Raw genomic sequence first — 126,829 nt, forward strand, 5'->3', positions numbered from 1 at the left:
CTGACAAACAAGTTGATGGTACAGGGATTTCAATAATTTCTAGTAAAGTCAGCATTTCACAAATTATATGGTCGTTATAACGATCTAGTTCGTCAATACAACATATCATTGGGTCAAATGTCCGTTCTTGGCACACTCATTTTGACTACGGATAACTACTTTTACATGATCATGATATAGGGCTCACGGCAGGTGTGACCGGTCGACAGGGGATGCTTACTCCTCCTAGGCACATAATTCCACCTCTGGTGTGTCCAGGGGTCCGTGTTTCCCAAACTATCTATTTTGTATTGCTTATAGGAGTTATGAGATTGATCACTGTTCGTTATCGTCACTGCCCTATATCTTGATCTGGTAAACGGGGTTATCTGTAGTCAAAATCAGTGTACCAAGAACGATCTAAAATCCGTAATTAACACGTCAGACAACATTTGACCCAATAATAGGTTGTATTGGCAAACTATTTCGTTATAACGACCATAGGATGTGCAAAATGCTTACTTCAATCGAAACTATTGAAACCCCTGTACCATAGACTTGTTTGTCAGTAACTTGCTTCGATTGAAAAACTGACCATACACAGAACACGTTCTTGCGTATTGAATCAGGTGAAATATATAAACACCATATGCACGTGATAATGGAATATTAATATTGCTACATAAATATGACAAGTTGATGAGGGAGAAGCTGCAATCATCCCGTTTGTGAAAAAGTTGAGTTGTTAGATTGCCGTTATCATCTACTTTCAATAAAATATCTAAGTATGAAGGTGTAGTTGACGACTCTGTGGTGTCATTTATTTTGAGCTCACAGAGATATATCGAATCAACATATGAATGAAAGGTATTATTGTTAATAGATAAAGCGTCATCGATATACCCAAAGGTCAATTGAAGGCCGCAGCGAGATAATTTTCTTCTCACGTAGAAGTTTCTGAATAAATTCTGCTGCTTCATATGCCAGAAGTGGTGTTAATCAAATGTGGATTCTAAAAAATTCTAAACAACTATTAGTAAACTTGAAATCACAGAATTTTTCCAAAATCAATAGCATTAAAACCTATGACTTTTCAACACTATACACGACCATTCCTAACGATAAATTAAAGACTAGATTTTTTGACATCATAGACAGTTGCTTCTTCAACAAAAACGGAAAACGGAAATATTCATATCTAGTGATCAGTCATTCAAAAACTTACTTTGTTAAACACCACTCTGATTCCACGCACAAATACTCTGAAGTTGAAATAAAAAATATGCTAGAGTTCCTCATTGACAATATCTTCGTGGTCTTTGGTGATCAGGTCTTCCAACAGTCTGTTGGAATTCCCATGGGCACGAATTGTGCTCCTTTGTTAGCTGACCTGTTTTTATATTCATATGAAGCAGAATTTATTCAAAAACTTCTACGTGAGAAGAAAAAATCTCTCGCTGTGACCTTCAATTCGACTTTTAGATATATCGATGATGTTTTGTCTATTAACAATGATAGCTTTCATTCATATGTCGATTTGATATATCCCTGTGAGCTGGAAATAAAGGACACCACAGAGTCGTCCTCTTCTGCTTCATACTTAGATATTTTATTGAAAGTAGACATTAACGGCAAACTGACAACTCAACTGTATGACAAACGGGATGATTTCAGCTTCTCCATCGTCAACTTTCCACATTTATGTAGCAATATTCCATTATCACCTGCATATGGTGTTTATATATCTCAACTGATTCGATATGCAAGAGCTTGTTCTGGGTATAGTCAGTTTTTAAATCGAGGTAAGCTACTGACAAGTTGATGGTACAGGGATTTCAACAGTCTCGATTGAAGTCAGCATTTCGCAAATTCTATGGTCGTTATAACGATCTAGTTCGTCAATACAACCTTGCATTGGGTCAAATGCTGTCTGACGTGTTTCATACCGATTGTTAAGCCGTTCTTGACACACTGATTTGACTGCGGATAACTCCGTTTACCTGATCAGAATATGGGGCTCACGGCGGGTGTGACCGGTCAACAGGGGATGCTTACTCCTCCTAGGCACCTAATCCCACCTCTTGTGTGTCCAGGGGTCCGTGTATGCCCAACTATCTATTTTGTATTGCTTGTAGGAGTTATGAGATTGATCACTGTTCGTTATCTTCACCTTGCATGAATATAAAAACAGTTTAGCCAACAAAGGAGCACAATTTGTGCCCATGAGAATTCCAACATACTGTCTGAAGACCTGATCTCGAAAACAACGGAGATATTGTCAAGGGGAACTCTAGATTTTTTTAAATATTTTATCTTCAGAGTACTTGTGTGTGGAACTAGAGTGGTGTTCAGCAAAGTAATTTTTAGATGATTGATCACTAGATATGAATATTTCCGTTTTCCATTTTTGTTGAAGAAGCAACTGTCTATGATGTTAGAAATGCAGTCTTTAATTCATCGTGAGGAATGGTCGTGTGAACTGTTGACAAATCATACGTTTTCATGTTGTTGATTTCAGTTTTGCGATTTCAAGTTTATTGAAGTTCTTTAGAATATTTTAGAATCCTCATTTGATTTACACCACTTGTGGCACTCTTTAGTACTGACAAAATCAAGTTAAAACTGAGGAAATCACGGAAAAAAGATCAACGACCACCTCCAATCAACATCCAAAAACTCAAAGATACAAAAACCCTGAGATCTTTTCAATTAAAAATCCAAAACAAGTTTTCATCCTGATGAAATCGATATGGAAACTTTTAACAAAGTATTAAAAGAAAATAGTCAACAAATACTTGGTCCAAAGAGGAAGAACAAATAAGAATGGATTTCAAATAAAACATGGAAAATAGTAGAAGAACGAAAAGAGAAGAAAAGTATAATCTTATCCACAAAATCCAAGAGGCAAAAGGACCAACTCCAGGCAGAATACCGGGCTATTGACAGAGAAGTAAAGAGGAGTGCAAGAGCTGACAGAAAGGCATATACTGAAAAGCTAGCTTATGAGGCAGAGCAAGCAGCTTCTAAACAAGACAAACAGACCCTCTATCGAATTACAAAAACATTAGCAGGCAAATTTCAGTCATCAGAGCTACCGATTAAAGACAAACAGGGAAATGTACTATCAAAAGAAGAAGACATACTGAAACGCTGAAAGGAACATTTTGAAGAAGTATTTAATATGAAAGACCCAGAGAACGAGACAATAATATTACCAGCCAAAGACACTTTAGATATTGATACTGATCCACTAAGTATAGAGGAGGTAAAAAAAGGCAATCACCAAACTTAAAAATGGAAAAGCTGCAGGCATTGATCAGATACATGCAGAGCTCCTCAAGGCCGAAGAATACTGGACACCTACAATTTTGACAAATATCCTACAGAAGATCTGGAAATCAAAAGAAACACCATCCTTCTGGACAACTGGCCTTATAGTTAAATTACCAAAGAAAGGAGACCTCTCAAATTGTAACAACTATAGAGGAATAAGGTTGCTTTCCGTTACCATGAAGATTCTAAGCAGAGTGATACTGGACAGAATTGCAGAAGTAACAGATCCCTTACTGCGTCAAGAACAAGCAGGCTTTAGGAAAAGGAAGTTATGCGCTGATCAGATATTCGCTCTCAGACAAATTCTAGAACAAAGCAATGAATGGAACTCCCCATTATACATCAATTTCATTGACTTCACCAACGCTTTTGATAGTGTTAATCGCCTTGCCCTAGAAAGAATCCTTCGTCATTATGGAATCCCAGATAAAATCATTTCCATCATTAAGATGCAATACACTGAACTTAATGCCAAAGTTATCTGTGGATCAAGCCTATCAGAGGAGTTTAAATTGACGACAGGAGTGAAACAGGGATGTCTGTTCTCTCTTCTTCTCTTTACCTTCTGCATCGACTGGATTATGCAAAAAGCAACTAGAAGCAAACGAACAGGGATTACTTGGGATATGATAGAAGTACTTGAAGACCTTGATTTTGCGGACGATATCGCACTGTTATCTCACCGTCACCGAGACATGCAAGAAAAAACCACCCAGCTCGCAAAAACAGCTGAAACAATTGGCCTTCATATAAACACCTCAAAAACTAAGAGCATGAAGGTCAATACCATATCAGAAGAACCTATCTCCTTAAATGGCACAAACATAGAAGATGTCACCAACTTCCCATACCTAGGAAGTAAGATCACCACTGATGGGGATTCAGAGGCAGATATACAAACTCGCATTTCTAAAGCCACAGGAGCGTATGCTGCTCTGCGGAACATCTGGAGGTCAACAAAGTTTAGCACCAACACCAAAATTAAGATCTTCAAGAGCAACGTGCTTGGGGTCCTACTATACGGTGTTGAATCTTGGAAAGTAACCAAGTCTATTTCCAACAAGCTGGATGTATTTCAGACCCGATGTCTCCGCAGAATATTGCACATCTTCTGGCCTAACACCATCTCAAATGACGAACTGTACAAAAGGACAAACACCACTCCTCTATCCCAGAGGATCAGAAAAAGAAAATGGCTGTGGATAGGACATGTATGCAGAATGTACCCAAATTCCATCCCAAGGGTTGCTTTGAAATGATCACCAACTGGCAAGAGAAAGAGAGGAAGAGCAAGAGAGACCTGGATAAGATCGGTGGAGAAAGAAATGAAAGATAACAACTGGAGTTGGGGACAGGTCCAGAAATGGGCGAAAGACAGACCAACATGGAAGTCTCTGGTGACGGCCTTATGTGCTGACCAGCACGAAGAGAACTAAACACATAAACACACTTGTGGCATATATAGTATGACATATTGTATGAATATATTTCTGCCATCTATAAAGTTTGTGGTTAAATGTTAATATACGATATTTTGTTAACATATTCCTTAAGGATAAGTTTTACTGATCACGTAATTCAAATAAGTTATATTAGAAAGTAAAAGACGCAATAGTGGCTATCGTCGATTTACTAGCTATAATATCATATCCTGCTAAACTAAGCGATGCACAACATTTTATTTTGCACTCCTTGTGAGTGGTATGAAATTGGCCACTGTTCGTTATTTTAGCCTTTTATTGATATATATAATTGAACAATGTTATATATTTACTTACGCTCACAAATTCCAGTGATATTTGCAAAATCTTCACAACACCCGGTCAGTCCTGTTTGGCTATTGAAGATTAATGTAAAAAAGAAATGAATGGCAATATATGTTTGATACGGTAGTTGGAATCTTTAACTGAATATTGTAATTAGATATTCCACTGACTTGTTGAGGCAGATGTTGACACCATTTTCCGCCGAGAGTCGATTCCACGTTTGAGTTATGCATTCCCAAGGATACGCTGAAAAACAAACCACCATAATGTTTTCAGAGCAGATGAATGTCAGATGTACATGTAAGAACTACTTTCTTATGCTAACGTAAAATACACCGTAACTGTTTTTTCGCGAAACTCTTGACAACTGACAGCTAATGATGTTTCAATAGGAGGTGGATATTATCGAAGGGAAGTATCCGGGTCAAATCCTTTAGTGTAATTGTAAAAATGAAGTAAGTCGCTGGTATTAAAATCAAGAAAGTTGTTTACTAGAAGGGAGATACCTTGAAAGACCGATTTATTTTCATTTCTTGGATTTACCTGCATGCAACAATCCAAAGTACCATTGTCGAACAGCTTTTCTATAAAGCTGTATTTTATCCAATGTGTGTTATACAATACGCATATGAGAACAAGATACCTATGTCAAAATATACCGACAAAATCATGCACTGTATCAAAAGAGATTTTTACGCTTTTACTCATTGCATGTATTTAGTAAATAAAGTACTAAAATGATGTAGAATTAAAATAAATAAATAAACGTGGGCATCATATTGTGTCATACTTAATTTTACACCTCCTCTATGGAAGATATCTTTAGATAATTGAAGCATACTAAAAAACACACATACATTATCCCATAGGAAACATGTCTATATTTCTACTGGATCGGCCCTATAACGATCTCTAACAAAGCGAAGAAAATCATAAATGAATATAATATTTCTCAATCGGCGATCTCCGTTTGTTGATATTTTTGAAAAATGTCTGTTGTTTAGTATGAATCATTTCATGTACCTACGTCTTAGAGATAAATAGAGATTTTCTTGAATATTTAATTTACGTCACTTTGATTTTTTCATTGACATTGAGAACGCCACCAGCTGTAGGTGAAGTACCTGTCGTGACACTTGATCTCCATTCACAAGGAATACCCTCGACACTTGCAGATTTAGCGAAGAAGCAATCGCTATTTATTTTTACATGTTAAGTTTGGCGCAGTTTTGGGAAAAGCGGAGCTCGAACGTATTTGCTAGTCGTAAAGCGCACTATGGTATTGTGCGACAGTATAGAATATGCAGGACACTGATATTCACATTGAATGCATACATGTGAGAATCTTCACGCCATAATAGTGCTAGTGTTTGCTTTACTAGCTGTGCCACCATAGCTTACACAATAACGTTGCGTAATGTAGTAGGTCATAACCTCATAATTGCGAATATTTGTCAGTTTTTTCCCCTATTTCAAACATAGGTGGCGCAAGACTCATTTATGTCCTTGTTGACTTCCGGTGTGCATAAGATTTATGAGAGAGTGTAAGGGTTTTGTTGTGCAAACATGGAGCGGGGGTAGAAATCCCGAGAAATGAAGCTTTTAAAAAATAAATTGGTTCATTGTCATCAAATCTGACAGCGACAACGATCGTTTTAAGTTCCACTCAGCGTCGCACGCTAGAAACACCAGTCTTCAGTTCAGTCCGACTTTACAGATCTATAGATCTATCAGATGACGACTTTGTTGCAGAAAGTATTTACGGTGGGTTAAACATTTGCTCTGTAGATCGTAATATTCTGTATTAATGTTATATGCTGAAATTTTATCTATCCTTAGTGATACAGTTATCAATGATCTTATAATTCTATGACTCTCAACCCCCTCCCTTCATAGACTAGATCTATAATCTGAGTCATCAATATATAAACGAAGTATTGTATAAAACGATATTTAAGATGCCATTTAACAATTTATTTTAGAGTTAACCAAGGTCGTCAAAATATGAATGAACGCGATTGCTAACAGCATCCCCCCTCCCTCGTCACTCGGTACGACGACCCGACCGTAATGAAGGGGTGGCTATAAACAGACTGTAACTGTAAGGCAGTGAATATTCCTAGGTCTTGTTTTCGCTTTTAATGACTGGATTGTAAATTAATTTCAACACTTTACTTTCATTGTTAATTTTGTTATAATTCAAAAAGTGTTGTAAAATATTGTTTGAATTTCAGGGGAAACGAGTCTGGATTCTTCAATACGTATGAAATTAATCAAAATATGCGATGAAATTGTCAAACTTTCATAACTTATCAAAGTTTGCATCATCATGGTTATTTTGTTATGTCATGTTGATCAACTGACCCACGGAAGTACAGTCCAATACTTCAGAGAAATGAATACCAGTCCTAGCCTATTTTAACTGTTGACGCAAACGAGAAAAAAATGCATATCAAGAGATTAGGATATTTCTGAATTTTTTAGAAATAAATTTTGAATCATATCTATTTTTATCAAAATTAAATGCAAATTTATAAAACTATAAATTTATCCAAGTGAAGTAAATATAAATTTCACTGTCATATATACAATGTTGTGTTTATAATAAAAGCCATACATGGACATATTGTTCATTGTGGTTTTTATACTTGTAACTTCTATTCCAATCTGAAGTATGAACATTCAAATTGACCTTCAAATTAAAAAGTGTGCTACATTTGTTAAGTGATGTATTTTTTCATTCATATCATGAAGGAAAAATCGCATAATGAATGAAAGGAATGGCCTTGCAGTTGTATTATATAAAAAGAAGGCAGAACAGATTACTATAGCTTATACATGTCGGGAGCAAGTGTTTAGTTGGAAAACATCTTGACGCTGAAGGAATATAAATGCTGAATTAAAAACTACAAGATTCAAAACTCAGTTTTAACAGAGATGAAATAATGTCTTAAACGAATACGTATTAGGTCTTTGAGTTCCTGTGACAGCTAAAACCTTGTTTTGTTTTGTTTTTTGTTGTTGTTGTTTTTTTTTTATAAAATGTGCAATGATAAGGATTACGTACCTTTACTTGGGGTTTCTATGTACAGTTTCAATGACCTAGTATCATATGTAACATCAATAGAAATGCAAAAAATCTGACAATTTGAAATGCAGTAGGAATCCTTTTAATCAAATCGAAATCCGGTTTATCGAGTGTCTGAAATCATTGAAAAGTGTTTCTCGTGATTTTCCACCCTATAGTCATGGGTTCGTAGATGACACTCAACGTTACAGTCGTTTGAGTGTAACAAATACTGCCAAGCGGACCTATCAAGTCAACATTATGAAGGAATGCATAGCAAGTGTCCTAACCTGGATGACTGTGAACAAACTTAAACTAAACGATGGTAAAACTGAGATCATAGTGGTTGCTAGTGCCCACAACCAGTGTCTTGTGAAGGATATCCGTCTGAAAATTGGTGAGACAATATTGACACCTAAGTCTACTGTTAAAAACCTTGGTGCTTATCACCACCTTATCAATGGAAATACAAGTCAACTCCGTGGTAAGGAAGATGAACTTCAACATCAGGAGAATCTCCAAGGTGAAACACCATCTCACCCAGGAAGCGTGTGCGAAGGTCAGTAATGCAACAGTCATATCCCACCTTGACTATCAGAATGCCCTCCTGCTTGGCATGATCGATCGCCCCATGCACCGACTACAAGTGGTTCAGAACAACGCTGCACGTTGTCTCACAAGAACATGCTACAGACAACATATTTCGCCGGTACTTCATCAACTACATTGGCTGCCGGTAAATCAACGTGTTGTGTTTCAAGTGCTGACAACCATACATAAATCACTACACTCTTTCTCAGCACCATCATACATGAGATACCTATATATATCCTGTTTACCAGCCATATAGGACCTTGAGATCATCATCCGACCAATGGAAAGTGGTAGTGAAGAAGTCATCAAACAAATACAGTACAAGAGCCATAAAAACACTAGGTGCACAATTGTGGAATAAACTGCCACTGGAACTTCGAGAGCTTGAAGCACATGGAGCATTCCGCAAGAACCTAAAAACACTCTTATGCCCTGTGAATGTAAAATTCAGTGCAATATCAAGGACTCCATGTGCATGCTCTTGAAAATTGTATTTTGATCCAGTATACGAATACCTGTATGCCAATTATATTTTTTCAACTCAAAGTCAACCATTTCATCATTTTACTACCATGTTTTATTTTAATTATTTCTATTGTTTTATCATTTTCTTTATAGCTCTTGCAGATCTTTTATTAGTATATTATAAATGATTATTAGCACAAACATTGTGCAGCGCATAGAAAACATAGGTAATATTGCGGTTTATAAATGAATAAAATAATAATGATAATAATATTCTTGGTTTTGACCTCATAACCAGAGAAAATATTGAAAATAACACTACAGACAATTCCAGACACTGTCATATTATAGTACTAGAAGATCCAGCAATTCTGCTATTCTATACACATAGGTAGCCATTAAGTGAGACCTTGCTTAGCAATAGCAACAAACAGCTACATTGTAGGTGTATTCGGACCGTACTTTATGAATTGTCAAAACAACGAAATCATTTGAAGCTGTGATTCTTCGGTTTGCATGGGGTTTTAGTGATTTTGTAAGGTATGTTTGAGCACAAATATAGTGGGAAAATATGTTAGGAATTTTTTTATATCACATTTTAAGCACGCAATTTTTTGCGCCTCAAACCGAAGTGTTTAATAAAGGGGTGGATCTGTAGCTCTCTCGTATGTCCAAATATTTCCCAAGACAATGCAAATCTACGTCATCCATTACAGTGTAGTATATTATCATAAAACCTAGGTTTTAAGTACTTTGGGTATATATTTTTTCCTTGATATTCATTTTTCTCGCATTTATCAAAAAATGGCCTTTGCCTTCCAGGACGATTTGTATCTATATAGTTCTAGCAAAACCTTAATTCTTGAAAATTATTGAATGCGTCGTTTATGTATATATGATAAACTGAATACATATGAAAAAGTACCGTGATCTATGTGTGGATCTCAGACGAATTTTAATTTCTGAAGAGGTTTAATGGGTTCATGAAGTAATGATAATTAGTTTTACTGGCTTTCAGAGGAAGAAATTAGTAATATTTCGATGTATGTAGTTCCCTACATTCAGTCCAATGTATCAAGATTTCGACGAGTATGGGGGAAAGTACATTGGTAAACAAATATTTCATGTCATCCTTCTGCCTATATCGATTTAGTGGTAACATTTTATTTGATGGACAGTTTGTTTCCTTATGGACGGCACATTTCAATTTTGAAAACAATTTGATAAGCTATTTGGGAAATATCATGTTTTGAGAAGTGAACATACATATCTTACATCCTCTTCTCTTCGCAAACCTTTATTTTTTAAAGAAGAAAAACATGTAGATGCCGGAAATGAAAACGGTTTACGACAGGCATATGAACTCAAATATGCCTTGCTTTACGTAACAAATAAGTTATTTCAAGAACGAAAATGTCTGTTTATTAATTTTCCATGACCCAACTTCGAATTTCTGGCGTTATAGAAATTAACACACAATTCAAACAGGGACAGGGAACATTTGTAAATGAATTAACAGCCAGTAAATGTCGAATTCCTTGATTTATTAATGATAAAGATATGGAAATGACTTGTTTGTTACATGTATGTAAATCTAAGCATATCTGAGTTGAAGCGTTTGCCCGTACATTGTTGTACTATAAGAGATAAGACAGTTTCACAGTCTTAATTTCGCGGTGGATTATAGATATAACGTGTGTCTCGCATGCGGAAAGTCGGGGTTCGAATCCCGGCCGCGACAGACATAAGTCGTTAAAACAGGTGGTGACAGTTCCATTGCCAAACGCTCGGCATCAGATGTGAATGTCACGGGTCCTCGGATATAACCTTAAAAACACATGTCCCGTGTCACAGTAGGTGTGACACGCTAAAGAACCCTCACTGACCAATGGCTGTAGACGCCGAGCATAGGCCTAAATTTGAAGCCCTTCACCGGTTTTTGTGACGTCTTTATATGAGTGCAAAAATGTCCAATATGGACTTAAAACAAGATACAATCAATCATAAGTTCGCCTTAACAACGAGGGCGAAAGGGACGAAAATATGCGAGGCGAACATATTTATGTGTATTCAGTGCTTGGTAAATGAGGCTTAAACTGTTTTTTTTATTTAGCAGTACTTCCCATATTTGTGTAGCAATATTCCATTATCACCTGCATATGGTGTTTATATATCTCAACTGATTCGATATGCAAGAGCTTGTTCTGCGTATAGTCAGTTTTTAAATCGAGGTAAGCTACTGACAAACAAGTTGATGGTACAGGTATTTCAACAGTCTCGATTGAAGGCAGGATTTCGCAAATTCTATGGTCGTTATAACGATCTACTTCGTCAATACAACCTCGCATTGGGTCAAATGCTGTCTGACGTGTTTCATACCGATTGTTAAGCCGTTCTTGGCACACCGATTTTGACTGCGAATATCCCCGTTTACCTAATCAGGATATAGGGCTCACGGCGGGTGTGACCGGTCAACAGGGGATGCCTACTCCTCCTAGGCACCTGATCTCACCTCTGGTGTGTCCAGGGGTCCGTGTTTGCCCAACTATCTATTTTGTATTGCTTATAGGAGTTATGAGATTGATCACTGTTTGTTATCTTCACCTTGCATAAATCAATCAAAGAAAGTCTTATCAATTCCTAGTTCATAGTTGTTTGGTATTTCATTACACTTAAGGTTTCTCAACAATAGCCCAAATGCCATTGAAAATACAAAACAAACCTCTTTATATATATCGAAAATCACATACCGTAGAATTAGTAGGTATCACATGGGCTCATTTTTCATGGATTTCTAGGTTACCCCTATTTTACAAATTCCAAACCACAACGGAATGCATAATTGATATAATGTTTAAATGTAGAGAACCATATCAATTACGTTGCAAAGAAAATGTAAAATCTCAACAACCCACGAAATTTGGCACCCATGAATTTAAATTAGCCCATGGTATCGCCAGTACGAAATACTGCCGTAACGTTACTTGTGTTTTAAGTGAAGCGCACATGTTATAAAACCTGTTAAAACCGGTATCCATTAGACTGAGACCGCTGTAACTGAAATATACCTCTACCTGTAACATTTGTAATGATATCGGGGATCCCTACACATCCACTTTTTGGGTTACACGTTTGATTCTGACTGCAGTTACACTTCTCACGACACCCGTGTCCGTAGAACCCAAACTCACAGCTATATTCACAATCCTTTCCCCAGGAACCAATACAAGCTGAGAGGAAAACATATACAGAATAAATCAGACTTAAGTAGTCGTTCTTATTGATAGACATTGCTGAATACGTTTTTCATTAAGAACACGTGCTGTTTTGCCAAATTTCAAAATGAAATGTGATGATATTTATACGCTGAATGTGAAAAACCATGTATTACCTCTGCACGTGCCAGAAACATTTTTATAATCGGAACAACACTCGGACTGTCCCGTATGACTGAAAAGTAAACTATGCTTTATCACCAGATACTGCGAAATAACAGGGATGATGAATTATGAAATCTTGAAATAATCTCTTTTATGCACAAATGCAACTCTGATTTGAAGCAATCCATGAAAATTTAAACTATTATCAAACATTAAACAAATATTGATATATATCTAATTATTACAGTACTCACATATCAACACAAATATCGATGTTACCGAATGATAACAAAGGAACAAAACTGATGGCAAAAGTTACTGACAAGGGTCCTCTGCATGTCATCTTATCTTTGATGGTGGACCATATAGAATATTGATCTGTATTACATTTAGTATCAAGGAATTATGCTGAAATGATAATTTCCTACTATAAATGTAAATATGATGGTTTCGAGTACATTTAGTATCAATGAATTATGCCTAAATGATAATTTCCTACTATAAATGTGAATATAATGGTTTCGAGTTTTGTACATTTCCTTGATCATTTCCAAAACCCATGTATATTCATTGAGTATTTTAAGAGCATGAGTCGATTAAAATATTACAATCTATTTACACCAAGTGGATTTGATGTAGTTCGGGATATATATCCTTAGGTCAAATACATGAAAGGTGAAGATAACGAACAGTGATCAATCTCATAACTCTTATAAGCAATAAAAAATAGATAGTTGGGCAAACACGGACCCTTGGACACATCATAGGTGGGATCAAGTGCCTAGGAGGTCATCTATTCTTCAAGAATGTCAACATGAGAAGAAAAGAGTACATTGCAGTAAAAAAAAAGACTAAAAATGCACAATATAGTGAGCTTTAGTGCTGTTTCTGACAGATGTCAACTGAATTCGTTCATTGTAACATTGATTATATATTTCGCTCGTGAAAGTTTTGGTTTGGAAAAACGTTCCTGCAACCACTCCAATATATCGACGATGTTTAATCTATCAACAATAATCTTTTTCATTAATGTATATGAACTTTAAATAAATGACACCAGAGGTCTACAAATCTGCTTCGTACTTAGATATCTTAATGAAAATAGATATGAACACCAAACTAACAAAGCAACTCAACTGTAAGGCAAACATGATTATTGAAGCTTCTCCACTCTCAATGCTACTTTCCACAATTATGAAAGGTGAAGATAAGGAACAGTGGAGTTTCTCCTTTACAGCTGTTCATTTTGTTTGTGAGCAGCAAAGATAGGGGCTTAGTAGAGCACTTACTGGATCCAGCGATGCCTCTTTGTAAGGGGTTTTATATAGTTTAGGAATCCAGTATAGGCATGGTAGGTCATATCCATTCGACCCACTGACTGGAATATCAAATGTGCCTAAAATTGAAGCATGGTTTTGAAGAATTTCATCTTTTGAAAGGGCAGTTGGAGTATAAATACGATTACCAAAAGTGGAGTTAATGCCATGTTCGTTTAAAATACACTTGAAAAAATGAGCTTTACAAACAAACACAATGCTGTTACAAGCTTTGTCAGCCGGAACCAAAACATATTCCTCATGTAACACATCTAATTCTTTTATCACTTCTATGTATAATGCGATATTTTAATATTCTTATTATACTTTTAATCCATTCTGACAATGTATCAAGTTCTTCTTTTAGCCCATCACATTGCATAATCTTCGACAGAATTCATAATAGAGATGAAGTTCTGTCACCAGTTGAAAAACCGAGGTTTTCTGTATTTAGGACCTTTTAGAATAAGTGATTTAAGGTTCTCGTTTTCAACTGGATATGTCATTACTGGCGATGTTGATATAGAACCTTAATGAGGTCAGCATTTATCTCACGCCCATTTATCATTAACAAATTGCGTAAAATAAACATTCAAAGATATTGGATATCATGCAATGCAATACGCATAAATACCATAGTCATTGCAAAAGCATGACTTTGATTTCTACAAAAGGGAAATGCACACACTTCAAAACCACCTTTCCGGTCAGATATAATAGTCTAAGTGCCTATACACTAATTCTGAACAATCCAATAACAAACAGTTTAAACGTTTTCAGTGGGGTTTTTTCGCGACAGATAGTAACAAACGACCAAAATTGTCAAACAGAGGTAGTCAAATATCACCCATCACTCCCAGAGAGTACAAAAAGCGCCCTAGGAGAATGTTCCAACATCCATTTTACAATCGTGATGAAAACTACTTTGAATCTGGAATAATCGCCCACGTTACTGCAGCATGTTGAGGGATTTTATAAAATCAAGAAAGCCATAGCCCAGGGACACACTCCTAAAGGGATGTAATGTTTAATTCAGATGCCGGATTAAAGTGCAGATAATGCGTATAGGGTTTGGTTGTCATACTCAAATTCAAATTCCACACATGATATCCGAGTCATATTCCTTCCTATTATTGAATTATAATGTTTTTTACCCAGTTGTAAATAGTTTTGATAATTTTGGGTGAGCTTTCTTTGCATGTTTACACCCACACACAGAAGCACATAGCGTTTGATGTGTTTCATGACAAGTATTAGGCCGTTCTTTACATTCTCACTTCGAGTACTGATTAATCCGTTTACCTTAGCATGGTATAGGTAGATGAGACTGATCAAAAGGGTATACCTACACGTCCTAAAAACCTGATCCCACCTCTGGTGTGTCCAGAGATTCGTGTCTACCATACTCTTTTTTGCATTATTTCTAGGAATTATGAGATTGATCACTGCTCCGTATATTCACTTTTTCATTCATGTATTCATTGAGAATGGAGGTTAGGCCGATTTGTAAAGATAGAAACACTTGTTTCTCTTCTTTGTCAATTGCATGATTAAAAAGGGGTAGTGGTCGCCTCTACGTCAAAGTTGACATTTTGTAGACCATACATTAATAAACGAAGTCATCTGTAATGTCAGGCTTTCTATATTGTATAACGTAAATCCTTTTCCAACCCACTTGTTGTGTATCTATCATTATCATATTTTTTGTAATTATGCTAAGAAACATTCTTCTGAAAATCGTCGCACATAGTTATGAGTATAAGTACCTTACCTAAGGCTATCCAGAATGTTGTATTATAGATATATAAAAGCAATTATAGTAAGGGGTTATTCACGTATCTGTCGAAGTTGTCTATGCTGAAATTAGCATTCTATTGTTTTATATCACAATAGTACAATCAAATTAGATATTCACGTCTCCATGCAAGGTGAAGATAACGAACAGTGATCAATCTCATAACTCCTATAAGGAATACAAAATAGATAGCTGGGCAAACACGGACCCCTGGACACACCAGAGGTGAGATCAGGAACCTAGGAAGAGTAAGCATCCCCTGTTGACCGGTCACACCCGCCGTGAGCCCTATATCCTGATCAGGTAAACGGGATTATCCGCAGTCAAAATGAGTGTGCCAAGAACGGCTTAACAATCGGTATGAAACACGTCAGACAGCATTTGACCCAATGCGAGGTTATGCTGACGAAGTAGATCGTTATAACGACCATAGAATTTGCGAAATGCTGACTTCAATCGAGACTGTTGAGAAATCCCATATGAGTGACAAAATATCAAGGGTGCACCTTTACAATCAATCAATCAATTATAATTTGCAGTAAATAAAAATTCTATAAGTTTATAACAGAATATATTTGCAACAGGATAATTCTATTAAAGACAATACATTTGTGAACGTTCGTCAGTCCCGAAAATTACAATATGAAATAATTGATGGTAGAGAACTCCAAACTGAATTTAGTAAGAAGCATTCCTTTACATTGTATTTGTGTTGGTTTTTATTTTGTAATCAAATAATATCAGTCAAACACACGGTCCATTATCACAAAGTATTAGAATACAGAGTCATGTTCTGAACATTTCTGTTTCTGTAAAACCCATACACTTGATCAAAATCTTCGTCAACATCAGGTGCAGTCTCATCTTGGAAAAGGATATTGGCATCGAATTGAATTGGACATCCCATCGTGTTACTGTACGCACAAAGGTCTACAGAAGCCTCGTCAGGGTTTCGGACTTTATTGTGATTTTTCACTGAACTGTGTGGTCGATGTTTTTCCATTCTCTGGGGTAGTACTGTGGCAGATTCTTCCCCCAAATATTGTAACTTGTTATTGATATTGAGTGGCACAATGCTACCGTCCTCGAGGTACGTTCCAAAATCAGTATTGTGAAATCGATGAGATGTGGTCAGATTTATTTTGCTATAATTGCTACTGAATTCGGGTATTGACGATTCAGTATGAGGTCCGAGACAATGCAAATGATTGTAGTCATCTGAATACCTATTGAATCGGCCATTGTTGTCTTGTGAAAGCGAACATGAGCGAATGTTTTTTGCGTCCCTACTGATCATTTTTGTTCTTGGATGAAGGGTTTTAGACCGTCTAATATTTTTCACCTGCGGTGTTGTTTTATTTACTTCCTGTACCCCTTGTGATTCGCCTGGGTTAATGTCCGCATATTCTCTATCTACAAAATACAAAACACTTAAAACCTACCATCAAAGTATAGTCGAAAATTAAGACGTCTATAATTGTACAAGAATATTATGAATTTTTGAATTTACATAACGCTGCCACTATTTTCAAAATCTGACTACCAATTAAATTTTCTAAAATTCACAAATATTGCAATATTAAGGGGATAATAAACTACAGCCTTCACATTGTGCTTTTTTTTTATTAAAGTTACAATTCATATACGTAGATACGTATTTCGTTAAAATTTTAAACAGAAATATCTACAAAGTGAAACACTCTATAAGTTAGATATAACTATTATATTGAGGTATTCATTTCTGTTGAACGTGTTTATTGAGAAAGATTTACCTCCGATGGTTACTTTCATTCTCCCATTTGATCTCCGTTTCCTGTAACTTTTACATTTTGAAGAGAATGTTACGTATAGGCAAGAAGTACAATGTTGAATAAAATATAATTTTAGTAGGCACAGAAAACAAATTTCATTTCTTCAAAAATAATACTTTGATAATTTTTAATAAGGACAGCATAGGCGAAGAACCATATATCAAAGTTCTAAATTGTTGGATTAACGTCAAAAATATTTATTTAAATGTCCGTCTAAAATACATTGTTTTCTCGTTCGCCGTGCGTTGTCATCCCAACTATAACTAGATTCACACTTTACCGACGGGAATAAGGACGATCCACGAGAGGCATGTGATATAAGCATTTCCATAATTTTATAAATGATAAACAAGATATTCTCCACTTTTAATGGCATTTATTTCGTAATAGTATTTATGAGATTGATCATTGTTATTTTCACGTGTTTCATACATTGTGGTTACATTTCTTTATTTTTTCTTAATATTTCGAAAGAGAAAATTAAGAAGTGAAAGGTGAGCTTTTTGTAAAATTTGTATAACTAGAATTAGTCAAAGTCATTTAAATTGTTGAATTTTCAACCATAGTCTGAATACCATTTGCATATATGGAACAATAGAATGTCCTTATGTTGTTTTTGCAGCTTTGTTCACAATTTGATTTTTTTTCTAATAGTGACAAAAATAATGAAGGACGTGCACTCACCAATTCCGCAGTGAATATGATAAAAGCCAGAACGCTGATATTCCAATGGATGATCCTAAAGCCACGAAACTTAAATGAATTTTCTTGCTTCCCCAACTTTGATTATGCGCGTCTTCTGTACACATACTATTACCTTATCAACAATTACAAAAAAGTGTAGAAAAATAAAGCCCAAGTACTTCGATGACTGTATATATCCTATCCGTTTAATAAAATAATCGATACATGCATTGAGAATTTAATATGCCCTACATTATCCTATTGTGTAAAGATAATAAGCATAGTCCACAAACGTTGTTAATACCTTCGAAAATCAATAGCAAATAATTATAAGATAATTTTGGAAATTCTGTTACAGATGACTCCTATTACACATGTTGTTTGTTTATACAAGTATTAATGAACATTAAATATCATAAATTTTCAAAACGGTCTGATATGGATATTACTATTTTTAACAATGCATCCAGAAATTACGTCACACCAATGCGTATCGCTACTGCAGTTACACTTTTTACGGCAGCCATGGCCGAAGTATCCAAAGGAACAGGGGTGGCTGCAGTTATCTCCAAACCATCCCAAGCAAGCTGAAAATAAATATAGATATTCTTATTCTGTTATGTATATTACTTACGTTAGAGGGAAACCACTTTAAATATCTTTTCTTGAAAGATTGATATTGCTGTCAGAGTAGAAAAATCTGACTACTTCCTCAAATAAGATGTGAAAATACTCATGAAGTTTTTAAAAAATTTTTTTCCTTCATAGATGGTATCCTATGCACAGAAAAACCAGATTTGCAATAGCAAATAAAACATAAAAGGCCTGTCGTAATGGCCAAACGAGGATAACATATCTTAGTAAGCTGAACTATGTTATGGGTTGATTTCATTGTATAGAACATATCTTGCACCTTACATTTTTCTAGGACCGAACTGTTGGTGTTAGATCATTTACTACTTTACACTTTATTACAGAATGACCCACTTACGTTCACATGATCCCGACACCTCTCTGTAGTCTGCACAACAGACGCTACTCTCTGTGACACTGAAGACAAAGGAGGTATGCTTTACATTTTTTTTTGAATTACTTCAACAAGCATCATTAATAACAATGATGTCAGATATGTTTCATACAGGCTTAATGTTCATGTTATGCTATTCTTGGCACATTGAATTTGAATACGAATTGTTCTGCTTACCTGATGAAGGCATAGGGCTCATGGCGGGTGTGACCGGACGATAGAGATGCTTACTCCTCCTAGGTACCTAATCCCACTTCTGGTATATTCAGGGGTCATGTATACCCAAATCTCTAATTTGTGTTCCTTATAGTAGTTATGAGATTGATCAATATATTCCTGAAGAGCTTGATCTCTGACTAAGTATCATATCTTAAGTTTTTATAAAGTGCTGAAGTATTAGGTATTGGATGTGCATTTATGGAAGATTATGACTCGAAATAACTTCTATGTATACTTATATACTAACAGATATCGACATTGACGGCCAATATGAATCCAAGATGGCTGTTGTCATTAGATATACATAAGAAAACTCGACTGAATATGTGTATATGAACTGAAGTTGATCATACTAAATGAAAGGTAAAGATAAGGAAAAGTGATCAATATATGATCTCTTATAAGGAATGCAATGTACAACGTTTAGCAAACACGGATCCCTTGGCATACCAGAGGTTGGATCGGGTACCTTTGTCTTGATCAAGTAAACATTGCAACCCATAGTCAAAATCAGTGTGTCAAGAACGTCTTAACAAATTGTATGAAACACGTCAGACAACATATGACCCAATGAGAAGTTGTATTGGCACGTGTTGTTTTCTTTATAAAATAGGCATAACGTAATTTTGTACGTGTACTCGGTTGTTGTTATAATCGTGTCCATCCATATGATAAATATAAACATCTACGCAAATTATTCAACATGTATATTGTAATCTTCTTTTAATCACTTGATCTGGTCATTTTCAAACTAGAATGGAGCTGTCGAAAATATAACCTTTCCATAGTATTCTTAAAAATAGAACTTTTCAAAAAATCTTACCTGCTATAGCATGATGAATTTTCACGTATATCTGAGTAACAGAGATGAACAAGATAAAACAGGTGTGTAAGACGACTTGGACCAAACATCATTATCTATTACACGTCTTATTCCTTACAAATGACGATAAAACAAATCGAATTATCAACTAATCACTGTTATTCATTTCTGAAGTATAGTATCATTGAATAGTCAAAGTTCAAGTCATACATATTAATCATGTGAAAAACTTTACCCTTTGCACTCTGTTAATGTCTAGCATGTGTATTGAAGTTTGGAGTATATTTAAAGCACTCGCACAATCCTTCTGCGTTCAAGGAAATAATTCTTTATAACGATTAATTGTTAATTTTACAGATTAAGTCTTTGCAATGTGGTTCACAAAGAAATAATATTACTTCAATTGTTATACATATGTGTACCTTTCTTTCATATATCACTAATGCGTGTACCTTGTTACTGGTAATGGATTAAAACCAACATTATATGCATTCTATTAAATTAGCATGCAGGTGCTTTTCGACTCAACAAAATATATAACTATAGTTTCTATCATACTTGTATTTTCATTGTTATTCGAAATTAATAAATTAGGTAAATATTCTCCAAATTCAACTAAGCTGGTTTGGGAAATCTAGAAGTAAGCTATTGTGATGAAAAGGTGACAATAAGGAATAGTGATCAATGTCATTATTCCTATCAATGAAACAAAATTAACAGAAGGGCAAATTGACTCCTAAACACACCAGAGGTTAGAGTAGGTGACTAGGAGGAGTATACATCCACTTTCGATTGTTGAACACTAGATCTTCATTGGATAAATGTAAACTACTTAATAGATTACATTACTTTTGATAATGACTTTACTTGTTCTCAGTGCTATAAATGTAGGTAGATTACCGACAAGTAGGTTGATGTTATAGGGGTTTTAACAGTTTCCTATGAATTCAACATTTCGCAAATTATTTGGTCGTCATAATGATCTGATTAAAAATACAACATTCAATAATTTGAATGCTATCTGACGTGTTTTACATCAATTATCAGATCCTTCTCTACATAGTGCTTTTGACTACAAATCCCTTCGTTTACCTAATCAGGATATAAAGTCCAAAAGGTGCGACAGGCCAAGATGGAATGTCTACTCTACCCCCACCCCCACCCCAGGCAACTTACGTCACGTTTATGTGTAGAAGGGTTCGTGTTTGTCCTACTCTTAATTTTGTATTCTTATAGGATTTATGAAATGGATGACCGTTCGTTATTTTCAACTTTCCATCTAGCTAATCTAATTTCTATCAAAGGGAAAGCTCACTGATGCTAACGGTGATCTCCCTTTGGTACTTATTTTTCTTATGTTAAATAAGATTTGTGTATCAATAAGAGGTCTCTATACTGCGACTATTCTTATCCAAAGTAAAACTTATACGGTACCAATTTTGATGTACCAGATGCGCATTTCGACAAATAATGTCTCTTCAGTGATGCTCAACCGAAATGTTTGAAATCCGAAATAACTATGAAGTTTTAGAGCTAAATATAGCCAAAACCAGCGTTCCAAAAAAGTGGAGCCAAATTCGTCCAAGGATAAGAGCTATGCATGAGGGAGATAATCCTTAATTTTGAAATGAATTTCTAAATTTTATAACAGCAATTAAATATACATCCGTATTTTCAAGTCTGGTCCTTTGTCTTGCAATGATTATGTGTAAATAGTATAAATTTCACTTTTTTTGTCTAAATGAAAAATTCGCGAGTATGCAATCAACCAACCAAAGTTCATCCAAACTATAAAACTTACTGACACAATCATATGCTCTGAAAATTAATTTGAATGACACACACATGTACATGTACACTTATCTTTGCATTCGTGTTTATATTATGTACCCAAGCAATATCTTTTACAGCTGTGCAGTACATGTCCAGAGACAAGTGTTTTACAAATAATTCAAATATCTTAATAAGCATAAAAATATTTTCTGTAATCCCAAACAAAACAGAAATAAATATAGAATGAAAGTGAAATTTATTCTACTATAATAGAATAGAGAGGACAATCTTTAACTAGTTTAACGTGGAACCGGACATCTTTTGAGAGAATCAGTTTTATGATGGAGTACTCCCTTGCAGTATATTTTAGAAATACACATTCAATTCCAGCAGTCTAACCATAATGGGGATAGGGAAGTCTCGATATACTCGAAAAACGTTAACACAATGCGGAAATGTTATTGAATTTTGAACACAATGGAAAAGTGTTCAGACATCGAGGAAGTAGTAACACAATAGGGAATTCTTGATATATTGGTGACGTGTTAACGTAATAAAGAAGTGTTCAGGCAGACGTGAAGCATTGATATAATGGAGATATGCTCTAAAATTGTTCACATATTGGTATGAACACAATATAGCACCTAACCACCTGATCTCAGCTCTGGTATATCCAGGGATCCATGTTTGTCTGATCCCACCTCTGGTGTATCCAGGGATCTGTGTTTGCCCACCTCTCTATTCCGTATTCCTTATAGCAGTTTCGAAAATGATCAGTTCTAACCTTCCATAGAAATGTTAGGATAATGGAGAAGTATTACACAGTGTAAGAGTTCACGTATTGGTGGAGTGTTTAAGACAAGGAAAGAACAGGTTTACCACAATGTGGAAGCGTTAGAATAATGCAGAAATGTTATGATATTATACTTTATATTTTATTCATTCAGACTATAAGTCTATGATTACGTTTGATCATCGCGGTGTAGGTTTATAGAACTTTTTGAGAAAATACACATTGATCAACAATAAACATTATGACGTTATAATTCAGATTTCAATCGATCCTTAATTGTACACGTGTAAAATCTAACCCACTTTGATTACATAGAATCACATGGTTATAACTTCCTGAAACATTTCTGCATTCTAGAAAAAACAACCATTTCCCTGTGACTTTTCCATGTTAGATTATGTTGGGAGTATAAAACATATTATGGAACTAGCACTGAATACTCGTATATGTTATGATAATTCAATACATTGGTTACTCATTTCGAATTATTTTTAACTAATAACAAAATATTAGATTTATTTATTGATCATTACAATATTTTAATGTTTCACTCAGAATTCTCTATTAAAGTTGCAGCAAGGTTGTTAGATTCCTTTCGAATATAAACATATGAAAGAAAAGAATGTCTACATTAATTCATGGACCTAACTGTATATACTTGGAAGTCATCACGAAAATATTTTATGGAAATCTATTTTGAGCAATATTGATTTCCCCATACGTTTCATAAGTATTTCCCTCTATATAATATGTAAATGTATTTTCTGGCTAGACTTCACGAACCTCCATGCTTTAGTGTTACAAGTTTGCAACATAAGTATAGTATAAATGTATGTAGTATCTCCAATGGTCTCAGTTGATAGATTGGTCGTTTTCTACATGAATTCGGTGACTTACAGTATCAGACTTAATAATTCAAATTATATAAGACCCATTTCCTAATTGCAAGAAAAGACGTTTAATAGATAGCCTTCATTAGGACGTTTAAATCCTAGTTATGACACAGAAGTTGAAGTATTCAGTTGTTTTCCCCCACTAAAGTTGGATTAATCGAGAAATGAAATGAAAGGGTGGTGTACTGGTGTAAGAAGATTATGACCTAAGTAACATCATCTTTCTGGTACCTTGCAGTTTTAGTTGACACACAAAACAATTTAGAAATCGTTAGTACATATGTATGTGGGTAGCTGATGAAAATCAATGTCAAGAAAATGTTGGGGAAAAGAATGCATACCCAATCATTAATATACTACAGTTACATCTAGCTGCTACAGTTCCTAGTTAACGTTTCCATGGAGACAAAACAGTCAGATTACCAACATTTTTATAACAGGACCTTTGGACTAGCTATCTCTGGTCAAAAATGACTCAAATGAGTATAAGTAGGTAAAATACTTGTAGTTTAAAATGTAAATGAAAAGAAATTTAAATCGCCAACATAATGTTTCCATGGAAGTAGGTTTCTATAGCAACTAAACTACAAATTGAAATTCTTGAATTCCTTCTTAATTAGTATATTTTAACCAGCCTATGAATACAAAGATGAAGTTATGATATTGTAGAATAAATCTACTAAAGTACATGTACATTAAATTGTTTTCAATGATTATGGTTGATGTTTCCATAGCAACACATTTTTCTTCATATTTTCCCCTTTGTAATAATTAAATTCAAATGATTAAACAAAGTCATATAATGCGTTTACAGGAAATATCTAGAGATAAATATGTAATTTTGTCTTGTGAAAAGTAAAAATTCTATTCAATACAAAGTGATTCAAACACATTAAAAAAAATTCATTTTCATCTTAAATGTAATGATTTTCTACCAATGCCTTTTGACTTGAAGATATTTTTTAAATGTTTGCTACATCAACTAATCCAACTTATGACTAATCCATGGAAATTTTGAAATTTGTACTTTACAACAATTATTAAGATTATGACAGAACACTTTCACTTAATAATAGGCACACACGTTTCTGCTTCCTGACACAAATCAGTTTTATAGTCAGCACTTTTCTTCAAAACTTAAGGAGTAAGTACCCCCTGTTGATCGGTCTTGGTGTTACAGTGCTTTCAACAATCGTATTTGAAACCAACATTTCGCAGAATTATATAGTTGTTCTAAGTATGTAATTACAATCTGCCATTAGGTATCTAACTTATTTCATACTAATTTTTCACCTTTCCTTACACATCGAATTTGATTACGGATTACTCCGTATATAAGGCAAATGGAACCTGTCCACAAGTGGTGTTTACTCCTCCAAGGCACCTCGAGATTCTTGAAGAGACGTAAAAGAAACATCCTGATTATGAGCATGGATTACCCCGTTTTATAGTGCTCACAGTGGGTGTGACCTATCCTTCTAAGCATCTGATCTCACCTCAAGTGTTTCCTATTGTCTTCGTTTGCCTTACTCTTACTATTTTATCATTTTTGTCGTTTATGAGACAAATCACTCTTCGTTATCTTCGATTTTTCACGGAAATAAATTACAATATTTTCTCTTTCGAATAAATCAAAATGCTAAAATTCTAATTTTATTGAGATACATATGAAAAAAAGTATTCTATAATTGTTCACAGAACCATAAAAAACATGCATTTCTTAACAAACGAATCTCTATTAGAATAGGAATCTTTTTCTAGAGGTCACTACATATATGACTGGTTCTCAAAGGTCACTTAGATATATTTGACTTTAAATACAATCCGAAATAGACAGTCACAATAATTATATGACAAAACATATACAAGTATATGAATATATTAAACATACTCACAAATAACAAGCACTTTCTGGATAGTTGATGTACATCTTTGATAACATTAAACTATTGATTAATTCCTAGCCATTTGTTTAAAACACTGTTGTCATTTGGCATTAAGGTTTTCACCATTTCAACAATACTGCGCATCAAATTGACATTCCATTCAATTAATTTCAAATGGGTAGTTATTTGGTTTCTATGGTTAGCTACATACACATATAACCCAGAGACATTCTGTTCTTGGTATTCTAATCAATGAAAACTATTTCATTCGTGTAAATCCGGAGTTAACATCACCAATCTATGTAAAGTGACACAATGTTTGACCTATTCATAACACTGAGGACCGTAGCGATGATTCTCTACCGTGCCTACGTCTATCGCGTAGTCATATCCGAAAGACATATGACTTCTCATAATGTCAGTCAGCTCGCAACATGACAGTCACAACATCTGTTAAACCGATCCCAGTAACTCAGTACTTAGATCATTAGCTTTGTGACCGGGAAGTCGATACTGTCAGGTCATTGTTTGAGCCTTCCTTAGGTCACGGCCCCATCAAACCTAAGCCATAAAATAGAAAGTGCCTGTTTCTTTTTGTTTGATATCCCGTCGAGAATATTTCTCTCAATTTGAAGCGTCACCAGCTGTAGGAGAAGTACCACAAATTTAGACTTATGCTTAGCGATCAGGGCCGTATCAATTAGGGTTCTTTAGTTTGCCAACGCCTGTCATAACACGGGACCTCCGCATTTAAGGTAATATCCGAAATACCCGTGATTTACAATTTAATCACTATATATATATATATATATATATATATATATATATGTGTGTGTGTGTGTGTGTGTGTGTGTGTGTGTGTGTGTGTGTGTGTGTGTGTGTTTTCTTTGACCGGTCATGGCACGAGCGGGAATTGGATATACGACCTCCAACCGGTTTTACCCAGAAATATGGTTCAAGTGTAATTCTTTAGGAAGTCTTGCTTTGGATTTAGACTTCCCAATACTTGTACCTTACAACGATTAATCCTAATTAGTATTTATGATTCTAAATTCCCTCAAGTTCTTTTTCTTTAATTTTCCTAAATTACCTTGTTTTTCAATTTTATTTGATTCCACATTATTTATGTCATTTACAAAATTAGTATGGGAACTGTATGCACCTTATTGTACGAATAGATTCTGAATTGTTTTTGAGTGGTCTGATATCCAAACTTTTATTGTTTTCGATTAATTTTTTTGGAATTGTCATCTTCGAATCAAGTATAAAGTTTTGACATAAAAAATGATGTGATGGATGCCATCTTTTATATTGGATATATATTGTGGTTGAGACTGAGGTGTCATCAAACTTAATATGCTCGAATGACCAACCACCCACTCCCCCACCCCCCGAAAAAAACCCAACGGAATTCCCCAACAAAACACCAAAATATCTGTGTTGAAATTGTTCAAATGATCTGGTATCAAGAATCAGTTTCTTATAAAAGTAATAGTCAAGCAATCCCATCCATCTAAGAAAGTAAAATGATAGCATATGTTCTCTAAAACCCATTCACTTGATCAACATATTCGACAATATCAGACGCATATTTGTCATGAATAGAAAACTTATCATCAGTATGCTCTTGGCGCTCTACCATTTTGCTGAACAAGGGTTCTTTAATAGTAGCCTCTTCGGGGTTTCTGATTTTCCTCTTATAAAACTGTACGACAGATGTTTATACAATGACCACAGTTTTAGCCCGGCAATAATATCATCTTCCTAATCATGTAAATTGTTGCTGATAACTATTGACATATTGCTACTTTCTCTCGGAAAGGTTTCAGACCATTGCTTTCATGTCTTTAAGATGGTTGCAGTTTTATCTTGCTATAATTGCTACTGAAAGCAAACACTGACGGTTGGGTGTGATGTCCGTGAAGGTCTAAATGGTCGTAGTCACCAGAACGCCTATTGAATCGTCCATATGTGTCTTGTGACAGAGATCGTGAACGAGTTATGGGTTTTAAATTCTTAGCTCCATGTTGACATGATTTGGACCGTACATGTCTTCCAGATTCCACTGCTGGTGAGTTTCGTTCCGGTTGCCGTTGTGATTCACCTAGAATATTGCCAGAATGTCCCGCCTCTGAAACACACAAAATCGCTTAAAATAATTCGCTGAAATATAATAGGCAATGAAGGTGTACATGCATACGAGAATATCATTTGTTTTTATATTTTAGATTCACTGTGACTATTTTGAAAACTCTAATGTAGGGATTATGTTTTCCAACAATGACAATCACTAGAGGATAAAGGAGATGACAAACCACGGCCTTTAGTGTTTGCTTACTTTGGTTAACCTTTTCTCTACCGTAATGGTTAATTTTACCGGTGGCGCGTAAAACCAGGACAACACAAAAGGAGTACCTCTACATATTTGAAACTACGGCCATAAGATATATGGTCTATATATCAAATTTTTGAACAATTTCTCTATTTTTTAAACTATGTAAAAATAAATGAAGTAAATAAAGCCATTAAATAAAAAATCAGTATATGCACCCAGGGGTGCATGAGCCGAGTTGCATGGGATACATTGTAAAGTCAGGAATGATGTGGCATATTTATAATTGTGAAGAACTAATTTCAGTTTTAAACTTTTCGAGTTACTGTCCAGAAAACATATTTGTCTGAAGTTTTCAATCTATATTCGGTCACTGTGACTTTGACCTTTGTTCTCCAAAATCAATAGGGGCCTTGCTTTGCTGGTATCCAACAATATATCCAAGTATCATTTGATTCGGATTTAAACTTTCTGAGTTATCATCCAGAAACCAAATATTTCTGAAATTTCATTCTATATTCGGTCACTGTGACCTTGACCTTTGATCTATTTTCTCCAAAATCAATAGGGGTCTTCCTTACCTGGAACGTAACAATATCTGTAAGTATCATTTGATTCGGATTTAAACTTTCTGTGTTATCATCCGGAAACCAAATATTTCTGAAATTTTCATTCTAAATTCGGTCACTGTGACCTTGACCTTTGACCTATTTTATCCAAAATCTATAGGGGTCTTTCTTACCTGGTACCCAACAATATATCAAAGTTTCATTTGATTCGGATTTAAACTGTCGAAGTTATCATCCGGAAACCAAATTTTTCTGAAATTTCCATTCTATTTTGGGTCACTGTGACCTTGACCTTTGACCTTTTTTCTCCAAAATCAATAGGGGTCTTCCTTACCTGGTACCCAACAATATATCAAAGTGTCATTTGATTAGATTGTAAACTTTTCGAGTTATCATCCGGAAACCAATTGTTGACGCCCACCCGCCCGCCAACCCTCCCACCCGCCCGCATCACCAAACCAATAGCGGAGTTCAACTTCGTTGCAACTCGGCTAAACAAGGCATATAAAGTGAAAGATGGTTTGGTCTAAATGTGACGCAACACTTAGTCGCAAGGCCATTTCCCCCTCGATACGATTTTTGTATTTTTCCCTATGAATTCAATATTTTTTTTTTAATTTTGAAAAGCATATATTTCCTGCTTTCAGTACGTATAAAAATTATGACTAATGCCTGACAAAATCAGAAGAAAATAGCAAGAACATCTACGTTTTCTTACGATTTTATTTCTCAATATTTAAAAAGATCGGCGTTTTACCTATTGTTATATATGGAAATCGGGAAAAGTAAATATTGCCTGTACAAAAAGAGGACATATCCTTTCTTATGGGCCCTTATTCGTGTTATAATTTTCAGTGGTTGTTACATTACGATGAAATAAAATTGGGACATACACTGTACTGCGCGGTTATCTTTAAAATTAGGGACAAAACTTCGTTGCTGAAAGCGATCGACGCACGTCGTACAATAAAGTAGTGAAAACTATTTGTATCGTCTTCTATTGGTAATTGAATACTTTTTAATACACTAAAACAATGTACACATATGTATGAAATTATCATTCAAGTATTATCTGCTTTTTAAAAAAAGTATAAAACCATCAATGGTATAATATACTATATATCATAACAGTTACACAGGCTGAATTGGGGGGGGGGGGGGATAGAATAGAATAGAATACTTCAATTATGAACGTTATGTAATATTTGTTCGGAATAGAAATTTTTTGTTCTACCAAACAAAGAAAACAATAAAGATAAGTCCGCATTCATATACTTGGTTTTTTTATCCGGATCGTGGCCGCGGGTTTTTTCTGAACGTGTACACGGGCAAACACACGTGTTTCCTTTTCAACAAAAGCAACACAGCGAACACCTGGCGGCCGTTTCACTAACCGATCGTAGATCGTAAACGTACGATTACGTTTAAGATCATTTGACTCGCACATATACGAGCGTTTCACGAAACCTATCGTAGTCGTAACACTTACGATTGCGATTTATGTCTGACTTATCAGAACTCTTTTCTCTATGGAGGTAGATTTAAAATCAATCCTACCATGGAAAGAAATATTCATTCATTATTTCCTCATGGTTTTAAACATATCCTTATCGTCTGCAGTAACCCATGCAAGTTGTCAACGCAGCTATGTTAAGGCTTCCCGGAGTTTGAAATGGGTTCAAAACATACACTGGATTGCGAGGTCGGTTTTTGGTTTTCACTTGTAATTTATATACTTAAGTACAGACAATTTATATAGAAGGTTCTATCGGCTATATATTAGCATATCTGTTATGATATCACATGACTTCGTTGATCACGTGACGGTCATTTATAATTGTTTGAAGTGTTTCACATAAATCGCTTCAGCGCAGCTCGTTTAACAATTATTTTAAACTTTTTGTTTGATAAATGAACTCACCGTATCCTTGTGTACCCGAATTGTGTTTGGGAAATAGTAGTATTACTTGCGTACAAAATACACGTATTTCATGAAGAGATCAACTTACGGACATACTTACCTACACATTTGAGGGTAATCTGTATTCAAACAAAGCCATCAAACATTTAACCAAGCAAGATTGGGGTAGAGAACAAACTCCTCTTACGATTTCCGTGATAGATCTCAAATGAATCCTCATAAATTAGCTGCGCTAGACTCTTTTATAAGCACATAATAACATTCTACCTCTTATCACTGGTATAAAACAGAGTACATTTCAAAAGTATATTTTTCCGAAAGCAGTGTAAACACGCTGAAAATTCAATCAAGGGTAATTAAACAAACCATTTTAAAATATTTGGACATATAAGATATCAAAATACAATTCAGACACGTGAATTTTGCTATAGTGTTCTGACATCTTATAGGCAGTTTGAAATAAGGTCGAAAGTTTTTGACACTCTCCCCGTCATAACAGCTCAAGTTTGCAGTGACTTTACGTCATTTTCCATTATGATGTCATATATTGGTAGTTCAGAGAAGTAAAGGCATAAAGTTCACTGTGATATTCTATAAGGGAATCCTTAACCTACCCGCGAACAAAAATAATGGAAATTTTGAGCCCGATCTCTAGTGTAACGTAAAGAAAATTCCTAGAATGTTTAAACAATTGATATAATTTTTATTGACTTTCATGTAACTAAAATTGGGGGGGGGGGGGGGGGGGGGTGATATAAGAAATAACATAAAAATTTACATTTTAGATTTTTAAATGTCATGTATCGATCTGCTCATGTGAGCCAAATTTCCATCAAGAAGTAAACTATGTTCAACGGATTAAAAAATAAATGAATAAGAAAATGAAATTATATTGATAAAAGGAAATAATAAAATGAAAATAAAATTGCACACAAGTATAGGTAATTTTATCCTGCATCAAACCATGGATATGTACTCCGGCGTTTAATCATTGTTGTAAAATACGCTGTAACGCTAATGACATATCTATTCACTTATTTGAATAAATTTCAAACAAATCATGGGCTCAATTTGTCCCTTAAATGACTTGAAATTTATTTTCCCCATGCGTTTGTTTTTATATATTTTTTTTTCCGTTTAGGCATGTAAGCATATATATGCTAACTTCGGTCTTTACGTGATGATGTATAATTCAGATCATTTATTAAAAATTATTATTGATATTGCACTTTATGATGATTGATTTTTATATTGTTTAACGCCCCTCTCGTAAATTTTCACTAATATGGAGACGTCACCATTGCCGGTGAAGGGCTACAAAATTTTGGCCTATACTCGGCACTTACGGCCATTGAGCAGGGAGGGATCTTTGTCGTGCCATACCTGCTGTGATACGTGACCTCAGTGTTTGCAGTCTCATCCGAAGGACCGCTCCATTTAGTCGCCTCCTACGACAAGCAAGAGGTAATGAGGACCTATTCTAACCTGGATCCCCACGGGAGCGCATTTAATAAAAAGGGGTCGGAACCCCAAGGGTCCGATAATGACCTTTCCATTGTCTGTGTATACATATAGGTCTAGTTTGTATGTTTAATTTCTAACGACCTTCATAAAACTACAGAAACGATCCACTTGCAAAACTGGGATTTTAACCCCTCTCCCATTACCAAATCATTTTATTATCATATTTTCCTTAAAATGTGCATGTATTATTCAGTTAGTCAGTTGCATCAAAGGTATTAATCTGACCAAAAAAAAAAAAAAAATAGCTAAGTACGTCGAATCGCAACGTCTCGGATCATTTAATCAACTGTTACTAAAGAAACTTAATTTCTGAACATGAGAATATTAATGTCTTGGATCATGTCTAATGTTATATATACATGTAATCTAACGATGATGCAGGCATATGTAGCAATGCCCACCCCCCATATTACTTTTCTAACAACTGTTCTCGTTATCATTACATGCAAAGTTTGATATATTGACTACCCCCATCCTCACTTTTTAAAATATGAATTCTTGCATTGTCTTTACATTTATTTCAGCAAACTGGTCACAGGGGCTAGGCCCGTTTTGGACCCGAACTCTGTGATACAATGAATTTACTATATTTGTGGTATCACAGAACCCGGGCCCAAAACGGACTTGACCCCTGTGAGACTGACATTTCTGTGGTTGTGCGTAACAAAGAAGGACAACTCTAATTGATTTAAGATTCGGGCTCGGACTGTACAATATTTTTGTGCAAAAGCAGACTGCAAGTCATTGTGATTGATTTCTTCCTACAAAGTATAGACAAATTTGGTCAGGTAAATACTACCACAAAATGATCTCAGGTGGGGCCAGCATGGCGGTCATATTGCTCATTTACGTGCATGTAGGGACACTTACGATAACCCTAGACCACTCGTAGGGTTACAATCAATACTGATCGTAAATCGCAACTCGTAACTTTTAGTGAAACGGTCCTACGTGCTACCGTCACATTTAAGTCTAGGTTTACGATCTACGATCGGTTAGTGAAACGGCCGCCTGTATTTTACATCTTAAAATGACCTGATATCAGATGAAGAAGTTGCATGTACCATGCATTTCCTGTTGCAGGATGACCAAAACAATCATGCATTCATTATAAACATGTAAGTTGATGTAGCCACATGGCCGACTAGAAAAAAAAAATACGATTGCGGTTTTGTCATGGAATGAAAAATACACGATTAATTAACCGCGATTTGATGCCATGATTTGTCGTTTCATAAAGGAAAATATTTATATTTTATGATATATAATACCCAATTGTTTATTAAGAGCTGAACCTATCTGATATCAATTAATCTGTACTGACCCAGCACCAATGAGTTTGATATCCCCCTATTTTTTCTCTCGTTACCTGATGCGCTAGTGTAAGAAGATGGTGGATCTAGTGTACAATGAGAAAGGAGTGGAGTGGTTTTTATCAGACTGGGCATTCATGGCCACTGGTGTGGAGGCTTTTTTCCAAGATTTTATAAAAACAATATCGTTTTATGAAAAGAAAACGCATTCTGTTAGGAAAACACATATTATATTATTGTATTATCGTAGTAATAGAATTTATTACCATAATTTGAGCTATGTTCTTCATATTGTAACAGAAATATAAACGAAATATGTGTTTGGGCCAAATAGTGAGGGAAGGCTTAACATCAAAGTTTGGTTATGAGTAGCTGCCGAATTTTAGTTCTCCGGAAAAAATTTCCGATAGTTACAGTTCTGCAGCTAGGTTATGACAGGCTAATGAAAAATCATATAAATTTCTCTTCTATCTAAATGAATGTTATATACACTTAGTTAGTAGCTTATGACCATAAATTACATGTGATCCATATGTGCTGATGTGCTATGAGCTGTGGGGCATGTGCCCCCTTCTTGTGCAGATTCTCTCTAATTTCCACACCCCATCAAACTACCATGCAAGTGGATTTAGGCACTGTGTACAGTGAAGAACCAATTCAATTCTACTTTAAATCCAGGGCTATTCACTTTCCCTCAGAATTTTTTTGCTGGACCCTGTAGGTTTTAATTGAATTTCTTCAGCATATCCACCATGTATTCGAGGTCTGTTCGATATGCAATGTGTATTGTACCACAGCGCGATAACGCTTTGCATGATTTTGTGGATGATGATACTCCTGAATAGCTCTATTCAAGACCTTTCCAATGGTGTAAACACGAGCCTTCAGCTTTACATAGTTTTAAACTTATAATTAATTCAAAAGAGCCAGTCATTGACCACTGTTGTAAAAATGGATGGGTAACGGGCTGGGAATATTGAAGAACTTAGAGCTCATATGAAAGTTCGCACAAAACTCGGTCATTCAGTAATGCAGATTTTTACTGCATTGGGGAAGTTTTTGGGTCTGATAAGGTATATCATGAGTCCGTTTGTAGGTGGAGAAAGACATTTCTGACTGGCACAGAGTCCGCCAAAGATGCAGCAAAATATGGCCGACCTATAACTGTAACAGACAAGGCAATGTCTCAAAAGTCAGGTAAATAATCAAAAGTGCTGGCAGATACAGGATTCGTTATATTGCCAAAGCTGTTGGCATATCGCTATCGCTGGAGCATTTCATTTGAAAGCGTATTTTGAAAGTACGAAATATTTCTGCCAGATGGATACCACATACATATATCTTGACAGATGACCAAAAACGGGTACAAGTACAAACCGCGAAGTAATTGCTCAAAATGTTTCCCAAATTCAATCAAACATTGTTACATGTGACGAAACACGAGTTCACTATTTCGAACCTGTAAGAAAAATTAGAAACAGAATATGGCTAACTTAACACGGTAGAAGGTCTGTAGTTGCCATAAGAACCATAAGCATACAGAAGGTTATTTATTGAATATTCTCCTCATGTGATCGTATAGCCGTACAAATTCCGGTACCGAAGGGTAAAAGTGTTACAGGTCGGTATTACCGAGATATTATACTAAAAATGTTCAAGAAATATTATCATAAACTACGCCCTGTGTCAGGATTTTGACATGTTTTCTACTTCATGATAATGCTTCATCAAATACATCTGAGCTTGCGAAGCAATTTTTGAAGTCGGAGAAGGTTACCCTCTTGCCGCACCCACTATACTCTCCAGATCTAACCCCGTGCGATTTTTTTCTCTTTCCAAAACTTAAAAAGTTCTTATCTGGTCATCGCTACAAGTCCCGACAAGCCTTTGGCTCAGCCATCAGTCAGTGCCTCAGAGGTCTATCTAAATCAGCGTACCATGACGCATTTCAGAAATGGATTCAGAGATTGAAATTATGTATTTCAAAGCGCGGATAATACTTTGAAGGGATGTAATGTTCATATCACTATTTGAGTCGAATGTTTGATTGGGATATCGTACAATACACATGGTATTTCGAACAGCCCTCGTATGCTAGGCATAATGCTGACACCTACATGGTGTATATTTTTTCATTACAATGTACGCACTCTTCTACACTCAGAACGTCTGATAAAATATTCCATATATTTCTAACACATGAATGTAATCCCTTACCAAAATTAATGTCATTTCAAATATAGGACAGCTCTATCTTTGACCAGTACTTTCGTGCGAAACAGTCCCTCGCTACCACAGAAGTTATATTTTGCTTTAAAACATAAACGAATAATTCTTAATTGTGATTTTTCATCTTTAAAAAGGGTATTGGAATCCCAAACTTTCGTGGAAAGTTGTCAGGTATCTTCCACTAGTGACAGTCTACTGGTAAATCCAGATATGCAATGGATGGATGCTGATGTGGAGGACACAGGGACACTTAATCCAAGAACTGTGGCATTTAATTTAACCAACACCTCGAACATTTAATGCAAACTGGCTTTCAGTTGGCATGACTCATTTGAAGATAGGGTTAAATCCGTATACATTTGGTTAACATTCAAATAAATCCAGATAATACATTCACGAATGGAATCATGGAGTTATGGTACACAGGTATGCGTGTACCATTTTACTGTTTATCGTTGCATTATTTATGTTACTAGATATCACATACATACAAAAAGAGACAAACACAAAAAATCATTAGTCTGTTTCTAATTATAAGGTATGACAAGTGTTCTAAATGCTGACAAATAAGGTGTATGACCATTACTGATTTTATTTGCAATTTCCTTTCAGATATGGGAACGATTATTCAGAGAACTGCAGGTTTTATGAAGCTGTTTTTGACAGAAGATTTGGTTTTTGTCAACCATTATGCTCAGATGGTCATATCTAACAGGAAGGACTGTCATGTGCTTCCTAAGGAAGTTCGTAGCCTCTCACTGAAGAGGAATTTTACATGTACATGTATTACTAGTTTTTAAGTACCGATATTGTGACATTGACTTCCAGTTTAAAATACATTATAACAAGATTACCTTTACCACTGAATTATTGAGTTTGGGTTTGAACATTTTAATGAAATGTTTTTCCTTTTCACATCTCTGAATGTCACTTCCACCTGTAAACTTGTAAAATGGAAATATATTGAATTGTTTTTGTCCACAAACATTTAAATGTTCACTTAGTTGAATTTGCCTGTATTCCGGATTGTGGATTTGCTGTTTGTGGACCCGCAATAACTCAATAATTCAGTTTAACGTTATCATATTTGTAAATGAAAATGTTTTCACGCATTACTTTATAATGATATCACTGTAAACACTATGTTTTAACGTTCAGTGTCTTATGAAGTCGAAATTTGTTTTGCTTTACTATGACGTCACAAAGAACAATACGTTTCAACAGTCAGTATGTAATGACGTCTAGATTTGTTTAATTTTAACGATCCGCTGTTTGTGACGTAACATCGCTATGTTACTAAATGTAAAGCTTCTGAAGATTTGAAATGAAAGCGCTAAAGCTTTACTAATCGTCTTCGTGTTTCATTTTTGTTATATATATATATATATATATATATATATATATATATATATATATATATATATATACGAAGTTTCCATTTTATCACCTTTAACCTAAATTCCCTTCATGATATTTTTGTGAAAAACTTTTTGAAATGATTACGATCTATATAAAGATTTTTTTGAATAATGTGGCATTATGCATTGTAATTATGTTTCAATTGTGTTGAATGGATGCAGAAAGGCAAATTATGGTCAAAATTGTACTATGCGTGGTGTTACTTAGCAACCAAAAATATTTGTCAATGAAATCGATTAATTTGATTTTGATCTGTTTTGTAGTATTTTAAAAGACACATCAGCTCATACATTTAGAATTTCTTATTTTGACTCGAATCTAATGAGAGGGGTCGTGATATATATATATAAATATATATATATATATATATATATATATATATATATATATATATCTATCTATCTATCTATCTATCTATCTATCTATCTATCTATCTATCTATCTATCTATCTATCTATATATATATATATATATATATATATATATTTCGGGGAAAAAGATATAATTGTAAAATGGGGCACTTATATGACCTTTGACCCCGTAGACCTCTTTGAAGTCATGGAATACCATGACAAGCTTTTTAAAAATATGTTCCCTGTCCAATTCTTAACATCGTATGTCCTATGCCTATCCCAAATTGTGATACATGCAGATTAAATCGATTTTAAAATATTGTAATTTCGTCTTTAAAAACTTTTAGAATGTACCGGTAGAGAAAGGGTTAAGTATATGATATCATATAGTTACATATTTCTAATCACAAAATGATATGTAGCCTCTGATATGCACTTAAGCAGACATATTTATCTAAAATGGTATCCTAAAAATAGAGGTAGAACATTATGTTATTTATGTCTGTTGAAAATGTTTGCTTGTGAAATTTTTTACCTTGCATGGTAACATTCATCGTTCTAGTCGATCTCCGTTTCCTGTATATTTCAAATTTCAAAGATAAATTTACTAACATGTACAAATAGTCAAGTAATGTATACCATCAAAAGAATATTTTATTTCGCGCCAGAAGTACATTTTAAAACCATTTTTAAGGGTCATATGTAGAGTGCTTGATTCAGCGTAGTAAAATATGCCTTTTAATACAAGTTTTCTATTTTTTGTCGCTTACAGGGTTTATGAGATTGATCACTGCTCGTTATCTTCACTTTTCGCGTTTTAGATTCGATTGTTCTGCGTTTGTTTAGTTTTTATATCGAAGCAGGCTACTGACAAACAAGTTGACGGTGCGGGGATTCCAACAGTTTCGTTTAAAATCAGTGGTCTACGGTCAATCTAGTTTGCCAATACAACCTATCATTGGGTCAAATTCTATCTGACGTGTCATTCCGATCGTTATGCCGTTCTTGGCACACTGATTTTGACTACGGATAACTGGGTTTACCTGAACAAGATATAGGGCTCGCAGCAGATGTGACCGGTCGACAGGGGATGCTTACTCCTCCTATGCACCTGATCCCACCTCTGGTATATCAAGGGGTCCGTGTTTGCCCAACTATCTATTTTGTATTGCTTATAGAAGTTATGGGATTGATCACTGTTCATTATTTTCATCTTTCATTCAACTTTAAACGTGTTTTGTTTCCATTTTCATAAGTCTCTATGTTAATCAGACTGACAAAGATTAACGACAGGTTTGCGAGTAAGGCGTGTGCTTTACTTTAAACCTTCTAAATACGTGTAATTCTTAAAACCTTCCAAAATGAGAATATTCAAATTCATTATCAAAAATGACACTTTTCTTTAATGCTTGTATGCATTGTATACTGTTATTAAGTCAAAACCATGCTTAATGTTGAATCCTCCAATGAGTTGCATATGATTGATTGATTGATTGGATATTGTTTAACGTCCCGCTCGAGAATATTTCACTCATATGGAAACGTCACCACTTCCGGTGAAGAGCTGCAAAATTTAGGCCTATGCTCGGCGCTTATGGTCATTGAGCAGGCAGATATCTTTATCGTGCCACACCTGCTGTGACACGGGACCTCGGTTTTTGCGGTCTCATCCGAAGGACCGCCCCATTTAGTCGCCTCCTACGACAAGCAAGAGGTACTGAGGACCTATTCTAACTCGGATCCCCACGGGATAAAAACATATCTTATCCTGCTATCATTGAATGTTCTTGTCATATCTAGTTATTTCTGTTTTGAAGATGCCATGAATTAGATTCTCCGCTTTCTATCACTGAAAATTTATAAATTTACCTCTTTGATGCTTTCTCCGCTGGAAATTCATATATATATATACTTTTTTTTAAAATCAATTGTATATAGTTAAGGTATACTTACCAGCTGCACACTAAATACATTAAAAACCAAAATGCTGAAGTTCCAGTGATTGATCCCACGATCTCAAAAATTATCCTGTTTTCCTGATTCTGATTATTCACATCTATAGTGTGTTTTGCAAAAAACATAAGGTATCATATATGTATAATTTGTTTTTCGATTTCCGTTTTCGGTGCAAACATTTCAGATATGTTCTTAATAGTTTTCTTTCTACTGTTGCAGAATTTAGATATGCATGCTTTATGTTGTCTTATATCTTACAGTAATTCCACTGATTCTATTTGAAAATTAATACCATAAAATCTAATAGACTTCGGAATGTCGTAGATCACTCCCACTGTATAATTTTATTGATATCAAATCATGCTGGATTTATCTTACTTTAAATAATGTGATATGCATACAACCACCTTTAATCTTGCAACCGGAAATATTGTCACACCAATGCGTATCACTGCTACAGTTGCACTTTTCTTTACATTTATAGCCAAAGAATCCAAAAGAACAGGGCTGACTGCAGTTTTCTCCAAACGATCCTATGCAGTCTGAAAATCAATACAAAATTATTCTTATTAATTGTATTTATCATAGTCAACCATTTACAACGCCTTTCACTTAGATATATTATTTTTGCCACATCAATAGGAATATTGTACATTTCAAGATATTGTCGAACAATATTCCAGGAGAGTAGTTTTGAAGAAAAAGTCTTATTAAGTTTTATATTTATATCTCCAGATATAATTATTAATACTTAAAAAGAAAAGATTGCTTGCAGTTTTATTTGCAGATACAAATATTTAACCCGAAACATTCCTGTATTTTTTTATGACTTTTAAAGCACAGAAGGAACTTTAACATTCACGGTGATATTATCAGTAAAATGAATTAAACAATTTATTTAAACCCCTTTTCAATAGTATTTGAATTTACGATATTTTAATGCTTTAATAATCCACTAATTTTATCATTTCATAACAGCTCATTTCATAGGGTTCACGGCGGGTGTGACCGGTAGACAGGGGATGCTTACTCCTCCTATGTACCTGATCCAACCTCTGGTGTGCCCAGGGGTCCGTGTTTGCCCAACTATCTATATTGTATTGTTTATAGGAGTTATGAGATTGATCTCTGTTCGTTATATTCACGATTCAGCTTCTACTTAAGAAGAAAAAGTAACTCTCTGTAGCCTTCAACTCGACAGTTAGATATATTGACATTTTATCTCTTAAACATAACCATTTTCACTCACATGCCGCTTCAATATAGCCCTGTGAACGGTGAGATAAAAGACTCCACAGAGTCCTCCACATCTGTTTCCTATTCATTGTAATGGTAAACTAACAACTCAGGCATATACAAACTCCTATAAGCAATACAAAATAGAGAGTCGAAAAAACACGGACCATTGGACACAACAGAGGTGGGGTCAGGTGCCTAGGAGGAGTAAGCATTCCCTGTCGACCAGTCAAACCCTCCGCGAGTCCCATGTCTTCATCAGGTATTTGAGTAATCCGTAGTCAAAATCAGTGTGTCAAGAAGAACGGCCTATCAATCGGTATGAAACACGTCAAACAGCAGTTCACTCAATGAAGGTAGTATTGGCAAACTGTAAAGAGTTGGCTGTTACAAATTTAATGTGAATTGTTTAGAGGTACAGCCTCTAATGACAATCTATCTATGATTGAAGTAAATAATTGTAAGCAATCTTATGTTATGTGTGCTACTACTGTTTTGTTACGTAGGCAAAGTGAAAGTAGACAAACACGTGTGAAGTATATTAAACTTCTCAAATCTTTTGTCGAAATACTTGTACATGTGTTGTTACATAAGTACAATTTACTGCATGTTTTAATCCCGTTGCCTTTCTATCGCTATTTTACCTTTTTCTTGTATACACATGCTATAAGCTGCAGACGTTTTATTTTTATCACAATAATGGCGCAATGCATTATGATGAGCTATTTCCGATTTACTTCTTTGATCCGCCTAACTATTGCATTTGTTGTTTAGAGAGAAGAGTGAATTTTAAGGTTATCAATTTACTATGCAGCTTCGAATGAATTAAACTCAGCAGGGGATGCTTACTCCTCCTAGGCACCTGATCCCACCTTTGGTGTGTCCAGGGGTCCGTGTTTGCCCAACTATCTATTTTGTATTGCTTATAGGAGTTATGAGATTGATCAATGTTCGTTATCTTCACCTTGCATATCATTTTGATATGTTTTATGAACTTAACGTAATGTTTCCTTAGCCTTAGTTATTGGAACTATTTTCCGTTGATTTCCGTCGTTCTGTTTATCCGTTGATTTAGAACGGATTCCGTTGGATTGTAACGGACCGTTGAGTAAGGGTACTATATTTTTGGTGTCATAAGTGGGATAGCCAAGTAGCGCTATCCCGTTACACAATCAGAGAATTTGCGAAATGGTGACATTAAACAGAAATGTTGAAAGCAATACGAGCTGTAACTGACTACAAAACAATTGAAAAATAAAAGAACAAATATCTAACATATTTGTAATTAAATACAAAAACAATTCATAGAATCAGGGTGAATCTGAAACAATAAACCTGTCGTGTTAGCAGAAAATGTATATTCATGAATCATTGTAATTCCGACTCGTAATCTCGATATGCATTGACGTCGGAGGTCAACAGTTCGGGGAAAAGGAAGAGAGGCACTGCGCAGTTGTGTTAAATAGGGCCATGGAAATATGTTAGAGAAAAAAACCCATTATAAACAGATCAATTTTAGACATTGTTTTTTACACACAACCCTTATATACAAAAACAATATGTATATATAATTAAGTGCATATCAACCTCCCATACATTTTTCACCAGACCGACAGTCTCTACATCAGCTGTATATCACGTGATCAAATATCAAGATAAAATCGTACCGTGTATGTATAAATTGTTCCATTGGCACGATATTCAGGTATCAATGCAAGTTGAAATTGATATAACTTCAAAACATATTAATTTCTTAATTTGAAAAGTGATGAGAGCAAGTTTATCGTGAATTGTAACATATCTAATTTTACATTGAATATGCAAGATGTGGCGATTTTTGCATATACGAAGTTGAATCTAGCCTGGTAAACATATTGTGTATTGAAGCCACAATTTGCTCCCCTAACTTTCGCTTCGCACTGAAATTCACATGGCACATAAATCAAACATATTTCACTCAAAAACCTCGGGGTGTCGTGCCAATGATGAAATTTGTACGTACAGAAACCCTGTTTATGCAAATGAGTTCATTATGAAAGTCACTATATACGTGCAGATTAGGGGCGATATTAAGATCACAATATAATATGGATATTACTTTAGCATGTATGGCTCACGTCGCGTGTGACCGGTTAACAGGGGATGCTTACTCCTCCTAGGTACCTCATCCCACCTCTGGTGTGTGCAGGGGTCCGTGTTTGCCCAACTATATCTATTTTGCATTGCTTATAGGAGTTATGAGATTGATCACTGTTTGTTATATTCACCTTGCATAAAGAAGAAATTGAAAATATTCCAATATCAAAGATAATTGATATAACCCATTTGACAGAAACTTTTACACGATTGCGGTTTATTGTTTGACAATGACAGCGGTGGTAAATAACGAAAAAATAATTTAACATTTCCAACCGCAAAAGGAATGTAAATATGTACGTCATGACTTTCAACATGACGTTTTTTCATTGTGACGTCATGTAATGTGCCGGTGCGGTAAAGTACATTTTATTTATAAGGAAAGCCTTAACTCAGCCGCATGAGCACGTGTCAGATTTGTAAACAATTTAATAGAAAATTCAATATCAAAATTTCATTTGAGGGGCACATTTGCGTAATCATTATTTTCTTACATTTAGAGTACTTCTTGTCATTCATGAAATGATGTAATATTTTAAAACAAAAGAAACGTGTGTTACACCCCAAATCGTCGCCCGGCATTCCAAAGCGTCACCCCGGCGACAATTCGGGACAATATTGCACTATCATTAGGGGCAACGATTCGCGATGTACTATTGTACACCCCAAATCGGAGCCCGTCCTAACTTAACTCGTCGACCGCTAAAATTTTATTAACGTTTAAGGATAGATTACACAGAAGTGAATTTATTGTACACCCTCTTATATGGGGATATATAGGTTTCATTTGGTCTATTTTTCTGTCTGTCTGCATCCATATATCTGGTGTTTGTTGACCTATTCACGCTTCCACTGTCGTCAGGGGAGGTGCGGTTATCATCTCCGCACAGCCAATCAGAATCGCGGAAGAATTGTCCGCCATTACCTCCGTCAAAAGTTATGATGACGGAGGTTTTGAGGTACAGATGTTTTAGCCTGATTACTTCGAGTTCTCATAAAATTGGTGGAATTGTGTGCATCGGGGAAATGCAACAGTGATTCACGTTACCCAGAAAGGATACTAGAAGTAATGTTTATCCCATTTCCAAACCCAAAATCACATAAAGATTGTTTACATTGTATAAAGGCGTGCGGTAGGCCCCACAGTAAGAGCAGAATGGACCAGCACACAAAGTAAGTTAGTCTTAGCAGACAATTATGTATTAGTTAATAGTAATAGTTAAATCAGGGACTGATAATAATACATGCCCATGTCATGTGTATACATGTACTAAGAGCTACAGGTGCTTAGGTTCAGGACCACCACCCCCCCATTCTCCCGAATTGACCGAATAACCTGTACGACTTGATTTAAATTATTTCTTGTTGAAAATCCTACTAATGCATGTCAACAATATCATGCATACCCCAAAATAGCTCTTTTAAAGAATTCCCCCATTGAATATAACAATTGAATATAACAAGCTAGGTTATTCAAGGGAGGGGGGGGGGTGTCATGAACCCAAGCACCTGTGCTAAGAGCTACACAATACGTTTTTTTTTACTATTATATTATCTATTAAAAGGAATCCCCTATCCAAACTATTTTCATATCTAGGGTCAATTCATTTAATGTTTACACCAATATATATGCAGTTTCTGGTCTTATGTCTTAAATTTTCCCTGCTCAGCCATACATATCATAACATGACTGTAAGAGCGCCATATTCAAAGTTTTCGTTCCATGATTCCTACAATAGATCATACTAGGGGATAAAGTTCTAAACTTTCAGTAATCAGACTAATTCCGTGCTCAAAGTTTTTAAATATCAATAGAATTTATGTCCACATATATTTTGTAATAAATGGTTTTAAATTCGAATTTAGATTTCATAATAATTCGAGCAAACTGAAATTTTATAAGTAGCTAATAAATTGTTGGGTGTAATGTATGCATAGGATCTTTCATGTAATAGGTCAGGTCACCTTTTAAAATTCCATGGCCCCTCTCAGCATCTATGTTTTACTTCCAAATGCTAAAAAAAATTGTTGTTGTTTCTTTATAGATTCATTGGATATATTTGTAACAGCAGCACAAGTCAGAGAATTTACAAAACCAGTTAACAACAGCAGAAAATGCCTTTCATCAACAGAGCATACTTAATCATCATCTGCAACTCCAGTTATCAATGGAAGCCCAAGATTAACCCACCAACAGGCCATCCCTTTTGACATTAACAGTACTCTACAGCAAGAGAAAAAAACCAGGGTTGTTTTTATATAATATCAATTTGAGACATGCCACATTTTGTACTTTGTTAGAGTTTTTTTTATACATCTGAGCAAATTCCCCAGTATGTAAAAAAGGAGTGACATAACAAAATATGACAAAACAATCGCAGTTTTATTAACACTGATGAGGCTGAGACATAATTTTGAAATCAAGAACTTGGCATCAAGATTTTGTATTTCAACACAGTGTATCAGTGATATTCTGTGCCTGAATTGACCTTATGTTGTGTTAGGTTGTGTTTCAATATAGTACTATAGGAATGATATTAACAACATGACAACTGAATAAAAGCTCAATTCCCAACAACCATCGCTATCATTGATTGTGCAGAAAGGAAATCAAAGAAACAATCTTCTTTAAAACTACAGTTACAAATTATACATTCTGACTACAAATCAGCTACAACCTAAAGGGGACTTGTGGATTGTGATCCTTTAGGGGACACAATGGAAACTAGCTGTATGTTGTATGCTAATTTGTGTTATCCTGGATAAATAAAAGCTATTATTATTATCATATTTGTTAGTGAATTATTTACTGGATCTATGTCAGATGTTGTTGTTACAGAGAATAGTGGATTTTACAAACTCCTTTGTTAACTGATGGTGGGTTGAATTATTCTGGAAGGGGAATTCATTATGGCAGACAGAGGTTTCACGATATCCAAAGAACCAGGGGAAATATGTCTGCACCTCTGTATCTCTGTCGGTGTATTCCCACCAGTTAGTATATGTATATATATGGAGACATCAATAAAGTTGGATAGTTTGCACCCTACTAACTCTTGGGCAAAACCCAGGGTTGAAGAGAAAATTGTAGAGCATGTGAATTCATTGTGTACTACTTGTATACAATGTGAGGAATTCATTTAAAATGATAAACATTTTATAAGAGAGTAAATTTATGTCTACATGTAACTTTGGGAAAACTTACATTATGATGAATATAAACTAGTAGATTACTTAAATTTTCCTTCGAAATGTGTGAATGCTCACAACTAAGAAAATGTAAGAAAGTGTGCTGATTCATTGACAATTAAAATAGACAGATATTGTAAACCATTTATTCTTAAAGAACAATGATTATTCCATAGTTTTGAATTATTTGTTGAAAATAAAAAACCATGTGGAACTTAATTTATTGTCCTATTTATGATAAACTACTCCTTTACCTAAGTATTATATTGTGTTGCTGATCCTATGTAATTACAACATGTACTATAGTACAAGAGGTTGGGTAACTAATTAAAACAGATGTTTTACGAACAAGAAATTGTTTTTTGGTCCGAGTCTTTATAATATTCTTGTTTATAATCCAAGTTTTCTATAGCGTGTCATTTAACATATTCGTGACTGTACTGTCAAAATGGTGATGTCTATCAAACATTGTACACATTCTTTCTGTTGATTTGCATGTTGGTTTTTTTTAATAGAAATATATATTTGGGTAGACATGGAATAAACACTTGGAATGATCTAATTAACCCATTACCATTAGAAAAAATTATGCATATAAATTTCTCAATGTAGATATCTAGATCTACAATATCCATTCAAGTATAACCGAAGTTGAACATTTAATGGAGATCACAGATGGTATTTGAGCTGCAACGTAAATTCTTGATAATATTTAACTGTTTTTCATAAGTAAATCATAAATAATAGTAAAATAAAAGATGCAAAAGCAAGCAAGCAGATGAAACATTTTATTGAACCGGTCAACGCAGCATATATGATATAGTTATTCAGTTTCAACCGAACAACAAACATCGTCAATTCCGTAACAAAACAATTATTCAAAACTCGGAAAACGTTTCGTAATATTAACCCAGCTGTGCATGAACAGTACGCATCGATGGCAGCCGAATCCTGCAATTCGATGGTTAGACGATGTGGTGTTTCTTTTCTTCAAATGCAGCGAAAGCATCTAGCGCTAACAAATAATTTATAATTACTGTTTCTTCCGCGTGTTTACCCACTGAAATTATGTGAACATAACCTTCTCTGAAGTATGTCAAACCCTTTGACGGACTGTTCTGTGAAAATTCACGAGTAAACGAGGCGATTGAAACCTGTATAAGATCGAAATCGCCCGCCATGTTGTTTACATAAGTTGACGGAGTCTGAAAACATGTGACGTTCGTTGTCATCGGTGGGCGGGGCGTGGAAGAGTGAATTGCACTGCCATTTTGTATGTAGACTACATGTGACCCTCTTGCATGTCTCCTCAAAAATGAGAATGCTGGAATGAGAGCTTAAAGCGCCGCGAGCTGTGCACACTTTTTAGCAACTCTGCAATATCTCTGGTGTTTATGAACCACATGAAATATCTTGATCTCGAGCTCAAAGCACTGTGAGCTGTAATCATAGCGAACTATCTTCGACTGTCACTCTGGTGTTTGTAGAAAGATTGAGCTGAAATGTTGTATATAAGTTATATGCGACTAAGTACATATGTTTCATTCATGTGTTTGTTTGCTTATTTAGAGAGAAAGAAAGATGGGGAGCAGCGCATTGATTTAAATAAACAAAAAAATACTGAGAAATAATGAGGAAGGGTGGGTGTTTCTCGAGGTTCTCACGAGTGTCCAAACGGAGGCTAACAAGCATAATCAAACATAATATGATGTTATTAACACATAGGCGGTGCACAATACCTACCAACTTCATATTCAGAAGAATGACCTTAAAACAAAAGTAAACACGATTTCTTGTCGGATACATTCCTCTCTCTCTCCTTCTCTCTCTCTCTCTCTCTCTCTCTCTCTCTCTCTCTCTCTCTCTCTCTCTGGAAGACTGGACGAATAAAATTTATATAGACAACAATGACAACACCGCCACAACCAACAACAACTAATACAATTCTTTCAATAGTAACAACACCACTACAAACCAAAACAACAGTAATAAATACTGTAATCATAATAAATCTTTTTCAAAATATACAACAGAATAAGTAGAAGACGAAGTAAAAGATTCAAATGCTTGTAAGTTCAAAAAACCTTTTGTGGTCATAGTTGGACCACAGAAGAAATAGAAGAAGAAAGAGGGGAGGAGAAGGAGTTTACAAACTGGGCCAGTTTGTATGTAAATCACGTTTCCAAAGCAAGGGGGACAACAATTTGGGGTTTGAGATTATTCCCAAATTGTCGCTGGTGACGATTTGGGACAGGCGACTATTTAGGGTGTTACATAAGAAGCCCTAAATCGTCGCTGGTAACGATTTGGAACAGCCGACGATATGGGGTGTAACAAACGTGTGGTTACTCACGTCAGTTTCCGTCTTTGTAAATGACCTCTTGAATTTTTCTTGAGATCTTGGGGATTATATTACATGTAGTTATACCGATATGTAATATTTAGTGCATAATTGAATATATGAAAAAATACCGTCAGTTACAGCTTGTATTGCTTTGAAACCCCTGTTACAACAACTTACTTTTCAGTAATCTGCCTCGAATTAGAATTAAGCGTACACAGAACAAGCTCTTGCGCATCGAATCAGTTAAGAGATTTAAACACCACATGCAGGTAATAATGGAATATTGTTTCATAAATATGGAAAGTTGGCGATACAGCTAAATCATCCTAGGAGTTATAAAGTTGAGTTATTAGTTTGTTGTTGTTATCTATTTTCAATAAGATATGCTACACTTTAATTACTGTATTTTATTTCTATGGAATTTTTCCGTCTCCTAAAATGTAGACACTATTCAAGTTTAAAGTGAAATAAAATGAATTAAGCAAAATACGCTTTTTCCTTCATCGAAAAGAGACATGAATAAAACTTACTTAAACAACCGTGGATGTCGTGACATGATTCAGTTGGCAAACAGTCACATTTATTTCTACATCCATGTCCATAATATCCATCCTGGCAGGTTATATTACAGTCCACTCCAAATGAACCTAGACATGCTGTTTACACATAAATAATATATTTTAGATATCTTAATACACAATAACTTTAGATAGTTCATCCCCTCAACTCAGGCAAAAACTATTAATGTAATAAAGCTGAGGTGAGTTGACAACAAAATAACACATCAGAGAACTCTTATGGAAATGTGTTGACACCATAGGGAAGTGCTAACACAGTGAGGAAGTGTTAACACAATACTGAAGCTTTACATGTAACACAAACAACAAGTGTAAAACCAATAGAGAAAATGTTACAACAATAATTTCAATACAATGGACAAGTGTTACCACAATAGAGAGAAATATTAAGACAATAACTAAGTGCAAACGTAATAAACGGGATAGAAACGTTTTCAGAATAATGCAGACGTTCATATACACTTTTCTTTTAATTTTGCGTTGATATTTATATATTGTGTAGCTCGTGAATGAGTGGTAAACATTTTTCGTTATCGGTTTTATTGCACAGTTTTGATTCTATGCAATATGTATTTAAATTCCTCAAATTCAACAGAAAATCTTAAATAACAAAACGCAACCTTCCGTTGATATAATATAAAATCACTCCCGTTTTAAAAACTGCATACATGCATATATACATGTAGTAATGTGTTAAAAATTGTTACACAACTGTTTAGAAAATGTTATTGATCTAAAACTCAAGATGTAATACAGCGAATTTCAGAAAATATCCTACTACATGTACAATTACACATAAAATCTCAACTGCTGTAATAACAACGAATACGTACGTTCACATTTTCCTGAAACATTTCTGTAATCAGAGCAACATCTCGGCTTCCCTGTCAATCTTGCGTATGAAAAGACATTTTATTATTAACGTGTCATGAAACCGGTATATATTATCACAATTCCTAAAATGACTTGGTGTATCTACATGTATTTGATTAGAATACAATTATAATATCACATGTCTTTTACAAAATATATTAAAATACTACTTACTCATTATAACAATTGCCATGTCCTGTTCTATTTGCTGCAATGATGAAAAATCCTCTTATGCACAAATATAAATACCATGTCTTTAAAAACTTCTTCACATACATTTTCATAAAAAAAAACTCTCAAAATATTCCCCGAGTAATGTTTCCCGGTGCTTTTTACAAATATTTCCTTTTATGTAATATGAAAATAAAGTATTTTCTGGTTCATAAATCAGTACTCTCGCGTAGTAGTCCAGTCGTTCTAGCCAAAAATATAGCGTAACCTCAAACTAATTGCAACATAAATGTTTTTGTTTTCAAACAGTGAGTCAAGGAATGCTCTAGCGTATATAAAAATCGAGAGCACAAAACAAAGGGGAAACGTGTATTTTGGGGCCAAAATCGTACATTTTGATAAAAAAAAATCACCGAAAACCGGTATTCATAATTTATCTTCACACATGAAAGAAATAAAAGAAACATGATTGCTATAATCATCGGGAACGGTGTTAACATTCATAAACTACTTTATTCATACCAAAATTTCAAATGAATGATTTTTTTATGAGGCGTAAAGCCTTATTTTGGAAGAAAAATCGATGAAAATGAGAAGAGTTAATATGGAACTCGTAAACATTGATTCTGGCACAAAACGAAATACTATTTTTATGAGACAGTTAAAGAAGTGATAATTAATTCATAAAAATTATTTAACAGTTTTAGATTTTAAAATCATGAGTGTATCAGTGGTGGATTTAAGGGGGCGCAGCCCCCCCCCCTTTATTTTTTTCAAAATTAAGGTAAATCATGGTCTTTTGTTTAATAAATGACAAAATGTTTTAATTCATTTAATTACTTTTATTGGGAGAACTTGCACACACCCCCCCCCCAAGCCCTTAAAATTTGCGTCATTTTATTAATTTCACTTTTATCCTAAATGACAGAAAATAGTAAAAATAACTACTTAAGAGACATATCCCAAGCCCTATAAAATCTGTAAAATCCATGCAGGAGTTGCTTAAGGTGTTGGGATTTGCTTATGAGTTAGAAAATTCACGATATATGTTTAGTGCATAATAAATTGAATCAGGTGCATACAAATTAGCCGGGACGAAGGTATTGTTTTTTACCATTCCTCATTTCTTTCTCTACAGATATCTATAAGTTTCTTTGAGAAATCTACAGTTCGGATAGAAAAGCCATTAACGCCACGTTTCCTATCAGAAAATTTGCACAAAATATACAGTTCTTGTCGAAGTAAAAGGTAAGTGTTGTTGAGCGAAGACCGCGACTTGATCATTCATGATTAAGACTTGTAGATTTAGACACCACATTTTCCTTTAAAAAATATTATTGTGTTGTGATTAGTGTAGTCAAGGCGAAATTTTTTATGCACTCTTTTGTCACGCATTGTTACAGCAAGTCAGTAATTATAGTAACATACATCATATGGTATAAATGCGAGTTCAAAAACACCCGATCCATCGGATCTATGTGTCACTGTGATAAAGAAATAATAGCAATACAAAGACAATAATTACGCATAGTGTTTTCTGTAAATCAAAGAATGTTTGTAAATATAAGCGGAATGTATAAACTGGGTGGTTTGCCGAGGGAAATTTGTTAATAAAAAATAATACAATCTAAGTTGACATACACAATGTGGGGTCCAAGTAGTTAAAAAAAATGTTCTGACATTGATCACTGTTCGTTATCTTCACTTTGCATTTAAGTATGCAGTACAAGGTAGTAAAACGTTACTCATCTTCTACAGAATCTATTAAAAGTGATTGATTGTATATTCTATAACGTCCCTCTCGGGCATATTTCACTCATAGAGAGACATGACCATTGCCGGTGAAGGGCTGCAAAATTTAGGCCTATATATTCGGCGCGTATGACCTTTGAGCATAAAGGGATCTTTATCATGCCACACCTGCTGTAACACGGGGCCTCAATTTTTTCGGTCTCATCCGAAAGGCCGCCCCATTTATTTCCCCACGGGAACACAATGTAAAGAACACAGAGTACATATTCTGTCTTCTAATTCTTCTCCGTTGTATCGCCCCGTTTCTATTCTAATTGGAAGTATACCACTTCCTCATAGTGCAAGTAAACATCTTTAGATATTTTGAAATGCTCGCTGAAAATTAATTTTCGGTTCTATAATTTGTTTTAATATCTTTATATAAACATTACTTAATAGTTGATTTACTTTTACATGTACTAGCCACTACCTCTTATATTTATGAAGCAACTTGTTCTGAAATCACAAATGTCACACAATAGTAACCTATTGTATATTTTCTTTAGAATTTAAAGATTCAGATAATGACTTAATTTGTGATGTCCAGTTAGACTTATCATATTGATTCACACATCTTTAGTAATGTTGACCATTGATAGTAGACGATTCCAGTATAGTATAGTTGATACAGTGTCAGCGTTAAGGAATCTTCCATCCGAATTCGCCATACATGTAGTGCAGGTAAAGGAATGAATCTGTCATAATGACGAAGTTCGCGATTCTGAACCATCTCAATGTTGTGGTAGTTTCGGAGACCCCATACTACACCACAATGATTTAAAACGAGATACACAAATTAAGAAAAGTTTTTCGAAAGTTGAAATTCCTAGGTCTTTGTAAAAACGAATTTTCGAGACAATGGAGTCATTTCTGATGGCACTCGTCCTGTTCACACTTATGCTCCCTTTTTCTCTTAGTTGCACAATATATTGACTATCACCAAGAGATATATCACAAAAATTAAGTGTTATGTCACTACCTGAAAATTAAAATTCGATGCAATTCACTTGTGAGGGACAAATGCCCATTGCTTGAAAAACATTTCATTTTAATAAATCAGCGGGAAATTATTCTCATGTATGATGTATAATTAGAAGCTAAGTTCAAGGCCGCTCATGTCCTGGCCGCATCAAACCTAAGATGATATTGCTCTTTCACCAAACGCTCGACATTTCGAAGTGAAAATCACGGGTCTTTCGAATATGACCTTAAAAATGGATATCCCGTGTCGCGACAGACGTTGGCACGTTAAAGAATCATTACAAGTTGTATTTCACCTACAACTACAAACAAACAAACAACCAAACATTATATAAACGTTTGAAGGAATATTAATTGATAAAAGGTACGTTTTTGTTGTTCTTATGTTTTTGCGACATTTAACGCTAAACATTATCAACTAATGGCAAAAACTGCTTTCCATACTTTTTCGTTTGTTAGCGCGGTATATAACGAGGGCTTACATATTGATATAATATTTGTGTTTTGGAGAGAAGTTAGACTCCAATATTTTATATTTTTCAAATTGTACTTCTTTGATTATATGATCACTTGGTTCTAGATGTTTTTGAACCTATTTCTGTAAGAATCAGACATAATATGGATAGTATACCGTGGCATAGAATATCGAATAACGTTGAACATCATTAGTTAGTCAAATTTTTTTCGTATGAAAATGTAATTAGTGGTCAAAAATTAGCACATGCCTGAAAAAAAACTAGCATTTTAGAGGATAAATTGACTTATCAGTATATATGCAGTACTACAAAGAGCGTCTACATAACTTCAATTATCTCCCTTCTAAACTCTTCTGCGTCTATGGAAGCCATGTCGTAACAAAGTTTATGCTATGAAAATGTGCTAATTTAAATTAGCAAATCGGCGACTTTCCCCTCTCCCGATTTTTTTCGATTTTTTTATATGATCATTATAAGCATATTCCACTACAAGTTTCGCAAAAACCAGTCTGTTGCAATTAGTTTGAGGTAAAACAGTAGAATGACTGGACTATAGTACCCCTTAAGTATATCAGCTGATGGATCTATCACTTCCTGAACGGGTGGCAGTAAGCTCGATTGTTTTGCAGTGTCATACCTAACAAATTCGGGTGTAATCGGTCGACAGATGGTGCATACTCCTCCTAGGCAACTGATCCCACCTATGGTGTGTCTAAGGACCCGTGTTTGTCCATCTCTTTATTTTGTATTGAGCATCACTGAAGAGACATTATCTGTTGAAATGCGCATCTGGTGCATCAAAATTGGTACCGTATAAGTTTTACATTATGACCCCTGGGTCGAGGCCTCTGCTGGTGGACTGTTAGTCCCCGAGGGTCTTTACAGCCCAGTAGCTAAGTACTTCGTTACTAGCTTGAAAATACGGATGTATATTTAATTGCTGTTATAAAATTTAGAAATTCATTTCAAAATTCAGGATTATCTCCCTCATGCATAGCTCTTATCCTTGGACGAATTTGGCTCCACTTTTTTGGCACGCTGTTTTTGGCTATATTTAGCTCTAAAACTTCATAGTTATTTCGGATTTCAAACATTTCGGTTCAGCATCACTGAAGAGACATTATTTGTCGAAATGTGCATCTGGTGCATCAAAATTGGTACCGTATAAGTTTTACATTATAGGAGTTATGAGATTGATCACATGCAGTATTCCTTATCTTTACCTTTAATATAGAATTTTTCTCTGAATTAGACAAAAAGAGACTTGTAATGAATTTCATTGTAGGCTGAAAAACCAAGATCACGCCACAAGAGCTGAAAGCTATGATATATTGTAATTGGTGATATTAACAGAAAGCAAAGAATACAACAATAATACTGCTGAGTCATACAGTGTCTCAGACGAAAATAACATAAAGGAAGTAGACTGCATTGGTATACACAGCCCAAATGCAAAATCAAACTAGTTCTAATTGTAACGGGGACCGTTACATATGTTCCCCAAACCTCCCCCATTTAAAAGTGATGTCCTTGTGAATTTAAAGCAAAAAATCATTTTATTTTAGCCTTTAATTACATGTAGTACGTTCAATATAGTCATTTCAGCATCAAGAAAAGAAATGAAAGAAAGCGTTGCACGTGCATACACGCGCAAGCGTGTATGATTCCGCATTTTGTGTTGATGTCGTTTAACAGGCATTTGTATCATATACTCACAGTATGAATTTCATACCGTTTCCACCAAATATAAGGAAGTTATAGCGATTTTAAAATCGTCCAATCAGAATTCAACACACGTGCATGCACGTGCTGAGCAGTAATTCTAACCACAGCAATTTGTAAGGGGTACCAAGAAACATTTAAACCCCTAATATCAATACAATTTGATTAAAAACAAAAACGTTATCGTTCTTTAAAAATTGAACATTTGAAAAACGATGCACGCTCATGCGCATGTGCGTTGGCATTTTTTTGTTACACCAATATATAGATACACATATTGTCTACGTATGCTGTGAATATCATCGCATTTGCTTCATAAGTCAGATAGTTACAATACGGATGTATATTTAATTGCTGTTATAAAATTTAGAAATTCATTTCAAAATTAAGGATTATCTCCCTCATGCATAGCTCTTATCCTTGGACGAATTTGGCTCCACTTGTTTGGCACGCTGTTTTTGGCTATATTTAGATCTAAAACTTCATAGTTATTTCGGATTTCAAACATTTCGGTTCAGCATCACTGAAGGGACATTATTTGTCGAAATGCGCATCTGGTGCATCAAAATTGGTACCGTATAAGTTTTATATTACAAACGATATAGTATTATCCCATCTAAATGAAGCGCACGTGCATGCGCGTGCAAATTAGTAAGTTTGACCATGCAAATCAGTTAAGGGTCTCAATATCTACCTATGATATGAATATCAAGCCATTTCAATGAACAACAAAAAAGTTAGACTGATTGCAAAGTTAGTGTACAAAGTTTGTAATGCACGTTCACGTGCAGACAAAATAAATATTATTTTTCATATCTACAAATGATATACTACCATCCTATTTAGGATTCATATCGATCCCTTTCATTTTCCATTTTTTGTACCAAAATGGCAGTGCACGTGCGCGCGCGTGCATGCACGTGCAGACAAAATGACTATCACTATGCACATCTACAAACGCTATAGTATCATCCTAGAAAGTTTCATATATATCCCTTTTGTAGTTTCTGAGAACACTACCGGACAAAAAAGTATCGGAGAAAAAGAATAATAACGAGCTATAACTGTGTTGGGATGCCAACACAAATGTCTCCGAACACCTACCCATGTCAGAAATGGTTTTTGATGCCGGATATGCACTCAGGATCCTCAAAGAATCCTAGAAACTAAATTTGGCTGAAATCTGACGGATTGAAAATTAACTGGAAGGAAAAACTGATGCTAGATAGGAATTGTGGACCCTCAATTTACCCCAGAACCCTAATGTTGTAGATATTTTAACACTTTTAAAAATTTCGGTATATGGCGGCCATTTCGAAAATGGCGACTGAAAAACAATTTTGATGGTGGAAATGGACTCGGGGTCATCAAATTACCCTAAAAATAGAATTTGGTTGAAATCCTTGATTTTTTGACGTTTTTGGCCGCCATCTTGAAACGGCGGCCATTTTGAAAATTGGAAAAGTTGATTGCACCCCTCCTAGTGACTCCCTATCAGCTCACAAAGTTTAAAGTGAATCAGTCGAAGCACTTTCACAAAATCGCGCGGACAAATTTTTCACTAAAGAAGAGGAAAAATAAGAAGAAAATAATGATAATAAGAATAATAAGAAACGGAGCAAAAACAATATGTCTCCGACACTTTGTGTTCGGAGACATTATAATAATAATAATAAGAAGAAGAAACAGGGTAAAAACAATATGTTCCCAAACTTTGTTTGGGGAACATAATAATATACGCCTATACAATACCATGCCATTTTGCATACGTTGTGGAACAGACAATCATATATTAAAATGATCAGATATTGATCTCTGTTAACTGAAAGAAAATAGCATTCAAGTAATTCTAATCTCATGTTACATGTACATCGAGAGATTTTGCAAAATCAAAGATTGTTTTGATTTTATGCCGATTGATTCGCCTCTTACGACAAGCAAAGGGTGCTGAGGACCTATTCTAACCTGGATCCCCACGGGACTGCCTGAACATATAACTGTAATGTCTTAGTGTAAAGGCCTACATTACAGTATATATGAATAATCAATAGTATGCTTCAAAATATTGAACCCAATGGCAATAACCCTGTTTTCATCCAAGAAGCAAAATATTCCCTTTATTTGACACGGATATTTTGTAAAAGAAACAGTTAATGAAATTGATATGAATACTACTGTATAGTTACAACCAGTTTTTGATGATGATTTTCATGGAAAATTGTAACTTTCTGACATTGATATATATGGTTCAGTTCATAGCATCGCATCTTTAAAAATGTGACGACTTATATATTCTATTTGATAATATATGTGGAGTCATATTCAATAACATTGGTTCATAAGAATTACAACATGGGAAATAATTCCATTTTGAGACACGGATATATCATGTCATCGTAAACTGAACACTCTAAATCATTAATTCACGGTAAAATGCTAAAGTACTCAACTCTACCCATCACAAAATGTAAGTGGCTTGTACTAATCCAGAAAAGTTAGCTATTACATTTGACGACTATCTTATATTAAATTTACTTGATTGTAATATGATTTTGAATCCCTTTTCAACAGGTTTTTCCCTTCCCTCCTGAGCAACTCGTTACGTAACTCAAAGTATCGAGAGGTTTGGTAGAAATCATTACCACCCAACTGTCCAGTTTAAAGTACATCTCAAACATGAATGTTATTGACGATTCATTTCAATGAGATAGACCTGCTCTATTTTCCCATCAAACCTGAATAACAGAACTCATTGACGACCAGATTGCTGCAATTCCATGCTTACAAAAATGTTTGCAATTTACGACCAAACTTTCTGGATTTGTATCCCCGTTGAAACGTTTACGGGCCTCATTGATACGTTTCGTATCCCCGTTGATACAGTGCATGGAGAGAACATAACCCACAAATACACATACACCTGGGTCTCTGTGGAACGCATCCCAGTGACAATACTAGAAATGTTACTGTACGTAAAAATATCACTATAATTAATGTCCTCGAATTCACAAAAGTTAATTTAGATTTGCTCAACCAGATATCATTGCGTGAATGCACTTTCTTAATTGCATTTACATATCATTACCGAGATGAAGTAATACACAGACCGCACAAAACATCACCGACAGAATGCAAATATCAGAATGCTTGTTTACCATTGCATTGTCGCGTGTTTTGAAATACACCATTACGGCAATTAATTTCTACATATAATTATTTTTAAAGAAAACAAACAAGCAAAACAAGTTTAACCTTTATTTGGCGAGTATTAGATGTGGCATTCAACGTACAGGCAAACCTACAAAAATGCAACATCAACATACAAAATGCAACATCAATCAACAAGTAGATGGTTACTTAAGTAGAGTATGTTAAATTAACCCAATATTGAGCTTAATTACGCAATGACTTATGATAAAACTACTCATTTTGAAAACATTCACAGTTTCAAACGACCACAGTTTAATTACACAGAGCAGTTTCAGATTCACTGAAAACACAATACATGGTGTGTGCAGAAGTCCGTGTTTGCCCAACTCTCTATTTGGTATTGTTTATAGAAGTTATGAGATTGAACACTGTTCGTTATATTCACCTTTCCTTTATGCTATTAACTTGGTAAGTTGGGAACTTTATCTCTCCATTGCTTCATCATGAGGGATGCATCCACTTTGATTGTAGAAATATTAGAGAAAAATCGAAAATAATCAGGAAATTACTGAGAAATAAGTTATTGTGATAGGATTGCCAAAAGTGTAGTTTAAAATCAGCATTTCACAAATGTTATTGATGTAATATGTAATTTAGCAATACAATATATCATTGGGTTAAATGCTGTCTGACATATTTCATACAGATTAAATCCGTTATTTACACACTGATACGGTGGATATGACCGATCGACAGAGGATGCTTACTCCTCATATGCATTTGGTCCAACCTTGGCATGTTCAGGGGTTCGCGTTTGCCCTACTCGTAATGTATTTTGATAGGAGAGTGTAGAGTGTATATAAGATCAATAAAGATTATAAATAACCGTTTGACAAGCAGAGTTACACACATACAGCATAAAGCTTGATAGTGGTAGTAGATAAGGACAAAATATTGAGATGCATGTCCGTATAGCACATTGCTTTTATAGGAAAGTATTAACTAGGCAGCGTTAACTGCTAATATTGTATGCGTGTGTGCGTGCGATTATACATGCGTGCGATGTAAGGCAAACCAATCTCACATGGATATCTCCCGTAGATATAAAGTATAACATGTATATTATAATCACGTATTAGACACATCAAAACAAATGTGTGTACTGTCTACCCTCGTATGTTTAGTAAACTAGAAGTGATACAAAAATCAGATACGTTACATGAGGAATATGTTTTGGTTCCAGCTGATAAAGCTGATGATAACATTCTATTTATTTGTAATGCTAATTATTAAAAATGCATTTTAATGGAACTTTGCATTAATTCCGCATTTGGTAATCCTACCCATACGAGGGCTATTCGATATGTAATGTGTATTGTATCACAACGCGATAACGCTTTGCACGATTTCGTGGATATACTCTTGAATATCTCTATAACTCCGTTTACCTGATCAGGATATGGGTCTCAGGGCGGGTGTGACCGGTCAACAGGGGATGCTTACTCCTCCTAGGCACCTGATCCCACCTATGGTGTGTCCAGGGGTCCGTGTTTGCCCAACTATCTAATTTGTATTGCTTGTAGGAGTTATGAGATTGATCACTGTTCGTTATCTTCACCTTGCATTCAAGACCTTTCCAACGGTATAAATACGATCCTTCTGCTCCAGATAGTTTTAAACTTATCGTCATTTCAATAGAGCCAATCGTTTGATAACGTGTTGAGAATATTGAAGAAATTAGAGCTCATATACAAGTTCACACAAAACTCGGTCATTCGGCAATGCAGATTTTTACTGAATTAGGGGAAGTTGATGAGTCCGATAAGGTATCTTATGAGACAGTTCGTAGATGGAGAAAAACATTTCTGACTGACAAACAGTCCGTCAAAGATACAACAAAATCTGGTCGATCTGTGACTGTAACAGGTAACAAAAATGTCATAAAAGTCAGGGAAATAATTGAAAGTGATGGCAGATACATGATTCGTGATATTGCCAAAGCTGTTGGCATATAGCTATCACAGGTACATTTGATTTTGAAGCGTATTTTTACAGAAATAAAGATTTCTACCAGATGGATTCTGCATATATTGACAGATGACCAAAAAAGGGTACGAATACAAACCGCGAAGCAATTGCTCAAAATATTTCCCAAATTCAATCAAAGACAATTTGCAAACATTGTTACATGTACTGGTGGCTCAATATTTCGAACTTGTAAGGAAAATGAGAAACAAAATATAACTAAACACGGTAGTAGGCCTGTAGTTGCCAAAAGAACCATAAGCACAACGAAGGTTCTTCATTGCATAATCTTCTCATGTGAAGATATAGCCGTACAACTTCCGGTGCCGAAGGGCGAAAATGTAACAGGTCGGTATTACCTAGATGTTATGCAAATATCATAAACGACGCCCTGTGTCAGGATTTAGGCATGTTGGTCTACTTCATGATAATGCTTTATCACATACATCTGAGCTTGTGAAACAATTTTTGAAGTCGGAAAAGGTCACCGTCTTGCCACACCCAACATACTCTCCAGATCTAGCCCCATGCGACTTTTTCCTTTTTCAAAATCCTAAAAAAAATTATATGGTCGTCGCTACAAGTCCCGACAAGTCCTCGCCTCAGTCATAAGTCAGTGCCTCAGAGGTCTACCTAAATCAGCGTAGCCTGACTTATTTCAGAAATGGATTCAGAGATTGAAATTATGTATTTCAAACCGCGGAGAATACTTTCAAGGAATGTAATATTCATTTCCATAGATATACGATAATCATGTATACAATGTGGGAAAATTAACTTGTCCACAAGGAAATAACGTGAATGTAATGAGACACTTTCCCAATACTCAAAGACGGAAACGCAATCATGGACATCAGGAATATGTTTAGGTTCCAGCTGACAAAGATTGTAACAACATTATCTAATTATTACAACTTTATTTTAAAGGGACTTGGCATAAATTCCACTTTCAATAATCGTACCTATACTACAACTGCCCTTTCAAAAGACGAAATTCTTCAAAACCATGCTTCAGTTTCAGACACAATATCCCAGTCAGTGGGTTGGATGAATATAGTTACCGTACCTATGCTGGATTCCTAAACTTCATAAAACCCTTACAAAGAAAGGTACATTGCTGGATCCAATAATTGTTCTACCAAATCCCTATATTTGCTCCTTACGAACATATAAACAGCTGTGAAGGAGAAAATTCAAATGTATGGTGCGACTACATGTGAGCATCACTGAAGAGACATTATTTGTCGAAATGCGCATCTGGTGCATCAAAATTGGTACCGTATAAGTTTTACAATATGCCAGAAGTGGTGTAAATAAAATGTGGATTTCAAAACAAATTCTAAACAACTTTTAGTAAACTTGAAAAACTCAGCAACCATAGACTCTAAGGTATAATTTAATGCAAGAAACAAAGCAATATGGACAGATGAAGGAGAAACGTAATCAAATAATTTTTATACTTTAGAATCAAGAAATGCTATTAGTAAAATAATTCCCAAACTTATTAAAAAAAAACAGTGGGGAGATTATTCAAGAACAGTGTGAAATATTAGATATAACAAAGCAATTTTATGACAATTTGTAATCTATACCTAAACAGGAAATAAGCATAGTTGACTTATATTCTGAATTAAAGTATGAAAATATTCCCAAGTTATCCATAGAGGAATCTATGCTTTTAAAAGGTAAACTTACATTGAAGAAGGCTTCTAAAACACTAAGTAAAATGAAAGCAAGTAAATCTCTAGTCTTTAATGGGTTCTCAGCTGAGTGTTTGAGAGGTTGTTTGGAAATACCTTAGTACTTTTGTTGTAAGGTCTATTAACTATGCATATGAACATATTTATGTAACATTATCCCATTATCACCTGGATATGGTGTTTACATCTCTGAACTGATTCGATACACAAGAGCTTGTTCTGCGTGTTGTAAGTTTTTAAATCGAAGCGGGCTACAGACAAACAAGTTTATGATGCAGGTGTTCCAACAGCCTCGTTTAAAATCTGCATTTCGCAAATTCTATGGTCGTTATAACGATCTAGTTTGCCAATACAACGTATGGTTGGGGCAAATGTTGTCTGACGTGTTTCATGATGATTGTTGGACCGTTCTTGGTACACTGATTTTGACTACGGATAACTCCATTTAATTGATCAAGATATGGGGCTTACAACGGGTGTGACTGGTCGACAGGGAATGCTTACTCCTCTTAGACACCTGATCTCACCTCTGGTATATCAAGGGGTCCGTGTTTGCCCAACTCTATTTTGCATTACTTGTAGGAATTATGAGATTGATCACTGTTATCTTCACCTTTCATCCAACGTCAACTTCACTATCGTGATGCTATGTTGCTACGTCGATCCTAGAATAATCGCCCCTGTTACTGCATCATGCAAGGTGAAGATAACGAACAGTGATCAATCTCATAACTCCCATAAGCATTACGAAATAGATAGTTGGAAAAACACGGACCCCTGGACACAGGGGCGGTGGGATGGGGTGCCTAGGAGGAGTAAGCATCCCCTGTCAACCGGTCACACCCGCCGTGATCCCTATATCCCGATCAGGTAAACGGAGTTATCCGCAGTCAAAATCAGTGTACCAAGAACGGCTTAACAATCAGTATGAAACACGTCAGACAGCATTTGACCCAATGCAAGGTTGTACTGACGAACTAGATCGTTATAACGACCATAAAATTTGCGAAATGCTGACTTCCATCAAGACTGTTGAAACCCCTGTACCATCAACTTGTTTGTCAGTAGCTTACCACGATTTAAAAAATGACTATACGCAGAACAAGCTCTTGCATATCGAATCAGTTGAGATATATAAACACCATATGCGGGTGATAATGGAATATTGCTACATAAATATGGGAAGTTGACGGTGGAGAAGCTGAAATCATTCCGTTTGTCATACAGTTGAGTTGTCAGTTTGCCGTTAATGTCTACTTTTAATAAAATATCTAAGTATGAAGCAGAAGTGAACGACTCTGTGGTGTCCTTTATTTCGAGCTTACAGGGATACATCGAATCATATGAATGAAAGTTATCATTTTTAATAGACAAAACGCCATTGATATGTCTAAATGTCGAATTGAAGGCCAATATTCAGGGGTTTTAATATATACGGTGTGACCCTTTGACGGAGCGAAGGATGAAATGGTCATTGGACTGTCCCAAGTGATAATCATAATTATATGATGTACGGTAAATTATAATTCATTTAAAGATATATATTATTTATAAATTCCCGTTGTGCTAAACGCCCAGTAGCATCTAAGTATTAAACGGGAGATATATGAAGATAATTACAGGATCCACCTATTCCTGAACGCAGGGAATATAGCGTCAACCAATATAAACCGGGCATTGTGACGTCAAATGTAGCTTCGAATTTTTCTTCGTCTCTCAAATCAAAGAATCATAAATAACAACAGCACATTGCAATTGCAATTCAAAAGACAGTTAAAACTAAACAAGAATTAACCAACAAATTCAAAGTGGTAAAAAGGTAAGCGTAGACATATCCCCCTTTTAAAAAAAGAAACTAATGAACTCGTTCATTTCTTTAAATAGTCCTACTGTTTTTCTATTTCATGACTGGCTAAAATTTGTAACAATGATAATATCATTTAGTTTTAACAAACTGAGTGTTTGATTTACAAATTACACGTCAGTATTGTATTTTTAGCATTCAAAATTAAAACTGTAGAAGCAAACAATGAACAAACCAAATTGACAGCGCCCATCAGGATCACAACATTATCTGTACACGTATGTAGAGATTATCTCTATTCATTTGCTGATTTTCTCTTCTTTCTTTTTTTTCATTTACATACGTTTTACCTTTAGAGCTTTGCGTCGCGAACTTCGCTCGGTATAAAATCAAGAAAGCTATTGGTCAGGGAAAAACCCCTAAAGGGATTTGATATATCATTCAGATATCGGATGAATGTGCAGATAATGCGCATAGACTTTTGTTGTCATACGCAAATTCAAAATCCACACAGGATGTCATATTCCTTCCTATTATTGACTTATAATTCTATTTTATTGTGATGCCTGTAAATAGTTTTAATAATTTTCCTTTCTGGTTTTTTTGTTGGTATATTCACACCCACAGTCAGACAGAAGCACATAGTATTTGACGTGTTTATGTTAGGCCGTTCTCTACATTCTAATTTTGAGTACTGGTTAATCCGTTTACCTGAACATGGTATAGGGCTCCCGATCAAAAGGATATGGCTAAATTTCCTAGGAACATGACCCCACTCCCCTCTGGTGTGTCCAGAGATCCGTGTCTGTTATATTCTTAGTTTCGTATTATTTCTAGGAATTATGAGATTGATCACTGTTTCGTACCTTCACATTTTCATAGATGTACTAAAAACTTAAAATTTGACTGATAAGAAGATAAGAACATTTAGGAAGGAATTGATATCGGATATTCATCTCTCATATCGCCATGTAAAAATCAAATGGATATTGTTAAAATGTCACATTTCGGAAAACGGAAGCGTGGTTCCGCATTTACATTTGATTGTGACGTAGGCCGAGTATAGGTCTACTTTAAGGAAATATAAAAGCAATCATAGTATGGGGTCATATATGTGTTGCCGAAGTTGTCTATGCTGAAATTAGCAGTGTATTGTTTTATATCACCATGATACAAACAAACTAGGTATTCACGTCTGAGTGAAAAAATATCGAGGGGGACGTTAAACAATATACAATCAATCAATCATCATTTACAATAGACAGAAATTGTATAAGTTTATAATATGATACATTTACAACAGGATAATTCTATTATAGACTGAATGTGAAGTTAAATGTTTATCAGTCCTGAAAATTACAATACTATAAAGCAATTGATGGTAGGGTAGGGGATTTCAAGCTAGATGTTGTAAGAAGCATTCCTTTACATTGTATTTGTGTGGTTTTCTTATTTTATGTAATCAAATAATATCAGTCAAACGCATGGCCCATTTTCACAAGGTATTATAATACAGTCATGCTTTGAATATTTTTGTTTCTGTGAAACCCATACACTTGATCAAAATCGTCGTCAAAATCAGGCGCAGTTTCATCTTGGAAAAGGATATTGGTATCGAATTGAATTTGACATTCCATCGTGTTACTGTGCGCACAAAGGTCTACAGAAGCCTCGTCAGGGTTTCGGACTTTATTGTGATTTTTCACTGAACTGTATGGTCGATGTTGTTTCATTCTCTGGGGTAGTACTGTGGCAGATTCTTCCCCCCAAATATTGTAACTTGTTATTGATATTGAGTGACACAATGCTACCGTCCTCGAGGTACGTTCCAAAATCAGTATTGTGAAATCGATGAGATGTGGTCAAATTTATTTTGCTATAATTGCTACTGAATTCGGGTATTGACAATTCAGTATGAGGTCCGAGACAATGCAGATGATTGTAGTCATCTGAATACCTATTGAATCGGCCATTGTTGTCTTGTGAAAGCGAACATGAGCGAATGTTTTTTGCGTCCCTACTGATCATTTTTGTTCTTGGATGAAGGGTTTTAGACCGTCTAATTTTTTTCACCTGCGGTGTTGTTTTATTTACTTCCTGTACCCCTTGTGATTCGCCTGGGTTAATGTCCGCATATTCTCTATCTACAAAATACAAAACACTTAAAACCTACCATCAAAGTATAGTCGAACATTAAGACGTCTATAATTGTACAAGAATATTATGAATTTTGGAATTTACATAACGCTGCCACTATTTTCAAAATCTGACTACCAATTAAATTTTATAAAATTCACAAATATTGCAATATTAAGGGGATAACAAACTACAGCCTTCACATTGTGCTTTCTTTGATTAAAGTTACAATTTATATACGTAGATACGTATTTCGTTAAAATTTTAAACAGAAATATCTACAAAGTGAAACACTCTATAAGTTAGATACAATTATCATATTGAGGTATTCATTTCTATCGAACGTGTTTATTGAGAAAGATTTACCTCCGATGGTAACTTTCATTCTCCCATTTGATCTCCGTTTCCTGTAACTTTTAGATTTTGAAGAGAATGTTACGTATAAGCAAGAAGTACAATGTTGAATAAAATATAATTTTATTAGGCACAGAATACAAATTTCATTACTTCAAAAATAATACTTTGATAATTTTCAATAAGGACAGCATAGGCGAAGAACCATATATCAAAGTTCTAAATTGTTGGATTAACGTCAAAAATATTTATAAAAATGTCCGTCTAAAATACATTGTTTTCTCATTCGCCGTACGTTGTCATCCCAACTATAACTAGATTCACACTTTACCGACGAAAATAAGGACGATCCACGAGAGGATGTGATATAAGCATTTCCTTAATTTTATAAATCATAAACTAGATCTTCTCCACTTTTAATGGCATTTATTTCGTAATAGTATTTATGAGATTGATCATTGTTATTTTCACATGTTTCATACATTGTGGTTACATTTCTTTATTTTTTCGTAACATTTCGAAAGAGAAAATTAAGAAGTGAAAGGTGAGCTTATTGTAAAATTTGTATAGGTAGAATTAGTCAAAGTCATTTAAATTGTTGAATTTTCAACCATAGTCTGAATACCATTTGCATATATGGAACAATAGAATGTCCTTATGTTGTTTTGAAGCTTTGTTCACAATTTTGATTTCTTTTCTAATAGTGACAAAAATAATGAAGGAAGTGCACTCACCAATTCCGCAGTGAATATAATAAAAGCCAGAACGCTGATATTCCAATGGATGATCCCAAAGCCACGAAACTTAAATTAATTTTCTTGCTTCCCCAACTTTGATTATGCGCGTGTTCTGTACACATACTATTACCTTATCAACAATTACAAAAAAGTGTAGAAAAATAAAGCCCAAGTACTTCGATGACTGTATATATCCTTTCTGTTTGATAAAATAATCGATACATGCATTGAAAATTTAATATGTCCTACATTATCCCATTATGTAAAGATAATAAGCATAGTCCATAAACGTTGTTGATACCTTCGAAAATCAATAGCAAATAATTATAAGATAATTTTGGAAATTATGTTACAGATTACTCCTATTACACATGTTGTTTGTTTATACAAGTATTAATGAACATTAAATATCATAAATTTTCAAAATGGTCTAATATGGATATTACTATTTTTAACAATGCATCCAGAAATTACGTCACACCAATGCGTATCGCTACTGCAGTTACACTTTTTACGGCAGCCATGACCGAAGTATCCAAAGGAACAAGGTTGGCTGCAGTTATCTCCAAACCATCCCAAGCAAGCTGAAAATAAATATAGATATTCTTATTCTGTTATGTATATTACTTACGTTAGAGGGAAACCACTTTAAATATCTTTTCTTGAAAGATTGAAAATACGGATGTATATTTAATTGCTGTTATAAAATCTAGAAATTCATTTCAAAATTAAGGATTATCTCCCTCATGCATAGCTCTTATCCTTGGACGAATTTGGCTTCACGTTTTTGGCACGCTGTTTGTCGCTATATTTAGCTCTAAAACTTCATAGTTATTTCGGATTTCAAACATTTCGGTTGAACATCACTGAAGAGACATTATTTGTCGAAATGCGCATCTGGTGCATCAAAATTGGTACCGTATAAGTTTTACATATTGCTCTCAGAGTAGGAAAATCTGGCTACTTCCTCAAATAACATGTGAAAATACTCATGAAGTGTTTTTTTTTTATTTTTTTCCTTCATAGATGATATCCTATGCACAGAAAAACCAGATTTGCAATAGCAAATAAAACATATAAGGCCTGGCGTAATGGCCAAACGAGGATAACATATCTTACTAAGCTGAAATATGTTATGGGTTGATTTCATTGTATAAAACACATATTGCACCTTACATTTTTCCAGGACCGAACTGTTGGTGTTAGATCATTTACTACTTTACACTTTATTACAGAATGACCCACTTACGTTAACATGATCCCGACACCTCTCTGTAGTCTGCACAACATACGCTACTCTCTGTGACACTGAAGGCAAAGGAGGTATGCTTTACATTTTTATAAAATTACTTCAACAAGCATCATTAATAACAATGATGTCAGATATGTTTCATACAGGCTTAATGTTCATGTTATGCTATTCTTGGTACATTGAATTTGAATACGAATTGCTCTGCTTACCTGATGAAGGCATAGGGCTCACGACGGGTGTGACCGGTCGATAGGGATGCTTACTCCTCCTAGGTACCTAATCCCACTTCTGATATATTCAGGGGCCATGTCTACCCAAATCTCTAATTTGTATTTCTTATAGTAGTTATGAGATTGATCAATATATTCCTGAAGAGCTTGATCTCTGACTAAGTATCATACTTTTTATAAAGTGCTGAATATTTGTATTAGGTATGGGATGTCCATTTATGGAAGATTATGACTCGAAATAACTTCTATGTATACTTATATACTAATAAATATCAACATTGACGGCCAATATGAATCCAAGATGGCTGTTGTCATTAAATATACATAAGAAAACTCGACTGAATTGGTGTGTATGAACTGAAGTTGATCATACTAAATGAAAGGTAAAGATAAGGAAAAGTGATTAATCTATGATCTCTTATAAGGAATGCAATATACAACGTTTAGCAAACACGGATCCCTGGGCATGCCAGAGGTTGGATCGGGTACCTTTGTCTTGATCAAGTAAACATTGCAACCCATAGTCAAAATCAGTGTGTCAAGAACGTCTTAACAAATTGTATGAAACACGTCAGACAACATATGACCCAATGAGAGGTTGTATTGGCACATGTTGTTTTCTTTATAAAATAGCCATAACGTAATTTTGTACGTGTACTCGGTCACAACTCTCATAATCGTGTCCATCCATATGATAAATATAACATCTACGCAAATTATTTAACATGTATATTGTAATCTTCTTTTAATCACTTGATCTGGTCATTTTCAAACTAGAATTGAGCTGTCGAAAATATAACCATTCCACAATATTCTTAAAAATATAACTTTCCAAAAAATCTTAACTGCTATAGCATGATGAATTTTCACATATATCTGAGTAACAGAGATGAACAAGATAAAACAGGTGTATAACACGACTTGGACCAAACATTATTATCTATTACACGTCTTATTCCTTACAAATGACGATAAAACAAATCGAATGATCAAATAATCACTGTTATTCATTTCTGAAGTATAGTATCATTGAATAGTCAAAGTTCAAGTCATACATATTAATCATGGGAAAAACTTTACCCTTTGCACGCTGTTAATGTCTAGCATGTGTATTGAAGTTTGGAGTATATTTAAAGCACTCGCACAATCCTTCTGCGTTCAAGGAAATAATTCTTAATAACGATTAATTGTTAATTTTACAGATTAAGTCTTTGCAATGTGGTTCACAAAGAAATAATATTACTTCAATTGTTATACATACGTGTACCTTTCTTTCATATATCACTAATGCTTGTACCTTGTTATTGGTAATGGATTAAAACCAACATTATATGCATTCTATTAAATTAGTATGCAAGTGCTTTTCGACTCAAGAAAATATATAACTATAGTTTCTATCATACTTGTATTTTCATTGTTATTCGAAATTAATAAATTAGGTAAGTATTCTCCAAATTCAACTAAGTTGGTTTGGGAAATCTAGAAGTAAGCTATTGTGATGAAAAGGTGACAATAAGGAATAGTGATCAATGTCATTATTCCTATAAATGAAACAAAATTAACAGAAGGGCAAATTGACTCCCAAACACACCAGAGGTTAGAGTAGGTGACTAGAAGGACTAAACATCCACTTTCGATTGTTGAACACTAGATCTTCATTGGATAAATGTAAACTACTTAATAGATTACATTACTTTTGATTATGACTTTACTTGTTCTCAGTGCTATAAATGTAGGTAGATTACCGACAAGTAGGTTGATGTTATAGAGGTTTTAACAGTCTCCTATGAATTCAACATTTCGCAAATTATTTGGTCGTCATAATGATCTGATTAAAAATACAACATTCAATAATTTGAATGCTATCTGACGTGTTTTACATCAATTATCAGATCCTTCTCTACATAGTGCTTTTGACTACAAATCCCTTCGTTTACCTAATCAGGATATCAAGTCCAAAAGGTGCGACAGGCCAAGATGGAATGTCTACTCTATCCCCCACCCCCACCCCAGGCAACTTACGTCACGTTTATGTGTAGAAGGGTTCGTGTTTGTCCTACTCTTAATTTTGTATTCTTATAGGATTTATGAAATGGATGACCGTTCGTTATTTTCAACTTTCCATCTAGCTAATCTAATTTCTATCAAAGGGAAAGCTCACTGATGCTAACGGTGATCTCCCTTTGGTACTTATTTTTCTTATGTTAAATAAGATTTGTGTATCAATAAGAGGTCTCTATACTGCGACTATTCTTATCCAAAGTAAAACTTATACGGTACCAATTTTGATGTACCAGATGCGCATTTCGACAAATAATGTCTCTTCAGTGATGCTCAACCGACATGTTTGAAATCCGAAATAACTATGAAGTTTTAGAGCTAAATTTAGCCAAAAACAGCGTGCCAAAAAAGTGGAGCCAAATTCGTCCAAGGATAAGAGCTATGCATGAGGGAGATAATCCTGAATTTTGAAATGAATTTCTAAATTTTATAACAGCAATTAAATATACATCCGTATTTTCAAGTCTGGTCCTTTTTCTTGCAATGGTTATGTGTAAATAGTATAAATTTCACTTTTTTTTGTCTAAATGAAAAATTCGCGAGTATGCAATCAACCAACCAAAGTTCATCCAAACTATAAAACTTACTGACACAATCATATGGTCTGAAAATTAATTTGAATGACACACACATGTACATGTACACTTATCTTTGCATTCGTGTTTATATTATGTACCCAAGCAATATCTTTTACAGCTGTGCAGTACATGTCCAGAGACAATTGTTTTACAAATAATTCAAATATCTTAACAAGCATAAAAATATTTTCTGTAATCCCAAACAAAACAGAAATAAATATAGAATGAAAGTGAAATTTATTCTACTATAATAGAATAGAGAGGACAATCTTTAACTAGTTTAACGTGGAACCGGACATCTTTTGAGAGAATCAGTTTTATGATGGAGTACTCCCTTGCAGTATATTTTAGAAATACACATTCAATTCCAGCAGTCTAACCATAATGGGGATAGGGAAGTCTCGATATACTCGAAAAACGTTAACACAATGCGGAAATGTTATTGAATTTTGAACACAATGGAAAAGTGTTCAGACATCGAGGAAGTAGTAACACAATAGGGAATTCTTGATATATTGGTGACGTGTTAACGTAATAAAGAAGTGTTCAGGCAGACGTGAAGCATTGATATAATGGAGATATGCTCTAAAATTGTTCACATATTGGTATGAACACAATATAGCACCTAACCACCTGATCTCAGCTCTGGTATATCCAGGGATCCATGTTTGTCTGATCCCACCTCTGGTGTATCCAGGGATCTGTGTTTGCCCACCTCTCTATTCCGTATTCCTTATAGCAGTTTCGAAAATGATCAGTTCTAACCTTCCATAGAAATGTTAGGATAGTGGAGAAGTATTACACAATGTAAGAGTTCACGTATTGGTGGAGTGTTTAAGACAAGGAAATAACAGGTTTACCACAATGTGGAAGTGTTAGAATAATGCAGAAATGTTATGATATTATACTTTATATTTTATTCATTCAGACTATAAGTCTATGATTACGTTTGATCATCGCGGTGTAGGTTTGTAGAACTTTTTGAGAAAATACACATTTATCAACAATAAACATTATGACGTTAGAATCCAGATTTCAATCGATCCTTAATTGTACACGTGTAAAATCTAACCCACTTTAATTACATAGAATCACACGGTTATAACTTCCTGAAATATTTCTGCATTCTAGAAAAAACACGCCATTTCCCTGTGGCTTTTCCACGTTAGATTATGTTGGAGGATTATGATATGGAATTAGCACTGAATACTCGTATATGTTATGATAATTCAATACATCGGTTACTCATTTCGAATTATTTTTGACTAATAACAAAATATTAGATTTATTCATTGATCATTACAATATTTTAATGTTTCACTCAGAATTCTCTATTAAAGTTGCGGCAAGGTTGTTAGATTCCTTTCGAATATAAACATATGAAAGAAAAGAATGTCTACATGAATTCATGGACCTAACTGTATATACTTGGAAGTCATCACATATATATATTATAGAAATCTATTTTGAGCAAAATTGATTTCCCCATACGCTTCATAAGTATTTCCCTCTATATAATATGTACAATGTAAATGTATTTTCTGGCTAGACTTCACGAAACTCCATGCTTTAGTGTTACAAGTTTGCAACATAAGTATAGTATAAATGTATTTAGTATCTCCAATTGTCTCAGTTGATAGATTGGTCGTTTTCTACATAAAGTCGGTGACTTACAATATCAGACTTAATAATTCAAATTATATAAGACCCAGTTCCTAATTGCAAGAAAAGACGTGTAATAGATAGCCTTCATTAGGACGTTTAAATCCTAGTTAATGCCACAGAAGTTGAAATTTTCGTCTATTACACTGTAGTTGGTGGTGTTCCGCAGTTTGTATTTGCCCTACTTTTAATTTTGTATTCTTACGTGATATAAGGGGTCCATCACTGTTAGTTATTTTCACTTTTTCAAGTTATATATCATTACTTGGTGACTAGAAAATTGAAACTGTTCTTATCATAACAGGAATGAAAGTAAGCTCATCTCGATCAATATTGAATGAAGAATTAGGATGGGACAAATATAAAGCACTCAAACGAAAATTCACCAATTATCTTTTTAAAAGTAAGTAAAGGGCATTTACAAAATTATTTTTATCATATCTTATAAATCCTACTTCTTATTCCTATAACCATATAAATAATAAATATTCCTGTAATATATTAAAAATAATAATAATAATAAAACTCTATGAAATAAGAACCTCCTATATGGACAGCTCTTACCATCAACGATTACATTTTGTAATATCATACATGAGTATGTAAAATTCAATTAGTATATCTATATTTGAAAATATGATTAGGAAGCACTTTTGTAGAAAAGGTAATGACTTGATTCATTGTGGATTAAGAAAACTTTATATTATTCATTGTCAATTACGCAATGAAGAAAGATGAAGATAACGAACAGTAATCAATATCATAACTCTTATCAGCAATACAAAATAGAGAGTTGGGCAAACAGGATCCCTGGATATACCAGAGGCGGGATCAGGTGCCTAGGAGGAGTAAGCGTCCCCTGTTGACTGGTCACACCTGCCGTAAGCCCTGTATCTTGATCAGGTAAACGGAGTTATCCGTAGTCAAAATCAGTGTACCAATAACGACCTAACAATCGGTATGAAACACGTCAGACAGTATTTGACCCAATAGTAGGTTGTTATCTTTTACTTGTTTGCCCATCTGATCTACTTCTGGCAAACGTCTCTAGATTCGCTCAGACACAGCTGTGTTAAAGGACTCTTAAATGTGTACATATGTACAAGTCAAACATATATGTAGCGGTCACCTGTATTCAGCTGCCACTTGTCTTAGACATTAATGGCAAACTAACAACCCCTCATTATGACATATTGTACCTTTATCATGAGCTTTCTATGTTTATGTAGCAATAAGCGTATTCCAATATTACCTGCATATCGGTATGGTGTTTATGTCTCTCAACCCAGCATGCTCTGAAGTAACTACTGACAAAAATCTTGATGTTAGTGTTTTCAACAATTTCATTTGAAACCAACATTTCGCAAAATTATATGGTCGTTCTAAGTATGTAATTACAATCTGCCATTAGGTCTCTAACTCATTTCATACTAATTTTTTCACCTTTCCTTACACATAGAGTTTGATTACGGATTACTCCGTTTATAAGGAAAATGGAACCTGTCCACAAGTTTACTCCTCCAAGGCACCTCCAAATTCTTGAAGAGACGTAAAAGAAACTTCCTGATTATGAGTATGGAGTACCCCTTTTTATAGAGCTCACAGCGGGTATAGGCGATCCTTCTAAGCATCTGATCTCACCTCAAATGTTTTCTATGGTCTTCATTTGCCCTACTCTTCCTATTTTGTTCTTTTTGTCGTTCATGAGACATATCACTCTTCGTTATCTTCGATTTTTCATGGAATTAAATTACAATATTTTCTCTTCTTCCGAATAAATCAAAATGCTAAAATTCTAATTTTATTGAGATACATATGAAGAAAAACGTATTCTATAATTGTTCACAGAACCATAAAAAAACCATGCAATTCTTAACGAAACGAATCTCTATTAAAAGATGTAACTTCTCTATAGAGGTCACAACATATATGACTGGTTCTCACAGGTCACTTAGATATATTTGACTTTAAATACAATCCGAAATAAAAAGTCGATATCACACATGGACAGTCACAATAATTATACGACAAAGCATATACAGTTATATAAATATATTAAACATACTCACAAATAACAAGCACTTTCTGGATATTTGATGTACATCTTCAAAATGATAACATTAAAATATTGATTAATTCCTTGTCATTTGCTTAAAATACTGTTGTCATTTGGTATTAAGCTTTTTGCCATTTCAACAATACTGCGCATCAAATTGCCATTCCATTCAATTGATTTCAAATGGGTAGTAATTTGGTTTCTATGGTTAGCTACATACACATATAACCCAGAGGCATTCTGTTCTTGGCATTATATTCAATGAAAACTATTTCATTCGTGTAAATCCAGAGTTAACATCACCAATCTATGTAAAGTGACACACTGTTTGACCTATTCATAACACTGAGGACCGTTGCGATGATTCTTTACCGTGCCTTTGTCTATCGCGTAGTCATATCCGAAAGACATGTAACTTCTCCTCATAGTGTCAGTCCATTCGCAACATGACAGTCACATCATATATTAAACTGATAACGGTAACTCAGTACTTAGACTATTAGCTTTGTGACCGATGGGTCGATATTGTCAAGTTGTTGTTTAAGCCTTCCTTATGCCCCCCCCCCCCCGCCAAATCCAAAGCATACAATAGAAAGTGCTTGTTTCTTTTTGTTTGATATCCCGTCGAAAATATTTCACTCAAATTGAGGCGTCACCAGCTGTAGGAGAAGTACCACAAATTTAGACTTATGCTTAGCGATCAGGGCCGTATCAATTAGGGTTCTTTAGTTTGTCAACGCCTTTAGTAACACGGTATTTCCGTATTTGAGGTTATATCCGAAATAACTGTGATTTTCAATCTAATCACTACCTATATTTATGTCTTTCCTTTGTCTGGTCATGGCAAGAGCGGGAATTGGATATACGACCTCCCGGTTACAAAGCGAATATTTTACCACTGAGCTACCACAACCGGTCCAATGTGACTAGTAATAGAGAACAAAAGTAAAACCGGTTTCATTGATATATATATATATATATATTTATTTGCACGTACGATCAAATGAAGTAACACGCTGTTTTTGGAACGATAGTACCATATAGTGACACAAATAAACTGACAGACAAGAAATCTATAATTGTATTGAATGCTTACATTTAATTTACGATTGAAATATGCATCTTCCAATGAATGAAAATACAAAATGAATGTTCATTAAATTTACTTTTTTCACGAGTGAATTCATTAATTAGTTAGCCCTTACTACGGAACAAATTAAGAGTCCGGAATTACGACGAATAAATATGATTTGGCATTTGGGAATGGTACCGTCTATTGGTATCAGTTATATATAAGAAAAACAACGCAACAGAAATTTCCTCATATTGAGGTTTCACCCAGAAATATGGTTGAAGAGTTATTCTTCAGGAAGTCTTGCTTTGGATTGAGACTTTCCAATACTTGTACCTTACAACGATTTGTCCTAATTAGTATTTATGGTCCTAGATTCTCTCAATTTAATTTTCTTTAATTTTCCTAAATTTCCTTGTTTTTCAATTTAATTCCACATTATTTATGTCATTCATAAAATCAGTACCGGAATTGTATGTACCTTATTGTACGAACAGATTCTGAATTGTATTTGGTTGGCCTGATATCCAAGCTTTTATTGCTTTCGTTTAAATTTTTGGAATTGTCATTTTTATATTGGATATATATTGTGGTTGAGACTGGAGTGTCATCAAACTTAATAGGCTCGAATGACCACCCCCTCCCCCCAAAAAACCAAACAACCGAACTCCCCAACAAAACAGCAAAATCTCTGTGTTGGTATTAAGAATGAGTTTCTTACAAAAGTAATAGTTAAGCAATCCCATAATATAAGTATTAGAATGTAAAATGATAACATATGCTCTCTGAAACCCATTCACTTGATCAATATCTTCAGCAAGATTAGACGCATGTTAGTCATGAATAGAACGCTTATCATCAAGATGCTCTTGGCGTCCAACCATGTTACTGAACGCGGGTTTCTGATTTTCCTCTTATAAAACTGTACGACCTATGTTTATACAATGATCGCGGTTTTAGCCCGGCAATAATTTCATCTTCCTAATCATGTAAATTGTTGCTGATAACTACTGACATATTGCTACTCTCCCCCGGAAAGGTTTCAGAACCATTGCTTTCATGTCTTTGAGATGGTTGCAGCTTTATCTTGCTATAATTGCTGCTGAAAGCAAACACTGACGGTTGGGTGTGATGTACAAGAAGGTCTAGATGGTCGTAGTCATCAGAACGCCTATTCAATCGTCCATATGTGTCTTGTGACAGAGATCGTGATCGAATTACAGGTTTTCTTTTCTTAGCTCCATGTTGACATGATTTAGACCGTACATGTCTTCCAGATTGCACTGCTGGTGTGTTTCCTTCCGGTTGCCGTTGCGATTCACCTAGAATATTGCCAGAATGTCCCTCCTCTGAAACACACAAAATCATTGAAATAATTCACTGAAATATAATAGGCAATGAAGGTGTATATTCATACGAGAATATTTGTTTTTACATTTTAGATTCATTTTGACTACATGTTGTGTTTTCAAAACTCTAATGTAGGGATTACGTTTTCCAACAATCATTAGAGGATAAAGGAGATGACAAACCACGGATTTAGTGTGTGCTTACTTTGGTTAACCCTTTCTCTATCGTAATGGTCAATTTTACCGTTGGCGCGTAAAACAGGAATACACAAAAGGAGTACCTCTACATTGTTGAAACTACGACAATAAGATATAAGGTCTATATATCATATTTTGGAAAAGTTCTCTATTTTTTAAACTATGTAAATATAAATGAAGTATAAAAAGCAATTAAATAAAAAGACATAAAAAGTGAAAGATGGTTTGGCCTAAATATGACGCAACACTTGGTCGGAAGGCCATTTTCCCCCTCAATATGATTTTTGTATTTTCGCTATGAATTCAATATTTTTATATTTTTAAAAAGCATATATTCCCTGCTTTCAATACATTTAAAAATTATTATTAATGTCTGTCAAAATTAGAAGAATATAGCAATTTTGTGCGCATGTACCTATTCTTACGATTTTATTTCTCAATGTTTAAACATATTGGCGTTTTACCTATAGGCATATATGGAAATCAGGAAAAGTAAATATTGCCTGTAAAAAAGAGAACATTTCCTTTTGATGGGCCCTTATTCGTGTTATAATTCTCAGTAGTTGTAAATTTACGATGAAATAAAATTGGGATATACACTGTACTGAGCGGTTTTCTTTAACATTAGCTACAAAACTTCGTTGCTGAAAGCGATCAACACATGTCGCACAATAAAGTAGTGAAAATTATTTGTATCGTCCTCTATTGGTAATTGAATATTTTTTATACACTAAAACAATATACATATATGTATGAAATAATCAGTCAGGTATTATCTGCTTTTTTATAAACCATCAATGGTATACATATGTAACAGTTACACAACCTAAATTGAATTGGAAACAAAATAGAATAAAATACTTCATATTCAGATATGAACGGTATGTAATATTTGTTTGGAATAGTAATTTTTTTTCTGCTAAACAAAAACAATAAAGATAAGTCCGCATTCATATACTTTTTTCTTTGATCCGGATCCTGGCCGCGGGTGTTTTTGAAAGTGTACGCGGCAGCACATGTGTTTCCGTTTCAACAAAAACAACACAGCGAATGCCTGTAGTTTACATCTTAAAACGACCTGATGTCAGATGAAGAAAATATCATGGATTTCCTAATGCAGGATGATCAAACAATCATGCATTCAGTATAAACATGTAAGGTGATGTAGCCACATGACCGAACAGAAAAAAAATACGATTGCTGTTTTGTCATGTAATGAAAAATTCACGATTAATTAACCGCGATTTGATACCATAATTTGTCGTTTCATAAAGGCAAATATTTATATTGTTTTTATATTTACACCAACTATATAATACCCAATTGTTTGTTCAGAGCTGAACGCATCTGATATCAATTAATCTGTCCTGGCCCGGCACCAATCAGTTTGATATCCCCCTCGGTTTTTCTCTCTTTACCTGGTGTGCGAGTGTAAGAAGATGGTGGATGTAGTGTACAGTGAGAAAGGAGTGGGTAGGTTTTAATCAGACTGGGTATTCATGGCCGCTGGTGCGGGGGCTATTTTCCAAGATTTTATTTTAAAAAGTCGTGTTATGAAAAGAAAACACAATCTGTTAGGAAAACACATATTACATTATTGTATTATCGTAATGATATAATTTATTACCATAATTTGAGCTATTTTCTTCATATTGTAATAGAAATAGAAATGAAATGTGTGTTTGGGCCAAATAGTGGGGGAAGGCTTAACATCAAAGTCTGATAATGAATAGCTGCAGAATTGTAGTTCTCCGAAAAAAAGTTTTTTCGGATAGCAACACTTCTGCAGCTAGGTTATGACAGGCTAATGAAAAATCATATAAATTTCTCTTCTATCTAAATGAATGTTATATACACTTAGTTAGTAGCTTCTGACCATAAATTACATGTGATCCATATGTGCTGATGTGCTATAAGCTGTGGGGCATGTGCCCCCTTCTTGTGCAGATTCTCTCTAAGTTCCACATCCCATCAAACTACCATGCAAGTGGATTTAGACACTGTGTACAATGAAGAACCAATTCAATTCTACTTTAAATCCAGGGCCATTCACTTTCCGTCAGAGTTTTTTTTTTTGCTGGACCCTGTATGTTTTAACTGAATTCCTTCAGTATGTCCATCATGTATACGAGGGTTGTTCGATATGTAATGTGTATTGTACCACAGCGCGATGACGCTTTGCACGATATCGTGGATGATGATACTCCTAAATAGCTCTATTCATGACTTTTCCAACGGTTTAAAGATGATGCTTCAGATCCACATAGTTTTAAACTTATAATCAATTCAAAAGAGCCAGTCGTTGACAACTGTTGTAAAAATGGTTGGGAAACGGGTTGAGAATATTGAGGAAATTAGAGCTCATATGAAAGTTCGCACAAATATTGGTCATTCAGTAATGCAGATTTTTACTACATTGGGGGAAGTTTATGGGTCTGATACGATATATTATGAGTCAGTTCGTAGGTGGAGAAAGACATTTCTGACTGGAACAGAGTCCGCCAAAGATGCAGCAAAACATGGCCGACCTCTGACTGTAACATGCAAGACAAATGTCTCAAAATACAGGGAAATAATTGAAAGTGATGACAGATACACGATTCGTGATATTGCCAAAGATGTTGGCATGTCGCTATCGCCGATGCATTTCATTTTAAAGCGTATTTTGAAAGTATGAAAAATTTCTGCCAGATGGATACCGCATATATTGACAGATGACCAAAAACGGGTACAAGTACAAACTGCGAAGCAATTGCTCAAAATGTTTCCCAAATCCAATCAAAGACAATTTGCAAACATTGTTACTGACGACGAAACACGGGTTCACTATTTCGAACCTGTAAGAAAAATTGGAAACAAAATATGGCTAACTAAATACGGTAGAAGGTCTGTAGTTGCCATAAGAACATTAGCACACAGAAGGTTCTTTATTGCATGTGATGGTATAGCCGTACAAATTCCGGTGTCGAAGGGCAAAATGTTACTGGTCAGTATTACCGAGATATTATACTAAAAACGTTCAAGAAATATTATCATAAACGACGCCCTGTGTCAGGATTTAGGCATGTTCGTCTACTTCATGATAATGCTTCATCAAATACATTTGAGCTTGTGAAGCAATTTTTGAAGTCGGAGAAGGTTATCCTCTTGCCGAACCCACCATACTCTCCAGAACTAGCCCCATGCGAGTGTTACCTTTTTTCCAAAACGTAAAAAGTTCTTATCTGGTCACCGTTGCAAGTCCCGACAAGCCCTTGGCTCAGCCATCAGTCAGTACCTCAGAAGTCTACCTAAATCAACGTACCATGACGCATTTCAGAAATGGATTCAGAGATTGAAATTATGTATTTCAAACCGCGGGGAATACTTTGAAGGGATGTAATGTTCATTTCACTATTTGAGTCGAATGCTTTTAACATATCGCACAAGACACATTGCATTTCGAACATCCCTCGTATGCTAGGTATAATGCTGACACCTACATGGTGTATATTTTTTTCATTACAGTGTACGCAATTTGCTACACTCGCAGTGTCTGATAAAATATTCCATCCATTTCTAACACATGTATGTAATCCCTTGCCAAAATTAATGTCACTTCAAAATTAGGACATTTCTATATTTGACCAGTACTTTCGTGCGAAACTGTCCCTTACTACCATGAAACTTATATTTTGCTTTAAAACATAAACCAATAATTCTTAATTGTGATTTTTCATCTTTAAAAGGGGTGTCGAAATCCCAAACTTTAGTGAAAAGTTCTTAGTTATCTTCCACTAATGACATTCTACTGGTAAATCCAGATTGGAAGGATACTGATGTGGAGGACACAGGGACACATGATCCAAGAACTGTGGCATTTAATTCGGAGCGACAACCTGGCATGCAATTGGTATTACTCTTTTGAGGTTGAATATAGGGTTAAATCCGTTTACATTTGGTTTACATTCAAATAAATCCAGATAATACATTCACAAATGGAATCATGGAGTTATGGTACACAGTTATGTGTGTACAATTTTACTGTTTATCGTTGCATTATTTATGTTACTAGGTATCACATACATACAAAAAAGAGACAAAACACGAACAATCATTAGCCTGTTTCTAATTATAAGGTATGACAAGTTTTCTAAATGCTGACAAATAAGGTATGATGGTCATTACTGATTTTATTTGCAATTTCTTTTCAGATAAGGGAATCGATTATTCATAGAGCTGCAGGTTTTATGAAGCTGTTTTTGACAGAAGATTTGGTTTTTGTCAACCATTATGCTGAGGTGGTCATATTAAACAGGAAGGATTGTCATGTGCTTTATAAGGAAGTTTGCAGCCTCTCACTGAAGAGGAATTCTACACGCATTACTAGTTTTTAAGTACCGATATTGTGACAGTGATTTCCAGTTTAAAACGAATAATAAAATGCATTATAACAAGATTACCTTTACCAAAGTTAATCTGGATATGCATCTAACACATTTATCAAATGTGTACTACAATTCCTCTGATAAAATTTAATAAGTAATTAAACGCATAATTTGCAGAAGGCCTTGATTATAGAAAACATTTACATAGCCAAATGGGTATTCAAAAGCTCTGACAATACATTATTATTTGGGGCTAAGTATTAAGATATACTTTTTCTTCAGATAATTGGGCTTTATATTACACATGTCTGTTGTTAAGTTCCAGTCGATAGACATATATTGGTCAATGCATGCCCCTATTGGAACAACCCAGTATCAATAATTATGTCTAGAAATCGGTTTTAAGAGGTTGAATATATGTAGAGCATTTTTGTTAAATATGAAGCAAGTACATTTAATTTAGTGATTGAAAGTAAGTAATTGAACATTCGAATACATTGAACTTGGGGGAGGAAAAACGGGTAGTACTTTTTAATAACATTTTATATGGTGTTGTTGCTTAGTAACCACATACATTTGAATGCAAAAAAGTTAAATCATTTTAGATTAAACAGTAAAGATCTCTGTTTTAATATTGCAAAATCTATTCTATTTAGGGTGATATAATGACAAAACGTCATATTTCTAGAAAATGATGTATATATATATATATATATATATATATATATATATATATATATATATATAGTACGAAGTTTCCATTTTATGACATTTGACCTCAATTTTCTTCACAATATTTTTGTCAAAAACCTTTGAAAAAGATTAAGATCTAGTTAAAGATATTTTTTTTAAATAATGTGGCATCATGCATTGTAACTATGTTTGAATTCTGTCAAATGGATACAGAAAGACTAATTATGGTCAAAATTGTACTATGCGTGTTGTTACTTAGCAATCAAAAATAGTTGTTAGTCAATGAAATTGATTAATTTGATTTTGATTTGTTTTGTGGTATTTTAAAAGACACATCAGCTGATACATTTAGACTCTAATCTAGTGAGATGGGTCTAAATATACATATTTCGGGGGGGGGGGTGTAAAATAGGGCACTTATATGACCTTTGACCCCGTAGACCTCTTTGAAGTCATGGAATACCATGGCAAACTTTTTAAAAAAATATATCCTCTGTCCACGTCCTAAGAACATCATATGTCGTATGCCTACCCCAAATTGTGATGCATGCAGATTAAATCGATTTTAAAATAATGTTATTTTGTCTTTAAAAACCTTTAGAATGTGCCGGTAGAGAAAGGGTTAAGTATATAATATTATATAGATACGTATTTCTAATCACATAAAGATACGTAACCTCTGGTATCCACTTAAGCAGACATATTTATCTAAAATGGTATCCTATAAAAATAGAGGTAGAACAATATGGTATATATGTCTGTTGAAGAAGTTTAATTATGAAAAAGTTTTACCTTGCATGGTAACATCCATCGTTGTAGTCGATTTCCGTTTCCTGTATATTTCAAATTTCAAAGATAAATTTACTAACATGTACAAATAGCCAAGTAATGTATACCATCAAAAGAATACTTCATTCGGTGCCAGAAGTACATTTTAAAACCATTGTTTAAGGGTTATATGTAGAATGCTTGATTCAGCATAGTATCAATATATGCCTTTATATCAATGCCTATTAACACATGTTTTCTATTTTGTATCGCTTACAGGGGTTTTGATATTGATCACTGCTCCCATTTTTCACCTTTCACGTTTTAGATTCAATTGTTCTGCGTATGATTAGTTTTTACATCGAAGCAGGCTACTGACAAAGAAGTTGATAATACAGGGGTTCCAACAGTCTCGTTTAAAACCAGCGTTTCGCAAATTCTATGGTCGTTATAACGATCTAGTTTGCTAGTACAGCTTATCATTTGGTTCAAATACTACCTGACATGTGTCATGCAGATCGTTATGCCGTTCGTGGCACACTGATTTTGACTACGGATAACTCCGTTTACCTGATCAAGATATAGGGCTCACGGCGGATGTGACCGGTCGACAGGGGATGCTTATTCCTCCTAGGCACCTGATCCCACCTCTGGTATATCCAGGGATCCGTGTTTGTCCAACTCTCTATTTCGTATTGCTAATAGAAGCTATGAGATTGATCACTGTTCGTTATATTCACCTTTCATTCAACTTTAAACGTGTTTTGTTTTCATTTTCATAAGTCCCTATGTTAATCAGACTGACAAAGATTAACGACAGGTTTGCGACTAAGGCATGAGCTTTACTTTACAGTCTCAAAATACGTGTAATTCTTAAAACCTTCCAAAATGAAAAAAAAAATCAAAATCATTATCAAAAATGACACTTTCCTTTAATGTTTATATGCATTGTATACTGTTATCAAGTCAAAATAATGTTTAATGTTGAATCCTCCAATGAGTTGCATATGAAAACATATCATCCTGCTATCATTGGATGTCCTTGTCATATATGGTTATTTATGTTTTGAAGATGCTATGAATTAGATTATCCGCTTTCTGTCACTGAAAAATTATAAAGTTATCTCTTTCATGCTTTCTTTGACTGGAAATTTATAAATTTACCTCTTTGATGCTTTATCCGCTGGACATTCATATATTTACTTTTTTAAATCAATTGTATATAAATAAGGTATACTTACCAGCTGCACACTAAATACGTTAAAAACCAAAATGCTGAAGTTCCAGTGATTGATCCCACGACCTCAAAAGTTAAATGCTTTGTCCTGATTTCCTGACTCTGATTATGCACATCTATAGTGTGTTTTGGGAAACATAAGGTATCATGTATGTATATTTTGATTTTAGATTTCCCTTGTCTGTGCAAACACTTCAGATATGTTCTTAATAATTTTCTTTCTACTGTTGTAGAATTTAGATATGCATGCTTTATGCTGTCTTATATCTTACAGTAATTCCATTGACTCTATATAAAAATTCATCCTATATCAAATGAATATCGTAAAATCTACTAGACTTCTGAATGTCCCAGATCACTCCCACTGCACAATTTCATTGACATCAAATCATGCTGGATTTATCCTACTTTAAATAATGTGATATGCATACAGCTACCTTTAATCTTGCAACCCAAAATATTGTCACACCAATGCGTATCACTGCTACAGTTACACTCTTCTTTACATTTATAGCCAAAGAATCCAAAAGAACACGGCTGACTGCAGTTTTCTCCAAACGATCCTATGCAGTCTGAAAATCAATACAAGAATTATTATTTGTATTTATCATAGTAAACCATTGACAACCTTAACGCCTTTCACTTAGAGATATTATTTTTGCCATATCAGTACGAATATTGAGCATTTCATGATATCGTCGAGAAGAACAATATTTCAGGAGGGTATTTTTGAAAAAAAATCTTATAAAGTATATTTGTATCTCCACATATAATTATTAATATTTGAAAAGAAAAGATTGCTTGCAGTTTTATTTATCACATTTTAATACTTTAATAATCCACTAATTTTATCATTTCATAACGGCTCATTTCATAGGGTTCACGACGGGTGTTACCGGTCGAGGGGATGATTACTCCTCCTAGGTACCTGATTCCACCTCTAATGTGCCCAAGTGTCCAACGATCTATATTGTATTGGAATTATGAGATTGATCTTTGTTCGTTATCTTTACCTTTCACCTTCTACTTGAGATGAAAAATTCACTGTATCTGGCCTTCATCACGACAGTTAGATATATCGACATTTTATCTCTTACACATAACAATTTTCACTCATATGCCGCTTCAATATAGCCCTGTGAACGGTGAGATAAAAGACACCACAGAGTCCTCCATATCTGCTTCTTATTTATTGTAATGGTAAACTAACAACTCAGACATATACATCCTCTTATAAGCAATACAAAATAGAGAGTCGAAAACACATGGACCACTGGTCACACCAGGGTGAGGTGAGGTGCCAAGGAGGAGTAAGCATCCCTTGTCGACCGGTTACATCCTCCCTGAGCCCCATATCTTCATCAGGTAAATTGAGAAATCCGTGGTCAAAATCAATGTGTCAAAAAGAATGGCATATCAATCGGTATGAAACACGTCAAACAGCGGTTAACACAATCAAGGTAGTACTGGCAAACTGTAAAGAGTTGGCTCTTACAATTTTAACGTGAATTTTTAGAGGTATAACCTCTAATGACTGAATCTATCTATGATGGAAGACATTAATTTTGTGCAATCTAATCATGTTATGTGTGCTGCTACTGGTTCGTTACATAGGCAAAGTGAAAGTAGACAAACACGTGTAAAGTATATTAAACTTCTTAAATTTTCACTATGTCTTTTGTCGAAATACTTGTACATATGATGTGGCCTTCAATTGGACATTTAGATATATCGATGACGTTTTGTCTATTAACAATAATAGCTTTCATTCATATGTCGATTTGATATATCCCTGTGAGCTCGAAATAAAGGACACCACAGATTCGTCCACTTCTGCTTCATACTTGGATAATTTATTTAAAGTAGACATTAACGGCAAACTGACAACTCAACTGTATGACAAACGGGATGATTTCAGCTTCTCCATCGTCAACTGCCAATATTTATGTAACGATATTCCATTATCACCTGCATATGGTGTTTATATATCTCAACTGATTCGATATGCAAAGGCTTGTTCTGCGAATAGTCAGTTTTTAAATCGAGATAAGCTACTGACAAACAAATTGATGGTACGGGGGTTTCAACAGTCTCGATTGAAGTCAGCATTTCGCAAATTCTAAGGTCGTTATAACGATCTAGTTCGTCAATACAACCTCGGATGGGTTAAATGCTGTCTGACGTGTTTCATACCGATTGTTAAGCCGTTGTTGGCACACTGATTTTGACTACGGATAACTCCGTTTATCTGATCAGGATATAGGGCTCACGACGGGTGTGACCGGTCAACGGGCCTTCTTGGCACCTGATCCAACCGCTGGTGTGTCCAGGGATCCGTGTTTGCCCAACTATCTATTTTGCATTGCTTACAGGAGTTATGAGATTGATCACTGTTCCTTATCTTCACCTTCCATATGTATAATATACTCGATGTTTTAATCCTGTTACGTTTCTATAGCTATTTTACCTTTTTATTCTAAACACATATTGTAAGCTGCAGACGTTTTATTTTTATCACAATAATGACACAATGTATTATGATGAGCTATTTCCGATTTACGTCTTTGATCCGCCAAACTATTCTTGCATTTGTTGTTTAGAAAGAAGAATGAATTTTAAGTTAATCGATTGACTATGCAGTTACGAATGAATTAAACCTATATCATTTTGATATGTTTTATGAACTTAATGTAATGTTTCCTTAGTCTTAGTTATTGGAACTATTTTCCGTTGATTTCCATCGTTCTGTTTATCAGTTGATTTAGAACGGCCTCCGTTGGATTGTAATGGACCGTTGAGTAACCGTACTATAGTTTTGGTGTCATAAGTTGCATAGCCAAGTAGCGCTATTCCGTTACACATTCATAGAATTTGCAAAATAGTGACATTAAACGTAAATGTTGAAAGCAATACGAGCTGTAACTGACTGCAAATCAAATGAAAAATAAAAGAACAAATATCTAACATATTGGTAATTAAATATAAAAAACAATTCATAGAATCAGGGTGAATCTGAAACAATAAACCCGTCAAGTCAGCAGAAAATATCTATTCATGAATCATTGTAATTCCTACTCGTAATCTCGATGTGAATTGACCTCGGAGGTCAACAGTTCGGGGAAAAGGAAGAGAGGCACTGAGCACGTGTCAGAGTTTTAAACAATTGAAAAGAAAATTTAATAACAAACTTTCATATGAGTGGCACATTTGCGTGATCATTATTATTTTTTTTTTTTACATTTAGAGTACTTCTTGTCATTCATGAAATGATGTAATATTCTAAAACAAAAGAAACGTCTGTTACACCCCAAATCGTCGTTCGACATCCCAAATCGTCACCCCGGCGACAATTCAGGACAAGATTGCACTATTATTAGAAGCGACGATTTGCGATGTACTATTGTACACCCCAAATCGTCGCCCGTCCTAAATCGTCGCCCGCAAATATTCTATTGACGTTTTAAGGATAGATTACTCAGAAGTTAATTTATTGTACACCCTCTTATATGGGGATACATATGTTTCACTTGGTATATTTGTCTGTCTATCTGCATCCATATATCTAGTGTTTGTCGACCTATTGGACTGCCATTTTCTATGTAGATTACATGTGACCCTCTAGCATGTCTAGCCAAAAATGAGAATTCTGGAATGAGAGTTTAAAGCGCCGCGAGCTGTGCACAATTTTCAGCAACTTTACAATATCTCTGATGTTTACGAACCACATGAAATATATTGATCGTGAGCTCAAATCACTATGAATTGTAATCACGGGGAACTATTTTCGACTGTCACTCTGGTGTTTGTAGACAGATTGAGGTAACATTTTATATATAAGTTATACGAGACTACGCACACAGTTTTTATTGATCTGTTTCTTTGCTTGTTTGTTCATTTACATATTTAGAGAGAGGGGGAACAGCGCAAAGAGTTAAACAAACAAAAATATTGAGAAATAATGAGAATGGGTGGGCGTTTCTCGTGGTTTACACGAGTGTCCAAACGGGGGTTAACAGGCGTAATCAAACATAATCTGAGGTCATCAACATATCTGCGGTGTACAAGACCTAACAACCTCATATTCAGCAGAAGGACCTTACAATAAAAGGAAAAACGATTTATTGTCGGACGTATTCTCTCTCTCTCTCTCTCTCTCTCTCTCTCTCTCTCTCTCTCTCTCTCTCTCTCTGCCTCAGCAACCCGATTATGCTGGGCAATCATCGTTCTAATGCCCTTCTATAAGATGCAATGGCGGTTTATACGAAACGTTCATTGTAGGTATGCGTTCAAACAATACTCCCTTGTTTATTTTCCTGAATTTTTCTTGAGGTCTTCGGGATTATATTACATGTAGTTATACCGATAGGTGATATTTAGTGAATAAATGAATAGATGAAAAAACTACCGTCAGTTACAGCTTGCATTGTTTTGAAACCCCTGTTACAACAACTTGATTTTCAGTAGCCTGCCTCGATTTAGAATTGATCATACGCAGAACAATCTCTTGCGTATCGAATCACTTAAGAGATTTAAACACCATATACAAGTAGTAATGGAATATTGTTTCATAAATATGGAAAGTTGGCAATACAGCTAAATCATCCTACGAGTCATAAAGTTGAGTTATTAGTTTGTCGTTGATATCTATTTTCAATAAGATATACAAGACTTTAATTACTGTATTTTTTTTATGGAATTCTTCCGTCTCCTTAAATGTAGACAATATTCAAGTTGAAAGTGAAATAAAATGAATTTAGCAAAATATGCTTTTCCTTCATCGAAAAGAGACATGAATAAAACTTATTTAAACAACCGTGGATTTCGTGGCATGATTCAGTTGGCAAACAGTCACATTTATTTCTACATCCATGTCCATAATATCCATCCTGGCAGGTTATATTACAGTGCAATCCAAATGAACCTAGACATACTGTTTACACATAAATGATACATTTTAGATATCTTAATACATAATAACTTTATATAGTTCAATCCCTAAACTCAGGTAAAAATTATTAATGTAATAAAGCTCAGGTGAGTTAACAAAATAACAGATCAGAGAAGTCATATGGAAATGTGTTGACACAATATAGAACTGCTAACACAGTGGAGAAGTGTTAACACAATACAAGTGTAAAACGAATAAAGAACATGTTACAACGTTAGGGAGATTTAATGCATTTAAATAGTTCCAACACAATAGACAAGTGTTTGCAAAATAGCGAGATACCTTAAGACATAACTAAGTGCACACGTAATAAACGGAATAGAGAGGTTTTTTTTTAGAATAATGGAGACGTTCACATACATTCTTCTTTTAATTTTTGGCTGAGAGTTTTATATCGTTTATAATGATGCATGGATGCGTTGTAAAAAAAATTGTTTTCGGTTTTATTCCACATTTTTGATCGTATACAATATGCATTTAAATTACTTAATTTTGAAACAGAAAATCTGAAATAACAAAACGCAACATTGTTATACAACCTTTTAGAAAATGTTGATGACGATTCCGTCCTAACCAAAACTCAAGATGTAATAAAGCGAATTTCAGAAAATATCCTACTACAGGTACATTTACACATAAAACCGCTGTAATAGCAACGAATACGTACGTTCACATTTTCCTGAAACATTTCTGTAACCAGAGCAAAATTTCGGCTTCCCTGTCAATCTTGCGTATCAAAAGATATTTTATTATTAACGTGTCATGAAACCGGTGTATGTTTTAACAATTAGGCATAACTGCCTGTAGCCTTCAACTCGACAGTTAGATATATCGACCTTTTATCTCTTAAACATAACCATTTTCACTCACATGCCCCTTCAATATAGCCCTGTGAACGGTGAGATAAAACACAATACAGAGTCATCAACATCTGTTTCATATTTATTGTAATGGTAAATTAACAACTCAGACATATACATCCTCCTATAAGCAATACAAAATAGAGAGTCGAAAAAAATCCGGACCACTGGACACAACAGAGGTGGGGTCAGGTGCTTAGGAGTAGACATCCCCTGTCAACGAGTCTCACCCTCCCTGAGCCCCATTTTTCATCAGGTAAATTGAGTAATCCGTAGTCAAAATCAGTATGCCAAGAAGAACGGCTTATCAATCCTTATGAAACACGTCAGACAACGGTTAACTCAATGATAGGTAGTATTGGCAAACTGTAAAGAGTTGGCTGTTACAATTTTAATGTGAATTGTTTAGAAGTACAACCTCTAATGAGTGAATATATTTATGACGGAAGTCCATAATGTTGAGCAATCTAAGCAAGTTATATGTGCTACTATTGTTTCGTTACGTAGGCAAATTCAAAGTAGACAAACATGTGTGAAGTATAATAAACTTCCTAAATTTTCACTATGTCTTTTGTCGAAATACTTGTACATATGTTGTTACATCAGTACAATGTACTCGATGTTTAATTCCGTTGTGTTTCTATCGCTATTTAACCTTTTTCTTGTATACACATGCTGTAAGCTGCAGACGTTTTATTTTTATCACAATAATGGCGCAATGCATTATAAAGAGCTATTTTCGATTTACGTCTTGATCCGCCAAACTATTCTTCCATTTGTTGGTTAGAGAGAAGAATGAATTTTAAGGTAATGAATTGGTTATGTAGTTACGAATTAATTAAACTTATATCATTTTAATATGTGTTATGAACTTAACGTAATTTTTCTTTAGTCTTAGTTATTGGAACTATTTTCCGTTGATATCCATCGTTCTTTTTATCATTTGATTTAGAACGGATGCCTTTGGATTGAAACGGACCGTTGAGTAATGGTACTACATTTGTGGTGTAATAAATGGGATAGTCAAGTAGCGCTATCCCGTTACACAATCATAGAATTTGCGAAATGGTGACATTAAACGAGAATGTTGAAAGGAATACGAGCTGTAACCGATAGTAAATCAATTGAAAAATAAAAGAACAAATATTTAACATATTTGAAATTAAATATAAAAAAATCATGAATTCAGTGTGAATCCGAAACAATAAACCCATCAAGTTAGCAGAAATGTCAATTCATGAATCATTGTCATATTGTCAGTGATTCTTCCTCGTAATCTCCGATGTGCATTGACCTCGGAGGTTACCAGTTCGGAAAAAAAGGAAGAGAGGCACTAAGCACGTGTCAGATTTATAAACAATTTAATAGAAAATTCAATATCGAAATTTTATTTGAGTGGCACTTTTCCGAAATCATTACATTTAGAGTACTTTCCGTTATTCATGAAACGATGTAATATTCTAAAACAAAACAAACGTGTAGTTACACACGTCAATTTCCGTCTTTGTAAATAATCTCAGTCTTAGCAACCCGAATATGCTTGTCAATCATCGTTCTATTGCCCCTGTATACGATGCAGTAGCGGTTTATACAAAACGCTCATTCTAGGCATACTTATTACAATATTATCTTGTTTAATTTGCTGCATTTTTCTTGAGATCTTCGGGGACTATATTGTTATACCAATAGGTGATATTTAGTCCATAATTGAATGGATGGAAAATACCGTCAGTTACACCTTGCATCGCCTTGAAACCCATGTTACATTAATTTGCTTTTCATTGGCGTGCTTCGATTTAGAATTGATTATGCACAGAACAAGCTATTTCGTATCGAATCAGTTGATATATTTAAACAACATATGCAGATAATAATGGAATATTGTTTCATCAATATGGGAAATTGGCGATAAGGCTAAATCATCCTATGTATAATGAAGTTGAGTTATTAGTTTGCCATTGATATCTATTTTCAATAAGATATGCAAGACTTTAATTACTGTGTTTTGTTTCTATGGATTTTTTCCGTCTCCTAAAAATGTAGATATGTCACAGCCTTCAAGTTGAAAGTGAAATAAAATGAATTTAGCAAAATACACTTTTTCCTGCATTGAAAATAGACCCAGTAGCTAAGTACTTCGTTACTACCTTGAAAATACGGATGTATATTTAATTGCTGTTATAAAATTTATAAATTCAGGATTATCTCCCTCATGCATAGCTCTTATCCTTGGACGAATTTGGCTCCACTTTTTTGGCACGCTGTTTTTTGGCTATATTTAGCTCTAAAACTTCATAGTTATTTCGGATTTCAAACATTTCGGTTGAGCATCACTGAAGAGACATTATTTGTCGAAATGCGCATCTGGTGCATCAAAATTGGTACCGTATAAGTTTTACATTATGACCCCTGGATCGAGTTCTCTGCTGGTGGACTGTTAGTCCCCTGAGGTCTCTACAGCCCAGTAGCTAAGTACTTCGTTACTACCTTGAAAATACGGATGTATATTTAATTGCTGTTATAAAATTTAGAAATTCAGGATTATCTCCCTCATGCATAGCTCTTATCCTTGGACGAATTTGACTCCACTTTTTTGGCACGCTGTTTTTGGCTATATTTAGCTCTAAAACTTCATAGCTATTTCGGATTTCAAACATTTCGGTTGAGCATCACTGAAGAGACATTATTTGTCGAAATGCGCATCTGGTGCATCAAAATTAGTACCGTATAAGTTTTACATGCATAAAACTTACCCAAACAACCATGAATTTCGTGACATGATTCAGTTGGCAAACAGTCACATTTATTTCTACATCCATGTCCATAATATCCATCAGGGCAGGTTATATTACAGTCAAATCCAAATGAACCTAGACATGCTGTTTATACATAAATGATATATTTTAGATATCTTAATACATTATAACTTTATATAGTTCATCGAATAAACTCAGGTAAAAACTATTAATGTAATAAAGTTCAGGTGAGTTTAAAACAAAATAACACATCAGAGAATTCATATGGAAATGTGTTGACACTATATAGAACTGCTAACACAGTGAGGAAGTGTTAACACAATACAAGTGTAAAACCAATAAAGAACATGTTACAACAATAGGGAAGATTTAATGCATTTAAATAGTTCCAACACAATAGACAAGCGTTTGCACAATAGCGAGATACCTTAAGGCATAACTAAGTGCAAACGTAATAAATGGAATAGAGAGGTTTTTTAGAATAATGGAGACGTTCACATACATCTTTCTTTTATTTTTTGGTTGAGATTTTTATATCGTTTCACGCGTGGATGCGTTGTAAAAAATGTTATCGGTTTCATGGCGCATTTTTGATCATATACAATATGCATTTAAATTACTCAATTTTGAAACAGAAAATCTGAAATAACAAAACGCAACTTTGTTATACAACTGTTTAGAAAATGTTGATGACGATGCCACCCTAACCAAAACTCAAGATGTAATACAACAAATTTCAGAAAATATCCTACTACAGGTACAATTACACATAAAACAGCTGTAATAAATACGAATACATACGTTCACATCTTCCTGAAACATTTCTGTAATCAGAGCAACATCTCAGCTTCCCTGTCAATCTTGCGTATGAAAAGACATTTTATTATTAACGTGTCATGAAACCGGTATATATTTTAACAATTCCTAAAATGGCTTAGTGTATCTACATGTATTTGATTAGAATACAATTATAATATCACATGTCTTTTACAAAATATAATAAGTATTATTTAATTGCTACTTACTCATCATAACAATCGCCGTGTCCTGTTCTATTTGCTGCAAGGATGAAAAATCCTTTTATGCACAAATAAAAATACCATGTCTTTCAAAATTTCTTCACATAAATTTTCATAAAAATAACTGGCAAAATATTTCCCAAGTAATATTTCCCCGTGCTTGTTACAAATATTTCCTTTTATGTCATATGGGAAAAAAATCTGGTATCAGTTCATAAATCAGTACTCTGGTGAGCCCAGGGGTAAGCGTTTGCCCAACTATCTATAATGCATTGCTTATAGGAGTTATGAGATTGATCTCTGTTTGTTATCTTCACCTTTCAGCTTCTACTTGAGAAGAAAAAATAACTGTCTGTAGCCTTCAACTCGACAGTTAGATATATCGACGTTTTATCTCTTAAACATAACCATTTTCACTCACATGCCGCTTCAATATAGCACAGTGAACGGTGGGATAAAAGACAACACTGAGCCATCAACATCTGCTTCATATTTATTGTAATGGTAAACTAACAACTCAGACGTATACATACTCATATAAGCAATACAAAATAGAGAGTCAAAAACATATGGACCACTGGACACAACAGAGGTGGGGTCAGGTGCCTATGAGTAAACATCTCCTGTCAACCAGTCACCCTCCCTGAGCCCCATTTTTTCATCAGGTAAATTGAGTAATCCGTAGTCAAAATCAGTATACCAAGAAGAACGGCTTGACAATCGGTAGGAAACACGTCAGACAGCGGTTAACTCAATGATAGGTAGTATTGGCAAACTGTAAAGATTTGGCTGTTACAATTTTAATGTGAATTGTTTAGAATCACAGCCTCTAATGAGGGAAGATATTTATGATAGAAGTCAATAATGTTGAGCAATCTAATCATGTTATGTGTGCTACTATTGTTTCGTTACGTAGGCAAATTCAAAGTAGACAAACATGTGTGAAGTATAATAAACTTCCTAAATTTTCACTATGTCTTTTGTAGAAATCCTTGTACATGTGTTGTTACATAACTACAATCTACTCGATGTTTTAATCCCGTTGCGTATCTATCGCTATTTTTCTTGTATAAGCATGCTGTAAGCTGCAGCCGTTTTATTTTTATCACAATCATGCCGCAATGCATTATGAAGAGCTATTTCCGATTTATGTTTTAATCCGCCAAACTATTCTTCCATTTGTTGGTTAGAGAGAAGAATGAATTTTAAGGTAATGAATTGGTTATGTAGTTACGAATTAATTAAACTTATATCATTTTAATATGTTTTATGGACTTAACGTAATGTTTCTTTAGTCTTAGTTATTGGAACTATTTTCCGTTGATTTCCATCGTTCTGTTTATCATTTGATTTAGAACGGATGACTTTGGATTGAAACGGACCGTTGAGTAATGGTACTACATTTTTGGTGTAATAAATGGGATAGTCAAGTAGCGCTATCCCGTTACACAATCATAGAATTTGCGAAATGGTGACATTAAACGAGAATGTTGAAAGGAATACGAGCTGTAACCGACGGTAAATCAATTGAAAAATAAAAGAACAAATATTTAACATATTTGAAATTAAATATAAAAAAATCATAAATTCAGTGTGAATCCGAAACAATAAACCCATCAAGTTAGCAGAAAATGTCAAATCATGAATCATTGTCATATTGTCAGTGATTCTTCCTCGTAATCTCCGATGTGCATTGACCTCGGAGGTCACCAGTTCGGAAAAAAGGAAGAGAGGCACTAAGCACGTGTCGGATTTATAAACAATTTAATAGAAAATTCAATATCGAAATTTTATTTGAGTGGCACTTTTCCGAAATCATTATATTTAGAGTACTTTCCGTTATTCATGAAACGATGTAATATTCTAAAACAAAACAAACGTGTAGTTACACACGTCAATTTCCGTCTTTGTAAATAATCTCAGTCTCAGCAACCCGAATATGCTTGTCAATCATCGTTCTAATGTCCCTGTATACGATGCAATGGCGGTTTATACGAAACGCTCATTCTAGGCATACTCCCAAACAATATTACCTTGTTTATTTTGCTGCATTTTTCTTGAGATCTTGGGGAACTATATTGTTATACCAATAGGTGATATTTAGTCCATAATTGAATGGATGGAAAATACCGTCAGTTACACCTTGTATTACCTTGAAACCCTGTTACATTAATTTGCTTTTCAGTAGCCTGCTTCGATTTAGAATTGATTATACACAGAACAAGCTATTTCGTATCGAATCAGTTGAGATATTTAAACAACATATGCAGGTAATAATGGAATATTGTTTCATCAATATGGGAAATTGGCGATAAGGCTAAATCATCCTATGTATAATGAAGTTGAGTCATTAATTTGTCATTGATATCTATTTTCAATAAGATATGCAAGACTTTAATTACTGTATTTTGTTTCTATGGAATTATTCCGTCTCCTAAAAATGTAGATATGTCACAGCTTTCAAGTTGAAAGTGAAATAAAATGAATTTAGCAAAATAGCGCTTTTTCCTGCATTGAAACTAGACATGCATAAAACTTACTTAAACAACCGTGGATTTCGTGACATGGTTCAGTTGGCAAACAGTCACATTTATTTCTACATCCATGTCCATAATATCCATTCGGGCAGTTTTTTTCACAGGCCTCTCCAAATGAACCCAGACATGCTGTTTAGAAATTATTAATATATTTTAGATATCTTAATACACACTAACTTTATATAGTTCATCCCCTAAACTCAAGCAAAAACTATTAATGTAATAAAGCTGAGGTGAGTTAAAAACAAAAGAACACATCAGGGAATTCGTATGGAAATGGGTTGACACTATATAGAACTCCTAACACAGTAGAGAACTGCTAACACAGTGGAGAAGTATTAACAAAATACAAATGTAAAACCAATAAAGAACAACTTACAACAATAGGGAAGATTTAATGGGTTTAAATAGTTCCAACACAATAGACAAGTGTTTGCACAATAGAAATAAATGTTAAGATAATGAATAAGTGCAAATGTAATAAACGGAATAGAGACGTTTTAGAATAATGGAGACGTTCACGTACACTTTTCTTTTTATTATTGGTTGAGAATTTTATATCGTGTAACGCGTGGATGCGTTGTAAAAACTTTTTGTTATCGGTTTTATTGCACAATTTTGACCATACACAATAGGTTTTAAAGTACTAAAATTCAACAGGAAATCTTAAATAACAAAATGCAACTTTCCTTTCATGCAAGGTGAAGATAACGAACAGTGATCAATCTCATAACTCCTACAAGCAATACAAAATAGATAGTTGGGCAAACACTGACCCCTGGACACACCAGAGGTGGGATGAGGTGCGTAGGAGGAGTAAGCATCCCCTGTTGACCGGTCACACCCGCCGTGAGCCCCATATACAATGCGTAATCATTCCCGTTATAAAAGCTATAATCATGTATATATAGTAATGTGTTAAATTGCTATATAGCTTTTTAGAAAATGTTGTTGATCTAAAACTCAAGATGCAATTCAACGAATTTCAGACAATCTCCTACTACATGTACAATTACACACGAATTTCCAATGACTGTAATAACAACGAATACGTACGTTCACATCTTCCTGAAACATTTCTGTAATCCGCACAACATTTTACCTTCCCTCTATATGAAAAGACACTTTATTAACAATGTGTCATGAAACCGATGTATACATATCATAATGTATTATCATAAAACCGGTATATATTATCACAATTCATAAAATGTCGTGGTGTATCTACCTGCATTTAATCAGAATACAATTATCGTATGTTTATTATAGATTATGTCCAAATGCTACTTACTCATTGTTACAAAGGCCGATATCTGTTTGATTTGCTGTAAGGCTGAAAACTCCTTTTATACACAAATAAAAATGCCATATCTTTAAAAACTTCATCACATACATTTTCAAACTGTCAAAATATTTCCCACGCAATGCTTCCCCGTGCTTTTTTCAAATATTTCCTTTTATACAACATATTTCCTGGCGTGAGTTCATAAATCAGTAATTTCCTGTAGTACCCCCAACGTATCTAAGTTGATGGATCTGTCACTTCCTGAACGGTTGGTAGTGAGCTCGATTTTTGGTAGTATCATACCTAGAAATTCGGGTGTGACCGGTCGGCAGGGTGTGTCTATTCCTACTAAGCACCCAATCCCACCTCTGGTATGTCCAGTGATCTGTGTTTGTCCATCTCTTTATTTGGTATTCCTTATAGGAGTTATGAGATTGATCACTTTTCGCTATCTTCACCTTTCATATAAATTCTTTTTCTGAATTGGACAAAAGAGGCGTGTAATGAATTTCATTGCAAGCTTAAAAACCAAGATCGTAAGAGCTGAAAGCTACAATATATTGTAATTGGTGGCATTTTCCAGCGTGAGGATGTGTTTTTCAGGAGGTTTGTTTCACTTTTACATATAGGTACGTCAACAAGCGATAAAGTCCACATGTACATCATATTCGCTTAAAAGATTAAAAATTTGTTCCTTTGAAAGTTGAAATAGGACTGCATGATTGACTGATTGAAGGGTGTTTTAAGTCCCTCTCGAGAATGTTTCACTCATTTGCAGGCGTCACCACTGCCAGTGAAGGGATGCAAAATTTAGGCCTATGCTGAGCGATTACGGACATTGAGCAGGGAAGGATCTTTATCTTGCCACACCTGCTGTGACACGGGACCTCGGTTTTTCCAGTCTTATCCAATTTATCCCATTTAGTTGCCTCTTTCGCCAAGCAAGGAGGTACTGAAGACCTATTTTAACCCGAATCCACACGGAATTTTAATTAGGAAGTCATAAGAAGTTTGTTTCAATAGGAAGTCATGGGAAGTGCATAAATGAAATCATCGATACCAGACTGCCGACTATATATATATATATATATATATATATATATATATATATATATGTGTGTGTGTGTGTGTGTGTGTGTGTGTGTGTGTGTGTGTGTGTGTGTGTGTGAATGACAAGGAATTCCAGACAAGCAGACTTGCACTCTTGTCAAAACGGAAATAAGATAAACAGAAGGGCAAATGATGCACAGGGGCTAAGCCCGTTTTGGACCCGAACTCTGTGATACCATAAATATAGAAAGGGGTCTAAATCTGACACAGATAAAAAACTAACCACTCGCTTCAAATGCCTAAAAAATCTTAAACTAGGTATGCTATGAGTAGTTTGTTGTTTTCCATGCATATATTAATGTTTTAACTACTTGCATGCCAAATTTCAAGTCACCGGTTCTTACAAACAAAGGAATAGATGCGTCAACATAAGCAACACTCTTCGTAATTAAAAAGTTCAGTCGTGTATTCCAACTTGTTCTTGTTCTTCGACTTCTTTCAACTATAGTTCAGCTAAACAAGTCATTACTAGTGATGCTGATAAAGTTGAAAATGAGGACCTCAAATGATTTATTCTAAAAGGTATTAAATACAGAGAACCCCGGTCGTTCAATTGGTGACAGGACTTCATTTCTTTTCTTAGTTCTGTCCAGGATTATAACAGACCATGGGCTAACTATGAAAAAGAAGAACCTGATACATTGTCAGAATGGATTAAAAGTGTATGAGGAATATAAGATCCCGCATCAGACACATTAAAACAAAAGTACCTACCATCTATCCTTCTATGTTTAGTAAACCAGAAGTGGTTAAAGAATTAGACAGTTTACATGAGGAATATTTTTTGGTTCCAGCTGGCCAATCTTGTAACAACATTGTCTTAGTTTATAAGACTCATTTTTACAACTGTATTTTAAAGGAACTTGGCATTACTCCCACGTTTAGTAATCGTACATATACTCCAACTGTCCTTTCAAAAGACAAAAGTTTTCAAAATTAAGCATCAGTTTTAGACACATTTAATATCCTAGTCAATGGGGCGGATGAATATGAGTTACCGTATACTGGATTCCTAAACTTCATAAAATCCCTTACAAACAAATATACATTGCTGGATCCAGTCCCTGTCTTTACTCCTCACGAAAATATTATTTGCTGTAAAGGAGAAACTTCAAACATACTGTGCGATTACAAATGCCAGAAGTGGTGTAAATGCAATGTGGATTCTAAAACATTCTAAAGAACTTTTAGTAAACTTGAAATTAAAAAAACAACTTTTTTGTCAAATCGACATCAAAACGTATGACGTTTCAACTCTTTATACGTCCATTCCTCACGATAAATTGAAGACCAGCCTTTTTGACATCATAGACAGTAGCTTCTTCAACAAAAATGGAAAACGCAAATATCCCCTTCTTGTGATCAGTCATCGTAGGCCCAGGGAGTGGATAACTCCTGAAAATTATTGTTGATGTCGCCCGTGCCCTTAAGATGCTTCATACTAAATTTCAAAGGAATTGGAAAGGCACTTATCAAAAATTAAAGAAGTTAAAAAAGTTAAATTGTTACGCATGACGGATGACACTGACCATTTACAATAGGTCACCTGAGTATACTGATGACATAACTTAAATCCATGTTATCGAAATAAATACTCCTCAAATTGTTTCATGAATTACATGTATCATCTCTTTAAAGTTAACTTTCACATTTGTCATATCTTGAATAGTTGATTTCTTAATTGTATATCGTAGATTGTGTCAGCTCTTGTGTGTCTTCATTTCTTGCAATTCAAAAACCATTTCAACTGATGAATTGAATTGTTTATATTTGGGGGGGGGGGATTGGACCGAATGCAATGGGTGCATCATACTGCTGTTCGTCTTGTTACGAAGACGCTGAAACGGGGACACACATCTCTGCTTTTGGTGGAACTCCATCGGCTTCACACATATGTTGTTCCTTCCATGGATTTGCGCCGTCAAACATTGCAAGTCTTTAAATGAATACAAGGCAAGTCGACCATTCTGGTATGAATCGACTATTTCATTCCATGTCCCGCTCGAGAATATTTCACGCATACGGAGACGTCACATGCTCGTCGTTTTCGATATATTAAGGAGGGAGTGATCTTTAGCGTGCCACACCTGCTGTGACACAAGGCCTGATATTTTGCGATCTCATCCGAATGACCGCCCCATTTAGACGATTCATTGATAAGTGAGGAGTACTAAGGACCTATTCTAATCCGAATCCCCATTAGATCCCCACGAACGAAATAAAAGACCCCAGAAAGTACTCAACATCTACTCCACCTTTAGATATTCTATTGAAAATAAATATTAACGACAAACTACATTTTAAAAAAATCAACATTATGACAAACGGGATAGTTTTAGTTTCTCCATCGTCAACTTCATATATGTATGTAGCAATTCCATCATCACCGGTCTGTGGTGTTTATATCTCCCAAATGATTCCATTCGCAAGAGCTTGTTCTTCATATAATCAGTTTTTAAATCAAGTTAGGCTACTGACAAACAAATTGATGTTACAGGGGTTTCAACAGCATCGTTTAATGTCCCACTTTATAATGATCTGGTTTGCCAAAACAACCTATCTTTGGGTTTCATACCCATCGTTAGGCCATTCTTGGCAAAATGATTTTGACTACGGATAACTCCGTTTACCTGATCAACATATAGAGCTCACGGCGGGTTTGACCGGTCGAGAGGGGATGCTTACTCCTCCTAGGTACCTGATACCACCTCTGGTATATCCATGGGTACGTGTTTGTGCAATTCTCTATTTTGTATTCCTTAAAGTATATTGAGAGGTATGTTTGGACACAAGTACAGTACACGACACGAGTTTTATACACCCCACCGTGGAAAGACCACGGAGGAAAATCCACGGAGACACACCGTGTCCTCCGTGTTCCACGGTGTGTGTTATTTGCGAATACACACAGCTGCTAAGAGCTTTGTTCTGGCCACGGGCGCCTTGCGGGAGATGTGAAAATGTGCCGCATGCCAAATAATCAAGATAAGGGTGGAATTTTAAGAAAAGAAAAAATGTCAATATTTCCCCCCCCCCCTGATACTTATATTGTTTTTCAGCATATTGAGCCAATTCCAATGATACCAAACACTATATATTATGTTTTTGAGAAAACCTGGTTTTGACTTTTTTTCTTTTAGTCTTCTTTCTTCATTAAAATATTCTAAAAATTCTATGTTTAAATAATGCGTACTTGTAGGCAATTCCTGTTTTGAATGCGAATTAGTATATTCAGTAAATGAAAAACATACATGTACAACATGTGATAGGGATATTTAATAATTACCGATGTGCTCTCTCTCTCTCTCTGTGACAAATGCGCTGTTTAACATAATTACCTCCATCATATTGTGTTGATATGCATCTTGACAAATATAACTTTATCCAATATAGAAATTAGAGCATTGTCGATGATTAACAAATTGGAATTAATTTATTACGTAATTAATAGAAGCAAAAATACAAACCATCGAATGATTTATTTTTAAAATCCCGAGTTAATTACATTTGACCGAGACTTATGTTCGATGTACTTTGATAGAGGTTTTCATAAAAAAAATGTTCATCGGGAGTGTCTGGATAATGCAATGATTTTTGTATAATAAGTATATACCATGCAAATTCTTAGGGTCTTTCTCACAGTATAACTAAATTACGGTTAGCTAGTTTTGGTTTTGACTTCTCATGAAAAGTGTGAAATATATTGGGTCGGCGCGATATCAGATCTAGTCTAAGATCACGGGTATCTTACGCCGACCCAATATATTTCACACTTTCCGCAAGAAGCTAAGCACTTCTGTTGATTTCAAATACACGGATTAGCTGACTCCCATTGTTCTACTGAGGCGAAAACCCCTTCGAATTTGCATGGAATGTACAAGTTATACACAGGTCATTGTTATAGTCATACATCATAGTACCACTAACCCGACAAACATTTTTTTTTTTATTTTGAATAAGTTATTGAATGACGAAGTATGACCAAACTGCAGATTGAACTTTATAGAGCCCCGTGCTAACATTACTTATATTTTTCAATGTATCAGAAGGGGTATGTTGCCGGTTAAGTTGTGTAAATTTTCTTGACAAGCAATAAAATAACAACAAAAATGGTGCTTAAATTGTCCGATTACGAAAACCTTTCAAGTTTTCAAAGTACACCCTCTCCGATTCTACGTGTTTGTAATCAATATTTAAGGATGTAAATCCTCGGTGTCAAATGCAACTAGTTCATGAAAAAAAAAACTAATATAAATATAAACAGAAATGACTTAACGATTATTTGCTTTTATTCATATACGCTATCGATTATTAAAATCTTTAATTTAATCTTTAGATGCATTAGATAATGAGAGAGAGAGAGAGAGAGAGAGAGAGAGAGAGAGAGAGAGAGAGAGAGAGAGCATTGGTAATCATAAAAAATAGGTGTTTTTTCATCTTCGTTAGCCGAGATTATTCGTGCACGAAGGCACAGTTGACTCAAAACCCATTGCTAGCGGAGATTAGATGAATTTTACCCCCGTATTATGTTATAACTGTCCAAAACCTAGTACGTTTGTTTTACAACTTTCATTCAGAAGACGCGCAAGTTATTGAATTACTGAATAAACGAGAAAACGTCTGCATTTTTATTTCAGTCGTTGTCAACTCTATACTTTGTGATATTTCAAGACTACGGTACATGTACTCAATTCAATTTATTGGATCTCATCACCATTATGCAGTGGTATACAAAAATATAAAGACAAAAAGCTGTTATATATACATTTAGTAAATAATACATGCGTGTAATAAAGTATTTATCAAGTTCGAAAAAAAACCTAAAAAAAAAAAACCGTGTTATTATTAATGTGAAGTATGGGCATTCTAATGAAATTTTCCTAATGAAAGTACGAAGTTTTCTAAAGGTTTGTTTAAAAGTAAAGATAGTTTTAATATTTATTTGTTTAAGTGATCAAAATTTGATTCTTTGTTCACATTGCTTCACAGTTGAGTACATAATGAAATTCATATCCAATGTCAACATGCACATGTATATAGCTGACCTTAATCACATATTCCTAATTACAATGAAAACCTTACGTAAAAATAAACTATTGCTTATGGTACACATTTCTTTGAACTGCTGTTTATCAAATTGAAATTACTGGCATGTGATTGTCGTTGTTCATGATCTTTCTTTTATTTGGTGAAATTGTGCTGCACGTGCCGTGAAACAATGTACCGACGAGTGGTAGGAATAACACAGGTGTTTATATACAGGATGTCGAGAATTTGGGCGTTTCATAAAAAAGTGTGAACGTCTGCAGGGAAGTCTACATACGGATATGAACCGAAAACACCAACGTATCATTAAACAACAATTGCAAGAATTGAATGATTTATAGCTAATTTCTAAATAAGTAATGGGGTGAGGGTATGTAAAAGTTTTTTGGGTGAATCATTTCGGAAATTATTTCTTTGTTTTATCACACGGAGGTACACGGTGACATCGACGGAGGTACAGGTGACATCCACGGAGATGCGCGGTGACATCCACGGAGATCCTCCGTGGACTTCAATGTCTAGCTCGCGCGGAAAAATAGGACTTCAAAGGTGCCGACAATTTTAAAGGTCCACCGTGTTTGGGGCAAATTTGTTCCACCGCGTTGCGTGGAACACGCATAAAACTCGTGTCGTGTACTGTATAGTAGGTAGGAAACTATGTTATTAATGTTGATATCAAATGTTTGAATCAATAACACAAGAATATATCTATAGGAGGGCTCAAATGTGCGCAGTTTTGTGCGCTGTAAATCGAAGGTTTTTATTAGTGGTGGATCTGTAGCTCTCTGATGTGCCCCAATATATTTTCAGAGAGCTACAGCTCTGCAGTTATTTTCAAATATGACCCTGCCACTTGTCAAAGATATGAGCTGTACAGAAAACATTCTTTACATTAGAGTCATTTTTCTATGTTGAAATTTGGTCTCAAGAGAAAAGATATCTAAGGATCATTTTTAAGGGTCAAACTTCCACGATTGGGATGGTAATTAATTAAAGGTCTGGGTCAATTTTCAACGTAAAGAAAACATTGATCAAACATTCAGCATCAAAAATGACCTCGGGATCGTTCTTAAACGCAGTCACTATTTAATGTTACACCTGCCGTGTTATTTTTTTCTATCTTAGAGGAATGGTACGTATACCTTTAAAAAAAAAATTGCCAACAAATGTTTGACAAAATACACTGAAAACCATATTTTATTCGATCATACCGGTCGACAGGGGATGCGTACTCCTCCTAAGGTCCTGATCCCACCCCTGGTATATACAGAGGCCCATGCTTGCCCACATCTCTACTTGGTACTACTTCTATGATTTATGAGATTGATCACGGTTAGTTATCTTCATCTTGGATTTAAAAAAAAGAACAAGTATTCATTGTTTACAATTTTACAAATGAGTACAATTCTATTGACCTCAGTATTATGTATACGATAAGACAAAGTGAAGAAATTAAGAATGAGTTTCTTACATACATGTACGTCAAGTAATCGCATCCATCTAAGTATTAGAATGTAAAATCACACTTTGAACATGTTTTCTGTGAAACCCATATCCATCATCAACATCTTCGACAAAGTCAGACATCTGTTCGTTCTGAATAAAAAATCATATCGTCAGAATAAACCTGACATTCAACCGTGTAGCTGTACGCGGGATAATCAATATCATTCTCTCCGGAGTTTGTGATTTTCCTATTATATTTCACTGAGCTATACGGTCGATGTTTATACAATGGTCGCGGCTGTAGCCCGTTAATTTCTTCTTCCGAATATCGTAAGCTCGTGTTGGTATCATTTGATATATTGCTAATCTCCCCGGGAAAGGTTTCAGAATCAGTGTTGTCAGGTCGATGAGATGGTTTCAGTTTTGTCTTACTATAATTACTGCTGAAATCATACATTGGGGTTTGGTGTAATGTCCGAGAAAGTTTAAATGATTGCATTCATCACACTTCCTATAGAATCGTCCGTGTGTGTCTTATGAAAGAGATCGTGAGCGTGTTAAACTTTTTCTTGAAGCACTATTGATATTAGCCCCATGTTGAAGGGGATCAGGCAATCCATGTCTTTCAGATCGCACTACTGTTCCGGTTGCCCTTGTGATTCACCTACTGAATTATATTGGAGAATAAAGGTGAACATTTTATATATTCATACGAAAATAATAATTTTTTAAGATATATTCTACATTACACTGTGATTGTCTAATGTATGAATATGTTTGTCAACAGTTACAATCATTAGAAGACGAAGGAAATCACAAACCACATCCTTTATTGTCTGCTTTTTTGGTTAAAGTAACATATTTTATACCTTTAAATACTAGTTCATATTTTTAATTAGAACAAGATGCGTACTAAGTTTTTGGAATTCACTTAAAGATATATAGAAACTTTACATTCTGTAAGATAGCTATGCCTGTTGAGAGTGTTTATTAAAGAAAGGGTTTTACCTTGTATGATAACTTTCATCATACTGTTAGATCTCAATTTGCTGCAAATTCCGAATTCAAAATAAACATTCACTTACATGTACAAATAGGTAAGTAATATACATGTACATCAATATCATCACAGGTCTGAAACATTCCGGAGTGGGACATTAAACAATAGAAAATTAAACAATCAATCAACAGGATATTAATTCAGCACCAAACGTACAAGTTCTGAAAAATAGTGTTGAATGACCATATTTAGAATGTTAGATTAAGTATAGTAAAATCTGCGTTTGTGATTATGGTTCCTAATGTAAAACTTAAACGGTACCAATTTTAATGCAGAAGATGCGCATTTCGACAAATAATGTATCTTCAGTAATACATCTTGCAGATTAAACTTTAAATATCACGAGTGAATCCCTGGCGGGTATGTTAAGGCAGGTCATCCTCTATTTATGGACGTAAACTGCATAATTTTTAAAATCTGTCCAACACAGAGAGAGGGGGGTACTAACTCTTAAAAACTATTTTGATTTTTTACATATGAACATTTTGTATCATAACAATGTGACAAACATGCGCTTCCGTATGACGTCATTGCATGACTGTTATAAATAGATCACGGATGCACCTTAATCGAAAATGGAAAAGTAGCACACTACCCCAGGATTTAAATATTGGTTTAACTGACGATAATGACGATAAAACACCTATAGTTTATCAGAATTACTGATAGAATCCTACCACTTTCAGTAAGAAATAATTATTAAACATTTAAACACGAAACCCTCTAGACCATGTTTTACATTTGGCACTGATGCTATTCAGTTTTCTTTAAAAGTTCTCTTAACAGACGATTTTAACAGTAATTGCCGTGTACATTAGTTTATGACCTTCACACGGTGTATAAAAAGTCTTTAAAAATATGCGGCGTAGTGTGCTACTTTTGCAGTTTTATTTCAGTGTATGACAGAGGAAAATCGGATCAACATCCTAAATTGTTTTTCCCGTTAAACAAAATCATCAATGAATGAAATCAACATACCTTCATAATATCAATAAATTTCCAGCGTTTCACATATATATTCCATATATCCCATGTCATATATTTCAAATGCTCCACATTTTGTCAACATATTTACATGGCACACATTAAAAAATTCCTTCCATGTGTCAACGTCACTCGATGTATAGTCATGACGTCATCAGTTTACTTTCATATTAATCAGACAGAAATTAAACGACAGCAGTATAACAACTGTCTATTTTGTATTGCTTGTACGAGTTATGAGATTGATCACTGTTCGTTATCTTCACCTTGCATTTAACCATCGAGTTTTTATCTCTGCTGGTGGACAGTCTGTCCCCGAGGATACTTGTCGCTCGATATATGTTCCTTCATGAATATACACAATAACGAAACAATACTGGCTGACACGTCGCCCAGTATAAAAAGGTGTCAAACTGTGGAGTCTATAAGGGACACAGGCTCCTACAGATCGGTTGGTGTCCCTCGGATTATCCTTCGAGATATCAAAGATTTGTCGTATGTACAATCGTTAGATTGTCAGCTTTGGTACAGAAACCAAAATTCTTATACCCAAATTAAAGACTGTTATAATTCCTTTTCAGATCCCATGTGTTCAACCTCAAAATGTTCTGCAAAAAATTGCAAAACTTGTGATATACTGATCACAAAAAATTCATTTAGTAGTAATTTAACTGGACGTAGTTTCTGTATCAAAACGTTTGATAATCTGACTTGTAAATCTTCTAACGTTGTCTACGCCATTGAGTGTAACCTGTGTGGCTTAATGTATGTGGGAGAAACCAAGGGTTCACTTAATAAAAGAATATCGGGGCATAGATTTCAAATTAATAATGGTGGTAACCAACTTCTTTACAAGCATGTTAATGCACCGGACCATTCCATCTTGTCCATGAGGGTAAGGATGTTAGAAAAAAATTACCATCACACAAACAATCCTACATTAAGCACCCCTTTTCGATGACAACAAGAAGATCACTGGATCAGGACCCTAGTCACTGCATTTCCATATGGATGCAATGATAATGTATATGATGTGGAAGATTTGACTAGTCCACAAGGAAATAACGTTAATGTGATGGGACTCTTTCCCAATACCCAAAGACGAAAACGCAGTCACGGACATCGTTCATATAAAAGACCAAGTATAAATGATGTCACGTTTGATTCACTTTTGCCTCACGTCAACAGAAAATTGGGTCCACATCATATTCGTACAAAACTTTACTCTATTCCATTGAGGGTTTTACACACGTTATTTGAAGAAGCTATGGCTAGTCTATACTTGGATTTTTCAACACCTGAATATAGACTGAACTCTATGATTATGGATGTTACCTACCACAGGCTCTATAAACCAGCACGGACCATGGATGATATTCCTTCCAAATCATGCCGTCAGTTCCTTAAGCTCAAATTTATAAACAAAGGAATATATGCCGTCAACATAACCAACATTCTTCGTCATAAAAGGGTTCAGTCGTGTATTCCAACTTATTTCAAGTTCAAGTCTACACCCTGTATTTCCTACAACTATACTTCTACTATAGCATCCAAACTTTTTAATTATAAACAAACTTTGCAGTGCTTAGATATAGACCATCTTATACGTAATCCACCAACATGATCTTGTTCTTCATCTTCTTTCAACTATAGTCCAGCTGGACATGTCATTACCGGTGATGTTGATATAGTTGAAAATGAGGACCTCAAATAACTTATTCTTAAAGGTCCTAAATACAGAGAACCTCGGTCTTTTAATTGGCGACAAAACTTCATCTCTATTATGAGTTCTGTCGAAGATTATGCCAGACGATGGGCTAAATATGAAAAAGAAGAAATTGATACATTGTCAGAATGTGTTAAAAGCATAAGAGGGATATTAAAATCCAGCATTAGACACATGAAAACAAAAGTACGTACCATGCAAGGTGAAGATAACGAACAGTGATCAATCTCATAACTCCTACAAGCAATACAAAATAGATAGTTGGGCAAACACGGACCCCTGGACACACCAGAGGTGGGATCAGGTGCCTAGGAGGAGTAAGCATCCCCTGTTGACCGGTCACATATATCCTTCTGTGTTTAGTAAACCAGAAGGGATTAAAGAATTAGATAGGTTACAATTCATGAGGAATATGTTTTGGTTCCAGCTGACAAAGCTAGTAACAATATTGTCTTTGTTTGTAAGGCTCATTATTACAACTGTATTTTAAACGAACTTGGCATTAATTCCACTTTTGGTAATCATACTTATACTCCAACTGCCCTTTCAAAAGACGAAATTCTTCAAAATCATGCTTCAGTTTTAGACACATTTAATATTCCAGTCAATGGGTCGAATGAATATGAATTACCGTACCTATACTGGATTCCTAAACTACATAAAAACCCTTATAAACAAAGATATATTGCTGGATCCAGTAAGTGCTCTACCAAGCCCCTATCTTTGCTCCTCACGAAAATGTTAACAGCTGTGAAGGAAAAACTTCAAACTTACTGTGCGACTACATATGCCAGAAGTGGTGTTAATCAAATGTGGATTCTAAAAAATTCTAAAGAACTTTTAGTAAACTTGAAATCACAGAATTTTCCCCAAATCAATAGCATTAAAACCTATGACTTTTCAACACTATACACGACCATTTCTCACGATAAATTAAAGACTAGACTTTTTGACATCATAGACAGTTGCTTCTTCAACAAAAACGGAAAACTAAAATACTCATATCTAGTAATCAGTCATTCAAAAACTTACTTTGTTAAACACCACTCTGATTCCACGCACAAGTACTCGGAAGTTGAAATGGGTTCCTCATTGACAATATCTTCGTGGTCTTTGGTGATCAGGTCTTCCAACAGTCTGTTGGAATTCCCATGGGCACGAATTGTGCTCCTTTGTTTGCTGACCTGTTTTTATATTCATATGAAGCAGAATTTATTCAAAAACTTCTACGTGAGAAGAAAAAATCTCTGGCTGTGACCTTCAATTCGACTTTTAGATATATCGATGACGTTTTGTCTATTACCAATGATAGCTTTCATTCATATGTCGATCTGATATATCCCTGTGAGCTCGAAATAAAGGACACCACAGAGTCGTCCACTTCTGCTTCATTCTTAGATATTTTATTGAAAGTAGACATTAACGGTAAACTGACAACTCAACTGAATGACAAACGGGATGATTTCAGCTTCTCCATCGTCAACTTCCCACATTTATGTAGCAATATTCCATTATCACCTGCATATGGTGTTTATTTATCTCAACTAATTCGATATGCAAGAGCTTGTTCTGGGTATAGTCAGTTTTTAAATCGAGGTAAGCTACTGACAAACAAGTTGATGGTACAGGGATTTCAACAGTCCTGACTGAAGTCAGCATTTTGCAAATTCTATGGTCGTTATAACGATCTAGTTCGTCAATACGACCTCGCATTGGGTCAAATGCTTTCTGACGTGTTTCATACCGATTGTTAAGCCGTTCTTGGCACACTGATTTTGACTGCGGATAACTCCATTTACCTGATCAGGATATGGGGCTCACGGCGGGTGTGACCGGTCAACAGGGGATGGTTACTCCTCCTAGGCACCTGATCCCACCTCTGGTGTGTCCAGGGGTCCGTATTTGCCCAACTGTCTATTTTGTATTGCTTGTAGGAGTTATGAGATTGATCACTGTTCGTTATCTTCACCTTGCATTTCGAATTTCTTTAGATCTTAGTAGCTACGTGGTTTATTTTATGCATAAATAAAACTTACATAAAGAATATAATCGGAATTTGATATATACTTAGTGATATACTTATTTCAATTATGACGTCACATTGTTTCGCGGATTTTATGCCAGTAAAGATTTTCATAACCTACCTTAACGTACCCGCGCCGTGTTAATCAGAGTGACGAGGATTAATGATAGGTGTAAGACATAACCATGTACTTTACATTATACCCTCTGCGTATGGTCGGTTTTTAAACCGAAGCAGGTTACTGACAAACAAGATGATGGTGCACGGGTTTCAACAGTCTCGTTTAATGTCAGTACTTCGCAAATTATGTGGTCATTATAAGGATCTAGTTCGTTAATAAAATCTATCATTGGGTCAAATGCTGTCTGACGTGTTTCATAGAGTACCGATTGTTAGGCCGTTCTTGGTATACTGAGTTTCACTATCGATAACTCCGTTAATCTGATCAAGCTATATTGCTCACGGCGGTTGTGACCGGTCGACAGGGGATGCTTCCTCCTCCTAGCCACCTGATCCCACCTCTGTTTTATCCAGGGATCCGTGTTTGCCCAACTCTCTATTTTGTATTACTTGTAGGATTTATGAGATTGATCACTGTTCGTTATCTTCACCTTTCACCTTAAAGATACGTCCAAAGTCTTGTAAAAATCCTAATATGTGGAAATTCAAAATCAACATTAAATATCAGACCCCTCTTTAAATGTACTGTAATCACGTCAAACTTATATGTACTGTTGACTCCTATATTATATTGTAAAAACATTCTCCATCCTGCTACCCTAGAATGTCATTGTCATATCTTGTTATTTCTGAATTGAAGAAGATGGGCTTTCTTCCAATGACACGATTGTAAATAAATGAGATATACTTACCAACTGCACACTAAAGACATTAAAATCCAAAATGCTGAAGTTCCAATTACTGATCCCACGACCTTGAAATGTATATGTTTTCTCTTATTTTCCTCAGTTCGATTATTCACATCTATTGTATGTTTTGAAAAAAATAACGTATTCCTTATGTATAATTTGTATTAAGATTCTTCTTTCGGTGCAAACATTTCAGACATGCCCTAACAATTCCCTTTCTCCAGTTGTACGATTTGCATAGGCATGTTCTTTGCTGTATTGTATTCACAGCATTTCTATTTATTCTATCTAAAACTCCATCATATTTCGGATACTAATAGTAAAATCTTATTGTCTTAAATCACCCCGGCTGCATATTTTTATTGATATCAAATCATGCAAAATTTATCTTACAATCCAAAACTGCAAATGCATACCGCTACCTTTAATCTTACAACCGGAAATATTGCCACATCAATGTGCATCACTGCTACAGTTACACTTTTGACGGCAGTTCAATCCGAAGAATACAAAAGAACAAGGATAAGTGCAGTTTTCTCCAAACGATCCGATGCAGGCTGAAAATCACAGAATACAGAAATTTTCACCAGTTTTGATATGATAGTAAACTATTGAAAATGTCTTTTCTGTAGAGATATCAGGAGGAATATTACATTTATATCAAGATATTGTCTTTCATTTTCGATCAAGTCTTACATTTATATGTCCATACATGTTTAACGATATATATATAGAATACAAAACGTTCATTACAATTTTGTTTACAGAATAAAACATTCAAGTTCACGTGAATCCAAAACATTCCTATATTCATTTTTCTGTGACAATTAAAGCAAAGGAGGATCAATACAAATGATAGGATTATTTGAATACAAGTAGGTTAAGGAAAATTCTATGCAATATGCACGTTTTAAAGGACGTCCTTTATGGCATTTAATGCCAAAGAATATAAAATACATGGGTGACTGCAGTTTTCTCCAAAATGTTCCTATGCAGCCTGACAATCAATATAGACATTCTTATTTCTATCAATTATATTGTTAGCTGAGCTGTTTTTCTATTCCTATGAAGCAGAATTTATTTTTTAAAAACTTCTGCGTGAGAAGTAAAGCTATCGTGCAGTGGCCTTCCATTCGATATTTAGATATATTGACGACATATTCTCGATTAACAATAATAATTTTCATTCATATGTTGATTCGATATATTCAGTGAACTCGAAATAAAAGACACCTCTGTCGCGAAATGTATTGCTGCGTGGGTGTATGTGACGTCATAATGACTTTGACGTGCTATGCCGTTATTGTAAAGTAAACGGTTAGTCAGATAAACAAGTAATGATGAAGTGACAAGACGTGTTGTTTTCACTAGCTTAGATAATACGAAACATTTGGTGCCGTGACTATGAGTTCGAATCTTAAGGTTGTCCGCGGCGGACACAGACGCACAATTACAAGAATAGTCAACAAATACGAGGAAATCGAGGAATGTACAGCTATTGACGAAATCACCGCAACCATCGAGACACTACATCGGAAACAGGAACTGTTGTCCAAATTGAACAGTGAAATTCTTGAGACCACAACGGAAGAAGAGATCGACAACGAAATAGAAGAAACAGACAAGTATGATTTGATTATTCAGAAAACTATTTCAAAATTAACGAGATTGTCAAAATCATCGCTCAATCCAAACGCTTCAGTCTTCATGCCCGTAAATTCGAATCTTTATCCAGATATTTCAAGGAGTTTATCATCATCTGGGATTAACCACTCTTCAAGTTTTCACAAACTGCCGAAGCTAACTATTGCTAAATTCGACGGGAATCTGTTAAACTGGCAGTCGTTTGGGGATTTGTTTGAGTGAGCTATAGACAAAAATGACTTGTTAACAAAGGCACAGAAATTCAATTATTTGAAATCTCATTTGATTGGTAAAGCAAATCAGTGTATTGCTGGGTTACAGATAACAAATGCAAATTATCCAACTGCAATTCAGTTGTTAAAGGAAAGATTCGGACAAGAACACAGACTTATAAATACGTTCATGAAAAATCTCGCCGAACTGCCCGCTCCTGTGTCAAATACAGAAAGTTTGAAATCATTCTATGATAAAATGGAAAGCGATGTCCGTGGTTTAGAGTCACTGGCAAAATACCCAGAAAGTTACGGATCAATATTGGTACCAATTATACTTGGTAAACTACCTCAGGAATTGAGACGCAACATAACACGTGATGACGGGGGAGACGACTGGAATTTTCAGACTTTGCGGAAAACCATACTCCGAGAGTTTACTGTCCAGGATGCTTACAGTTCACCTACTAGTAATGTGTCCGATGCTTTCATGCCTACAGCAGCATTTGTGACGAAAATACATCGCACGCCTGTTCCGAACGAGAGGAAAAATAAAATCACATCAAAACCATGTGTGTTTTGCGGTGAAATTCATGCCCCTGTATCATGCAGTAAAGTGACCGATGGCAACGAGCGAAAGGCAATAATTAAGGAGAAAGGCCTTTGTTTTACGTGTTTTGCGAAACATCGTGATTCCGATTGTAAATCAAAAAACACATGTAAAAAATGTGGACGAAAACACCACACGAGTATATGCTATGTGAACGAAGGAAATTACGCCAGGGTTTCAGAAAATAAACTGAGTACGAAAACTGCGGCAACATACGAGGCTACAGAAATGTCGTCACAAGTTTCATCGAAAACTACAGTGGCCCCGAATTTTATGGTTCTACTAGTCTTACGGAAAGGAAATCCAATAATGATACAACGACAATGCACTCTACTTCGGAGGTGTCGCCATCTCAAGTTTTATTGAAAACTGCAGTTGTTCCGGTCTCTAACGGTGACAGAAATTGTTACGAATGTTACATTTTATTCGATGAAGGAGCACAGAGAACATTTATTTGCCAAAGTTTCGCAAACACGTTGGATTATATATCGTTAGGAGTCGAGGAACTTCACATAATTGAATTCGGTGGTATAAGAAGCTGGTCAGACATGTGGAGAAAATTCGTATTGATGTACATACTCAAGAGCACCACAAAATCAACGTGGAAGCTGTTATTGTAGAGGAAATATACGCTCCGATTAAAATGTACATGAACGAAGTTTGCAAGCTACCATACATCAGGAATTTGAAGTTAGCACACCGTATACCTGTCAACGACAAATTCGAAGTTCAGTTATTAATCGGCGCGGATTACTACTGGAGTTTTGTGAAAGACAATGTTATACACAGCAACGGCCCGATTGCCGTCAAATCAAAGTTAGGATATCTTCTATCCGGACCTACAAATAGAAAATCTACAAACCAAGGGGCATCAACGGCTACGTTGTATATCTTATCAAATAATTTATGTGGTTTTTCTGTAGAACAATTGGAAACGTCAGCGTTATGGTGGCATGGACCAAAAGTGTTAACTAATAAGGATCAATGGCCAATATGGGAACCTCAACATCGCAAAGTCCTGGGGAAAGCTCAAATAGACGAAGAAAACCTCACTACTATTTTAAGCGAAATAGAAATCGTTATTAACGACAGACCGTTAACCTACGTTGCATCTGAAATTCAAGATTTACAACCGTTAACGCCATCTCATCTCTTATATGGACGAATGAAAACTGCACCATCAGTGTCAGTCTCCCATGAAAATATAAACATTACGCATACTGAAGCAAATAAACAATTGGAGAGAAAAGAATTGGTTCTACAACATTTTCTAAAACGATGGAGAATGGAATACCTAACGGGATTACGCGAGTTTCATGAATTGTTGGGAAAAAATGATACCAAGATTAAGGTTGGTTCAAGTCTACGATAATATGCCTCATACGAAATGGAAGTTAGCTATGATAGATAAACTCATTACAGGAAACGATGGATTAGTACGTGCAGCAAAAATCCACACTGCTTCAAACAAAATCCCAGCACGACCAGTTACCATTGTAGATTGTGGTGAATTACGTGTAGAACATTGACAATATACTTATTATATATATGTATTGTGTAAAATGTATACTATGCACTTTCTGTGGCCGGAGAATGTTGCGAAATGTATTGCTGTGTGGGTGTATGTGACGTCATAATGACTTTGATGTGCCATGATGTTAATGTAAAGTAAACGGTTAGTCAGATAACCAAGTAATGATGAAGTGACAAGACGTGTTGTTTTCACTAGCTTAGATAATATGAACTCGAAATAAAAGACACCACAGAGTCGTCCACTTCTGCTTCATTCTTAGGTATTTTATTAAAAGTAGATATTAACGACAAACTATCTACTCAACTTTATGACAAACAGGATGATTTCAGTTTCTCCATCGTCAACTTCCCATATCCATGTAGCAATAGTCCATTAGCACCTGCATATGGTGTTTATATCTCTCAACTGATTCGATACGCAAGTGCTTGTTCTGCTTATGGTAAGTTTTTAAATCGAAGCAAGCTACTGACAAACAAGTTGATGGTGAGGGGTTCCAACAGTCTCGTTTATAGACAGCATTTCGTAAATTCTATGCTCGTTGTAATGATCTAGTTTGCCAACAGAACCTATCATTGGCTCAAATGCTATCTGACGTGTAAGGTGAAGATAACGAACAGTGATCAATCTCATAACTCCTATAAGCAATACAAAATAGATAGTTGGGCAAAGACGAACCCCTGGACACACCAGATGTGGGATCAGGTGCCTAGGAGGAGTAAGCATCCCCTGTGTTTCATACCGATCGTTCGGCCGTTCTTGGAACACTGATTTTCACTACAGATAACTGCGTTTACCCGATCAAGATTTGGGTTCACGGTGGGTGTAACTGGTGTAACTGGTCGACAGGGGGATGCTCACTCCTCCTAGGCACCTGATCCCACCTCTGGTATATCCATGGGTTCGTGTTTTCTCAACTCTCTAATTTGTATTGCTTATAGGAGTTATGAGATGTATCACTGTTTTTTATCTTTACCTTTCATATATATATATATATATATATGTTTTTTTTTTATGTTTTCCACCACACTCAACAATTTTTCAGTTATATGGTGGCGCCCAGTTTGTATTGGTGGAAGAGGGAAACCAGTTACAACGTACCTGGGAAAAGACCACCGACCTTCTGAAAATAAACTGGGACACTTTCTCACTTACCGACGCGAGCGGGATTCGAACCCATGCCGACAGAGGTGAGAGGCCGTGTGATTTTGAGCGCGATGCTCTAACCACTCGGCCACGGAGGCCCCTTCATATAGATAGATAGATAGATATGTATATATGACTTATTTAAAACGCTTTTCAACAGTATTTTAAGTTTTGGTTTGTATTGTAGTTAGGAGATTGATAACTGTTCTATATATTCACCTTTCATAAACACCATATGAAGATGATAATGAAATATGAAATATTGCTACAAAGATATGGAAAGTTGATAATGGAGAAATTGAAATTAACCCCTTGTCAGATTGTTTAGTTGGTGTTTTTTTTACGTTAATGTGAATCTTTGATCAAATATGCAAAATTTTAATAACTGTATTTTGTTTCTGTGAAATGATTTGTCTCCTAAAATGTAGAGACGTCACGATCTCCAGGTTTAAAGTGAAATAAAATCAATTCAGTAAAATTCGCTTTTTTTCCTCCATCCAAAATACACAAGAATGAAATTTACCAAAACAACCAGGGATTTTGTGACAAAATTCAGCTGGCAAACAATTGCATTTCTGTTTACATCCATGTCCATAATATCCATCTGGGCAGATGTTAATACAGTCCAATCCAAATGTTCCTAGACATGCTGTTTACAAATGATAACGACATCCAGATACATAATAACTTTATATATTGTATCCGCTAAACTCAAGCAAAATATGAATGTAATGAAGCTAAGGTGAGATAAAAAGAAAATAACATATAAGAGAATTCATAAGGAAATATGTTGATACAATAGAGAAGTGTGACCAGACGACAAGAGATGCTTATTCCTCCTAGGCACCTGATCCCACTTCTGGTATATCCAGGGCGTGTTTTTCCAACTCTCTATTTTTTGTATTGCTTATAGGAGTTATGAGATTGATCACAGTTCGTTTCCTTCGCCTTTCATGTAACACAAAGAAGTGTTAAAACAATAAGGAAATTGTCACAACAATGGAGACATTTTACTGCACTTTCATCACAATGGACAAGTGTTACTACAATAAAGAAATATTAAAGATAGTCTTCAAGTTTTATATTAAACACGAACAATATAACCCATTTAATATTGACAGCCAAACATTTGACCATCTAAATTCAAGAATAAATATATTTTACCCTGAAATCTGTGTTATGTAAACAAAGACTTTATAAGTAAACAAACAAACCAGTGAAATATTAATTTTGTAATATAAAGCATCTTAATTTTGCATAGTCATAAATTGTATCATTTAAATTACACATTTTAGACAGAGAATGCTTGAAATGTGATATATTTGATAAACGTAGATCGATAACCATTCCAATTGAAAATTTCGACAATAACATACCGCAATCTTTGTTTACAACACAAATAATAAACTCTCAAAATTGAGCTTCTGTGATAATGTATAACCTTAATTTTGATGTGAAATCTTTTACACACTTTAGACAAGATTGTGATTATTAAAAGCAAGGTGAAGATAACGAACAGTGAGTAATCTCATAACTCCTATAAGCAATATAACATAGATAGTTGGGTAGTGAAAAACAAAAGTTTGGGGGAAATCGTGAATCAGTCCCTTTAAGACAATGACAAAGCGTTAACGTAATACAAGAGTGTTCAAACAATGGAGAAGTTTGAGCTAAATTGGAGAAGTTGATGAAAACTTTTCTTTTAATTTTCGGTTCATGTTTCCATAACGTGTAACGCGTCGTAAACATTTCAGGGTCCTCGGTTTTATTACGCAGTTTTGACCATATACACCATTCATTTAAATCACTCAAAGTAACATAGAATCTGAAATCACAAAACAAACGCTTTATTTGATGCAGAGGATAATTATTCCGTGTCTTAAAACTACATATCCATACTAACAGTTGTAAATTGCGACATAAGTTTGTAGAAAGTGTTGATGACTAATCAGTTCCAAAACTCAAGATGTAATACAGCGAGTTCCAAGCAATATCATACTACAAATAGACACGAAATCTTAACCGCTTTAATAACAAGGATTACGTAATAACAATGAATACGTACGTTCACATCTTCCTGAAACATTTCAGTAATCCGATTCCCCTGTCGAACTTGTATATTACAAATGAAACAGGCCAGCTAAAAAAGGAGCACAATTCATAAAGTGTCGTTGTGCCTTTGTTTGTCTATGTATACATCATATTCGCACAAAAGTTTACACTTTTCCTTTAAATGTCCTCAGTCAATTATTTTAGAAATTCAAAACAAGTACATGAAAAGCTGAAATCATTCCATTTATCGTAAAATGAAGATGTTAGTTTCCTATTTTTTTTCAACAAGATATTTAAGTACGAAGCAGATGTGGATAACTCTGTGGTGTCTTCTATTTCGAGTTTACAGGGATATATCGTATCGACATATGTTTAGTCTATGATAACTTTCATTCATATGTCGATTCGATATATATATATATATATATATATATAAATATATATATATATATATATATATATATATATATATATATATATATATATATATATATCCCTGTGAGCTTGAAATAATCGAGATTATTTGAGTTTATATCAAATAGTCCGCATTAATTTTGATACACCCTGTAGGTCGGGTCTACGTGACTTTAGCGGCTAGATGGTACAAGTTAATTTGTATGCACTACGTCACACTCGGTACTCCCTGTGATCGAACCCATTCATTACACTTTTTCCAACCGAAGCAGCAACGTGGTTCTTGTATTAGAGGCGGAAACCAAGCACGTGGCCGAAGTTTTTTCTCCCCTTTTTGGATTTATTCCCGACACATAACTTTTTGACAATTTTTTCCTACATTAGGAATACCACCTAAAAAACGAGCAGCGACCCAGAGATCCCCGGCCAGGAGGGTCGGGATGAAACGTAATCGTCGGACAACAGCTCAACTCCGGGAACGAAGTCCAAATCACACGGCCACACCTTGGACGGATCGACTAGCCCCTGCAGAGGGGCAGCTACAGCCCCCTGAGGAGGTCCCTCGATTCCCAATCGATAATACATGTACACCGGATAACCCGGGTAAGTCTTGCAATTTTTTGTTGAACCAAGCGGCATATTTACCCTTGGCTTTACCTTGTCAAATTACATCTGCATGCGATGATATCGGCAGTCATGTCTCGCTTAAACTCAAGCAAAAAATATGGGAGGGGGGATTTATTGATCTGTCTGTCCTACTCAAATCTGCTACGGAATTGGAGCAATTTGAGTCCCACGGGGATTTACAACTTGTCAATGGCAAGCTATGCGTAGCCAAGCGCCAACTTAACTCCTTTTTGAGCATAGAAAAGTGGACATCAGCCTTCATGATTTACATGAGCATTGTACTTCAAAATAGTCAAACGGCCCAAGAAATGCTTAAGTACATGCGAGATATAAAGCTTGCAGCTAATCGTTCACAAAATTGGCAAAAGTATGACGACCAATTCCGACTCCGTAAGGCCTCCAACCCTGCTATGTCTTGGGGCAAAATTCACAGCGAATTCTGGTTGATGTACATAAACAACCAATCAAATTTCTCTCATCCCTAGAAGGTGTCAAGCGGTTTATAGGTGTCTCAATATATCAAGACTTCCTATATCTTACCAATTATTTGTTAAAGTCTTTCGTGCTTTAACATCAGTATGTCGCTCGCCTTTTTTTTTCTTTCCTTTAATCATGTCTTATTTTTTCAGCAGCCTTTTCATTGGCATTTTTACGGTTTGCGCAGTCAGTAAGTTTTGTCATCGTCGATTCCACAAGTTTCTCAAAACCAGCAAGGTCAAGCGTTGGTATTTTCACATAGGTCCAAGTCCAACCAAACCGGCAAACCCCTAGTTTCTCAAATTATCTGCCCAACACTACTAATTAAGGTATATTTATAGCCCCCCTCCCATTACTTATATATTGCTCTTTTCATGCGGATGGCACTCCTACGACACGTTTTCAGTACCGAGAAGATACTGGCATGTTGCCCATAGTTGCATGATAAAAATTCATGGCTAACCAGGTTAGAGGTTTGTACATTGGACACAACCATGTCATCAAGGCTACTGAGATTGAGTTGTTCCGAGCAGATGACACTCGTCTGTATGTCGGTCCTGGGAAATCAATTATTTCTCAACAATATCAAGCGGCCTTGGAATTTTTTCTTCTTTTTTTCTTTCTTTTCTTCAAATGTCAAGGTTTTTCTTACCCGCCGCACAAGTAATTTATCATTTCGTGTTTGTTGCTGTTTGCCAATTGTGTGTTTACTGTAATTTTTGTGCAACTCCAGTTTCAAGTACTGTGGTTTGGTCAAATGAATTATTCTTATCCATGTAATACACCTATCAACACTTCACCGCAAGTTACGTCCCTTTGAGGGGTCAGCCAAAGGTCAATCGGTGAAAAACCAAGTTTTCCTTCTTTACCTTACCAAATGTAAGATGTTATTACTTTGAATTTTAGCCAATTACCAACTTTTCATACAAGTTAATGGGTTGCCCCAATCTGTGGCATATTGTAGTTGACTGCAGTTGATGGAAAAATAACAGATGGCAAAGCTACAGATAGGAAAATTACAAAGGCCAACGTAGGGAAATGCGATTTTTATCCGGGAGATGGCGGACAAGGGACGTAACTTTCGCGAAGTGTTGATACGTGTATTCTTTATTATATTTTGATTTCACTCAGTTTTTAATCTTACAAGTTTTTTGTGGGGGACATTCTTCCAATGTCTGTGGCCGAACTGGGGAGTCGGTAATGGTATGTGATGACTGTTTCTGCTCCAAAACCTGGTTGTTTCCCCCACCTGCTTTTAAAGCAGGGGGCAATTTACAGTACTAAAGTCGTACAAGTTAAAACAAGTAAACTAATAGTGGGGCCACCACCGGGGACGGTTGGGCCCACATCCACCTCACTTCAGTGAGGGGATGCTACATTCTGATGCATGTTTGGGGCTTATGTCCAACATGATAATGTACATACCAGGTAGCACTGCAGGAGACAGGGTGAGAAGGGCGGGTCTCGCTTACCTCCTTAGAACGCTGGCGTCCGTTCAGGTCTGGGCACTGAATGTTTTACTCGGGCTCCCCAGTGTACCCCTTACAAGTTAAGTTAAACTGGCTCACTGGGCGACTCCCCAGTTACCCCACAAAATTTTCACATGCGGCAGATATTGTCCATTTCAGTATATCCCGAATGTGTCATTGCTGTTATATGAATAAATTGGTAAACGTTGCTTGTGTCTGTTATTCACTGCAATGAGTCATGGACTGTTATTACAGCCAGTTTTTTGGTTTTATCTATCAGGCGGATTCTTTAATTAAAAGACAATACATTGTCGTCCACTTCTGTTTCATACTTATATATTATGTTGAAAGTAGACAGTGACGGCAAACTGACGATTGAACTGTATGACAAACGGGATGATTTCAGCTTATCCATCGTCAACTTCCCATATTTATGTAGCAATATTCCATTATCACCTGTATATAGTGTTTATATCTCTCACTTGATTCGATAGGCGAGAGTTTGTTCTGCGTATAGTCAGTTTTCAAATCGAGGCAAGCTACTGACAAACAAGTTGATGGTACAAGGGTTTCAACAGTCTCGATTGAAGTCAACATTTCGCAAATGATTGATTGATAGTTTGATGTTTTCCGCCACATTCAACAATTTTTCAGTCTGGTGGCGCCCAGTTTTTATTGGTGGAAGAGATAACCCAGATACGATGTAACTGGGAAAATACCACAGACCTTCCGAAAGTAAACTGGAAAAATTTCTCAATTACCGGTGCGAGTGGAATTCGAACCCGCGCCGACAGAGGCGAGAGGCCGTGTGATTTTAAACGCGATGCTCTAACCTTGTGCTCACGGAGACCAATTATATGGTCTTTATAACGATCTAGTTCATCAATGCAAGGTGAAGATAACGAACAGTGAATTTGCGAAATGCTTACTTCAGTTGAGACTGTTGAAATCCCTGTACCATCAACTTGTTTGTCAGTAGCTTACCTCGATTTAAAAACTGACTATACCCAGAACAAGCTCTTGCATATCGAATCAGTTGAGATATATAAACACCATATGCAGGCGATAATGGAATATTGCTACATAAATGTGGGAAGTGACGATGGAGAAGCTGAAATCATCCCGTTTGTCATACAGTTGAGTTGTTAGTTTGCCGTTAATGTCTACTTTCAATAAAATATCCAAGTATGAAGCAGAAGTGGACGACTCTGTGGTGTCCTTTATTTCGAGCTCACAGGGATATATCAAATCGACACATGAATGAAATCAATGCAATCTATCAATGGGTCAAATGTTGTCTGATATGTTTCATACCGATTCTTAGGACGTCCTTGTCACACTGATTTTGACTGCGGATAACTCCGTTTACCTGATCAGGATATAGGGCTCACGGCGAGTGTGACTGGTCGACAGGGGATGCTTATTCCTCCTAGCCACCTGATCCCACCTCGGGTGTGTTCGGGGGTCCGTGTTTGCCCAACTATCTACTTTGTATTGCTTAAGGAAGTTATGAGATTGATTAGTGTTCTTTATCTTCACCTTTCATGAATGGAAATGATCATTTGTAATAGATAAAACTGTCGATACATGTAAATGTCGGTTTGAAAGCCATAGGAAGATATTTTTCTTTTCATGTAGAAGCTTTTGAATGAACTCTGCTTCATAACAAATATCAACAGGTCAATTAACAAAGGAGCGCAACTCGTGTCCATGGGAATTCCAACAGACTACTGGAAGACCTGAACTCCAAAGACTGCGCATATATTGTCAATAAAGAACTCCAGTATATGTTTTATTTCAACTTCAGAGTACTTGTGCATAGAATTTGATTGGTGTTTAACAAAGAAATCTTTTTGGATGACTGATTACTAAGTAAGAATATTTCCTTTTTCCATTTTTGTTAACGATGCAACTGCCTATGGTGTCAAAAAGTATAGACACTAATTTCTAGTGAGGAATGGTCGTGTAAAGTGTTCAAATGTCATACATTTTGATGCTGTTGATTTCAGGAAAGTTTTGATATTTCGAAGATCTACGCACGCTAACTCTGGATCCCGCCTACATTTTAAACTGGTATATTTTAAAAATCTTTGCAATTTTGCCAATGACATTTGTTTTAAATGCAAAGTAGAATTTATTAGTAATTGATTATCAACATTAATACCAATGTTAATCAATTGCAACTCTTTTTGATTAGGGGGTAGGAAAATATGTTCCTTGAAACTGGACTTCAAAACATCATGCACTTAAAAATCCTTTTTGATATCAATAAACAACCGTTAAATTTGTCAAATTAATTGATATTATTGAGTAATAATGGTTAATCCTCATTTCTCACACTTTAACTTCATTTGCAATTGACCATAGAGTGAACATTTTCGCTGTGTTTTGGTCTGTAAACATATCCCCCTCCCCACGTGAAAGTTTTGATATACATTTATTAAATTAAAATTTATATTACCTGCAAAAAGGAATTTGTGTTTCACGGGGGGGGGGGGGGGGGGGGGGGGTTCAAAGATATTTCCGTTTTCCATGAATTCCTATAGTGAAATACGCGATTTTAACCCTGTCTATCATAATGTCACTTCTAGATACAGGAATGTTATGGCATCGTAAACAAAACACTCCAAATCATTAATATGCGGAAATATGGTATGGCCTTCAACTTTATCCAACACATGATCTAAGTGTCTTATACTTATCCCGAAACGTTAGCTCTTACATTTGACAACTATCATATATTCAATTCATCAATTGCAATATCATTTCAACAAGTTTTGTATTCCATTTCCACCTTAACAACTCTTGCTGGGACTCAAACTTTGACATAAATTATTACCACTCAGTTAGTTTAAAGTACAAGTACATCTCAAACATGAATGTTATTGAAGATTCCTTTTTAATGATATGGGTGTAATATATTGCCTCCCATGTCTTTCTATAGCGCATTTCCCATCATAACATTACTAACCCGATGATGCAGTTCCATGCTTATAATAAAAACTGTTTGTGATTTAAAACCAAACTATTTTGGCATTGTTTGGAAAACATGATTCTTTGTTAGAGGAGTTGCTTCCAAAATGAATCGTCTAGTATCCCCGTTGAAACCCTTTTGTACCCCGGTGAATCCCTTTTGTACCCCGGTGAAACCCTTTTGTACCCCGGTGAAACCCTTTTGTACCCCGTTGAAACCCTTTTGTACCCTGTTGATACAGTGTATAGGAGACAAGAGAACTTCACATATCGCCTTAACTATATGTAAGACTACATATACCAGAAGTGGTGTTAATCAAATGACATTTGTCTTACAATTAACCGTAAATAAACCACATTGTAAAGAATCAACAATTATTCATTATTTACAATTTTACAAATGAGTGTCATTTTATTGCACTCAAATTTCTGTGTTTGACAAAATGAAGAAATTAGATAACCCATTAGATAACCCATGCAACGTTTCATGTGTTTTATATTTTATTTGACTACGGATAACTCCAATTACCTGATAAAGACACATGGCTTTCTGCGGGTGTAACCGGTCGACAGGGGATGCTTACTCCTCCTAGGCACCTAATACCACCTCTGGTATATCAAGAGGTCCGTATTTGCCCAGCTCTCAAATTTGTTTTGGTTATTGGAGTTATGAGATTGATCACTGTTTCTTATCTTTTTCTTTCATACAAAGCAAACTAAGAGTATCGAATTACGAAGACGTAGCAAATTTTTACTGGGTATTTTATAGCCTCAAATTTATAGGATTTGGCTTTGAGAATGGTATCGTCTTTCAATAGAAGTCAGTTATACATGTATAAGGAAAAAACGCAACGGACCTTTCCCAATATTGAGGCTTCACTCAGAAATATGGTTCTAGATTAATTCTTCCGAAAGTCCTGCTTTAGATTTAGACTTTCCATTACTTGCACCTTACAACGATTTCTCCCAATTAGTATTTACAATTTCGAATTTTCTCAACTCTTTTTCTTTCTTTGATTTTCCTCAAAACTATTTTTTTATTTTTCAAGTTAATTTGTTTCAATATTGTTTTGTCATTTACAAAATAAGTATTGGAATTAAATGAATCGTATTGTACGAGCATATTATTATGAATTCTATTAGTCCTCTGCTAGTGGACTGTTTGTCCCCGAGGGTCTCCACATCCCAGTGGCTAAGTACTTCGTTACTAGCTTGAAAATACGGATGTATATTCAATTGCTGTTATAAAATTTAGAAATTCATTTCAAAATTAAGGATTATCTCCCTCGTGCATAACTCTTATCCTAGGACAAATTTGGTTCCACTTTTTTGGCACGCTGGTTTTTGGCTATATTTAGCTCTAAAACTTCATAGTTATTTCGGATTTCAAACATTTGGGTTGAGCATCACTGAAGAGACATTAATTGTCGAAATGCGCATCTGGTGCATCAAAATTGGTACCGTATAAATTTTACATTATGACCCGTGGGTCGAGGCCTCTGCTGGTGGACTGTTAGTCCCCGGGGGTCTCTACAGCCCAGTAGCTAAGTACTTCGTTACTAGCTTGAAAATACGGATGTATATTTAATTGCTGTTATAAAATTTAGAAATTCATTTCAAAATTAAGGATTATCTCCCTCATGCATAGCTCTTCTCCTTGGACAAATTTGGCTCCACTTTTTTGGCACGCTGTGTTTGGCTATATTTAGCTCTAAAACTTCATAGTTATTTCGGATTTCAAACATTTCGGTTGAGCATCACTGAAGAGACATTATTTGTTGAAATGCGCATCTGGTGAATCAAAATTAGTACCATATAAGTTTTACATTAGAGTAAAATGATATCCAAACATGTGTAAC

General features: G+C 35.1%; 2 protein-coding genes across 7 annotated transcripts; both read right to left on the reverse strand.

Moving 5' to 3' along the window:
• Positions 1-12,225: 12,225 nt before the first annotated feature.
• LOC130047021 (uncharacterized) lies at positions 12,226-20,387 on the reverse strand. Its single transcript, XM_056141136.1, has 8 exons — positions 20,260-20,387; positions 19,182-19,240; positions 18,640-18,777; positions 18,191-18,323; positions 17,468-17,514; positions 16,462-17,108; positions 12,596-12,686; positions 12,226-12,434 (listed from the first exon to the last, which is right to left on the reverse strand). Exons 1-8 carry the CDS (start codon positions 20,349-20,351, stop codon positions 12,226-12,228), a joined length of 1,416 nt encoding a protein of 471 aa, XP_055997111.1. The 5' UTR covers positions 20,352-20,387.
• Positions 20,388-25,358: 4,971 nt separating this feature from the next.
• LOC130047059 (multiple epidermal growth factor-like domains protein 10) lies at positions 25,359-97,717 on the reverse strand. 6 transcript variants are annotated; one of them, XM_056141253.1, is made up of 10 exons: positions 97,558-97,695; positions 97,323-97,375; positions 96,270-96,395; positions 93,736-93,769; positions 93,512-93,570; positions 92,708-92,833; positions 84,584-84,718; positions 84,151-84,262; positions 82,934-82,974; positions 25,359-27,735 (listed from the first exon to the last, which is right to left on the reverse strand). In XM_056141253.1, the coding sequence occupies exons 1-10, from the start codon at positions 97,659-97,661 to the stop codon at positions 27,452-27,454; spliced, it is 1,074 nt and encodes a 357-aa protein (XP_055997228.1). In that variant the 5' UTR covers positions 97,662-97,695; the 3' UTR covers positions 25,359-27,451. The 6 variants fall into 6 exon arrangements, with proteins under 6 accessions (XP_055997228.1, XP_055997232.1, XP_055997227.1 ...); XM_056141252.1 differs by lacking the exon at positions 25,359-27,735 and adding an exon at positions 74,195-76,883; XM_056141257.1 differs by lacking the exon at positions 84,151-84,262 and having other exon boundaries at positions 27,621-27,735.
• Positions 97,718-126,829: the final 29,112 nt, after the last annotated feature.

The sequence above is a fragment of the Ostrea edulis genome, chromosome 6, assembly GCF_947568905.1.
Source record: "Ostrea edulis chromosome 6, xbOstEdul1.1, whole genome shotgun sequence".
In the NCBI taxonomy this organism is placed as follows: domain Eukaryota; kingdom Metazoa; phylum Mollusca; class Bivalvia; order Ostreida; family Ostreidae; genus Ostrea; species Ostrea edulis.

What these genes read in the sequence shown, in the direction of transcription:
- LOC130047021 (XM_056141136.1), bottom strand. Translation starts at nt 20,351, where the DNA reads ATGATGTTTGGTCCAAGTCGTCTTACACACCTGTTTTATCTTGTTCAT. An exon ending in TCATATTCACTGCGGAATTG is followed by an intron (nt 17,515 to 18,190) that starts GTGAGTGCACGT and finishes AAAATGTAAAAG; the next exon opens with TTACAGGAAACGGAGATCAA. An exon ending in AATGAAAGTAACCATCGGAG is followed by an intron (nt 17,109 to 17,467) that starts GTAAATCTTTCT and finishes TGTATTTTGTAG; the next exon opens with ATAGAGAATATGCGGACATT.
- LOC130047059 (XM_056141252.1), bottom strand. Translation starts at nt 97,661, where the DNA reads ATGTATGTGATGAAGTTTTTAAAGATATGGCATTTTTATTTGTGTATA. An exon ending in ATCGGCCTTTGTAACAATGA is followed by an intron (nt 97,376 to 97,557) that starts GTAAGTAGCATT and finishes CTTTTCATATAG; the next exon opens with AGGGAAGGTAAAATGTTGTG. An exon ending in ACGTATTTAGTGTGCAGCTG is followed by an intron (nt 82,975 to 84,150) that starts GTAAGTATACCT and finishes TGAAATATACAG; the next exon opens with GAAACGGAAATCGACTACAA.